Here is a 136773-nt window from a genome sequence, read left to right on the forward strand (position 1 = left end):
TTCATCATAGGTACACGTCAACTATGACAGACAAATTGAGATTTTTTTTCTCCAGAAAATCACATTGTAGGATTTTTTATGAATTTATTTGCAAATTATGGTGGAAAATAAGTATTTGGTCACCTACAAACAAGCAAGATTTCTGGCTCTCACAGACCTGTAACTTCTTCTTTAAGAGGCTCCTCTGTCCTCCACTTGTTACCTGTATTAATGGCACCTGTTTGAACTTGTTATCAGTATAAAAGACACCTGTCCACAACCTCAAACAGTCACACTCCAAACTCCACTATGGCCAAGACCAAAGAGCTGTCAAAGGACACCAGAAACAAAATTATAGACCTGCACCAGGCTGGGAAGACTGAATCTGCAATAGGTAAGCAGCTTGGTTTGAAGAAATCAACTGTGGGAGCAATTATTAGGAAATGGAAGACATACAAGACCACTGATAATCTCCCTCGATCTGGGGCTCCACACAAGATCTCACCCCGTGGGGTCAAAATGATCACAAGAACGGTGAGCAAAAATCCCAGAACCACACGGGGGGACCTAGTGAATGACCTGCAGAGAGCTGGGACCAAAGTAACAAAGCCTACCATCAGTAACACACTACGCCGCCAGGGACTCAAATCCTGCAGTGCCAGACGTGTCCCCCCTGCTTAAGCCAGTATATGTCCAGGCCCGTCTGAAGTTTGCTAGAGTGCATTTGGATGATCCAGAAGAGGATTGGGAGAATGTCATATGGTCAGATGAAACCAAAATATAACTTTTTGGTAAAAACTCAACTCGTCGTGTTTGGAGGACAAAGAATGCTGAGTTGCATCCAAAGAACACCATACCTACTGTGAAGCATGGGGGTGGAAACATCATGCTTTGGGGCTGTTTTTCTGCAAAGGGACCAGGACGACTGATCCGTGTAAAGGAAAGAATGAATGGGGCCATGTATCGTGAGATTTTGAGTGAAAACCTCCTTCCATCAGCAAGGGCATTGAAGATGAAACGTGGCTGGGTCTTTCAGCATGACAATGATCCCAAACACACCGCCCGGGCAACGAAGGAGTGGCTTCGTAAGAAGCATTTCAAGGTCCTGGAGTGGCCTAGCCAGTCTCCAGATCTCAACCCCATAGAAAATCTTTGGAGGGAGTTGAAAGTCCGTGTTGCCCAGCGACAGCCCCAAAACATCACTGCTCTAGAGGAGATCTGCATGGAGGAATGGGCCAAAATACCAGCAACAGTGTGTGAAAACCTTGTGAAGACTTACAGAAAACGTTTGACCTGTGTCATTGCAAACAAAGGGTATATAACAAAGTATTGAGAAACTTTTGTTATTGACCAAATACTTATTTTCCACCATATAATTTGCAAATAAATTCATTAAAAATCCTACAATGTGATTTTCTGGATTTTTTTTCTCATTTTGTCTGTCATAGTTGACGTGTACCTATGATGAAAATTAAAGGCCTCTCTCATTTTTTTAAGTGGGAGAACTTGCACAATTGGTGGCTGACTAAATACTTTTTTTCCCCACTGTAGGTACAGCCCAAAGCAATAAACCCTGAATGTTAGGGAGTGACAAAAAGCTCAAAGGTCACATCTACTACTACTTTTGTGAGCTAAATATGGAATAGGGTGCCATTTGGCTATGTATGTTCCATGGAGTTGGATAGAGGGTGCATTTGGCGCAAAGATAGAGGGTGGGCTCTATTTCTAACTCTATGGGCTGCATAGAGATAGTTAGAGAACACAACATTGTATCTGTCCCAATATGGCGTCTGTGAGAGCATGGGCAGCACCATTGAGGCCATCTCCATTTTCGAAGTAGTTAATTTTCTTCTTCTACTACTTCTATGAGTTGGTAAACAAACTGAAAGGGTGCATACTGCCACCTGGAGTGTGTTGTTTGAACAGGTATAAAGACAGGGTTGGCGATTTACAGCTACCTGCAGTTATGGAATGTTTCCTCACAAGTATAATTATTTGGCTGATGACCTGGATGGAATCATGTGATCCTTCCTTAACCCATAGAAAGTTCCACACAGTTGACTACTTCAAAATGATGAAAGTCCTGAATGGCGCTGCCCATGCTAAAACTGAATTTTCGGTAGAGTCCTCTATCTCTATGATGGGCTGTCATCTCCTGTAGGCTGTGCAGAGGGGTCCTTCAGTTGAGTGATATGGCTGTCCTCTCCGATGCCTGCTGAGGGGTCCTTCTTGGTGGTAGGGCTGCCCTCTTTCGTGCCTGAAACAGTGGTGGGGGCCTTGAAGGTTTTCTTCTGGCGTCTGAGTGAGAGAGTGTGCTGCTTCAGCAGAAAATGCTTATCTGAGGTGCACTGGGGGAGCGAAACAAAAAGAGAGAGAGAGAGAGAGAGAGAATGAATGTTTTAAGCCTCAAGATGTATTGCACTATTTGAACTTTCTTACTATGAAGACACAAACCTACCATCAGGTCCTCTGTAGCTCAATTGGTAGAGCATGGCGCTTGTAACGCCAGGGTAGTGGGTTCGATCCCCGGGACCACCCATACGTAAACATGTATGCGCACATGACTGTAAGTCGCTTTGGATAAAAGTGTCTGCTAAATGGCATATTATTATTTATTATTATCAGCAGCTGGGTTAGGGTTAACTAATACTGTATCGGTGGGTAACCTACCATCACCAGCATGTCCTTCAGTCTCTCAATGGCTTTTCCATTTGCTCTCCTCCGTGACTCAAAGGTGGTCAGGACAACACTGGGGAAAAGGGTAACATGATATACGATCTGTAACATTTACATCCATGGCAACAAGAACGTGCTATGTTCTATTTATTATATTTCTATGATCTGTAAGAAACAGAATCTATGAGAGGAGTCAGGTTCTACATCACCTACTGCACATCTGAGCCAGTAGCATTGGGTGGCAGGCTGGTGTGTGTGTGTGTACGTGTGTTTATGTGTATGTGTGTGTGTATGATCTATATCACCTACATCTGAGCCAGTATCAGAGGCAGAATGAAGGCCTCTGAGGACAGGTATCTCAGGGTGGACTGGGCCAGTCCTGGCAGACTGTCCACACACACAGCTGTTACATTAAACACTGTAGCGCTGCCCACGAACGGACCACAGCTGGGGGAGGGGGGAAACCTGGGGGGTGTAAAGAAGAGAAGGGGCAAATAGAGGAGAGAACAAGTACAGTGCTTTGCGGATAGGAAGAAGCTGTCATGACTCTCCTGGGTGAGGATCAAAGGCCTCAGATCAGCTTGGTAAATAGCTGACAACAACCAGACCCTCTTACCCACAGAATAGGAAGTGGGGCTGGGCCGGTTTTGACACCTTAATTAAGCAGGAGGGGAATCTCTCCCTTTCCTCCACAGTATTGGGAAAGACGTGCTTTGTCTCCAGAATACTTTTGCCGCCAAAACTTTTTTGTCCAAAAAAGTGAACATTGGAACAATATTTCTAACATCCGGATGTTTGGAATGGTCAGTGGGGACCTAAAGAATAATCATGTCATATTGCTTTATTATTATTTATTATTATTTTCATTTTGTGATGTTATTAAAAACTGTATGAGCCAAATACTGTAACTTAGAAAGGAAACACATTCTAGCTGTCAAGTTTCCATCCAATATGATGTTAATACAATATGAAGAACGATGAAACTATTTTTGTTAAGATAGGAATGTGATTTTGGTTTTCTAATGAGATAATAATGGCATTTCATGTCCGTTGCACATTAACTAAGCCACGCCCGAATGAGGTCAGAAGAGCGTGTCAGTGTGATGGAACCGCCCTTTTCGACCAGAGTGCTTAAAAGGGAAGTTAGGAACCAATATACACAAGCAGTCAGGAAAGCAAAGGCTAACTTTTTCAAACAGAAATTTGCATCCTGTAGCACTAACTCCAAAAAGTTTTGGGACACTGTAAAGTCCATGGAGAATAAGAGCACTTCCTCCCAGCTGCCCACTGCACTGAGGCTAGGAAACACTATCACCACCGATAAATCTACAATAATCGAGAATTTCAACAAGCATTTTGCTACAGCTGGCCATGCTTTCCATCTGGCTACCACTACCCCGGCCACCAACTCTGCACCCTCTGCTGCAACTTGCCCATGCCCCCCGCTTCTCCTTCACACAAATTCAGACAGCTGATGTTTTGAAAGCGCTGCAAAATCTGGACCCCTACAAATCAGCTGGGCTAGACAATCTGGACCCTTTCTTTCTAAAACTAGCCGCGAAATTGTCGCAACCCCTATTACTAGTCTGTTCAACCTCTCTTTCATAACGTCTGAGATCCCCAGAGATTGGAAAGCTGCCGCGGTCATCCCCCTCTTCAAAGGGGGTGACACTCTAGATCCAAACTGCTACAGACCTATATCCATCCTGCCCTGCCTTTCGAAAGTATTTGAAAGCCAAGTTAACAAACAGATCACCGACCATTTCGAATACCACCGTACCTTCTCCGCTATGCAATCCGGTTTCGAGCTGGTCATGGGTGCACTTCAGCCACGCTCAAGGTCCTAAACGATATTATAACCGCGATTGATAATAGACAGTACTGTGCAGCCGTCTTCATCGACCTGGCCAAGGCTTTCGACTCTGTCAACCACCGCATTCTTATTGGCAGACTAAATAGCCTTGGTTTCTCAAATGACTGCCTCGCCTGGTTCACCAACTACTTCTCAGATAGAGTTCAGTGTGTCAAATCGGAGGGCCTGTTGTCTGGACCTATGGCAGTCTCTATGGGGGTGCCACAGGGTTCAATTCTTGGGCCGACACTTTTCTCCGTGTATATCAATGATGTCGCTCTTGCTGCTGGTGACTCTCAGATCCACCTCTACGCAGACGACACCATTTTGTATACATCTGGCCCTTCATTGGACACTGTGTTAACAAACCTCCAAACGAGCTTCAATGCCATACAACAATCCTTCAGTAGCCTCCAACTGCTCTTAAACACTAGTAAAACTAAATGCATGCTTTTCAATCGAACGCTGCTGGCACCCGCCCACCCGACTAGAATCACCACTCTCGACGGGTCTGACCTAGAGTATGTGGACAACTACAAATACCTAGGTGTCTGGTTAGACTGTAAACTCAACTTCCAGACTCACATAAAGAATCTCCAATCCAAAGTTAAATCTAGAATCGGCTTCCTATTTCGCAACAAAGCCTCCTTCACTCATGCTGCCAAACATGCCCTCGTAAAACTGACTATCCTACCGATCCTTGACTTCGGCGATGTCATTTACAAAATAGCCTCCAACACTCTACTCAGCAAATTGGATGTAGTCTATCACAGTGCCATCCGTTTTGTCTCCAAAGCCCCATACACTACCCACCACTGTGACCTGTACGCTCTTGTTGGCTGGTCCTCACTACATGTTCGTCGTCAAACCCACTGGCTCCAGGCCATCTATAAATCACTGCTAGGCAAATCCCCGCCTTATCTTAGCTCATTGGTCACCATAGCAGCACCCACCCGTAGTCTGCGCTCCAGCAGGTATATCTCACTGGTCATTCCCAAAGCCAACACCTCCTTTGGCCGTCATTCCTTCCAGTTCTCTGCTGCCAATGACTGGAACGAATTGCAAAAATCTCTGAAGCTGGAGACTCTTATCTCCCTCAATAACTTTAAGCATCAGTTGTCAGAGCACCTTACCGATCACTGCACCTGTACACAGCCCATCTGAAATTAGCCCACCCAACTACCTCATCCCTATATTGTTATTTATTTTGCTCTTTTGCACCCCAGTATCTCTATTTGCACATAATCTCTTGCACATCTAGCATTCCAGTGTTAATACTATTGTAATTATTTTGCACTATAGCCTATTTATTGCCTTACCTCCATAACTTGCTACATTTGCACACACTGTATATATATATTCTGTTGTATTTTTGACTTTATGTTTTTTACCCCATATGTAACTCTGTGTTGTTTTTATTGCACTGCTTTGCTTTATCTTGGCCAGGTCGCAGTTGTAAATGAGAACCTGTTCTCAACTGGCTTACCTGGTTAAATAAAGGTGAAATAAATAAATAAAAAATAAAAAAGGACTTGCTAAGAATTAACATATGCAGACGTGAAGCCATGGCTACACGTTGAAATGGTTGGAAACTCTGAAACTCAACACGAGGTGAAGAAAAACTCACCAGACCAAAACATTGACAGTCTGCAGCTGTGCATGTAAAGAGATCTAGAACTTTGACTAAAGACACAAGGTGGGACACGCCACTACAAGACCAAAACTAAGAAGAAGGACATTGTGACCTCTGGTGGACAATCAGAGCCTTACACCCCGGGTGAGCTCACATAAACAACTTCCCGAGAGGGCTTTGTCCTGACCGACATAGACAACGAACGAAGGTATTCAACACGTAAATGCATTCATTATTTTCTTATCCCGAACGGGCGGTGGTTCGTGTGCTTGATTAAAGTGAGAATAGTTATAGAATGTATCCACGATAAATATCCCTTTCTCTATCTCTCACCATCCCCACCCCCTTCTCCATCTTTGTGTAATAAGATGTCATATCTTTTCAGTCCACTAGGGACTTCTGTCTCATGTAAGTGTGTATGTGTATTCTGTGTTATTATTTAGTTAGTTAGTAAATAAATAATTAAATACATTTGTGTAGAACTGAATAATCAGAAAAGGCTGGGGTTCTTGCGGATTCAAGAAGTCTGCGACGTTCAGAATGAGACTGATATGAGGTAATGATTAATAAGTGACTGTTATCGATATATAACATATATCTTCTCAGAGTTTAATTCGGGAGATGGTAACTCTATAAACAACTTATTCCATGGTGCCCCAAATTTCTAATGAGGTAATTGTTACATGATTCATTTAATCGGGTTACAATTAAACATAGTTAGTTGATTGAATAAATAACAGTTGTTAACATATAGACTAATATGTTATAAATTGTGTTCTTACACTGGTACAGTTATGCCCTATGAGAGATGTACAACTGCGCATGTGCGAAAATAAAGAAAGGGCATTTTCCCGCGTTCTGGTTGAAACACCAACGATGAACATGTGTGTTTATTCCTCCGTTAAGTAAACCGGTATTCCTGTCCTGAAGATGACAGCACCAACAGGTTATGGGCCCAGGAGGGAACATGGAAGCCGATGGAATAGATTATGTTTCGACGGAGATGAAAAAAACTACGAGTTATGGGAGACAAAGTTTTTGGGACACTTGCGTTTGCTAGGGCTAAAGGCCACCATATTGAGCGTGGATGAAGAAGACGGAGAGAAAAATGAAGAAGCCTACGCCGAATTGATACAGGTTTTGGATGATAAAAGTCTTTCCCTGATAATGAGAGAAGCAGCAGATGATGGGAGAAAAGCGTTGAAGATATTGAGGGAACATTATGCAGGTAAAGGGAAGCCACGTGTGATTAGCCTCTACACTGAGCTAACTTCTCTTCAGAAAGCCAGTGACGAAAGTGTTACGGATTATATCATTCGTGCTGAGACGGCTATTACAGCACTGAGGAATGCTGAAGAGACTTTAAGTGACGGGCTGTTGATTGCAATGATTCTGAAAGGTTTGCCCGAATCATTTAAGCCGTTTGCCATCCACATAACGCAGAGTGACGAGCCGACAACTTATGGCAAGTTCAAAACCAAGTTGAGGAGCTATGAAAGCACCGAGAAGTTTAGCGCCATTTCCACTGACGACAACGCGATGAAGGCAAGTAACATTAAAGTTAGCTGGCCAAGAGGAAGAGATAAAGGGACCGAGATAACCTGCTTCAACTGTGGCCAGAAAGGGCACAAGGCCCGGGAATGTACCGTTACTGGAGAGCACAGAGAACGGAGACAGTGGTGTAGTTTTTGCAAGCGCTCCACTCATACTGACGCAAATTGCAGACGAAAAAGAAGAGACAATGTGAAACAAGCAACAGATGCTGAAGGCCACACATTTGCATTCAAAATAAGTGACTGTCAGGTTCGTGGACTGAAACAAAAAGGGCTGATGGTTGATACGGGAGCAACGTCACATATAGTCACAGACATCGGGAAGTTTAAGGAGTTTGACGAGACTTTCAAACCGGAAAAACATTCCGTGGAGCTGGCTGACGGAACAAGAACGAATGGTGTCGCGGAGAGGAGAGGTGCAGCGGAGGTTTACCTGAGAGACAACACGGGTCGTCGGGTGAAAACAACGCTGACGAAGGCGCTGTACGTGCCGTCGTTTCCACAGGACATTTTCTCTGTTAAAGCAGCGACAGCCAACGGAGCTTCAGTCAACTTTCGACAGGGGTGTAACAAGCTCATCCACAAGAACGGTACTACTTTTGACATCGAGGAGTACGATAGACTTTACTATCTTAACACTGTAAGTGATGAAAATGATGATGGATGTCATGGGTGCTATGATATTCACACATGGCACAAAATTCTTGGCCACTGTAATTTTGAGGATGTGTCAAAGTTAGAAAATGTGACAGAGGGAATGAAAATCACAGGTAAGATTGACAAATCTACCCTCAACTGTGAAATCTGCACACAGGGAACATTTGTTCAGAGCAGAAACAGAGAGCCTGATGAAAAGGCAAAAGCAGCTCTTGAGCTTGTGCACACTGATTTGGCTGGCCCTATTGAGCCAGAGGCGAAAGATGGGTTCAGATATACTCTAGCATTTACGGATGATTATTCAGGGGCAGTTTTTGTGTATTTCCTAAAAGCAAAAAGTGATACTGTAAAAGCTACTGAGAAGTTTATTGCTGATGTGGCCCCTTATGGAAAAATAAAGTGTGTCAGGTCAGATAATGGCACAGAGTACACAGCCAAAGAGTTCCAGTCACTGCTCAGTAAGAATGCCATAAGACATGAAACTTCAGCCCCTTACTCACCCCATCAAAATGGGACCGCTGAGAGAAATTGGAGAACACTGTTTGAAATGGCAAGATGCATGCTACTTGAGAGCAACCTACCAAAGAAATTGTGGACATATGCTGTAATGACTGCTGCAGTAATTCGCAATAGGTGTTACAATAAGCGTGTAGGACAGACTCCACACTACATGTTTACTGGGAGAAAGCCTGATCTTTCAAAGATGAAAGAATTTGGATCTGTTTGCTATGCAACAGACAGAACAAGAAAAAGTTGGACTCAAGATGTGAAAAGGGTATTTTTGTCGGGTATGATAAAAATAGTCCAGCATACCTAGTCTACTACCCAGACACTGGAAAAGTTCTTAAAAACAGATTAGTCAAGTTCGTTACAAAAGGTGTAGTCGAACGCCAAACTCAGACAGATTTGGAAATGAGTGATGATCTTCATGGGGAGAGATTTCAATCCCCCATGCCAAAAGCCAAGATGGCAGATCAAAATTCCGAAGAGACACAAGATGTGCAAATGGAGACTTCAGATAGTCAGAGTCCACGCTATCCAGACAGAGAGAGGAAGAAGCCCCAGTACTTAAAAGACTATGACTGTAAAGTGAAGTGTGATGACCAGATACCACCTAGTGTTGACTACTGCTACAGAGTAATGTGCAATGCACCACAAACCTTCAAAGAAGCAATGATTTCACCAAAATCAGAGATTTGGGCTACTGCTATGAAGGAGGAGATGGATTCCCTTAGGGAAAATGATACATTCACATTGACCACACTGCCAGAGGGTAAAAATGCAGTGGGGGGGCAGGTGGGTCTATGCGGTCAAAAACAATTCAGATGAGACTGAGACATACAAGGCAAGATATGTTGCAAAGGGATATAGTCAAGTGGCAGGAATAGACTATAAGGAGACTTTTTCTCTAACTGCAAATATGACATCAGTACGTTGTTTGATGCAGCTAGCAGCTCAGTATGACTTAGAGTTACATCAGATGGATGTCAAAACAGCATATCTACATGCTCCTATTGACTGTGAAGTGTACATGGAGCAACCAGAGGGTTTTGAAGTCAGGTCAGATACAGGTGAGCAACTAGTCTGCAAACTGAACAAGTCACTGTACGGCCTGAAACAGTCAGGAAGGAACTGGAACAAAATGTTGCATGATCACCTTAGTGAAAATGGTTTTACACAGAACCCAGCTGATCACTGTGTTTACAACAAACAAACTGCAACAGAAAGGATCATTTTGATAATTTGGGTCGATGATCTAATTATCGCTGCTAGTGATAGTGACTCACTCACAAGTGTAAAAGAAATGTTAAGTGAAAAATCTTGGGAGGCTTAGACATTTCCTAGGCATTGATTTTACACAAAGTGAAGGGAAAATAAAGATGAGCCAAACAAGGTACATAACCAAGATACTGGAAAGGTTTGGTATGTCAGACTGTAAAACAAGGTCAACACCATGTGAACAAAAAACAAACTTTGATGGTGATGGTGAACCTATTGATTCAAAAAGGTATCGTGAAGTGATAGGCAGCTTGATATATGTTATGACATGTACAAGACCGGATATCAGTTGGATTGTCAGCAAGCTGTCACAATACCTATCAGAACCAAAAGAGCAACACTGGATAACAGCTAAACATGTGTTGAGGTACTTGAAGGGGACAATGAATCAGGAGTTGTGTTACAAAAAGGGGGTGGAAAAACTCAACCTCGTAGCATATAGTGATGCTGATTGGGCAGCAGATCAAAGTGACAGACGAAGCATAACAGGGTATTGTTTTAGTTTAACTAAATGTGGACCTGTTATTTCATGGAGGTCTAAGAAGCAGCCAACAGTAGCTTTATCTACATGTGAAGCAGAGTACATGGCACTGGCTGCTACTACACAAGAAAGTTTGTACCTTGTACAGTTATTGGGCCAGATGGATAGTGAGTGCCAATATGCACCAGTAACAATCTTTGAAGATAACCAAGGTGCAATTGCTCTGTCAAAGAACCCAGTATGTCGTCAGAGATGTAAACATGTTGACATCAGATATCATTTCATTCGATCTGCGCTCAGTGATGGCAAAATAAGTATTGAATATTGTCCAACGGCAGACATGGTTGCAGATGTTTTGACTAAACCTGTAACGAAGTTCAAAAATGAAAAATTATTGGGTTATATGTTTGGAATGTAAACTGACATTTGTGAGATGTATAACTGTAAGCTAAATGTGTTGATAGTTAGGTTGAATACGACTTGTACAGTATAAGAGCAAGTGGGGGTGTTAACATATAGACTAATATGCTATAAATTGTGTTCTTACACTGGTACAGTTATGCCCTATGAGAGATGTACAACTGCGCATGTGCGAAAATAAAGAAAGGGCATTTTCCCGCGTTCTGGTTGAAACACCAACGATGAACATGTGTGTTTATTCCTCCGTTAAGTAAGCCGGTATTCCTGTCCTGAAGATGACAGCACCAACAACAGTCATCAGATTAACGAAAGTCACGTCACGACAAAACCTTGAGAGGAATCAGATTCAAGGAACCAGAGAAGTAATTTAGGATCTTTTTTTTTATTTTCTTTCATAATTACTGGTGGAGGGTGATTCTAGTAGAGAGAAACAGGAGTGAAAGAGGAGAGGAGAGAGTAGTGAGGTCTTACTGTTGGAGGGTGATTCTAGTAGAGAGAAACAGGAGTGAAAGAGGAGAGGAGAGAGTAGTGAGGTCTACTGGTGGAGGGTGATTCTAGTAGAGAGAAACAGGAGGAAAGAGAGAGAGAGTGAGGTCTACTGGTGGAGGGTGATTCTAGTAGAGAGAAACAGGAGTGAAAGAGGAGAGGAGAGAGTAGTGAGGTCTTACTGTTGGAGGTTACTTCCAAGGGTGATGGCTGCCATGATGAGACCCAGTAGTAACATGAAGTGGAACAGAACTGAAGAACTGGAGGCACGGAACATTCTCTGGGCCGGAACACAGCACTGGAGTACTGTCAACTGGGAGGGGGAGGAGGGGGAGAGAGAGAGCAAGGCAGAAGGGAGAAATGAAACAGTGAGAGATGATAGGCAGTAATATGTTGAGAGAAAGACTTATGTTAACAACAACAACGCTCACCTTCTTAATGTAAAAGATGGCCACCAGTTTGACAATCCCTATGTATGGCAGCAGGGGACAATAGAACAGTCCTACCCAGGTGACCGTCTGACTGTACACCAGGTCTAGAACATTGAACGGGATCAGGAAATGTTGTTTCCCCGACAACCGCGCCAGCCAAGACGATGGGTACCTTTCCACCAACCACCTGTGAGGAGGGATGGAGGGACAATAAGATGAAGGATACTGTTAGAAAACATCCAAAACACATATCCTTTCTTCCTCCCTTGTTGTAGCAACCCAACACCTGGCAACCCAACACCTGGCAACCTTGTCAAGAAGTTTGGATCTCTTGACGTGACAGCTAAGTTATTGAGTTGACAGTTGCTGGACCCGGCTTCAAGTCCCAGTCGGGGCAACCCACAAAATTCACTACAGTATGAACTGATCTGAGATGATTGGACAGGTGAAAGCGAGGGTTCCACAAGCCTACAAGTGCTCTGTTCCATTGGGCCAAATACGTTTTCATCAGAAATATTCCTTCAGAAAGCAGAACATAAACTTACTTTCTAGGATAGGCGATGAAGAAGGTGTTGCAGAAACAGGCGAGGAAATCGAACACAGAGAGCTTGTACATCTCTTTACCAAACTGATTCTCCCAACACTGAGGACACACAGAGTATTAAGTCCATTTACTGTATATGAAGTCCATTTACTGTATATGAAGTCCATTTACTGTATATGAAGTATATTTAGTGCCAAAGGTCAATATGATCTGTAGTTGTCAACAATGGTTAGTCGTTATGACTCACTTCCTGTTCTCTGTTTCTGAAGAGGAAGAAGAGATACATCCCCAGACTGGCCAACTTCAGGAAAATACTCCTGGGAGCAGGAAGAGGAAGAGGAGGAGGAGGAAGTTGAAGAATTAAGATGATGAAGAGAGAACTTCAGTGATTATCAATATTTATGTATTGATGATGATGATGATGATATTGGTGTACCAATAAAGATGGGACATTTCTGCTCCTACCTGACGATGGTAGCATTGACCTGGGTGGTGAGGGAGTGATCCTCGAAGGAAGCGATATGGCGGAAGACGTGAGGCAGGAAGAAGTTGACTAGGGTGATGACGATGGGAGGAAGGTAATGGAGAAGCACCCTGATGATCAAATAGTCTACACTCTGAGAGAGGGGGAGCAGGCATGAGAAAGAGAGGGGGGGAGAGACGGGGAGAGAGACGGGGAGGGGGAGGGAGGGGGAGAGAGACGGGGAGGGGGAGGGAAGTTGAGCAGGAGGGAGGGGGAGGGAGAGAGATGGGGAGGGAAGTTGAGCAGGAGGGAGAGAGATGGGGAGGGGGAGGGAGGGAGAGGGGGAGGGAAGTTGAGCAGGAGGGAGGGAGAGGGGGAGAGAAGGAAAAAGGATGCCAAAATAATGAACATGATAAATTGACTAACTAAATTAATACAGTGGGGAGAACAAGTATTTGATACACTGCCGATTTTGCAGGTTTTCCTACTTACAAAGCATGTAGAGGTCTGTAATTTTTATCATTGGTACACTTCAACTGTGAGAGACGGAATCTAAAACAAAAATCCAGAAAATCACATTGTATGATTTTTAAGTAATTAATTTGCATTTTATTGCATGACAGAAGTATTTGATCACCTACCAACCAGTAAGAATTCCGGCTCTCACAGACCTGTTAGTTTTTCTTTAAGAAGCCCCCCTGTTCTCCACTCATTACCTGTATGAACTCGTTACCTGTATAAAAGACACCTGTCCACACACTCAATCAAACAGACTCCAACCTCTCCACAATGGCCAAGACCAGAGAGCTGTGTAAGGACATCAGGGATAAAATTGTAGACCTGCACAAGGCTGGGATGGGCTACAGGACAATAGGCAAGCAGCTTGGTGAGAAGGCAACAACTGTTGGCGCAATTATTAGAAAATGGAAGAAGTTCAAGATGACGGTCAATCACCCTCGGTCTGGGGCTCCATGCAAGATCTCACCTCGTGGGGCATCAATGATCATGAGGAAGGTGAGGGATCAGCCCAGAACTACACGGCAGGACCTGGTCAATGACCTGAAGAGAGCTGGGACCACAGTCACAAAGAAAACCATTAGTAACACACTACGCCATCATGGATTAAAATCCTGCAGCGCACGCAAGGTCCCCCCTGCTCAAGTCAGCGCATGTCCAGGCCCGTCTGAAGTTTGCCAATGACCATCTGGATAATCCAGAGGAGGAATGGGAGAAGGTCATGTGGTCTGATGAGACAAAAATAGAGCTTTTTGGTCTAAACTCCACTCGCCGTGTTTGGAGGAAGAAGAAGGATGAGTACAACCCCAAGAACACCATCCCAACCGTGAAGCATGGAGGTGGAAACATCATTATTTGGGGATGCTTTTCTGCAAAGGGGACAGGACGACTGCACTGTATTAAGGGGAGGATGGATGGGGCCATGTATCGCGAGATCTAGGCCAACAACCTCCTTCCCTCAGTAAAAGCATTGAAGATGGGTCAAGGCTGGGTCTTCCCGCATGACAACGACCCAAAACACACAGCCAGGGCAACTAAGGAGTGGCTCCGTAAGAAGCATCTCAAGGTCCTGGAGTGGCCTAGCCAGTCTCCAGACCTGAACCCAATAGAACATCTTTGGAGGGAGCTGAAAGTCCGTATTGCCCAGCAACAGCCCTGAAACCTGAAGGATCTGGAGAAGGTCTGCATGGAGGAGTGAGCCAAAATCCCTGCTGCAGTGTGTGCAAACCTGGTCAAGACCTACAGGAAACGTATGATCTCTGTAATTGCAAACAAAGGTTTCTGTACCAAATATTAAGTTCTGCTTTTCTGATGTATCAAATACTTATGTCATGCAATAAAATGCAAATTAATTACTTAAAAATCATACAATGTGATTTTCTGGATTTTTGTTTTAGATTCCGTCTCTCACAGTTGAAGTGTACCTATGATAAAAATTACAGACCTCTACATGCTTTGTAAGTAGGAAAACCTGCAAAATCGGCAGTGTATCAAATACTTGTTCTCCCCACTGTAACTAACTAATACATGCACACACACACACATTTCTCACCCTCTCAGCCTGTGAGGCCAAGGTGGCATAGTAGATGAGACAGAAGGCTCCGCCCAGTAGAACCAGGACCAGGAAGTGAAGCAGCCCTCGCAGGGAGTAGAGGTGTGCCCACTGACCCAACGTCCTCCTGGCCTCGCGCTGCTGGAACCTTTCCTCTTCTAGGTACAACTGCGGAGGGAGGGGGAGAAGTAGAGGGAGGGTGAGAGTAGAGGGAGGGAGAGGAGAGGAGGTGGGAGAGGGAGGGAGAGGAGAAGGAGAGGGAGGGGGGATGGAGAAGGAGGGGAAGGGTGGAGGAGAGGGAGGGGGGAGGGGAGGGACACAAAGAGAAAGGAATAGAACAGAAAGTTCAACGAGTGTCAAATATAAAGGTAAAGAAGGAGAGAGAATGAAGAGGAAGAACCTTTGTAGGTGTTGGAAGTTAAAGAGTTGCCAGTCCACAGAGATAGAGGAACGGCTGCAGAACAATCATAATGGAGAGACAAGAGAGAGAGAGAGAGAGAGAGAGAGAGAGAGAGAGAGAGAGAGAGTGAGAGAGTGAGAGAGAGAGAGAGAGTTGAAAAGGGCAGGCAGACTACCACCCCGAACCTTCAGTTCGTTCCTGATGAAGCTGAGTTTGTGGGCGGCGGCCTCGGGATCATGGATACAGAAGTCCCACCCACAGAACACCTTGTAGCTCATGTGGATGTTGTAGTGGTTGCCTAGCAACCACGTGTGCTTGTAGCCTACAACCGTCCTGTTTAAAAGAGGTGATGAAAATGTTAAAAAAAGCCACTATTGTGTCCTCCCTGTGGACACATCTTTAACAGCGTATCCTTGTGTGCGTCCCAATAATCTCTCCTTCCCCCTGAAGTGTGCACTCGTTCACTGCTCCCTACAAGTGTAAAAGCATTGAATTAGAATAGGCATGTGTGTGTGTGTGAGTGTGTGTCCTCACAAGGATAGTAAAACAAGAAAAATTCGGACAAGTCGGTACATTTTGCCGGTCCCCACAAGGAACAAAGCTATTTTAGGCTTAGGGGTTAGGGGTTTATGGTTAAGGTTAGGTTAAGGATTAGGTTAGGAGTTTGGGGTTAGGGAAAATAGGATTTTGAATGGCAATCAATTGTTTGTTCCCCACAAGGATAGTGAAACAACATGTGTGTGTGTCTGACCTGCGGACCACCATGACCAGACTGAGGATGAGGACGGTGAGGGTTCCGAGGAGGAAGAGGAGGGGCGTGTTCAGACACTGCAGGTCCAGAGAACTACATGCATAGAACCCATAGAACATTGGAGAACGTTCTAGAAAACCCTGGAGGTGGGAGGGAGGGAGGGAGGGAAGGAAGGAGGGAGAGGAGAGAGGGAGAAGGAGGGTTAAATCACATACACTGTACACCACAGGAGGTTGGTGACACCTTAATTGGGGAGGACGGGCTCGTGGTAATGGCTGGAGAGGAATTAGTGGAACGGTATCAAATACATCAAACACATGGTTTGATGCCATTCCATTCACTTTGTTCCAGCCAATATCATGACCCGTCCTCCCCTCAGCAGCCTCCACTGCTGAACACAAATACACACACACACACACACACCTACACACACACACACTTACCGAACCAATGAAGAAGTCCAAAACCGAGTCATTGCCCTCAAACCTCAGAAGTCCTGCAACCACATCACAGAGCTACTGTCAACTAAATATATTACATTTTGCCACGACAATGCATAAATCCGGCACATGACAGGAATGTATTCCCCACACACCTCTGTCACCATCGCTGTCATAGACTGCTGTTGGTGTGAGTATGGTCCCTCCTATGACCAGACACTGGAGCAGGTTCAGGTAAACCAGATATCTCAGGAACACAAAATAAGCCTTCACACCTACACCAAATCTACCTGGAGGGGGAGGAGAGAGAGACAGGTGGTGGTGGTGGTGGTGCAGGGCCACGTTCAGTTGCCAAACGCTGTCCAACGTTGCATGTTAGTTCTACGTAACATATTTCTGTCTGAAAACTCCAAAATGTTGCGCCATGACGATGAAGTGCCTCAGTATTTACATGCCTTAAAGTAACTGTCCAGTGTTTCCACATTTATTAATTAATATTATTATTTTCTCCAATGTATGCTTTGGTCACAAATACGACTATAGGATGAGTCAACAACATTATTTGGATATGAGTTAACAGAATATTAACTTTTAAAAGTGAGATGTTCACTGGAATGCCTTTTTTCTCTCTCTCTCTCTCTTGCTCTTCACACACACACACACTCTGTTTTCTCTCACCTTCAATGGTGTGGAGGATGCTGCTCCATGGTAAAAGCCTTGACATGGCCTTGCCGACCTGCTCCCAGAGCCTCTTCCTGTTTATGCTCTGGTTCCGCTTCCATGACTCCCATCGGCCAATAGTAGGCGTCTGCATGTGCCTTTGGTCCCTGATTGATAGATGACACACCTCTTTACCAGCAAGTATTTTTCAATTTTTTTTATTTTTTTAACTATTTTCTACATTGTATAATAATAGTGAAGACATCAAAACTATGAAATAACACATATTGAATCCTGTAGTAACCAAAAAAGTGTTAAACAAATCCAAATATATTTTATATTTGAGATTCTTTAAATAGCCACCCTTTGCCTTGATGACAGCTTTGCACACTCTTTGCATTCTCTCAACCAGCTTCATGAGGTACTCACTTGGAATGCATTTCAATTAACAGGTGTGCCTTCTTAAAAGTTAATTTGTGGAATTTCTTTCCTTCTTAATGCGTTTGAGCCAATTAGTTGTGTTGTGACAAGGTAGGGGGGTATACAGAAGATAGCCCTATTTGGTAAAAGACCAAGTCCATATTATGTCAAGAACAGCTCAAATAAACAAAGTGAAACGACAGTCCATCATTACTTTAAGACATGAAGGTCAGTCAATACGGAACATTTCAAGAACTTTCAATGTTTCTTCAAGTTAGTTGCAAAAACCATCAAGCGCTATGATGAAACTGGCTCTCATGAGGACCTCCACAGGAATGGAAGACCCAGAGTTACCTCTACTGCAGAGGATAAATTCATTAGAGTTACCAGCCCAAATAAATGCTTCACAAGAGTTCAAGTCACAGACACATCTCAACATCAACTGTTCAGAGGGGACTGTGTGAATCAGGCCTTCATGGTCGAATTGCTGCTAAGAAACAACTACTAAAGGACACCAATAAGAAGAAGAGACCTGCTTTTGCCAAGAAACACGAGCAATGGACTTTAGACCTGTGGAAATGTGTCCTTTGGTCTGGAGTCCAAATTTGAGATTTTTGGTTCCAACCGGCGTGTCATTGTGAGACGCATTGTGGGTGAACGGATTATTTCTGCATGTGTAGTTCCCACCGTAAAGCATGGAGGAGGAGGTGTTATTGTGTGGGTGTGCTTTGCTGGTGACACTGTAGGTGATTTATTTAGAATTGACACTTAACCAGCATGGCTACCACAGCATTCTGCAGCGATACGCCATCCCATCTGATTTGGGCTTAGTGGGACTATCATTTGTTTTTCAACAGGACAATGACCCAACACACCTCCAGTCTGTGTAAGGGCTATTTTACCAAGAAGGAGAGTGATGGAGTGCTGCATCAGGTGACTGGCCTCCACAATCTACCTACCTCAACCCAATTGAGATGGTTTGGGATGAGTCGGACGGCAGAGTGAAGGAAAAGCAGCCAACAAGTGCTCAGCATATGTGGGAACTCCTTCAAGACTGTTGGAAAAGCATTCCAGGTGAAGCTGGTTGAGAGAATGCCAAGAGTGTGCAAAGCTGTCATCAAGGCAAAGGGTGTCTATTCGAAGAATCTCAAATATAAAATATATTTTGATTTGTTTAACACTTTTTTGGTTACTACATGATACCATATGTGTTATTTCATAGTTTTGATGTCTTCACTATTATTCTACAATGTAGAAAATAGTAAAAAAATTAAGAAAAACCCTGGAATGAGTAGGTGTGTCCAAACTTTTGACTGGTACTGTATATATATATATATATATATATATATATATATATATATATATATATATATATATATATATGACACATCTCTTTACCAGCAAGTATTTTTAAAAATCTTATATCTTGTATCATTTTACAGCTGCATCACACATCCATATCCACACACACCCAAATCTCTCACTCTACCTGCTATGATAACATAAACACTGAAACAGAGAATGGTAAAGCAACTTGCAACACTGCCTCCATGACCCTTGTCTTATTCTAGAAACAGTTTGGTGAATATTTGCACGTGTGTGCGACACCTGTGTGTGTTTATGTGTGTGTGTGTGTGTGTGTGTACGTTCATGTGATCTCTCCACACAACCTCTCTATCACTCACCTTGCCTCTCTCTTCCTCTGCATACAGACCGGCAGACTCCTGATCGGCTGGGTAGGGGCCCTGTCCCTGGCTCCTCCTGCCTGGCCAGGGTGCATCTCTACTGGGTGCGATGTCTCCGTGGTCCCCCTGTCCTGGTGGTGGTGGGTCCGTCGGGCCAGAGAGCTGGGGAGCTGGTCAAAGATCTCAGTCTGGTAGTAGACACGCGACTCGTCTGTCACAGTGGAGCTACAGCTCTCCTCTATTGGGGGGAATGGAGAGAGGGATGGATAGAGTGAGATGGAATGAGCCGGGAGGGGCCTGCCGAGTGGCGCAGCAGTCTAAGGCACTGCATTGCAGTGCTAGAGGCTTCACTACTGACCTGGGTTCGACCGGGAGACCCATGAGGTGGCGCACAATTGGCCCAGCGTCGTCCGGGTTATTGGAGGGTTTGGCCAGCCGGGATGCCCTCCCCAGCATTATTGTAGCCATCTGCTGCAGCCTGTCAACTATGCCTCTGCCTATCCCTGTTCTCTCCTCTCCGCACAGGCTACACAAACGCCTCACACCGCGTGGCTGCTGCCTCTCTAACCTGGTGGTCCCTGCACGCACGACCCACGTGGAGTTCCAGGTCTCAGGCAGCCTCTGGAACTGCCGTTCTGCTGCCAACAAGGCAGACTTCATCCCAGCCTATGCTACCCTCCAGTCCCTCGACTTCTTGGCGCTGACGGAAACATGGATTACCACTGAAAACACTGCTACTCCTGCTGCTCTCTCCTCGTCTGACCATGTGTTCTCGCATACCCCGAGAGCATCTGGTCAGCGGGGTGGTGGCATTCTCAATTTTTCCCCTGATCCATCTGTCTATCTCCTCATTTGAATTCCATGCTGTCACAGTCACTAGCCCATTTAAGCTTAATATCCTTGTCATCTATCGCCCTCCAGGTTCCCTTGGAGAGTTCATCAATGAGCTTGACGCCTTGATAAGTTCCTTTCCTGAGGATGGCTCACCCCTCACAGTTCTGGGGGATTTCAACCTCCCTACGTCTACATTTGACTCATTTCTCTCTGCCTCCTTCTTTCCACTCCTCTCCTCTTTTGACCTCACCCTCTCACCGTCCCCCCTACTCACAAGGCAGGCAATACGCTTGACCTCATCTTTACTAGATGCTGTTCTTCTACTAATCTCACTGCAACTCCCCTCCAAGTCTCCGACCACTACTTTGTATCCTTTTCTCTCTCCCTCTCCTCCAACACTACTCACTCTGCCCCTACACAGATGGTAATGCGCCGTCGCAACCTTCGCTCTCTCTCTCCCGCTACTCTCTCCTCTTCCATCCTATCATTTCTTCCCTCTGCTCAATCCTTCTCCCTCCAATCTCCTGATTCTGCCTCCTCAACCCTCCTCTCCTCCCTTTCTGCATCCTTTGACTCTCTATGTCCCCTATCCTCCCGGCCGGCTCGGTCCTCCCCTCCAGCTCCGTGGCTTGATGACTCATTGCGAGCTCACAGAACAGAGCTCCGGGCAGCTGAGCGGAAATGGAAGAAAACTAGACTTCCTGCAGACCTGGCATCTTTTCACTCCCTCCTCTCTACATTTTCTTCATCTGTTTCTGCTGCTAAGGCCACTTTCTACCACTCTAAATTCCAAGCATCCGCCTCTAACCCTAGGAAGCTCTTTGCCACATTCTCCTCCCTGCTGAATCCCCCCCCTCCTCCCTCTCTGTGGATGACTTCGTCAACCATTTTGAAAAGAAGGTTGACGACATCCGATCCTCGTTTGTTAAGTCAAATGACACTGCTGGTCCTGCTCACACTGCCCTACCCTATGCTTTGACTTCTTTCTCCCCTCTCTCTCCAGATAAAATCTTGCGACTTGTGAAGGCAGGCCGCCCAACAACCTGCCCGCTTGACCCTATCCCCTCCTCTCTTCTCCAGACCATCTCCGGTGACCTTCTCCCTTACCTCACCTCGCTGATCAACTCATCCTTGACCGCTGGCTATGTCCCTTCCGTCTTCAAGAGAGCGAGAGTTGCACCCCTTCTCAAAAAACCAACACTCGATCCCTCTGATGTCAACAACTACAGACCAGTATCCCTTCTTTCTTTTCTTTCCAAAACTATTGAGCATGCCGTCTTTAGCCAACTCTCTTGCTATCTCTCTCAGAATGACCTTCTTGATCCAAACCAGTCAGGTTTCAAGACTGGTCATTCAACTGAGACTGCTCTTCTCTGTGTCACAGAGGCTCTCCGCACTGCTAAATCTAACTCTCTCTCCTCTGCTCTTGTCCTTCTAGACCTGTCTGCTGACTTTGATACTGTGAACCATCAGATCCTCCTCTCCACCCTCTCCGAGCTGGGCATCTCCGACGCGGCTCACTCTTGGATTGCGTCCTACCTGACCGGTCGCTCCTACCAAGTGGCGTGGCGAGAAGCTGTCTCTGCACCACGTGCTCTCACCACTGGTGTCCCCCAGGGCTCAGTTCTAGGCCCTCTCCTATTCTCGCTATACACCAAATCACTTGGCTCTGTCATATCCTCACATGGCCTCTCCTATCATTGCTACGCTGACGACACACAACTAATCTTCTCCTTTCCCCCTTCTGATAACCAGGTGGCGAATCGCATCTCTGCATGTCTGGCAGACATATCAGTATGGATGACGGATCACCACCTCAAGCTGAACCTCGGCAAGACGGAGCTGCTCTTCCTCCCGGGGAAGGACTGCCCGTTCCATGATCTCGCCATCACGGTTGACAACTCCGTTGTGTCCTCCTCCCAGAGTGCGAAGAGCCTTGGCGTGACCATGGACAACACCCTGTCGTTCTCCGCTAACATCAAGGCGGTGACCCGATCCTGTAGGTTCATGCTCTACAACATTCGGAGAGTACGACCCTGCCTTACACAGGAAGCGGCACAGGTCCTAATCCAGGCACTTGTCATCTCCCGTCTGGATTACTGCAACTCGCTGTTGGCTGGGCTCCCTGCCTGCCATTAAACCCCTACAACTCATCCAGAATGCCGCAGCCCGTCTGGTGTTCAACCTTCCCAAGTTCTCTCACGTCACCCCGCTCCTCCGCACACTCCACTGGCTTCCAGTTGAAGCTCGCATCTGCTACAAGACCATGGTGCTTGCCTACGGAGCTGTGAGGGGAACGGCACCTCCGTACCTTCAGGCTCTGATCAGTCCCTACACCCAAACGAGGGCACTGCGTTCATCCACCTCTGGCCTGCTGGCTCCCTACCTCTGCGGAAGCATAGTTCCCGCTCAGCCCAGTCAAAACTGTTCGCTGCTCTGGCACCCCAATGGTGGAACAAGCTCCCTCACGACGCCAGGACAGCGGAGTCACTCACCACCTTCCGGAGACATTTGAAACCCCACCTCTTTAAGGAATACCTGGGATAGGATAAAGTAATCCTCCTACCCCCCCCCAAAAAAAAAAGAATAATAACAACAACAACAAAAAAATATATATATATAAAAAAAACTTAGTAAAGTGGTTAACCCACTGGCTATAAGGTGAATGCACCTATTTGTCTGCTAAATGACGTAAATGTAAATGTAAATGTAATGTCCTTGTCCCATTGCGCTCTAGCGACTCCTTGTGGTGGGCCGGGTGCTTGCACGCTGACTCGTGTCGCCAGTTATACGGTGTGTTTCCACCGACACATTGGTGCGGCTGGCTTCCGGGTTAAGCGAGCAGTGTATCAAGAAGCAGTGCGGCTTGGCGGGGTCGTGTTTCGGAGGACGCATTGGCTCTCGACCTTCGCCTCTCCCGAGTCCGTATGGGAGTTGCAGCGATGGGACAAGACTGTAACTACCAATTGGATATCATGAAATTGGGGAGAAAAAGTGGTGAAAAGTACATGAAATTAAAAAGAATGAGCAGGAAGGAGAGAGATTCATCTATGGAAGGATGGACCTACAGCTCTCCTCTATTGGGGGGGATGGAGAGAGGGATAGATAGAGTGAGAAGGGAGGAGAGCATCTATGAAGGGATGGAGAGTGAGAGAGGGGGGTGGAGAGGTAGAGAGAGAAGGGGATAGATAGAGTGAGAAGGGAGGAGAGCATCTATGAAGGGAAAAACAACACATTACTGCACCTATCCAGTGTATCCCATGATCAATCAATGGGAAATATGATTATACTCTTAGGTAAAGTATTTACTTTTAGGGCAATCTCTGTAGAAATGGTCCAAATAGAGAAGTTAAAGACCCTGAGTTTTTCCCCACAAAAGTGCATTATTACAGACAGAAATACTCCTCAGCACATTTCTGTGATCTTTTATTTCAGCTCATGAAACATGGGACCAACACTTTACGTGTTGCATTTATATTTTTGTTCAGTATATATTATATAACTGTATGTATTGAATTATAACTATAACTGATTCAAGTATATTTAGCCAGATCCTAATTGGTATGTCAAATTTTATGTTCCTTTTGATGGCATAGAAGGCCCTTCTTGCCTTCTCTCTCTCTCTCTCTCTCTCTCTCTCTCTCTCTCTCTCTCTCTCTCTCTCTCTCTCTCTCTCTCTCTCTCTCTCTAAATTCAATTCAATTCAATTTCAATTCAAGCTGCTTTCTCTCTCTCTCTCTCTCTCTCTCTCTCTCTCTCTCTCTCTCTCTCTCTCTCTCTCTCTCTCTCTCTCTCTCTCTCTCTCTCTCTCTCTCTCTCTCGGTCTCTCTCTCTCACTAACACACACACACAAACAAACACACACATCTCTGAAAACTGAAAGTTTAAAGCTGCATATTCAGCTGTTGATTATAACAAACAAACCGTTCCACTGTAGATGTTTATTATAAATTCAAATTCAAATGACATAAAATACATATATCAGTGGCTTGACTGTCACAATATATTTTTAATGAAGTCTTCATACAACTGAAATTAAAAAGCTAAATAGTTAGTTCTACCAACTGAGGTGGTGTGTTATAACACATAGAAGATGGAAGAGGCCCCACACACACACACACACACACACACACACACACACACACACACACACACACACACAGAAACACGTTTACCTGATACGAGCCTCATGATGCCGACGCTGTTGCATTCTTTGTCCTCCATGTTTCTTCTAGGTCTTCCAGGTAACTACTGTTTCCGCTTCCTGATCTTACATACACATGCTCGCACACACACACTCATATGTGCACATGCTGTACAGTCACTAAATGCTGTACACACATTTAATCACAACTCTCCTCAAACACACATTCACACACTCCCCATCCAATATCAGCTTCGCATCAGCCTCTCTCTCTCTCTCTCTCTCTCTCTCTCTCTCTCTCTCTCTCTCTCTCTCTCTCTCTCTCTCTCTCTCTCTCTCTCTCCCCTCTACCTTAGATACATCATTCTCCCCTATAAGCTGCAGCTTTTGTCGACAGGTTTCAGGAAATCACATGACAGGAAACAGAGATGGGTGTTGCTTTATTGAGTCTGTTATTGAGAAGGAAGACACACACACACAAATTCACATTTACACACTTACACACTTATATACATACACACTGCTAACAGGCCTGGCTGGACTAGGTTGAAGAGGAGCGGAATGGAGAGGGTCCAGAGCAGGTAAGTTGGTCAGTGTGTGTGTGCCTTTTCTGAAACGCTCCTGAAATAGCAGCCCCTCATATCAGGCTTGGACAGCCTGGGATGCAAATGCAAGTTGGTGATATTTGGAAGTCTCGGCCACGTACACAGGCTCACAGTACGTGGCCTTCAGATTGCAGGCCTGCCTAAGAGTAGGGCAAAACAACTGACTAGGTACTGTTTCAGACGTTATGGGCAGCATAGCTGTGTGGAGGATATACTTTTGGAGGATATACTGTCCTTGTTCAGGGGTTGTTGACAGTGACACACACACACAGATAGACACTGATGTTCACGCATGCATACACACATGTTAACGAATGTTTTGTTTTGTGTTTGAAGGGTCACGTGGTCTTTGTGAAGAGGTCAAGCACACTAGAACACTACCAGCACACAGAGCAATAATCATAACCAGTGGCTGCGGTTCCGGATTGTCTGGAAACCTGATTTGCCGTGGCTAAAGATGCAGAGATTTCTGCACATGTGCAGGATTCTTTGTTTTTTTACGTAGCTGCTGCTCAGTTCTCCGCTGCAGCTTCCCCCTCCTTGATCGGCGATAAGGGCCATTGTCTGGTGTAGCCTACAAAACTTAATGTTGTACACAAAGGACATGATTGAGATGTTCCAACTACTGCATTCCCTGTCCCAGTAGACTATTAAACATAAACACGATTTCAGGTTCTTTTTTCAGGAGAGGAGTTGAGTTTGTACACAAAACTCTCAGTTGGTTTTTTTGTCCCAATGCAAAACTCAAGTGGGGATTTACATGCAGCTATCTAGGCAGCATATCAAACAAGCAAGACACAGACACGCAGTCTAATAGCGATGTAATGTTCTTTTTTTAATCATCATTGCGAACATTGGCTAAGCAGGAGGCAGACTGATAAAGAAATGTGTGAGTAAGATATGACTGAAATGTCACATCCTCAGTTAAACTAATAATGTATGACTATTAGAAGACTAGAGCTTAGAGAGTTAATCATATGTGCTTATATAAGATGTATATTTGTGTCTTGTAGTTAGGCAAGCAGAAGTGCAAACGTTGAAACCAATAACAGGAGACAGGTTTCAAAAACAGATGTCCCCACACAGGGAGGGGGAGTGAGAGGCTTGCAGAATATTGTGAGAACGCGATAACTATGTATGGGAATAGTGAAAAAATGCAGCCTGCCTGAGCAAGGAGTAGGCTATGATAAGAACGTGTGTTGTGTGTGTGTGTGTGTGTGTGTGTGTGTGTGTGTGTGTGTGTGTGTGTGTGTGTGTGTGTGTGTGTGTGTGTGTGTGTGTGTGTGTGTGTGTGTGTGTGTGTGTGTGTGTGTGTGTGTGTGTGTGTGTGTGTGTGAGTATAAAAAGACTGTGCACCCATTTTGGGGCAGAGCGCTCTCTGAATAAAGACTTGACAACTGTAAGCTGGGAGATTCTGTCTGTTTATTAGAGATATATAACCTCTGGGATACAGATTGAGTAATATAACAGTTCAGTTTCAAACATTGAGATGGAAATTCTCGTGACACAGAGTCAAAGTAGTAGTGTTGTTTTTCAGCAACTCTAGCTGATGATTACGATATGGCAGCAACTACAAAGATTAGCCTACATCGTCACACAAAACGCAGATTGTTTTTGCTCCAATGTGTAGGGACTACGTCCTGCTTGTGTACCTGCAATATCCGTGACAACAGTAATTCTAACAATTCACTGGTGATACACACACACACACACATGTTTTGATTTAAGCCTTGTTTCTGTTAGAGGCTTTAGTTTATTAGCTGGTATGAATTTTCTTGAACTCTAAACGCTAGCACACACACCACCTCCAGTTTGTTATAAGCATGATGTTTGTAGTTACGCTACATGGGTTTAAATGTGTTTCAAAGCAACAGGACAGGAAGTGTCTTCTTTGTATTTGAGTTGGGACTAAACAACGCAACACAGATTTTAGGATTAAACAAGCCTGAACTCCTACAATACAATGTTCTTTGAGGCAACTCTTTGAGGCCCAGTTCTGTACAGTACCAGTATCCAGCCAGACCCATTGTTCCCACAGAACAGACTGACTGTGTTTGTTTGACTGTTTGTATAGTCTTTGTTCCTTTGTTGTGTGTGTGTGTGTTCTTGTATTTACTGAGGAGAATCTTCTGAGTGAGTCTCTTCCTGTTGTGTTCAACTGCAGGTTCCCTGGGGAGCAAAAGGCTTGTGATTGTGGTTCCTTTCGAATTAGGTCTTAAAGGCCATGAAATATTTAATATGAAGAGTTGTCAGTGCTTATCAAGGTGGTCAAAGCCTAGTGGTGAGGGAGTGTTTACACAATGTCTGTCTGTTTTCTGAACATTGGTTACTGGTTAGGGGTGTGTTTGTTTTTAGTGGTTAGAAGTGTATGTATGTGTGTTTGTATCCGACCCACTGAAGTACCCTCTCATCTCTCTCTTACTCTCTCTCTCTCTCTCTCTCTCTCTCTCTCTCTCTCTCTCTCTCTCTCTCTCTCTCTCATCCTCCCCCTCTCTCTCTCTCTACTCTCCCCTCTTTCTCTCCTCTCCCCCTATCTCCCCCTCTCTCCTCTCCCCCTCTCTCTCTCTCTCCTCTCCCCTTTCTCACTCCTCTCCCCCTCTCTCCCCCTCCCTCTTTCCTCTCTCTCCCTGTCCCTCTCTCCCCCCTCTCTCTCTCTCTCCCCTCTCTCTCCTCTCCCCCTATCTCCCCCCTCTCTCCTCTCCCCCTCTCTCTCTCTCTCTCTCCCCTCTCTCTCTCTCTCTCCTCTCCCCTTTCTCGCTCCTCTCCCCCTCTCTCTTCTCTCTCCCCCGTCCCTCTCTCCCTCTCTCTCTCCCCCTCTCTCTCTCTCCCCCTCTCTGCCTCTCCCTCCCTCTCTCTTTCTCTCTTCTCTCCCTCTCTCCCTTCCTCCCTCTCTCTCCCCCCCCTCTCTCTGTAATAGGAGCCCAGTGGATGAGGAGGGGGTCCATGACTTCTTCCTCCACTCCCTACAGCTGTGGCAGGTAAGGCTCTCTATCTCTCTCTCTCTCCTCTCACACACACATTATATCTCTGTTCTTTCTCACTATCTCTGTTCCTCTTCCCCAGGTGGCGCTGAAGAGGGTGAGCGGTCGTTTCGGCACCGGCGTCCTCTCCTACTTCCTGTTCGTCAAGACCCTCCTCTTCTTCAACGTCTTCCTGTTCCTGGTCACGGTTTTGTTCCTGGCCCTGCCCCAGACAGTACACCCCCCCAGGTTAACCCAGGGACACGTAGCCTTCTCTGGGCTGGAGCTGCTCTCTGGAGGGGTAAGAACCAGACATTCACCTCATACCAAACATACTGTCCCATACCCCCAAACAGCACCAGGCAGTACACCCCCCAGGTTAACCCAGGGACACGTAGCCTTCTCTGGGCTGGAGCTGCTCTCTGGAGGGGTAAGAACCAGACATTCACCTCATACCAAACATACTGTCCCATACCCCCAAACAGCACCAGGCAGTACACCCCCCCAGGTTAACCCAGGGACACGTAGCCTTCTCTGGGCTGGAGCTGCTCTCTGGAGGGGTAAGAACCAGACATTCACCTCATACCAAACATACTGTCCCATACCCCCAAACAGCACCAGGCAGTACACCCCCCAGGTTAACCCAGGGACACGTAGCCTTCTCTGGGCTGGAGCTGCTCTCTGGAGGGGTAAGAACCAGACATTCACCTCATACCAAACATACTGTCCCATACCCCCAAACAGCACCAGACAGTACACCCCCCAGGTTAACCCAGGGACACGTAGCCTTCTCTGGGCTGGAGCTGCTCTCTGGAGGGGTAAGAACCAGACATTCACCTCATACCAAACATACTGTCCCATACCCCCAAACAGCACCAGGCAGTACACCCCCCAGGTTAACCCAGGGACACGTAGCCTTCTCTGGGCTGGAGCTGCTCACTGGAGGGGTAAGAAGCAGACATTCACCTCATACCAAACATACTGTCCCATACCCCCAAACAGCACCAGGCAGTACACCCCCCCAGGTTAACCCAGGGACACGTAGCCTTCTCTGGGCTGGAGCTGCTCACTGGAGGGGTAAGAACCAGACATTCACCTCATACCAAACATACTGTCCCATACCCCCAAACAGCACCAGGCAGTACACCCCTCCAGGCTGCTCACTGGAGGGGTATCCTCATACCAAACATACCTCCCCCTCTCCGTCCCCCGTCTCACTCTCTCCCTCCTCTCTCTCTCTCTCTCTCTCTCTCTCTCTCCCCCTCTCCCCAGGGTTATTTCTCAGACTCAGTGATGTACTATGGTTACTATAGTAACTCTACCCTGTATAAGAACTGTAGTGTCAGTAGTAGCGGTATGGACCAGCAGCCCAGTCACTCTCCATCTAAAAGGACAATGGAAACAGACTGTGGAGTGAAGCTGTCCTACAACATGCCCCTGGCGTACTTCTTCACCATAGGAGGGGCTTTCTTCATCACCTGCATCATCCTCGTCTACAGGTGTGTGTGTGGGGAGGGGGGGGTGTCTCTGTCTTTCATCAGAGAGAGAGAGAGACTACTTCAGTGTACACTGAGTATACCAAACATTAGGAACACCTTCCTAATACTGAGTTGCACCCCCTTTTGCCCTCAGAACAGCCTCAATTTGTCAGGGTTATGGACTCTACAAGGTGTTGAAAGCGTTCCACAGGGATGCTGGCCCATGTTGACTCCAATGCTTCCCACAGTTGTGTCAAGTTGGCTGGATGTCCTTTGGGTGGTGGGCCATGCTTGATACACACGGGAAACTGTTGAGCGTGAAAAACCCAGCAGCGTTGCAGTTCTTGACACACTCAAACCGGTGCACCTGGCACCTACTACCATACCCTGTTCGAAGGCACTTCAATCTTTTGTCTTGTCCATTCACCCTCTGAATTGCACACATACACAATCCATGTCTCAATTGTCCCAAGGCTTAAAAACCCTTCTGTAAAATGTCTCCTCCCCTTCATCTACACTGATTGAAGTGGATTTAACAAGTGACATCAATTAGGGATCATAGTTTTCACCTGGATTCACCTGGTCAGTCTGTCATGGAAAGAGCAGGTGTTCCTAATGTTTTGTACACTCAGTGTATTTAGATGTTAAATGACAGGACTTACAGGACTAACAGTTCACAAAGTAAGGGGTGTGTGTGTGTCCTCCCCCCAGCATGTCCAAGTCGTTTGGTCAGAGTTTCCGTATAGACAAGTCTCATGGTATCCTGGCGATGAAGGTGTTCACTTCCTGGGACTTTAAAGTCATCAAGAAGACCTCCGTCAAACTCCGCTCTGAAAACATCTGCACTCAACTCAAGGTAGGGACACGTACAGATGCACGCTCCTTTGACACGTACACACACAGTTTGTGGTTGTCCGGTATCCTTTTGAACTTCCAGGTCAATATTGAGCTACTCCAGTTTGTTTTCTTTTAATTTGTCAAAGGACATTCTCCTTACAGCGTCCTATACATCCCACACACACTCCCATACACACACACACTCCCATACACACACACACTCCCATACACACACACACACACACTCCCATACACACACACACTCCCACACACTCCCATACACTCTCATACACACATACACTCCCATCACACATACACACACATGCAATAATGTTGTTAGTCAGTCAGGAATGTGATGACATAAGATATTTGTTTTGTTTTGCAAAAAACTTGAAGAGGAAAAAGCTAATTCGCCTAATTAATCATGATCAGTTGTTAGAGGAGACTAATCGTAACCATGTCTCTCTCTGTCTGTAGGAGTTGTTGGAGGAGACTAATCGTAACCATGTCTCTCTCTCTCTCTCTGTAGGAGTTGTTGGAGGAGACTAATCGTAACCATGTCTCTCTCTCTGTAGGAGTTGTTGGAGGAGACTAATTGTAACCATGTCTCTCTCTCTCTGTAGGAGTTGTTGGAGGAGACTAATCGTAACCATGTCTCTCTCTCTGTCTGTAGGAGTTGTTGGAGGAGACTAATCGTAACCATGTCCCTCTCTCTGTAGGAGTTGTTGGAGGGACTAATCGTAACCATGTCTCTCTCTCTGTAGGAGTTGTTGGAGGAGACTAATCGTAACCATGTCTCTCTCTCTGTCTGTAGGAGTTGTTGGAAGAGACTAATCGGAAGCATGTCTCTCTCTCTCTCTGTAGGAGTTGTTAGAGGAGACTAATCGTAACCATGTCTCTCTCTCTGTCTGTAGGTAATCGGAAGCATGTCTCTCTCTCTCTCTGTAGGAGTTGTTAGAGGAGACTAATCGTAACCATGTCTCTCTCTGTCTGTAGGAGTTGTTGGAGGGACTAATCGTAACCATGTCTCTCTCTCTGTAGGAGTTGTTGGAGGAGACTAATCGTAACCATGTCTCTCTCTCTGTCTGTAGGAGTTGTTGGAGGAGACTAATCGTAACCATGTCTCTTTCTCTCTGTAGGAGTTGTTGGAGGAGACTAATCGTAACCATGTCTCTCTCTCTATCTGTAGGAGTTGTTGGAGGAGACTAATCGTAACCATGTCTCTCTCTCTGTCTGTAGGAGTTGTTGGAGGAGACTAATCGTAACCATGTCTCTCTCTCTGTAGGAGTTGTTGGAGGAGACTAATCGTAACCATGTCTCTCTCTCTGTCTGTAGGAGTTGTTGGAGGAGACTAATCGTAACCATGTCTCTCTCTCTGTCTGTAGGAGTTGTTGGAAGAGACTAATCGGAAGCATGTCTCTCTCTCTCTCTGTAGGAGTTGTTAGAGGAGACTAATCGTAACCATGTCTCTCTCTCTGTAGGAGTTGTTGGAGGAGACTAATCGTAACCATGTCTCTCTCTCTCTCTGTCTGTAGGAGTTGTTGGAGGAGACTAATCGGAAGCATGTCCAGAAGACAGTGTGTCAGAGAATAGGACGTGTGACAGTACATGGTCTGGCATGGTTCATCTGTATAGGCAGTACTGTGGCCTGTGTTCTAGCTCTGTACTACTTCTCTGCAGTGGCGGCTCCTGAAAAAATTCTCAGGGGGGGCAATTTTTCTGATGATTTAGGTGACCTACACACATTTTAAAAAAGATATGTCCAGCAACAACATGAAGACAGGGGCAGCATATAAGTCAATACTGATATACACATTACTTGCTTCAAAAAGGCCTCATGGTTGAATTGGAAATATGTGCACCTGAGCAAGCAGGAGCTTTTGATAGAGGCTACTGAAAACATTGATGCAAGTTATTGGTAATAAGAAATTTTTATAGACTTCCATATTCTGCCCTCTTGTATAGATTTGTGAAAATGAACAGTGATAGACATTTTGCCTGAAAACAGAATTTGAAAATAATTTATAGAAAAGGTAAACACAGCTATCTGTATGGCTTTGTAAATATGAACAACCATATTCTGGCCAATTGTATAGATTTGTAAAAAAAATTGTTTACTTTTTTTTAAATGAAAAATAACTATTTTAAACAACATCAACTGTGAACTGATTTGGGCGTGTGTGTGTTAAAGAGACAGACAGGGAGGGACAAAGAGAGAGAGAGAGGCTACATTACTTGTACTGAAACTGTTCTCTTCTCTCTTTCAATGCAGCAAAGCGGTCAATGACTTTCTCATTGAAATCAGGCATGCTGAGGACTAGTTTACTAGTTACTTTTTTAGCTTGCTGCATGATCAAATTCAGCTGATGCGCATAGCAATGCACGTAATGGCCTTTCTTGAAATGCTCACGCACCTTTTGCCTTCTCTCGCCTCATCACACTGGCTCCATCGTAAGCTTGCGCAATGAGTTTGACTTTCACGTCGTCGGCAAAAGACCGTTCAGTCTCTCCAAAAGCACACTGGCGATTGAGACTGAGGTTGATTCCGAGATGGGAAGGAACTCAAAAAGCGCTCCTGCACTTTGTGGTTGTCTCTTTGATGTGAACTTCTTTCAAAGAGACAATCGGAGTTGCACTGAACGCTATAGCCATCTTGATAGTAGTACGTGAATTGATTGATGCTGCTACCCGCTCTTTTCTTAGTTACGTTCATGGTTACGTTACGTATGACGAAAGCGCGTAAGTGCAAGCCCTCAGAAACCCATAGAGATTGTATTGAAAGCTCTGAAATTTGAAAAAAATAGATTTTACATGGGAGTCTATGACAGACTTCTGGGCGATTTTCAACCTGACTGAAATCGCCCCAAAAGGGGGGGGGGCCATTTGAAGCACGACTTTAGCCTGATTGGACATTTAGTGGCAGTGTGGCACTGTGGCAGATCAGATGTCTAGATTACAACACTGATAACTACTGTTGCCGTGATATAATTGATTAGAAAAAAAATCCCTTCCTTTTCCTGTTTGGCAGTGCGTCGCCCATATCGCCCTATTGAACACACAGCCCCTGCTTTTCTGAGTACATGCACAAGGTAAGAGACACACTTTTTCAGATCCTGTACATTGCTTTCATCCTCCATTTTCATTTTCCATTTTCACACCTTCTTCCTCCCTCTCTAGGACCTCCAGTACAGATCTCGTATTCCCACTAAGGACCCTCTCCTGAAGGAAGCCAGTCTGTTAGCCCTGCCAGTCGTAGTGTCTCTCATCAACCTCCTGCTCCCTGGCCTCTTCAACGCTACTGCCTGGATGGAGGAGTACGACTCGCCCAGCGTACACACATACGTCGCCATCAGCAGGTAGAGGGGTGGAACTGCAGTCCACAAACTTAATTTAGACGTTTTTGTGTGGATGGAGGAGTATGACTCCCCCATCGTACGCACATACATCGCCATCTGTAGGTAGAGGGGTGGAAGTGCATCCTACAGACGTAATGGGAAGTTAATGGAGAGTTTATGGAAATCAAGAGTCTTGCTAGTTGACAGAAGTGTGTGTGTTTGTCTGTGTGTTCTAAACATTTAAAAAATCTACTATTTGTGTGTTTGAGGAACCTGATGTTGAAAGTGAGCGTGCTCGTAGTGCTGTGCTTCCATTGGCTGGGCCGGATCGCTTCTGACCCCAACAGCATCGGCCTGCAGGTGAGAGGAACATTTGCGTTCCAGCATTCCGATTCTGTCCCAACATTCCAATTACAGCATTATCAACTCGACAGTGTCCAGAACTATTTTGCTCAAAATGAAATCTGTGCTGCTGTTATGACTGGTGTCTCCTGTGTTGTTGTTGATATTGATGATGTTGATATTGATGATATTGAGGATGTTGTTGATATTGATGATGTTGATGTTGATATTGATGATGTTGTTGATGTGGTTAATATTGATGTTGTTGATATTGATGATGATGTTGATATATAGTCCTGTGTAGCTCAGTTGGTAGAGCATGGCGCTTTGCAACGCCAGGGTTGTGGGTTCGATTCCCACGGGGGGCCAGTATGAAAATGTATGCACTCACTAACTGTAAGTCGCTCTGGATAAGAGCGTCTGCTAACTGAATAAATTGTCAAATGTAAATATTGTTGTTGTTGTTGATGTAGTTTCTTGTGTTGTTGTTGTCAGTGCTGGGAGAGTTTTGTAGGACAGGAGCTGTACCGCTTCCTCCTCATGGATTTCATCTTTACCATACTGGACACCTTCTTTGGAGAGTTCCTCTGGAGGTGGGTACTCTGTCTGTCTCTCTCTCTCGCTCTCTGTCTCTCTGTCTGTGCGCTCTGTGTCTCTCTGTCTCTCTCTCTCTCTCTCTCTCTCTCTCTCTCTCTCTCCCTCATATTTTCTTGCTCATAAACTCGGCAACTCTTTCAACGCATTATACAGTCTCTATCGCTTTCTTTCCCATTCTCAATCCTTTATCCCTTATTATTCTCTCTCTCCTTCTCTCTCTCTCCTGCAGGTTGTTTTCTCAGAGGGTGTTGAAGAGGAAAAGGAAGCCGGTGTTTGACATCGCCAGGAACGTGTTGGAACTCATCTACGGACAGACACTGGCCTGGTATGACCTCTAACCCTGGCCCTAAACCTAACCTTAACCATACACCTAGCCTTAACCCTGGCCTGGTATGACCTCTAACCCTGGCCCTAAACCTAACCTTAACCCTACACCTAGCCTTAACACTGGCCTGGTATGACCTCTAACCCTGGCCCTAAACCTAACCTTAACCCTACACCTAGCCTTAACCCTGGCCTGGTATGACCTCTAACCCTGGCCCTAAACCTAACCTTAACCCTACACCTAGCCTTAACCCTGGCCTGGTATGACCTCTAACCCTGGCCCTAAACCTAACCTTAACCATACACCTAGCCTTAACCCTGGCCTGGTATGACCTCTAACCCTGGCCCTAAACCTAACCTTAACCCTACACCTAGCCTTAACCCTGGCCTGGTATGACCTCTAACCCTGGCCCTAAACCTAACCTTAACCCTACACCTAGCCTTAACCCTGGCCTGGTATGACCTCTAACCCTGGCCCTAAACCTAACCTTAACCATACACCTAGCCTTAACCCTGGCCTGGTATGACCTCTAACCCTGGCCCTAAACCTAACCTTAACCCTACACCTAGCCTTAACCCTGGCCTGGTATGACCTCTAACCCTGGCCCTAAACCTAACCTTGTACACTTGAGTCTCTGTGTTGTGGAGGTTGGGGTGTTGTAGTGATGTATCATGTCTGTGTTGGGGTGTTGTAGTGATGTTGTATTGTCTGGAGGTTGGGGGGGTTGTAGTGATGTTGTATCATGTCTGTTGTGGAGGTTGGGGGTGTTGTAGTGATGTTGTATCATGTCTGTTGTGGAGGTTGGGGGTGTTGTAGTGATGTTGTATCATGTCTGTTGTGGAGGTTGGGGGTGTTGTAGAGATGTTGTATCATGTCTGTGTTGTGGGGGTGTTGTAGTGATGTTGTATCATGTGTGTTGTGGAGGTTGGGGGTGTTGTAGTGATGTTGTATCATGTCTGTGTTGTTGAGGTTGGGGTGATGTTGTATCATGTCTGTGTTGTGGAGGTTGGGGGTGTTGTAGTGATGTTGTATGATGTCTGTGTGTAGGTTGGGGGTGTTGTAGTGATGTTGTATCATGTCTGTGTTGTGGAGGTTGGGGTGATGTTGTATCATGTCTGTGTTGTGGAGGTTGGGGGTGTTGTAGTGATGTTGTATGATGTCTGTGTGTAGGTTGGGGGTGTTGTAGTGATGTTGTATCATGTCTGTGTTGTGGAGGTTGGGGTGATGTTGTATCATGTCTGTGTTGTGGAGGTTGGGGTGATGTTGTATCATGTCTGTGTTGTGGAGGTTGGGGGTGTTGTAGTGATGTTGTATCATGTCTGTTGTGGAGGTTGGGGGTGTTGTAGTGATGTTGTATCATGTATGTGTTGTGGAGGTTGGGGGGTTGTAGTGATGTTGTATCATGTCTGTGTTCTGGAGGTTGGGGGTGTTGTAGTGATGTTGTATCATGTCTGTTGTGTAGGTTGGGGGGTGTTGTAGTGATGTTGTATCATGTCTGTGTTGTGGAGGTTGGGGGTTGTAGTGATGTTGTATCATGTCTGTGTTGTGGAGGTTGGGGGGTTGTAGTGATGTTGTATCATGTCTGTGTTGTGGAGGTGGGGGGGGGGTTGTAGTGATGTTGTATAATGTCTGTGTTGTGGAGGTTGGGGGTGCTGTAGTGATGTTGTATCATGTCTGTGTTGTGTAGGTTGGGGGTGTTGTAGTGATGTTGTATCATGTCTGTGTTGTGGAGGTTGGGGGTGTTGTAGAGATGTTGTATCATGTCTGTTGGGGGGGTTGTAGTGATGTTGTATCATGTCTGTGTTGTGGAGGTTGGGGGTGTTGTAGTGATGTTGTATCATGTCTGTTGTGGAGGTTGGGGGTGTTGTAGTGATGTTGTATCATGTCTGTGTTGTGGAGGTTGGGGGTGTTGTAGTGATGTTGTATCATGTCTGTTGTGTAGGTTGGGGGTGTTGTAGTGATGTTGTATCATGTCTGTGTTGTGGAGGTGGGTGGGGGGGTTGTGGTGATGTTGTATCATGTCTGTGTTGTGGAGGGGGGGTTGTAGTGATGTTGTATAATGTATGTGTTGTGTAGGTTGGGGGTGTTGTAGTGATGTTGTATCATGTCTGTGTTGTGGAGGTTGGGTGTTGTAGTGATGTTGTATCATGTCTGTGTTGTGGAGGTTGGGGGTGTTGTAGTGATGTTGTATCATGTCTGTTGTGTAGGTTGGGGGTGTTGTAGTGATGTTGTATAATGTCTGTTGTGTAGGTTGGGGGTGTTGTAGTGATGTTGTATCATGTCTGTGTTGTGGAGGTTGGGTGTTGTAGTGATGTTGTATCATGTCTGTGTTGTGGAGGTTGGGGGTGTTGTATTGATGTTGTATCATGTCTGTGTTGTGGAGGTTGGGGGTGTTGTAGTGATGTTGTGTAGGTTGGGGTGTTGTAGTGATGTTGTATGATGTCTGTTGTGTAGGTTGGGGGTGTTGTAGTGATGTTGTATCATGTGTGTTGTGGAGGTTGGGGGTGTTGTAGTGATGTTGTATGATGTCTGTGTTGTGGAGGTTGGGGGTGTTGTAGTGATGTTGTATCATGTATGTGTTGTGGAGGTTGGGGGTGTTGTAGTGATGTTGTGTAGGTTGGGGTGTTGTAGTGATGTTGTATGATGTCTGTTGTGTAGGTTGGGGGTGTTGTAGTGATGTTGTATCATGTCTGTGTTGTGTAGGTTGGGGGTGTTGTGGTGATGTTGTATCATGTCTGTGTTGTGTAGGTTGGGGGTGTTGTAGTGATGTTGTATCATGTCTGTGTTGTGTAGGTTGGGGGTGTTGTAGTGATGTTGTATCATGTCTGTGTTGTGTAGGTTGGGGGTGTTGTGGTGATGTTGTATCATGTATGTGTTGTGGAGGTTGGGGGTGTTGTAGTGATGTTGTGTAGGTTGGGGTGTTGTAGTGATGTTGTATGATGTCTGTTGTGTAGGTTGGGGGTGTTGTAGTGATGTTGTATCATGTGTGTTGTGGAGGTTGGGGGTGTTGTAGTGATGTTGTATGATGTCTGTGTTGTGGAGGTTGGGGGTGTTGTAGTGATGTTGTATCATGTATGTGTTGTGGAGGTTGGGGGTGTTGTAGTGATGTTGTGTAGGTTGGGGTGTTGTAGTGATGTTGTATGATGTCTGTTGTGTAGGTTGGGGGTGTTGTAGTGATGTTGTATCATGTATGTTGTGGAGGTTGGGGGTGTTGTAGTGATGTTGTATCATGTCTGTGTTGTGGAGGTTGGGGGTGTTGTGGTGATGTTGTATCATGTGTGTTGTGGAGGTTGGGGGTGTTGTAGTGATGTTGTCTGTGTTGTGTAGGTTGGGGGTGTTGTAGTGATGTTGTATCATGTCTGTGTTGTGGAGGTTGGGGGTGTTGTGGTGATGTTGTATCATGTCTGTGTTGTGTAGGTTGGGGGTGTTGTTCACTCCTCTGCTTCCTGCTGTACAGATCATCAAACTACTGCTTCTCTTCTACATGAAGAAGGTACATAAACCTCTGTTTTGATCACTGTGCCATGATCATCCTGGTAACTGGACTATGTAGAATACTTACTATGGAACTACAACTGAACGTCAACTGACCTTGAACCTTGTCTTGACTCTGTACCTTGATCAAACGGTTCTCTGACAGTATTCTCCCCCCCACCAGACTAGTGTAATGATGAACTGCCAGTCCCCTAGGAAGCCCTATAGAGCCAGTCAGATGACCACCATCTTCATCACACTCCTCTGCTTCCCTTCATTCCTGGGGGCTGCCGTGTGTGTTACCTACACTATGTGGAGGTAGGGAGATGGACTGGTGTCAGTAACACACTCTGATGTCAGTAACACACTCTGATGTCAGTAACACACTCTGATGTCAGTAACACACTCTGGTGTCAGTAACACACTCGGGTGTCAGTAACACACTCTGGTGTCAGTAACACACTCGGGTGTCAGTAACACACTCGGGTGTCAGTAACACACTCTGGTGTCAGTAACACACTCTGATGTCAGTAACACACTCTGGTGTCAGTAACACACTCTGATGTCAGTAACACACTCTGGTGTCAGTAACACACTCTGATGTCAGTAACACACTCTGATGTCAGTAACACACTCTGATGTCAGTAACACACTCACTGAACATATTGAACACACATTAGCAAATTCAAACACACATATACCTGCAATATACATTATTCACATTGATCTACTATAATATCTATATACCTTCCTCCAGTATCCGTCCGTCTGAGTCATGCGGTCCGTTCCGTAGCCTGTCCACTATGTTCCAGTCAGGGAAGCTGTGGGTGAAGGAGTTGGGGAGACACAACCCTAACCTGGCCTGGCTAGCCTGGGCTCACAGCTACATCGTGGAGAACCCTCTGTTTCTGTTCCTGGCTGCTGGGATCTTCCTGTGAGTGGTACACACACACACACACACACACACACACACACACACACACACACACACACACACACACACACACACACACACACACACACACACACAGACAGACACCTTTCCTGGCTAGCCCGGGCTCACTAAATCGTGGAGAACCCTCTGTTTCTGTTCCTGGTGTCTTCCTGTGAGTGGGATGATTCTGTGAATGATTTGACACAAACTAAGTTCCTTCAGGATGTTTTGATCATTTCCATTTCTGTCAGTATCTCTGTATAATAGAAAGTTATTGTGATTTAGTGTGTTTTCATACACTCTCTCTCTTTGTCTCGCTCAGGGTAGTGATTTACTTCAACACCCAGGTGGTGGATGGACAGAGGAAGATCATCAGTCTGCTGCAGGAGCAGATAGAAAACGTAATGTCTCAACTAATGGGACTTAACCCTTTATAACATACACCTCCTTTTATTACAATACTAATGTCATAATAACACTGTAATACATATTTACCTTTAGAAAACATCTGAAACCCTACCTCTTCAAATAGTATTTTAAATAATCCCAAATAGAGACTTTGCTGATAGTAAAAAAATTCTCAATAAAGTAGCTTACTATGACATGTGGTTGTCCCACCTAGCTATCTTAAGATGAATGTATTAACTGTAAGCTGCTCTGGATAAGAGTGTCTGCTAAATGACTAAAATGTCAATGTAGAAAATGTACGTTCAACACTGTGTATACAAGCACTTAACTTGGCATAACGTGTTCTAACACTGTGTATAATGTGTTAATTGCCAGCTACATGGTTGTTGCCTGGTAACCTGTTCTAACACTGTGTATAATGTGTTAATTGCCAGCTACATGGTTGTTGCCTGGTAACCTGTTCTAACACTGTGTATAATGTGTTAATTGCCAGCTACATGGTTGTTGCCTGGTAACCTGTTCTAACACTGTGTATAATGTGTTAGTTGCCAGCTACATGGTTGTTGCCTGGTAACCTGTTCTAACACTGTGTATAATGTGTTAATTGCCAGCTACATGGTTGTTGCCTGGTAACCTGTTCATTCTCTCTCTAGGAGGGGGAGGATAAGAAGTTCCTGATCACTCGTCTCCAGGCCATCCACCAGCAGAAACCACCCTTCTCTCCTCGCAGACTCACCAGTCAGGCCAGTCAGGTGTGTGTGTGTGTGAGATAAATAAAAAAAGAGAGGGAGTGTGTGTGTGTGTGTGTGTGTGTGTGTGTGTGTGCATTATTTTGTTCCCAATTTCTTCTGGCTCACATTTCTGACAACACTCTTTCTCCTGTCTTCTTCCCAGGATTCCAACGGCTAGCATTCCCACTACTTCTCTCCCATCTCAGTGGAGGGCATATCTCGGAAGATCTCTGAATATCCTTTGGGAAATGTCCTGGATGGAACAAAACTGGATATACCTCTCCTCTCCTGCCTCTGGGAAGAGTTGTTAAGGAATTCTTAAACTGGAAAACTATTCTCATAGGATGTACACTCTTTCCCAGGAATCTGGGTTGGGATTGGGACTGGGACTATAAAGGAATTTACTTCTTTACAATAACAAATCCCACATAGGCCAAAACAGGATTCTAATAGGATCCACACTCTTTCCCAGGAATCTGGTCCTTGTAAGGATTGGGAATAGGATTGGGAATGGGACAAAGCAGGATTTCCCTCTTCCAATAACAGGCTACACCTCATAGGGAAAGACCACAGTCTTTATGTGAACTTACTATGGCCAAGCCATAGGCTACATTTTACTGTAACTAGGCTACACCTTACTGTAACTAGGCTACACCTTACTGTAACTAGGTTACACCTTACTGTAACTAGGCTACATAGGAAAATACCACTGAGTTTATATGAATTTACTATGGCCAAGCCATAGGCTACACCTTACTGTTTATTCTTCATATGAAATGAAAGGACATGTCACAAAACAAAATAATGGTTTATCAAGCTCAATAGTTTCAACCAAGGATGTTTGTCCTTTAAAAAAAAAAAACTTGGATTGGAACACCTGGTCATGCGAAAGGATGTAGGAGTGAAGAGGTGAGGAAACGAGACTGGGATACGGTGTGCTTGTAGGGACACAGAACAGAAAGCACTTTTTTTTTTACAACTTTGAATAGGGAACAGATCAAATGCCAATAAGCTGCAAACATTGCACAAAGGGTTAAAACAGTGTCATTGTTAAGCAGGGTTAATTCTGTGAAATATAGGATTTTTATTTTTTAATTGTAAATAGTATGATTGTTTTATTACTTTAGATTTTTTATTGTATAAACTGGTCTTTTGTCAACAGCCCTTTCATACCAACTGTGAACAAATAGGTTATTTCTTTCCATTTCTGATATATAACAATTATTTTGTACGATTTTGTTATGTTTTTATGTTAATTGGTGTTCAGGGTATAATTTCTTGATAAGTTTAGTCTCTCTGCTTCCAAAATGGCACTCTTCCCTAGATAGTACACAACTTTCTAGGGCGCTGGCCAAAAGTAGTGCACTCTGTAGAGAATAGAGTGTCTGTTGGGATGCATCCTATGTTTACTGTCTCTGTAGGAGGAGTCCACCGCTTAGTATCGGGCGATCTGATTAGTTCATTCAAAAAGGAAATGGTCGTAGAAGATCAACCACCTGAAACAGTACGTTATTTTAATGTCTCTTTTTGTTTTCAAGAAGTTGTTTTATTGTTTGTATACTTTATAGGTAATTAAATGTTTTACCATATCTGCGTGTGTATTTGCTTACCTGATGTGTACCTAGTGGTTATGCTAGACTTCAATCTTTTACTTTTCAGTGGAGAAATCTAATATAAATAATTGAAACACATCTTTCTATTATTTAACACAATTATAATGTATTACAGACATGCAATCAGCACCATAAAAAACAGCTAAATATATTGACAATTTACAAAGAATCACTTTCCTGTCCTAATAGCACACATACATGATCCATCTAATCCAATAAATATGAACTCCAGAGCAGCTTGAGTTTAGGGTTGCAAAATTCCACCAACTTTCCCAGAATTCCCAGGTGTTACAGAAATCCTGGTTGGATGATTCCCAGATTCTCTGCTTATTCCCTTCTGGTTCCAGGAAACTTCCAACCGGGATTTCAGGAACATTTTGGGAAAGTTACCGAAAATATGCAACCCTGCGTTGAGTTCAAACAGTTAATCACGTGACCTTTTTAGTGATACTAAAATATAACCCATTGTTATTATCCTTGTTTAAAAGCATATGTGGCTATTAAAAGCACCAGTCAGTATTATTTACCTAGGAAGAGTTGGAAGCAGCAAGAATACAAATGTTTGTAATTCTCTAAATCACCAGTAGAGAGCCCCATATCACAAATCTCTCACATTCCCCACATACTGTATCAACCATCCATCTTTCTCTCACTATACTTGTAGCCTATGTTTAGGTGCGTCAGTAGGGTATGTGGTCGTTTTAGCCAGTCTCTCTCCCTTTCTCTCTCTGCTGGTGAGTTCAGATGTGGCAGTAGGCTGTGCGGTAGTTTGAGACAATTCTGGTCAACTAACAAATCAATGAATCAATCAGTTCTAGTGAACCCTGTTACTATGGCTGTGTTTACACAGGCAGCCCAATTCTGGTCTTTTGGCCAATTTATTGGCAAAAGATCCGATCTGATTGGTTAGAAGACCAATTAGTGGAAATAGATCAGAATTGGGCTGCCTGTGTAAACGCAGCCTATGAGGATTTGCTATAATCCAGTGCCTTCCATATCAAAAGCTTGATTCTGTATCTTCTGTAGCATTGATCAAAACCAAATGATAATAGTCTATCAAGTCATTACAGTCTGAGGATTCCACTTCATATTCACTACCGGTCAAAAGTTTTAGAACATCTACTCATTCAAGGGTTTTTCTTTATTTTTACTATTTTCTACATTGTAGAATAATAGTGAAGACAACAAAACTATGAAATAACACATATGGAATCGTGTAGTAACCAAAAAAGTGTTAAACAAATCAAAATATATTTTGTATTTGAGATTCTTCAAATAGCCACCCTTTGCCTTGATGACAGCTTTGCACACTCTTGGCATTCTCTCAACCAGCTTCACCTGGAATGCTTTTCCAACAGTCTTGAAGGAGTTCCCACATATGCTGAAAACTTGTTGGCTGCTTTTCCTTCACTCTGCGGTCTGACTCATCCCAAACCATCTCAATTTGGGTGTTGGTTGAGGTCGGGGGATTGTGGAGGCCAGGTCATCTGATGCAGCACTCCATCACTCTCCTTCTTGGTAAAATAGCACTTACACAGCCTAGAGGTGTGTTGGGTCATTGTCCTGTTGAAAAACAAATGAGTCCCACTAAGCCCAAACCAGATGGGATGGCGTATCGCTGCAGAATGCTGTGGTAGCCATGCTGGTTAAGTGAGCCTTGAATTCTAAATAAATCACCTACTGTGTCACCAGCAAAGCACCCCCACACCATAACACCTCCTCTTCCATGCTTTACGGTGGGAAATACACATGCGGAGATCACCCTTGAATGAGTAGGTGTTCTAAAACTTTTGACCGGTAGTGTACATACACAAGTTATACATCTATGCATATATATATTTTCAAAATCCACAAGTCCGTTGTCTTATTTACTTTAAAACTAACAGACTGCATCCCAAATGGCACCCTATTCACAATTATAGTGCACTATTTTTGACCAGAGCCCTATGGGGGAATCTGATGCCATTTGGGATAGGCCCCTAGAGAGAAAAAAACTAGTTGAGTAGTATCCTTAAAACGGATGACTTTTCATTTATGTATGTCTTTCCACACCCACATTTTTTTCCCAGTATAGTTTAGTTCTGTGCAGGTTTGGCTGAGTTGAGTTCAGCGTCGTTGAGTAAAGCATTGTTCAGTTGTTTGAACTCAAACTTTGCAGTTCCGTTGTGTTCTAATAACAATAAATGAGTTCTATTCAGTTGAGTTAAGTCGAGTTCTGTTCTGTCCCGTTGCAGACACTAGTCAAGCTGCGTTCAGAGTTGAGGTGGTTTGAGTTGCACCAAGTAAAATTATTTGAGTTGCACCAAGTCAAGGTTATGAATTCAGATCCATTGAGTTCAGTTCAGTTGCACTCACAGTTTTGAGTTGAGTCCATTTCAGTTTAGCACAGTCACTTTTTCTGTTCAGTTATGTTGCTTTTGGGGTTCGCTCAGTATTGTTCAGTCCTGTTGCTTAGAGTTCAGTTCTGTTTCTATTCTGTTGTTGCATTGAGTTCCGTTCAAATCCACCAAAGCGTTCTATATCGCTCCTCACTCCAGTCCATTCAGTTGCCATTGTTGAGCAGGTCCATGTCCTGCTGTGTCAGAGTGAGTGTGTGTTTCTTTGAACGTATTTGTGTGTGTAGTATAGGTGTGTGTGCTTCTGTCCGTGAGTGTGTCCATTCGTCTGTCCCTCCATGTGTGCGGGTATGTGTGTTTCATTTCAGCTACATGCGTCCCTCACTGCTCAGTTCCCGTTATTCAGCATCCCCAGCAGTTTCCCTGGGTCCATGCCCTGTTGCTGGGCCATCTTGGCAACATCAAACCCCATGTGTTTCAGGAACTGGATCACGCTCATTTCCTGTCCGGTGATCTGATCCCTTATAGTGGGACAGGTTGGATTACAGTGAGGCCAGGGGCAACTGTCAATCAGACGCAGAGGACAGCCCCTTGGAGCTGGGGGCAGAGCCTTGTTGGGGGTGGGGTTAGGATTGTTGCTATGGGTGTTGTTGTTGGAGGATCTTTGGTGGAGGTTGTTGTCATGGAGACCACGGTCCCAGCAGTGTAGGGCTCTGGGGAGGGAGGTTCCTTTGACTTGGATGTCCATCCAGTAACTATGGTAATGGGGGGAGGGAGTGGAAAGGAGGTTAGAAATGGGAGAGGTACAGGTCAAGTCACTCATTTTTTGCATAGCTCCAAGTAAAGGTTATGATAATCTAAGACACAGTTATGATATGTCTAATCTAAGAGGAAGTTATGATCAGTGACTGTTCACTCACTTCCTGGTGATGACCTCATGGGATAGGCAGGCTGGAGCGAACAGGGCCCTGTCAGTCAGAACAGACAGATCAATCAATGTGATCAGAGGAGAGTTAACATTCCACATAACATAAAACGTTAACATTCTTTATGGAATAAAACACGAAGTTATGGTGTGTGTATGTGTGTGTGTGTGTGTGTGTGTGTGTGTATGTGTGTTTGTACATTATTATGTGTGTGTCTCTGTGTGTACTGTCCAATGTGTGTGTGTACATTCCTGTGTGTGTGTGTGTGTGTGTGTCTTACGGGACGTCTTTGAGTGTGTTCCTCAGCTCGTTGCCCAGATTCTGTATGTATCTCCACTGTCCCTCGTGGACCGGCTGACCAGTCAGGTGGATGTTATCTACTGTTAACTGGGCCTCATCAAATAACCACTGGACCACAAACACTGGACCTTGAGAGAGGGGGGGAGGAAGGGAGAGGAGAGAGAGAGGGGGAGGGGGAGGGAGGGAGGTCTACTCTTAGCTGGGCCTCATCAAATAACACTGGACCGAGAGAGAGAGAGAGAGAGAGAGAGAGAGAGAGAGAGAGAGAGAGAGAGAGAGAGAGAGAGAGAGAGAGAGAGAGAGAGAGAGAGAGAGAGAGAGAGAGAGAGAGAGAGAGAGAGAGAGAGAGAGAGAGAGAGAGACTCTTACTCTTGAGCGTGGGGTAGACTTTATATCCAAAGAAGCAGTTCCACTCCTCTCCTATGTGAGTATGTCTGCAGCTCTCTGGCACCACACTACCCCAGTACCTAGACAGGAAACAGGAAGTATAGTCACAGTTGTCACTCTCCCTCTCTCCATCTCCTTCTCTCCATCTCCCTCTCTCCCCCCCTCTCCCTCTCACCTGATTCCTCTCATTATGGGGGCACAGCTGATGGTATCGTGGCAGTGTATAGATCTCTATTGCTTTCCCTCCCACCTTCCCTCCCTCTCTTCCTCCCTCCCTCCCCTCTTCTCTCTCTCACCTGATTCCTCTCCTGATAGCCTCAGTAGGGTCACAGCTGATGGTGCTGTGACAGTCTGTAGATCTGTACTGCTTGTTATCCAGGAACCAGCCAGAGTCAGCCAGACCCCGGACCTGAATCTCCCTGTGTCCCCGGGACTCCAGGTGCTCCGCCACACGGTCCACGTTCAGTAGTACACCTGTACCCCCCGCACTGGAGGAGAAAGAGGGAGGGAGGGGGAGAGGGAGAGAGGGAGGAGAGGAGAAAGAAGGAGGGGGGAGGAGGAGGGAGGGAGGGGGGAGGAGGGAGGGAGGGGGGGAGGGAGGGGGAAGGGAGAGGGAAGGAGTGAGGGAGCGAGAGAGGGGGGAGGGAGCAAGGGGAGGGAGGGAGCGAGGGGAGGGAGGGAGCGAGGGAGGAGAGAAAGGAGAGGGAGAGAGAGAGAGAGAGAGAGAGACCCATTCAGTAATCCAGAGAGAGGGAAATTAGGACAATTGGAGAGGTCCAGAGGGATAAACAGACGGATGTCCAAGTAAGTAAAGTATCAGACACACACACAGTGTCCTGACCTGCTCCCAGCCAGCAGCAGGACCTTAGCGCTGTCCAGTCCTTTAGTAAGCAGCTCATTCACCACCTCCTCAATGATCACTGAGCCCATGAACGCATAGTCACCTACGCACGCACACACAGAGAGAAACACACGCACACACACACACAAAGCAACATGAAGACAGGCACAGTAGACACATTGATTGATAGCTTGTTATACAACGGGTGGGTCTAATCCTGAATGCTGATTGGTTACCACCGGCTAAAGCTATGACGTTGACATGCCTATTTACTCTGTTCCATCTGACTGCGCAATCCACTGTCTCATCAGCCCAGCCAGGCAATTTATAAACTTGATCTCCACTATCAAAAGCATCTAGACATTATCTCACATTTCTTTTAGACTAACATGTCGTTTTCAACAGCGGAGATATGTATAAAGCTTGCTGTCTGTCTCTCCGACATTTGCAACATTGTTTCAATATTCAAATTCGATCTCCAGCTGTCCTATAGTAATGAACGTTTCGGGACAAGACAGACAGGCACTGAGCATTTCTCAGCCAGTCGAAATCATGAATCAGCATCTTTTTTTGTATATATACAAAGAAATGTCAATAGAAAACAGTTCAAACTAAACAAAGTGCAGTTAGTTTGAAGTCTTTCCAGCTTCAGTTTGAAGTGATTGTGTTAGCTGTGTTGTTGGCTAGCTCCTCTGAACAACAGTGTCCTGACGAGAGAGAGCACATTTTCTATGCCAGGTTAAATTGCACATCATTAGCTAATTGTTATGGATGTATCCAAATAAATGTCACTAGAAAACAGGTTCAACGAATGCAGCTACTTTGTTGTTATTCTGGCTGCACTGTTTGACGTGCCTGTAAGTTAGCCGTAGTTGGCTAGCTGGCAAGCAAGGGATAAGAACGTTGCCAGCCAGTATGGCAATGGAACATTTAGAATGAACGACTGGGTCGCGTCTCTGCCAACCGAACCGATAGAACAAATGACCAGCCAGCTTGGGTAGCAACCCTAGATTTGTGTTGGGACTATATCTTGTAGAAGGATCAAATAGTATGAATAAATTCATAAAAATAACGTTTTTTAATGAAAATATGTAAATCATTATTTGAATATGTTGGTAACCCGTTGTATAAAATGTATAATGCCCTCGAAGCCAGTGTTTGGAGGATATATTGGCACGGTTTACCGGAACACAAACACCGGCTTCTCGGGCATTATCAATTAAATGTCTTGAATTATTTGAAATAAAATGCAGTGTTATTCCAAAGTGGCATCCTATTCCATATAGATTGCACTATATACTTGAACTGATGTTCCCTACTTTGGTCAGTCTTTGCTAAGGCTCCACTCCAGGCATCACTAGAGCAGTATGGGATGAACCTAGAAAGAGAGAGAGAGAGATAGGGGGAGATAGTGAGAGACAGAGACAGAGACAGAGACAGAGAGAGAGAGAGAGAGAGAGAGAGAGAGAGAGAGAGAGAGAGAGAGAGAGAGAGAGAGAGAGAGAGAGAGAGAGAGAGAGAGAGAGAGAGAGAGAGAGAGAGAGAGAGATAGGGGGAGATAGTGAGAGACAGAGAGAGACAGAGAGAGACAGAGAGAGAGAGAGAGAGAGAGAGAGAGAGAGAGAGAGAGAGAGAGAGAGAGAGAGAGAGAGAGAGAGAGAGAGAGAGAGAGAGAGAGTTAGGAAACCATAACACACAGAGACTCAGTCAGAGTTTTCCAGTCAGAGGGAGGAAGAGGTTGTTTAGTAAAGAGCTGCAGCACACCTTTACTGACTCACACTCTTGACAAGAAAAAACACCAACCGTTTCACACACAAACACCGTAAACAAATAAACACACATATGGGCGCACACACACACTCATCAATATGCAAGAAGGGCGAGAAGAGCGATAGAAGAGGGAGAAGAAGGAATCAGACAAAGAAGAAGAAAGGAGGGATGGAGTTCTTACACCGTGTTGGCATTCCACCAATAGGGGTTCTCCTCTGGCTGAGGAGACAGAATACCTGTACCTAGAGACAGAGAATGACAGAGAGGGAGATACAGAGAGAGAGAGGGGGGAGAGAGAGAGAGAGAGGGAGGGAGAGAGAGAGGGGGAGTGAAAGAGAGAGGGGGAGGGAGAGAGAGGGGGGAGAGGGAGAGAGAAGAAAGAGGTACTTGTGAGTGTGAGATTAATTTAGGTAACTAAAACAGACAGACTGACTGAGTTCTACTGATTAATAGGAAACACTAACATTTATATGACCTGAGGTCTGGGGCTTTTCCCTCTACAGCCTGTACTGGGCCAATGAAGACATTTCTAAAGAGTGAATTTGTTTTTGCAGCATGTCCCTGAGCAGACAGATCATAAGCCTACTTTTGACTGGTTATAACACTTAACACTAGTTATTACTAGTTCATACCACGTGTAATAAGCCTGTTGTAACAGTGTTCTGGTGAAGACTGACTCTGAACACCCATAGTACAGGTTATAGCAACAGTATTACTAGCTATTGCCATTAATAAACATGTAATGAACTTGTAAAGTTACATATTGCAGCTTTATTACTAGTTCATAAGCTATAGTCCCGTGTGGCTGAGTTGGTAGAGCATGGCACTTGCAACGCCACGGTTGTGGGTTCGATTCCCACCGGGGACTAGTATGAAAAAAATTATGAAAATGTATGCACTCACTACTGTAAGTTTTGTCTGGATAAGAGCGTCTGCTAAATTACTAAAAACAACGTTTTTAATTTAGTTCATAAACGTGTAATAAGCATGTCGTAACAGTGTTCTGGTGAAGTCTGACTCTGAACACCAATAGCACAGGTTAAAGCAACAGTATTACTAGCTATTACCATGAATAAACATGTAATGTGCTTGTAATAAGTGTTTATAACAGTGTGCTGACCTGTTCTGGTGCGTGGCCACTCGAGGGAGCTCATGAATCTCCTCATTGTCTGGTACCTGGTGTCACAAGTCTGTCTGTTGAAACAGTACCATCCACCTACACAGACCAACAACAACATTACACATGACATACAGTACCATCCAACAACAACAACAACAACATAGCACTGGGGCCAGGATTCGATCCAAGGCTGGTTATAGAGCAGGACACTGGACAGCCGACACTGCACCTTTTAAAGGTAATTTCCCTTCCGTTAGTGTCATGATAAACACGATTGTCAGCTCAAACGTGCATTACCTTTAAAAGGCACATTGCTCTGCCCTGTAACATGCCTTGGATTGAAAAATACAACAGACAAATAGCCGAGCATTTGGAAGTCTTAAACCTCTCAACTCACCCTCCAAGAATATCAGCCATCTCTTGCTGCCTTTAGATTCCTTGATGTAGTACCTATACAGGACAATACAAAAACAAACTGTTTTAAAAGTGTGTGTGTGTGTGTGTGTGTGTGTGTGTGTGTTTCTCTCCTGCTTCTTCTTCAGTGGGTCATCTGACAGAATCACATAGTTCAGTGTCAACTGGGGAAGAAATGTTTATCAGACTGGAAAAAAGCAGCGTTGGCAGACACCGAACAACACACACACACACACACACACACACACACACACACACAACGTATGTATTTCTGAGCATCTACATTCATTCACACACACAGTTGGTTGGGTTTGTGTTATAGACCACTCCAGAACACAGTTGGTTGGGTTTGTGTTATAGACCACTCCAGAACACAGTTGGTTGGGTTTGTGTTATAGACCACTCCAGAACACAGTTGGTTGGGTTTGTGTTATAGACCACTCCAGAACACAGTTGGTTGGGTTTGTGTTATAGACCACTCCAGAACACAGTTGGTTGGGTTTGTGTTATAGACCACTCCAGAACACAGTTGGTTGGGTTTGTGTTATAGACCACTCCAGAACACAGTTGGTTGGGTTTGTGTTATAGACCACTCCAGAACACAGTTGGTTGGGTTTGTGTTATAGACCACTCCAGAACACAGTTGGTTGGGTTTGTGTTATAGACCACTCCAGAACACAGTTGGTTGGGTTTGTGTTATAGACCACTCCAGAACACAGTTGGTTAGGTTTGTGTTATAGACCACTCCAGAACGGTCCTTCTGGCTTTTGCTTTGAACTAGACTTGAAACACTTGGCTCTGGTTTCACAGCTAAAACACACACACAGACAGACAGGGCCCATTTAGACACCTAAAACACTCTTTCAACAGGGGCCTGTTTGGACGCCTATATCAAAGGAACCCAGGGCCATTATTAATGATTGGATTAGTGTAATGCATGTAGAAAGGCCTCACCACAGGGTAGTTACACTACATTCAATCAGACTGATGACTAGGGGTCCGGCATGGCAGCCAGACACACACACATAAACAAGGGACACTTCGTTGGGTTGTATGCATGAGGATGTGCTGTTATGAACAGGCAGGGTGATGGCGTGAACGGTTCACACACACATACTCCTGCCCCTGTTCTGCAGCTATCCATCTCCATTAGTGAGAGGTATGCCAGGTGTTTTAGGTTAAAGAGGATTAACTGTGTCTCTACTGGACAGCTGCTGGAAATGAGAATGGAGGAGAGAGACAGAGAGCAGAGGAGAGACAGAGACAGAGACAGAGAGAGGGAGAGACAGAGACAGAGACAGAGACAGAGACAGAGAGAGCGAGACAGAGAGACAGACAGACAGACAGACAGACAGACAGAGCGAGAGACAGACAGACAGACAGACAGAGAGAGAGAGAGAGAGAGAGAGACAGAGACAGAGACAGAGACAGAGACAGAGACAGAGACGAGAGAGAGAGAGAGAGAGAGAGAGAGAGAGAGAGAGAGAGAGAGAGAGACAGAGACAGAGACAGAGACAGAGACAGAGACAGAGACAGAGACAGAGAGAGAGACAGAGACAGAGACAGAGACAGAGACAGAGACAGAGAGAGAGAGAGAGAGAGAGAGAGAGAGAGAGAGAGAGAGAGAGAGAGCCAGAGAGAGAGATAAACCCCCTAGATCTTCTGCACAGATTCTGTCAGACCTGGGCCCTGACAGTAAATCTCAGTAAGACAAAAATAATGGTGTTCCAAAAAAGGTCCAGTTGCCAGGACCACGAATACAAATTCCATCTAGACACCGTTGCCCTAGAGCACACAAAAAACTATACATACCTGAACATCAGCGCCACGGGTAACTTCCCCAAAGCTGTGAACGATATGAGACACAAGGCAAGAAGGGCATTCTATGCCATCAAAAGGAACATAAAATTCAACATACCAATTAGGATCTGGCTAAAAATACTTGAATCAGTTATAGAACCCATTGCCCTTTATATGGTTGTGAGGTCTGGGGTCTGCTCACCAACCAAGAATTCACAAAATGGGACAAACACCAAATTGAGACTCTGCATGCAGAATTCTGCAAAAAATATCCTCAGTGTACAACGAAAAACATCAAATAATGCATGCAGAGCAGAATTAGGCCGAAACCCGTTAATTATCAAAATCCTGAAAAGAGACGTTAAATTATACAACAATCTAAAAGGAATCGATTCCCAAACCTTCCATAACAAAGCCATCACCTACAGAGAAATTAACCTGGAGAAGAGACCCCTAAGCAAGCTGGTCCTGGGGCTCTGTTCACAAACACAAACAGACCCCACAGAGCCCCAGGACAGCAACACAATTAGACCCAACCAAATCATGAGAAAACAAAATTATAATTACTTGACACATTGGAAAGAATTTACCAAAAAACTGAGCAAACTAGAATGCTATTTGGCCCTAAACAGAGAGTGCATAGTGGCAGAATACCTGATTTGTGACCTGTTGCCACAAGAAAAGGGCAACCAGTGAAGAACAAACACCATTGTAAATACAACCTATATTTATGTTTATTTATTTTCCCTTTTGTACTTGAACTATTTGCACATCATTACAACACTATGACAACACATCATTTTGACACTTGAAATGTCTTTATTCTTTTGGAACTTTTGTGAGTGTAATGTTTACTGTAAATGTTTTATTGTTAATTTCACCTTTGTTTATTATCTATTTCACTTGCTTTGGCAATGTAAATATATGTTTCCCATGCCAATAAAGCCCCTTAAATTGAAATTGAATTGAGAGAGAGAGAGAGAGAGAGAGAGAGAGAGACTAAGAGAAAATTAAGTATTTTATATAAAAATCTGACTGTTAACTTTGGGTTGCCAGATTGGACATTTAAAAATGAAGCGGGAAAGAGTAGAGAGGGGCGACAGGTTGGGTTCAAAGTCAAAAGATTAATTTGTCATTAAGAAACACAGGGAGAGCAAATTCCTTAACTTTATCACAAATTCCTCACATAGTGAGGTTCGATTGGTCAGTGAAGACGCGATGTTGCAGAGTATTTGGATAAAGTTAAGTTTATTCCAATTTAGGTCCTGCCCTGTTCACGTCCCTCGCCCATGCTCGCATTACCCAATTTTCCCCCCGCCCACTTCACTTCCTTCATTGAAAATGAATGGATCTCGGTTGTTTCATCGCCCTCAACGTGCTCTATGGATCTCTGCAGTAACTCTCGAGGCAGACTGTGTGGTTGAGAGAGGGTTGGATCCGTCGTGAGCAATTAGCAATTTGTGGTTGGAGGGATATGCGACAGTTGTAATTTTCTCCGCTGGTTGTCAGGGAGAGTAGGCATGCATGAGTGCCCAGAGCGTGCCTGCCTGGCGCTGCATGGCCTCGCGCGCCGCAAGTGAGGGTATATTGAGAGGTCTCTTGTGGTTTGGGATGCTGCTGACACACACATGCACAGTCACATCAATGGAGAGCGGAGACACTCAAAATTGCTGGTGTGCTGATTCTCTCTCTCTCTCGTTCTCTCTCTCTCTCTCTCTCTCTCTCTCTCTCTCTCTCTCTCTCTCTCTCTCTCTCTCTCTCCCTCTCCCTCTCCCTCTCCCTCTCCTCTGTGAAGTGATGTGGGTCTGTGGTCTTTATTTGGGATAGAGGGGGATCACGAGAGGTTCCGTTGTGATGAAACACTCATCTGAATCTCGCTCTCTTTCTGGTTCTATCTCTCGTCGCTTCATAATGGAATAGTGATCTTAAAGATGAATAACAAACTGTGTTAATAGGGCCTATTATATTATTCAACCTTCAGTTGACTTGTGAGCTTGTTCTCACACTGGAGAAGACAAAAAGAAAAAGAGCAAAATGCAGTCTTTCTCTCAACACCTGGTGTGAAACAACATAAGGATTTCAAAGCACTACTTCCCGAATCCAATTATCACAGTAATCTGACCAAAACATTGGTATTTCACACTGAGGATAACCCCTATTTTCTTCCCGTGAAGAAATCGGCCCATGTTTGTTCTATTGGTCACTATCAACCTAGAAATGTCATGGCGCTTTCATGCAGGGCACCTGTCGCGGCTGGAAGTGGATCTGAGAGTACAACAGGGCTTTGGCTTTGTGGAATGTTTTTACTTTCACACCTTTCATCACAATCATCCATTAGCGTCGCTTCATTCCGTTATAATACAGCGTCCCCTCCTCAATTTCACGTCCTAGAAAAGCAATGGGGATATAAAAAGCCAAAGGCAACAAGGAACAAGGATTGTAGCCTACAAGAGGATGAGATTTGTCCCTATAGACTCTGATCCGAAGTCAGTCTTGCGTTTTCCCTTCAAAAGGTTGAGGTTATATGGGTTTGGAGAGGGTAAGCTGATCCTAGACCTGTGACGCAAATAAACGCCACTAAATATACAACCAACCACCACTAAAGCTATACATTGTTTGCCTGTCGCCCGCTGTACATGAAAGGCATTCTTTTCAATGTGGCCTCGCTTGCTCTCCCTCCGCAAAATTCCTTTTGTCAAACGTTCCATTGATGAGAGGCATGCATCTGATCTCGCGGTCCGGGCTCTCGCTCTCTTGAGCTCCGACATAGATCTCAGAGAGCGCCCGTCCTCTGATCTTTTTCATTTTTATCCATTTCGGTCACATCCGGAGTGACATGAAGGCCAGGAAAAGTTGTTGTGGTGGTGATAGATGGACTGGCTTTCACTCAACCATTGCGTCTGATAGACAACTGGAAAGATGTGTCAAAGCCAATACGCACAACAAAAGTATGTGATTTTCATGTGAGTTTAGGCTACTTGTGGTATGTTGAAATGTGAAGTTTAGGCGACTTTAATTCAGGCCAATTCAGACTTTAAACTTTTCCACTTACCCAGCTGGTGATCCATCGTTACACGTCACAGAGGAATTGTCCAAGAAGTGCAGCCTCATGTCCTGGTCCAGCTTCTGCGCCGAACACGGGTACAGTGACTGCGCCAGGTTTTTAATTTGGGTCATAAAGTTGTCCATGTTCCCCTCGACGGCCGTGAAGTCTAACGGGAAGCTCTCACCGGCTCCGGTCCCCTCTACTACACGGTCTCTGTACGTTAACGGTGGGGACGGCATGGCCGAGTCTCTCCGGTGTTGCGCGCGGCTGCCCCGTAGCCTCCTCGCCTCTGGTGCTCCAATGTGAAGAAGACCCAACAGCAAAGCGGAACGCAGCAACGAGAGAGTCCCTATAGGGCTACTCCTCTCAATACTTTGGCTAGTCATTTCAAAAACCTTTCAGGGAAAAAAACGATTTAATAGTTCATTGGTGTAAAAACGAAACAAGAGTGCGTCTGGTCTGGTGAGCTAAATGAAAAAGTTGCAATGGATGAATTGCAAAAGAGAGTAAAATATCAACAGAGAGAAAGAGTTCCACTTGGCATCAGTGTGTTATCGACAGAAGAATTAGGTGTTCCAGAGCTCGGATGTGGGCTGTCAGACTAATCTAAAATGCCTTCAAGCTAGAACGCGTAAAACAATTAAATCATGTTTCTGTGTGGTGCGCCATTCGCATTCAATCCCATTCATTGCTTTCCTTTAGAAAACAACAACAATGTAATTGCAATAAAAATATAGTCTATATTAAACAATAAAAAAATAGAAAAATACTACCTTGAAGTCACTCGTATCATTTAAAAATGCGGATAAAAATAAAAATCAAGCTAATTTTAGTAATGAAAAATTCACCAAAAAGTGCTTGCATCCCCCTTCTATTTCTTGAGTTATCCAACGGTTTTCAACGGTTTTCTCCAGCGCTGATAAGACAGATGGCAACACTTGCTGCTGCTGTCCTGGTCGAAGTTACATTCATACTTTTCTACAAGGCAAGCACCAGAGGGATTTTATTCAAACGTTCCACCCTTTTCTTTCCCCCAAACCAATCGTTATCGTGGGCTGGTGCTTTGAGGGGCGTGAGCTTCACACACACACACGTTTGTTTTACTATCCTTGTGGGGACCAAACAATTGATTCCCATTCAAAATCTAACCTTAACCCCTAAACCTGAAACAGCCCTTTTCCTTGTGGGGACTGGCGAAATGTCCCCAAATGTCAGAATGTTTCTTGTTTTAGTATTATTGTGAGGACTTCTGGTCCCCACAAGGATAGTAATACCAACAACACGTACACCGCACGCCCCCTCCTGTCCGGGTTGTTTATTATAAACGATGCCCACACGCTTGTTCCCTTTGATCTTTAGGATGTCAACATAGCAACAAGTGAAAAACGTTACAAACCTATAAATAATCTCTCCTGGCGCGATATTTTCGTTCTGGGTTGCCTAGATTAGGCTATAATAGGTCCTCACGTTAGGAAATTAACACCTTTTAGAACTTTTATTTCATAATTGATCGCCAGGACAGACCCTCCATTTGTTTATTCAGAAGCCGGACATTTCCCCCGGCTGTGTATCTGTTTTCAACTTCGTGTGAGCGTGCCTCTTAAGCTAAATGATAGTTGTCACACCCAAGAGGAAGGTGACAGCCAGTCGCGCGCCTCTCCTCAACTACCCATTCTGTGTCCAGATGCTGGGGCTCTGTGGGGTCTGTTTGTGTATGTGAACAGAGCCCCAGGACCAGCTTACTTAGGGGACTCTTCTCCAAGTTCATCTCTCTGTAGGTGATGGCTTTGTTATGGAATATTTGGGAATCGCTTCCTTTTAAGTGGTTATAGAATTTAACGGCTCTTTTCTGGATTTTGATAATTAGGGGGTATCAGCCTAATTCTGCTCTGCATGCATTATTAGGTGTTTTTCGTTGTACACTGAGGATATTTTTGCAGAATTCTGCATGCAGAGTCTCAATTTGGTATGTGTCCCATTTTGTGAATTCTTGGTTGGTGAGTGGACCCCAGACCTCACAACCATAAAGGGCAATGGGTTCTATAACTGATTCAAGTATTTTTAGCCAGATCCTAATTGGTATGTTGAATTTTATGTTCCTTTTGATGGCATAGAAGGCCCTTCTTGCCTTGTGTCTCATATCGTTCACAGCTTTGGGGAAGTTACCTGTGGCGCTGATGTTTAGGCCGAGGTATGTATAGTTTTTTGTGTGCTCTAGGGCAACGGTGTCTAGATGGAATTTGTATTCGTGGTCCTGGCAACTGGACCTTTTTTGGAACACCATTATTTTTGTCTTACTGAGATTTACTGTCAGGGCCCAGGTCTGACAGAATCTGTGCAGAAGATCTAGGTGCTGCTGTAGGCCCTCCTTGGTTGGGGACAGAGGCACCAGATCATCAGCAAACAGTAGACATTTGACTTCAGATTCTAGTAGGGTGAGGCCGGGTGCTGCAGACTGTTCTAGTGCCCTCGCAAATTCGTTGATATATATGTTGAAGAGGGTGGGGCTTAAACTGCATCCCTGTCTCACCCCACAGCCCTGTGGAAAGAAATGTGTGTTTTTTGCCAATTTTAACCGCACACTTGTTGTTTGTGTACGTAGATTTTATAATGTCGTATGTTTTTTCCCCAACCCCACTTTCCATCAATTTGTATAGCAGACCCTCATGCCAAATTGAGTCAAAAGCTTTTTAGAAATCAACAAAGCATGAAAAGACTTTGCCTTTGCCTTTGTTTTGGTTTGTTTGTTTGTCAATTAGGGTGTGCAGGGTGAATACGTGGTCTGTCGTACGGTCATTTGGTAACCATCTCGCTCTCTCTCTAATCAAATTGTATTTGTCACATGCGCTGCATACAACAGGTGTATAGACCTTACAGTGAAATGCTTACCGACAAGCCCTTAACCAACAATGCAGAATTTTTTTTAAGTAAGAAAATGTTTGCTAACAAAATACACATTTAAATAAAGTACGAAAAAAAGTAACAATAAAATACAAATAATGAGGCCATATACAGGGGGTACTGGTTAGTCGAGGTAATTGAGATAATATGTACATGTAGATAGGGGTAAAGTGACTATGCATAGATAATAAACAGTGAGTAGCAGCAGCGTAAAAAAGGGGGTCAATGCAAATAGTCCGGGTAGCCATTTGATTAACTGTTTAGCAGTCTAATGGCTTGGGGGTAGAAGCTGTTCAGGAGCATTTTAGACCTAGACTTTGCGCTCCGGTACCGCTTGCCATGTGGTAGCAGTGAGAACAGTCTATGACTAGGTTGGCTGGAGTCTTTGACCATTTTTAGGGCCTTTCTCTGACACCGCCTTGTATAGAGGTCCTGGATGGCAGGAAGCTTGGCCCCAGTGATGTACTGGGCCGTACGCACTACCCTCTGCAGCGCCTTGCGGTCGGCTGCCGAGCAGTTGCCGTACCAAGCGGTGATGCAACCAGTCAGGATGCTCTCGATGGTGCAGCTGTAAAACTTTTTGAGGATCTGAGGACCCATACCAAATCTTTTCAGTCTCTCTCTCTCCCTCTCTCATCTAAAATGTCCTCCTCTCCTATTGAATTTGGCTTCACCTCTCCAGAGCCAAGGAGAATCAAATCAAATTGTATTTCCCACATGCGCTGAATACAACAGGTGTATAGACCTTACAGTGAAATGCTTACTTACAAGACCTTAACCAACAATGCAGTTTTAAGAAAAAAAGTGTTAAGTAAAAAATAGTTAAAGAGCAGCAGTTAAATAAAATAACAGTAGGGGGGCTATATACAGGGGGTACCGGTACAGAGTCAATGTGCGGGGGCACAGGTTAGTCGAGGTAATTGAGGTAATATGTACATGTGGGTAGAGTTAAAGTGACTATGCATAGATAATAAACAGAGTAGCAGCAGCGTAAAAGAGGGGGTGGAGTGGGAGTGCTGTTGAGATGTAGCCCAGATGAAGGCCTGCTACCTACCCAAGTCCCGATTCTCCACCGTTCTGCCAAAGCGTGCACCGCCTGACATGGATTGCACACCGCCTGACATGGATTTTACATTGATGGACAGTCCCTCTAGTTAACGCTTACACCAATCCTGTGCCGTAAAATCCTAGCCTGACGACACAAATTTCTTCCTCTGCTCTGTCATTCGCTTCATACTTTAGCCTGAGACTGCCATCATCGATGTTGTTTGTGGTGTACAAAACAAAGTCATCAGCGATTGGATCATCTCTAACCAATCAGCGTATCAAAGCCAATGACACATTTTCAAACCGCCGCTTTACCCAACCCATCAGTTTCTGGACCAATCAGAAGGACCTGAATGTGTTGGTGTTCGGTGAAGGGTCGGGGAGGTACTCAAATCCAGACTCATTGAGGAGAAGAAACTAACGTCTGTGGGCGTGGCCTGGCGTTTGGCCGGAGCAAGGATTCTGGGTAGCCAGGCAATTACAATCTACGGTGGAGACTGACTTCAGGAGAAGGTGGAGACTCTGGGAGAATCTCAATCGCATATTCCTTGCGTCCTTCCGCTCCTCGCCTCCTTCTCAAAACCCATTGGAGAAGGTCAGAAGGGAGGGGCCTCGAACTTTCTCATCCAACGGGTTTTGAGGAGGCGGCGAGGAGAGAGGACTCAAGGAATATGCATTTGAGATTCTCCCTCTACCAGTCACTAGTGTCACCTTTGAACCCCAGACATCAAAGGGTGTGGCATGTCAACACTGTGATTTAATTGAACCAGACGGGCCACGATCGGCATGCTCGCTTTGCTACACCGCAGCGTATCCCGTCAAACATGGTAGAACCTGCCAAACTCAATACCTGTCTGTCCCAATGTACCGGGGGGAGACAGTAAGAAACGTCAGCCAAGCTGCCTGAACGTTAAGCAGAGAGCTAGTGGATGGGACGGGAGGTCCCCTCCCCTCCCCTCCCGCGCTCTCTATTCTCTGGAATAAAAGAATGCAGTCTGAATCCAGGTAGCTAATACATGGAGCATGAACAGCAGAGACAGTCTCTGGCACGACTTCCAACGAGTGGGTGTGTGTGGAGAGAAACTAATATGATAATAAATAGCCTGTTACATTAGAAAGGTACCAATAAAATAGACCTTATTCTGTTCTAAGCACTGTTCAAGCTGTTCATATCAACACAGAGAGAAAACACACAACCACATATTGGCAATGGAGATTATTCTATGTGTTTATTAATTTGTTTCATGTTTTCGAACTCCTGTAAAACTATTTTAAGTGCATTCTGGATTCACAATGGGTTTAAATACATCACAATCCACTTTGAGCCTGGAATTTCATGTTAAAGGTAGGCGGAACAGTGTGTTTGGGCGTCCGCTCTGTTCTGCATGTCCCTCTATGGTAGCCGTAGTCATCTGATCACAATCCTCATTTCTTACCTGGAGACAATAAAACATAATATCAGAGGAAATTACAGTTGGATCTAATCAAACTTTATTGAGACAAAAAAGTCTTAACGACCATGAACAATGTCCAAAGAAATGCGTTTTCCTTGATCAGCATCTTTTGATATTGACTTTCAGTCAGAAAAACTGCTTGGCCTATAACCCGTTATACACTGTTAAGAAAGAAGCTTGCTTGGATATCAAAGTGTTAACAGACGTCTCCAGACCTGGAATTCTGTTTGTCTGTCTATTCAGACTCATCACCATCTTGAGATAAACCAGAATTTGAATTATACTGGCACAAACACACATTCATCTCTTGACTTCTCAACACACACACACACACACTTTGGCACATCACTTCCAATAAGATATGTGAAACCACAGACCACTATGATGGAGAGGGATAGACTGGGGGGGTGTGTCCTGGTTTAGCTCAAGATGGTGATGAGTGAAGAATAGAATTCCAGGTCTGGAAGCATCTGGAAGAGTTCTGGACTGAATCTGGTGTTGAATAAAGAACACATCAGGGTAACTGATATAATGATCTACAGACAACCAGGGAGGCAGACAGACAACCAGATAGACAGACAGACAACCAGATAGACAACCAGATAGACAGGGAGACAGACAACCAGATAGACCAGATAGACAGACAGACAGACCAGATAGACAGGGAGACAGACAGACAACCAACCAGATAGACAGGGAGACAGACAGACAACCAGATAGACAGGGAGACAGACAGACAACCAGATAGACAGGGAGACAGACAGACAACCAGATAGACAGGGAGACAGACAACCAGACAGACAGAAATAGAGGAAGACAGGCAGGGAGAGAGGGAGACAGGCAGAAAGACAGAGAGGGAGACAGGCAGGGAGAGAGGGAGACAGGCAGACAGAGGGAGACATGCAGACGGAGGGAGACATGCAGACGGAGGGAGACATGCAGACAGAGGGAGACATGCAGACAGAGAGGGAGACAGACAGACCACGTCTCACTGAAAGCTACACAGTGTGTGTCCCTCCACAATATTCTCTCTCCCTCTCCCTCGCTCCCCTTCTTCGATAAAGAGAGCAGGATGCCAGCAACAGCTCGCATGCCACCATAAAACACTAAAACAACTAGCGAGACCATCCTTCCCACAAACAAAACAGAAAAACACAACCAAAACAACTTTAGCACCGCGACCACCAGCTCCACCACAACAGAGCAACCCCAGGCTCCGGAGCTCCAGACCACAGGGGCCTGCCGTGTTTCATGTGGCCCAGAACGGGGCACTCTGACTGGGGCTGCGTGTCAGCAGAGGTCCCCTGGGGGTGGAGGGGACATGGAGGAGAAACCATCCTGAACTAATAAATGCGTGTGTGTGTGTGGTGGGTGTGTGTACCGTTCCCCCCGAACAGCATCCTTATCTTTTGACTCATCTGATGTTTTCCTTACAACACTTCCTGTTGACTGTGGTTTTAAAGAGGGCCCTCGGAGTAGAGTGTGTGTGTGTATGTGTGTGTGTGTGTGTGTAAGAAGGAATGTGGCAAACACTGCAATCGATCAAAGCTTGTAAACAGGGTGGGTGCCTTTTAGGCTGTATGATTTAGACCAAAAATGTCAAATTGTGATTTTTATGGCAAGATATTGCAATTGCGATTATGAATTGCGTTTTTCAAACACTTGGTAATTCCATCAGACATGGTTAAAACAAGTGTCAGGGTAGAGAACATCACTTCTAAAATGAGATGATATGAATTCATACATACTGTGCTAACTGAATACAAAACCAAATGAAATAAGTAGGCTGAATCATTATTAGAATTGAAATGAGTCAAAGTGCCTTAAAAACATGTAGCACGTAGCCTACCGATGGCAAGGTGGCTGTGTCCAAAACGTTGGAGTCTGGTCCAGTCATTCAACGCGTCATGTTTCAACTTCTCCCTTGATTTTGTTCTACAGTTTTGGGATGGCGACTTTGGAGAAATAGTGTTTATTGTCTTCTTGAAGCCGTCTTTGCTGACTGTGTAAATAGGAATCATTACTTTGGCTTTGTGACAGGTGATAGCCTCTGTGAGGTCTATGTGTCTGCGGGATGTTTTTTCGTAGGGCGTTGCACTTGAAAACGCATCGGCAATCAATGCCTGTTTAACGTAGGTGGCTGGTTGTGGCTGAGGGGCGTTGTTGCTGTCGGGTGTTCTAAACCAGGCGTCGTAAAGTAGGAGATATTCTTCTAATGGTTGAATACATTTGTTGTGTTGACGCTTGTTGTCGCTACAACTCTGAGGCACTTTTTGCACAACACATGCATTTGGTTGACATCGGGTTTGCCTGTAGCCGAAATACTGCCATACCACTGAAGATGCGCTGAAATACTGCCATACCACTGAAGATGTGCTGAAATACTGCCATACCACTGAAGATGTGCTGAAATACTGCCACACCACTGAAGATGCGCTGAAATACTGCCATACCACTGAAGATGCGCTGAAATACTGCCACACCACTGAAGATGTGCTGAAATACTGCCATACCACTGAAGATGTGCTGAAATACTGCCACACCACTGAAGATGTGCTGAAATACTGCCATACCACTGAAGATGTGCTGAAATACTGCCATACCACTGAAGATGCGCTGAAATACTGCCACACCACTGAAGATGCGCTGAAATACTGCCATACCACTGAAGATGCGCTGAAATACTGCCATACCACTGAAGATGCACCGAAATACTGCCACACCACTGAAGATGCGCCGTAATACTGCCATACCACTGAAGATGCGCTGAAATACTGCCACACCACTGAAGATGCGCTGAAATACTGCCATACCACTGAAGATGCGCCGAAATACTGCCATACCACTGAAGATGCGCTGAAATACTGCCACACCACTGAAGATGTGCTGAAATACTGCCATACCACTGAAGATGCGCTGAAATACTGCCACACCACTGAAGATGCGTCCTTCTTTGGCACCAAATCGTCGTTCTCGTTAGCACTAGCAGCACTCATGTTTCCGACACTGAGGTAAAGCCACAGAGTTTCTCACACTGTACTGTAAAGCCCTTTCTCTCCTCACCAGCATCGGCCAGCATGTGCATGCCATGCAGAGAGCCCGCTTGTGATTGGTCAGCATCCTCTGTGCATGTAGAGTGTGAATGAACAGAGTCTAGAGCATCTCATTGGAGAAGGTACCGTAGTCTAGTTGTTGTATTAACTGAGTGTCAAAGAAAGGAGAAAATCGCAGCCTCTTGCGATATGGATATTGCACATGTCAATTTGGATCTGAATTCGATGAATCATGCAGCCCTAGTGCCTTTGTACCCCTTTCTATGTCAGTGTAAACAGGGTTAGCAAGCTGAAGAGGGAAAGCTACAATGTCAAATAAAATAGAAGACTGAACAGATGAAGTAGGAATTGCCAATCCATTAATTTTAGGATGAACTCTCCCTTTAAAATAATAATAATAATAATAATAATTTGGTAGGTGCTTATATTTGTCCTATTTTACACTTGTAGTGTGTAGTAGTGTGTAATTGTGTTAATTGAAAATGTGTTTGTTGCATATCCTAACATATCCTGCCTTGCTCAGGGGCACAACGGCACATTTTTCACCGTGTCTGCTCCAGGATTTGAACCAGCGACCTTTTGGCTACTGGCGCAACGCTCTTACCTCGAGGCTACCTGCCGCCCTGGTGGAATTAGATGATGCCTATCTGTCACACTCATTTTGGAGTTGAACTCTGCCTTTAACAATGACGGCAAATTGCTGATGCTACCTTTATCAGTTAGGTAACAGTAGGTCCTTTTAGGGTGGACTATCCCTTTAACCCTTCAACAGTTAGGTCTGATCAGTAGTGTACCTGGCAGTTTGAGCCACTTGGGGACCTTGCCGGGGTCCGTCCTGACTGGTTTGGGGGCCTGGCCATGTGTGTTAGGCCTCCTCCTCCTCCTCAACCTCCCTGGTCCCAGCGGGGGGGTCTGGAAGGGGCTCCTCTGTTACCATGGAAGAGGAGGAGGAGGAGGAGGGGGTGAAGACCTGGGCATACAGCTGAGGGGGGAGAGAGAGAGAGAGAGAGAGAGAGAGAGAGAGAGAGAGAGAGAGAGAGAGACAGAAAAGGAAAGAAAAGAAGGGCATTTAGTCCACAGGATTTCATCAGATGTGTATTCTGAACACGCACACACACCAATCCATCTCTAGACCCCCAACTCATGGAAATACATTTTTGGACTCTCCAGAAGGGGCAACGGACGTGTTTGGGAAGTGGAGTGTGTGGTTGTGTGTCCCCCAGGGGGTTCAGGCTCTTTCATGTGGCCAGGAGTAGTGACCTCAGAGGTTAGGAAAGGTCATGACACTGTGGACGCCACTATCGGAGACTTCCTGTCCAGGGGATCGAACAAACACATCCTCTCCTGACAGAACAAATTTCACTTTTGACGCGGGTGCCACATTATAAATAACTTATACGTCACTCTCTCTCTCTCTCCATTTTCCTCTCTCTCTTTCCCTCTCTCTCTCCTTCACTATGTCAATATCTCTCTCTCTTACCCCCCTTTTCCCACTCCCCCTCTCTCACCCTCCCTCACAGAAGTAGGGGAGAGGTTGAAGGTTCCCTGGCATCCCCTTTTAATCTAATACTGGAGAGAAAGAGAGGTAGGGGTGGAGAGGTAGAGAGAGGTAGAGGGTGGAGAGGTAGAGAGGGGTAGGGGTGGAGAGGTAGAGAGAGGTAGGGGTGGAGAGGTAGAGAGAGGTAGAGGTAGGGGTGGAGAGGTAGAGAGAGGGAGAGGTAGGGGTGGAGAGGTAGAGAGAGGTAGGGGTGGAGAGGTAGAGAGAGGTAGAGAGAGGTAGGGGTGGAGAGGTAGAGAGAGGTAGAGAGAGGTAGGGGTGGAGAGGTAGAGAGAGGTAGGGGTGGAGAGGTAGAGAGGTGAGAGAGGTAGAGAGAGGTAGGGGTGGAGAGGTAGAGAGAGGTAGGGGGTGGAGAGGTAGAGAGAGGTAGGGGTGGAGAGGTAGAGAGAGGTAGAGAGAGGTAGGGGTGGAGAGGTAGAGAGAGGTAGGGGTGGAGAGGTAGAGAGAGGTAGGGGTGGAGAGGTAGAGAGAGGTAGGGGTGGAGAGGTAGAGAGAGGGAGAGGTGGAGAGGTAGAGAGAGGTAGAGAGAGGTAGAGAGAGGTAGGGGTGGAGAGGTAGAGAGAGGTAGGGGTGGAGAGGTAGAGAGAGGTAGAGAGAGGTAGAGAGAGGTAGGGGTGGAGAGGTAGAGAGAGGTAGAGAGGGTGAGAGAGGTAGGGGTGGAGAGGTAGAGAGAGGTAGAGAGAGGTAGAGAGAGGTAGGGGTGGAGAGGGTAGAGAGAGGTAGAGAGTAGGGTGAGAGAGGTAGAGAGGGTGAGAGGTAGAGAGAGGTAGAGAGGTAGGGTGGAGGGTGAGAGAGGTAGAGAGAGGTAGGGGTGGAGAGGTAGAGAGAGGTAGGGGGTGGAGAGGTAGAGAGAGGTAGGGGTGGAGAGGTAGAGAGAGGTAGGGGTGGAGAGGTAGAGAGAGGTAGAGAGAGGTGGAGAGGAGAGAGGTAGAGAGGGGTAGGGGTGGAGAGGTAGAGAGGTAGGGGTGGAGAGGTAGAGAGAGGTAGAGAGAGGTAGAGAGAGGTAGGGGTGGAGAGGTAGAGAGAGGTAGAGAGAGAGAGGTAGAGAGAGGTAGGGGTGGAGAGGTAGAGAGGTAGGGGTGGAGAGGTAGAGAGAGGTAGAGAGAGGTAGGGGTGGAGAGGTAGAGAGAGGTAGGGGTGGAGAGGTAGAGAGAGGTAAGGGTGGAGAGGTAGAGAGAGGTAGAGAGAGGTAAGGGTGGAGAGGTAGAGAGAGGTAGGGGAGGAGAGGTAGAGAGAGGTAGAGAGAGGTAGGGGTGGAGAGGTAGAGGTGGAGAGGTAGAGAGAGGTAGAGAGAGGTAGGGGAGGAGAGGTAGAGAGAGGTAGGGGAGGAGAGGTAGAGAGAGGTAAGGGAGGAGAGGTAGAGAGAGGTAGAGGTGGAGAGGTAGAGAGAGGTAGAGAGAGGTAGGGGTGGAGAGGTAGAGAGGTAGAGAGAGGTAGGGGTGGATGAAAGAGGGAGATGGGTTAATGAGGTGTGTGTCCTTGACTGATGGCGTAGAGGGCAACAGGTGGGGGGCATTTTTGGGAAATGGGGGAAGTGGTGTGTGTGCGCGTGCGCGTTTGGTCAGAACCCTTCAAAGGGATTCCGACAATGACAGCGCTGTGACAGGAAAATAGAGCAGTTGCCCGGGGATACACAGCCGAGCCGTGTTGCCAAGACGATGGGGCAGTTCCACCAACAAGCTTTCCTGATCCTCTCCTGCTCACACTCACACAACATACACACCACAAATAACACGTGTTGTTGTTTTGGTTTGGTTGTTAAATGTCAATAGTAGACCTACCCAGCAATGGCCTGGTCTGCTTGTAGGGACGAGACACTGGAGTCCAGGAGATCTCTCTGTAAGTAACTCTCTGTGAAGAGAGAACACACCTCCTTCTCATCATCATCATCACCATCACCAGACTCACCTCCTTCATGTCAACGTGTTTGAATCAAAGAGAGGTAACAGGAGACTGACCTGTCTTGACCTCAGAACCAAGGTACACCAGGGCAGCAGGGAATAGGTTAGCCTGGAGAGAGAGAGGAGGAGAGACGCTAGTTTGAAATAAATCTACTTATAGCGCTCAAACAACTTCTTTGCCATCACCAAACATGGCGGCTCACAGTTCAGTTTGAAGTGAACCACAAAACGAGAGCTCATCAAGTGGTTGGGAAAACCATGAGAGCAAAACACACAACCCCTCAATCCCAACACCTTAAAGTTAAAGGTTTTAATGGTGCTGATGGTTCTAATGGTTGACAGTTAGACTGGTGATTACAGGGGAGACAACTATCTGTGGTGAAGACAGACAGGCAGAGTGTGGAAGAGTAAAGTTGTATTATTCTGACCATACTGTTCACCTGAGAGACAGACAGACAGACAGTTAAAAACATCTCTAGTACTGTCTGCTGAGGATAAAGACACACCCCATATCATCCCCTCTCCCCCTCCATCTCCCACCTTCTCTCTCTACCCTCCCCTCTCCCCCCGTCCTCTCTCTACCCCTCCATATCCCCGTCCTCTCTCTACCCTCCCCTCTCCCCCGTCCTCTCTTCCGTCCTCCCCCGTCCTCTCTCTACCCCTCCATCCTCCCCGTCCTCTCTCTACCCCTCCATCCTCCCCGCCTCTCTCTACCCTCCATCCCTCCCTCTCTCTACCCCTCCACCCCCCCTCTCTCTACCCCTCCATCCTCCCCCCGTCCTCTCTCTACCCCTCCATCCTCCCCCCGTCCTCTCCCTACCCCTCCATCCCCTCTCTACCCCTCCACCCCTCTCTCAACCCCTCCATTCCCCCCGTCCTCCTCTCAACCCCTCCATCTCCCCCGTCCTCTCTCTACCCCTCCATCCCCCCGTCCTCTCTCTACCCCTCCGTCCTCCCCCGTCCTCTCTCTACCCCTCCATCCTCCCCCGTCCTCTCTCTACCCCTCCATCCTCCCCGTCCTCTCTCTACCCCTCCATCCTCCCTCTACCCCTCCATCCTCACCCCCGTCCTCCCTCTACCCCTCCATCCCCGTCCTCTCTCTATCCCCCTCTCTATCCCTCCTCCCCCCGTCCTCTCTCTACCCCTCTACCCTCCTCCCCATCCTCTCTCTACCTCTCTCCTCAGTCTCCCCCTCTGTCCTCTCTCTACCCTCTCTCCCCTCAGTCCTCCCCCTCTGTCCTCTCTCTCTACCCCTCTCCCCTCTGTCCTCTCTCTACCCCTTTACCCTCAGTCCTCCCCCCGCTGTCCTCTCTCTACCTCTCTCCCCTCAGTCCTCCCCCCTCTGTCCTCTCTCTACCCCTCTCCCCTCTGTCCTCTCTCTACCCCTCTACCCTCAGTCCTCCCCCCGCTGTCCTCTCTCTACCCCTCTCCCCTCTGTCCTCTCTCTACCCCTCTACCCTCAGTCCTCCCCCCGCTGTCCTCTCCCAACCTCTCTCCCTCCTCCTCCCTCTCTCTCTGGTCCCCCTGGTTTCTATTATGGGCAGAGCTGTTAATTACTATTATTAGAGGCTCTTTGAACAGGAAACAATGTGTATCAATGGGATAACAGACATTCCACCAATCTCTCCCTGGGCACACCATGCTCCCTTTGGCACTGGACGTCTCAATAGGCGGGGGGAGAGATAGAGGGGGAGGCCTGGTATCAAAGGATTGTTGGGATGGGAAACATTCCTTCTGTGACATGACACAAAGTGATTGAAGATTGTGTGTGAGATGAAAATGGCTCCAGTATATATATATCTCTCTCTCTCTCGCTCTCAACATCAAACACTGCCTCCCCCCTTCCCCCTTCTTTCTCTCTCCTCACCCCAGATCAAAACAGAGGAAGGACACAGAGAGAGGAGGAGAAAGAGGATAGGAGAGAAGAGAGCAACAGACGGAGGGAGAGAGAGAGGGAAAGTTATTTTTCTAAAGCACATGACAATTCCTTGTGTTGTGTGTGCAGTCTTTTTCCCACCTAATAAAAAGTGAAACATTTAGGTAGTTGTTGTTATTGTGTATGGTTTCTGTCTCTATGCTGTTTCAACCCCACTAGAACCCTAATTAATACTTTACACTGATCAAGTTTACCAGTCCAATTTCATTCCATTCTTTAGAGATATGAAGAACCTTACCTGGAAGAGATATATAAAGAAGAGATGTAGGAGAGGGGGGGGTGGGTGTGACAGGAGCCTTACCTGGAAGAGGGTGGCTGTTGGGTCCTCCAGAATGGTTTTAGGAGGAGCGATGACTGGAAGAGAGGAAAGGATATTTATATCCAAAATGAGAGAGATGGAGAGAGATTCTTCTCTCCCTCCCTCCCTCCCTCCCTGAGGACCTGAGCCCTAGAGCCATGCCTCAGGACTCCTGGCTGTCCCCGTCCCCAGTCCACCTGGTCGTGCTGCAAATCCAGTTTCTGCTGTTCTGCCTGTGGCTCTGGACCCCAGACCTGTTCACCGGACGTGCTGCATCGTCCCTCCCTCCCTGCCCCGCCCCCCTCTCTGTCCTAGCCACCATGCTTCTACATCTGCATTGCTGCTCTCTGGGGTTATAGGCTGGGTTTCTGTATAAGCACTTTGTGTCATCTGCTGATGGAAAAAGGGCTTTATAAATATACTAAACAAAAATATAAACCCAACATGTAAAGTGTTGGTCCCATGTTTCATGAGCTGAAATAAAAGAGGCCAGACATTTCTATTTTTGTTCAGTATAAATTAGATTGATTGAGAGAGATGCAGAGAAAGAGATGGAGAGAGAGAGAGATGGAGCGAGAGAGAGAGTAACGATACTCACACAGGTAGAAGGGTAGTTGGGGGTCCTGCAGGTGGCTCTTCACAAAGTGCCTCAGAGCAGCAACTGGACGGACAGTTGAAAACACCACCTGGTTATTCCATCACATCTCTATGGTCACAGTTTCATTCCAATGTCAGAGAGATATCAACTACCTGTCTCTAGAGTCAACACTGTACATAGTTACTAATAAAAGGAGAGAGAGAGAGAGAGAGAGAGAGAGAGAGAGAGAGAGAGAGAGAGAGAGAGAGAGAGAGAGAGAGAGAGAGAGAGAGAGAGAGAGAGAGAGAGAGAGAGAGGGATAGAGAGAGAGAGAAGGGTTTAGAGGAAGAGAGATCTACCTGTCTCTAGAGGTCTGAAGAATCCCTGTAGAACACGTCTGTCAGGGAACTGGACCCTCAGAACTACCTGGACACACACACACGTCTTATTATTATATTGCTAATGTTACTGTAGTAACAGATTCAGGACTACTATTGGCATCCACCTCCAGGTTAGTGGTCAATTCCATATACATTTAGGAGAAATTCCAATTCATGAATTAAATCAATTTTCAACTAAAGGGTATCTGACACACACACACACACAACTCACTCGGGGGTATCTGTCCATCTTATCCTTCATCTGAGATTCTCTCAGAGCTTTAGTCATCAGAGGAGCCTCCTCTAGCACCCTCCTAGAGAGAGGGAGGAGAGAGAGTGTCATGTTTACTGGTCATATTTATTGTCCATTTCACTTTTGTTGACTATCTACTTCACTTGCTTTGGCAATGTTAACATATGTTTCCCATGCCAATGAAGCCCTTAAATTGAATTGAATTGAGAGAGGAGAGAGAGGGAGAGAGAGAAGAGAGAGAGAGAGAAGCGAGAGGGATGGAGGAGAGAGAGGAAAGAGAGGGATGAGAGAGGGAGGGAGGAGAGGTGAGAGAGAGAGGGGAGAGAGGGAGTAGAGAGAGGGAGGAGAGAGAAGGGGGTGAGAGGAGAGAAGGAGAGGGGGAGAGAAGGAGGGAGAGAGATGATTTACAGTTGACTTTTTAATGTGTGTGTGTGTTAGATCACTGTGGTCAATGTAATTCTAGCCGTGATAATCTGTCTAGTGTGGTGTCACACAGAGATCAGGGAGGCAGACATCTATTTTGAAGAAGGCCTCGTAAAGAAGCAATCAGGCGCACGACACACACACACACACACACACACACAGAGCAACCTTTCGCAGCATTCCCTAGTCTAACTCCAAACTTCTAATTAAGTCATTGGCATACTATAATTTGAGTTTATATATAAACCCATTTAGAAATTCCCCAACTGACTGCTTTCAGACCTTAACCATTAGCAGGTAAAAACTGATCCCAGATCTGCTCTTCTTACTTTTGTTTATACATGACCTCATTGGGTAATCCTAACAAACTAAATCCAGGAGGTAAAAACAGATCCCAGATTTGCTCATGACAGTTAAGAGCATTGGGCCAGTAACCGAAAGGTCGCTGGTTCGAATCCTCAAACCGACTAGGTGAAAAATCTGCCGATGTGCCCTTGAGCAAGGCACTTAACCCTAATAGATCCTGAAATTGGCTCTGGATAAGAGCGTCTGCTAAATGACTCAAATGTAAATGACATTTGACTGTTTAGTAGAGATGAGATCTCTTTTCAGTCTCTCCATATATCCCTTGTTCAATCTCACTGACGCTTTCTCGCTCTATACAAATCAAAACCCAAGCAACTTTCTCTCCTCTTCATCTCTCCTTCCTCTTCCTTCTTACCCAAAGTGTCATCTCTCACTTTTCATTTCTTCTCCATCTTTCCTTCCCTCTTCCCCAAAGTGTCACCTCTCACTTCATTTCCTCTCCATTTCCCCTCTTCCTTCCGCTCTCCTTCCATGTTTATTTTCTTCTCTCCCCCACCTCTCCTCCCGTCTTCCTCTCGCTCTCAGTCTCTCCTTCCCAAATGAGTCTCACCTCTCACTCTTCAGCTGAGCGAAGCGTTTGCGGATGTCGTCCACAGTCACCTCGAAGAACTCGTCTGGCAAGTCCTGTTCGTTGCCGTAGCGACGCGCCCCAGAGTCCATGTGGTAGATCAGGGGTTCCCTGTCCACCGGCTGTAGAGGAGACAGAGAGACACAGAGACAGAGACAGAGACAGAGACAGAGACAGAGACAGAGACAGACAGAGACAGAGAGAGAGACATCTCAACGGCTGCAGACATGACAGCAGTAGAAATGTAAAGGACTGTATCTGTCTGGAGAGGTGATAGCAGTAGAAATGTAAAGGACTGAATCTGTCTGGAGAGGTGATAGCAGTAGAAATGTAAAGGACTGTATCTGTCTGTAGGTGACAGCAGGTGACAGCAGTAGAAATGTAAAGGACTGTATCTGTCTGGAGAGGTGACAGCAGTAGAAATGTGTATCTGTCTGGAGAGGTGACAGCAGTATCTGTGTATTGGTCTGTCTGACTGTTTCTATATAAACAATAGGGGAGACACTCAACAGGCCTGAGGAAAACACAGAGATTTCTCCATGGAAGTGTTCAATTCAATTAATGAAATGGTCTCTTCAACCCAGCTGAACAACATCAACACGATCAACTTTACCTCCAGAAACTCCTCTACCACAGCCCAGTCATCCTGTTTGTCACTGGCTTGGCGCTGAGAGATAGAAACAGAACAGGAACATCTAGAACATACCATCGATTACTCATTCATTAATGTATCTATTCACTTGACCATTTCTTATCAACAGAGTACATTGAGAAGACATTGGGTAGTAGGTACAGGTCTCACCTTGGCGTTGTCAGGTTTAGATTTCTTGGCTTTGGGCGGCCCTCCAACCACTGATGGTAGTGATGATGATGATGCTCCTACTCCGCTAGCCCCCGGACCCCCCAGCCTCTGACCCCCTCCAGAGAAAGGGATGAAGGGAGCGGAGGGAGGAGAGGAAGAGGAGGAGGTGGAAGGATGAGCGGAGCACTGACCAGATGGTCCCGCCCTCTCTCCATCCCCCTCTTCCTCCCTCTTCACTCCCCCGAAGGGACTGCTTTTAGGCCGCACTGCATTTTGGGAGTTTGGAACCGCTTCCGCTTCTTGTTTGCCAGGAAGTGTACTGCCAGCGGCCGAGGGGACTGGGGCATCCGCAGTCTCAACCGGCCTATCAGGGCTCTCCTTTTTGATTGACGGCAGCTCCGCACGTTCTGGTTGTGAGAGAGGTGGTTCGAAGGGGGGTAACGGGCGGGGCTTGGTTTCCTTGGCGATGGGATCTGTCGCCGTGGAAGCCGTCTCCATGCCGTCATCGTCTCCGTTGCCTGGCGATTTGGTCTTCTTCAGTAAAAACCTGTAGAAAGGCAGAGAGGAATGACATCATCTACATACTCTTCTTCTTCTTCTTCATCACCATCACCATAGCCACCCTTCTGTTCCCCATCAGTGGCAGTGCAGTGATCACAATATAGTGGCTATATCCAGGAAAGCCAAAGTTCCAACAGCTGGGCCTAAAATAGTGTAGAAGAGATCATACAAAAGATGGATGATGTCAAAAATATATGTTGGTCTGATGTGATTAATAAGGAGCATCCAGACGATGCACTTGATGAATTTATGGAATTGCTTCTTCCAATTATTGATAAACATGCACCTGTTAAGAAACTAACTGTTAGAACTGTTAAGGCTCCATGGATTGATGAGGAATTGAACAACTGTGTGGTTGAAAGAGATGGGGAAAAGGAGTGGCTAATAAGTCTGGCTGCACATCTGACTGGTTGACTTACTGCAAATTGAGAAATTATGTGACTAAACTCAACAAAAAGAAGAAAAAACTGTATTATGAAGCCAAGATCAATGATATAAAGAATGATGTAAAAAAAACTTTGGAGTACTTTAAATGAAATTATGGGCAGAAAGAGAAATTCAACTCCACCTTTCATCGAATCAGATGGATTATTCGTCACAAAACCATTTGATGTTGCCAATTATTTTAATGATTACTTCATTGGCAAAGTGTGAAAACTTAGGCAGGAAATGCCAACAATGAACAGTGAGCCGTCGTATTCATGCATAAAAAAATAATAAAGAAAGAAAAGCCTTGCAAGTTTGAATTTTGTAAAGTTCGTGTGGGAGAGGTGGGAAAATTATTGTTTTCGATCAATAATGACAAACCTCCTGGCATTGACAACTTAGATGGAATGCTACTGAGGATGGTAGCTGACTCTATAGCCACTCCTATCTGTCATATCTTTAATCTGAGCCTAGAGGAAAGTCTTTGTCCTCAGGCCTGGAGGGAAGCCAAAGTCATTCCGCTACGCAAGAATGGTAAAGCGGCCTTTACTGGTTTTAACAGCAGACCTATAAGCTTGCTGCCAGCTCTTAGCAAACTGTTGGAAAAAATTGTGTTTGACCAAAGACAATGCTATCTCTCTGTAAACAAATTAACAACAGACTTTCAGCATGCTTATAGGGAAGGGCACTCGACATGCACTGCACTGACAAATGACTGAAGATTGGATGAAAGAAATAAGAAGATTGTGGGAGCTGTACTGTTAGATTTCAGTGCAGCCTTTGATATTATTGACCATAACCTGTTGTTGAAAAAAACGTACGTGTTATGGCTTTTCAACCTCTGCCATATCGTGGATTCAGAGCTATCTATCTAATAGAACTCAAAGAGTTGTCTTTAATGGAAGCTTCTCTAATGTCAAACATGTAAAGTGTGGTGTACCACAGGGCAGCTCTCTAGGCCCTCTACTCTTTTCTATTTTTACCAATGACCTGCCACTGGCATTAAACAAAGCATGTGTGTCCATGTATGCTGATGATTCAACCATATACGCATGAGCAACCACAGCTAATGAAGTCACCGAAACCTTTAACAAAGAGTTGCAGTCTGTTTTGGAATGGGTGGCCACTAATAAACTGGTCCTGAACATCTCTAAAACTAAGAGCATTGTATTTGGTACAAATCATTCCCTAAGTTCTAGACCTCAGCTGAATCTGGTAATGAATGGTGTGGCTGTTGAACAAGTTGAGGAGACTAAATTACTTGGCGTTACCTTAGATTGTAAACTATCATGGTCAAAACATATAGATTCAATGGTTGTAAAGATGGGGAGAGGTCTGTCTGTAATAAAGAGATGCTCTGCTTTTATGACACAGCACTCCAAAAAGCAAGTCCTGCAGACTCTAGTTTACTCTTATCTTGATTATTGCCCAGTCGTGTGGTCGAGTGCTGCAAGGAAAGACCTAGTTAAGCTGCAGCTGGCCCAAAACAGAGCGGCACATCTTGCTCTTCATTGTAATCAGAGGGCTGATATAAATACTATGCATGCCAGTCTCTCTTGGCTAAGATTTGAGGAGAGACTGACTGCATCACTTCTTCTTTTTATAAGAAACAATGTGTTGAAAATCCCAAATTGTGCGCATAGTCAACTTACACACCACTCTGACACACACACTTACCCCACCAGACATGCCACCAGGGGTCTTTTCACAGTCCCCAAATCCAGAACAAATTCAAGAAAGCGTACAGTATTATATAGAGCCATTATTGCATGGAACTCTGTTCCATCTCATATTGCTCAAATAAACAGCAAACCTGGTTTAAAAAAACAGATAAAGCAACACCTCTCCCCTATTTGACCTAGATAGTTTGTGTGTATGTATTGATATGTAGGCTACGTGTGCCTTTAAATAAAAAATGTTTTATGTAGTTCTGTCCTTGAGCAGTTCTTGTCTATTAAATGTTCTGTATTACATCATGTTGTTTCATGTTTTGTGTGGACCCCAGGAAGAGCAGCTGCTGCTTTTGCAACAGCTAATAGAGATCCTAATAAAACACCAAAAAAAGTAATAGCTCATAGCTATAATGTATGCTGTAAATGTTGAGGATATGTTGTCGAGGAACCAACCTGACTATGGCACTTCCTCCTGTGAGTCCCAGAGACTTCAGAGTGGCCTTCTTTAGAGCATCCTCTCCACTCACCTAAACACACACCCACGTGTCAGTGTCATCATCAAACGTTGATCAACAGAGAGAAAGAGGGGGGTGGGAGAGATGGGGGGGGGGAGAGAGAGAGAGAGGGGGAGGGGGGAGAGAGGGAGAGAGAGAGAGAGAGAAAGGGGGAGGGGGGGAGAGAGGGGGAGAGAGGGAGGGAAGAGAGAGAAAGGGAGGGGGAGAGAGAGAGAGGCAGAGAGGGGAGGGAGAGAAAGGGGGAGAGAGAGTGAGAGCGGAGAGGGAGGAGAGAGAGGGGAGGGAGGAGAGAGAAAGGGGGAGGGGGAGAGAGAAAGAAAGGGGGGAAGGGTGGAAAGAGAGAGAAAGGGGGAGGGGGGAGAGAGAGAGAAAGGGGGAGGGGGAGAGAGAAAGGGGAGAGAGAGAGGGGAGGGGGAGAGAGAGGGGAGGGGGAGAGAGAGATGGGGAGGGGGGAGAGAGAGTGAGAGAGAGGGGGAGGGGGGAGAGAGAGAAAGGGGGAGAGGGGGAAAGAGAGAGAGGGAGGGGGAGAGAGAGAGGGGAGAGGGGGAGAGAGAGAGGGGGAGAGGGGCGAGAGAGAAAGGGGGGAGAGAGAGAGAGATGAGAGAGAGAGAGAGAGATGAGAGAGAGAGAGAGAGATGAGAGAGAGAGGGGGGAGATACACCATACCTCATCTCTCATGTAAACACAGACAGGAGTGGATCCTGATTCAGACAACTCAGACGCTCTGTAGAGAAGAAAAGAGAGAGACAGAGGATGAGAGAAAACAAGAGGGATTCTGTGATTCTCAGAATAAACACCTGGGTGGTCTCAGCTGTTAGGTGTGAAGTAGTAAGTGAGTCAACGTGTGAGCAACGGGGTGGTGTGTGTCACAGATGTGTGTGTGGTACATGTGTTTGTCTACATAAAAACCACTGAACCATAATGTATTATTGCAGGTCATCTCATAACACAACATTAACTTTTCCCTAGCTTGTTTTTTTCCGCTTAGCATTTTTCCCAGATTCCTGAGCAGACCTGGAGCTAACATTCATTCTGGAAGCTTCCGTGGCAAAGATGTCATCACAGAGAGGATGAAAGGGGTGACGGACGGACAGCTGGTCTCAAAGATAGTAGGGCCCTATAAAATGGAATTTTTTTTCCTAAATTCGGTTTTCTCCGTTTTGCTTTTCCAGGTTTCCGTTTTTCCCATTTATTTCAGGTTTCCACTTTCAAAAACAACTACATTGGATGTTCGGTCCACAACAATGCTTAAACCACCTCAGGGGACCACTTTTAAGGCCTGGGAAAATAATATATATATTTTTTTTTTGGGGGGTGAAGTTACCCTTTAATGCAAGTGAGCACCAGGAAGAGATCGTAGTCCACTACACGACCATGGAGATTGCCTACGGAGCAGCAAGAGGAACTGCCCCTCCCTACCTTCAGGCTACACCCCAACCCTACGGGAGGGCAGCTCCCGCTCAGCCCAGTCCAAGCTCTTCTCTGTCCTGACACCCCAATGGTGGAACCAGCTTCCCAGCTATGGCAGCAGAGTCCCTGCCCATTTCCTGAAAGCACCTGAAACCCTACCTCTTCAAAGAGTATCTAAAATACCCCCCCCCCCTCCCTCTTTCTAGCTCTGACTTTGTGGATAGCTTCTCTATTGAGAAGTGTACTTACTATGACTGGGATGTGGTTGTCTCACCTAGCTATCATAAGATGAATGCACTAACTGGAAGAGCGTCTGCTAAATGACTAAAATGTCAATGTAAAAATGTTTGGTTAGTGATGGTTCTGTAGCGCTCATGTGATTGGAGAGTTTTGCTAAACAAATGGACACTGGATTGATGATCTAATGACATCATTCTGCCAGGTTGGCATTGGCTACTTTGTAGTTAACATTTAATTGAGAAGGTTTTGGGGAAAACCTTTCCATCTCTACCAGAAGAAGGTTATCATTAGCATCGTCGCTGACGGCCACACAAAGTATAGACACACACACGCGGACGCACACACAACACCCACCCACACACACCCCACACACAGGGGCATTTCTTTTCAATTTCAGAAAGTTGCAGGAAAATAGAAATCACTGATGCATCTTGTTCATGTCTTATGATTAACTTTGGCAAATTAATTAATTTTATACTAAATTGATTACATTTAGTTGATTTCCTACTAAATTCAATAAAATGTTGAATATTGTTGAATTCCGTTTTAATGTCTGGATTCCGTGATCCCTTCCACAACGCTGATTTTATTAGGGCCCTAAGAAAGATAGGGAGGGGGGTGGGTCAGGTTGGGGATTAGTGAGGAAGGGGGGTGAAGGGCGTGCCATGAGCTTGGCAAAGATTGAGCTCCTAAACTCAAGGCAATATGGAAAGTCGTGAGTAAATAGTCGAGAGTAAATAGTCGAGAGTAAAGAGTCGAGAGTCGAGAGTCGAGTCGAGAGTAGAGTCGAGAGTCGAGTCGAGAGTAGAGAGTAGAGTAGAGTCGAGAGTAGAGTCGAGAGTCGAGTCGAGAGTAGAGTCGAGAGTAGAGTCGAGTCGAGAGTAGAGTCGAGTCGAGAGTAGAGTCGAGAGTAGAGTCGAGAGTAGAGTCGAGTCGAGAGTAGTAGACAGTAGAGAGTAGATAGTAGAGGAGACAGTAGAGTCGAGAGTAGAGAGTAGAGTCGAGAGTAGAGTCGAGAGTAGAGACGAGAGTAGAGACGAGAGTAGAGTCGAGAGTAGAGAGTAGAGTCGAGAGTCGAGTCGAGAGTAGAGTCGAGAGTAGAGTCGAGTCGAGTCGAGAGTAGAGTCGAGAGTAGAGTCGAGAGTAGAGTCGAGAGTAGAGTCGAGAGTAGAGTCGAGTCGAGAGTAGAGTCGAGAGTCGAGAGTAGTAGACAGTAGAGAGTAGATAGTAGAGAGGAGACAGTAGAGTCGAGAGTCGAGTCGAGAGTCGAGTGTCGAGTAGAGTCGAGTCGAGAGTAGAGTCGAGAGTAGAGTCGAGAGTAGAGTCGAGAGTCGAGAGTAGTAGACAGTAGAGAGTAGATAGTAGAGAGGAGACAGTAGAGTCGAGAGTAGAGAGTAGAGTCGAGAGTCGAGAGTAGAGTCGAGAGTAGAGAGTAGAGTCGAGAGTCGAGAGTAGAGTCGAGAGTCGAGTGTCGAGAGTAGAGTCGAGAGTCGAGTCGAGAGTAGAGTCGAGAGTAGTAGACAGTAGAGAGTAGATAGTAGAGAGGAGACAGTAGAGTCGAGAGTAGAGAGTAGAGTCGAGAGTAGAGTCGAGAGTAGAGAGTAGAGTCGAGAGGAGAGTAGAGTCGAGAGTAGAGTCGAGAGTAGAGTCGAGAGTAGAGAGTAGAGTCGAGAGTAGAGTCGAGAGTAGAGAGTAGAGTCGAGAGTAGAGTAGAGAGTAGAGTCGAGTCGAGAGTAGAGTCGAGAGTAGAGTCGAGTCGAGAGTAGAGTCGAGTCGAGAGTAGAGTCGAGTCGAGAGTCGAGTCGAGAGTAGAGTCGAGTCGAGAGTAGAGTCGAGAGTAGAGTCGAGAGTAGAGTCGAGAGTAGTAGACAGTAGAGAGTAGATAGTAGAGAGGAGACAGTAGAGTCGAGAATAGAGAGTAGAGTCGAGAGTAGAGTCGAGAGTAGAGAGTAGAGTCGAGAGTAGAGTCGAGAGTAGAGAGTAGAGTCGAGAGTAGAGTAGAGAGTAGAGTCGAGTCGAGAGTAGAGTCGAGAGTAGAGTCGAGTCGAGAGTAGAGTCGAGTCGAGAGTAGAGTCGAGTCGAGAGTAGAGTCAAGTCGAGAGTAGAGTCGAGAGTAGAGTCGAGTCGAGAGTCGAGTCGAGTCGAGTCGAGAGTCGAGTCGAGTCGAGTCGAGTCGAGAGTCGAGTCGAGAGTAGTAGACAGTAGAGAGTAGATAGTAGACAGTAGAGGAGAGAGCAGAGAGGAGAGGGGTTGGAGAGGAGAGAGTAGAGAGTAGAGGGGTTGGAGAGGAGAGAGCAGAGAGGAGAGGGGTTGGAGAGGAGAGAGCAGAGAGGAGAGGGGTTGGAGAGGAGAGAGCAGAGAGGAGAGGGGTTGGAGAGGAGAGAGCAGAGAGGAGAGGGGTTGGAGAGGAGAGAGTAGAGAGGTTGGAGAGGAGAGAGTAGAGAGTAGAGGGGTTGGAGAGGAGAAAGAAGAGAGTAGAGGGGTTGGAGAGGAGAGAGCAGAGAGGAGAGGGGTTGGAGAGGAGAGAGCAGAGAGGAGAGAGCAGAGAGGAGAGGGGTTGGAGAGGAGAGAGTAGAGAGTAGAGGGGTTGGAGAGGAGAAAGAAGAGAGTAGAGGGGTTGGAGAGGAGAGAGCAGAGAGTAGAGGGGTTGGAGAGGAGAAAGAAGAGAGTAGAGGGGTTGGAGAGGAGAGAGCAGAGAGTAGAGGGGTTGGAGAGGAGAAAGAAGAGAGTAGAGGGGTTGGAGAGGAGAGAGCAGAGAGGAGAGGGGTTGGAGAGGAGAGAGTAGAGGGGTTGGAGAGGAGAGAGTAGAGGGGTTGGAGAGGAGAAAGAAAACAGGGGATAGAAGAAGGGGGGATGAGAGGAGGAAAAGAGTGCAGGAGGAGAGGAGGGGAGAGGTGGTTGTAACTTGGCACACTCCTGGTCTGTGATTCTTTGATCGCAGTGTTCAGCACTATAATAAACCTCACTCACTCCGGTCTCTGCCAAAACTGGAGAGAGGAATACACGTGCGCGCACACACACACACACACACACAAAAGACCACTCCAATAAACATACTGTACTTGGGCAATCAGTGACAAACACACCTACCTACCTGGTCTGGGGAAAGTGTGTGAGCAGCTCCCACAGTGTCTGTCCGCTGGAGAAAGAACCCTGGAGTCTGGAACCATCTTCCATCTGCAGGGCAATACGCACCTGAGGAACACACAGAGAATACAACACACTGTTATAGAACACACACAGAAAACAGAACACACACAGACCTCACACACACTCCTCTAGAGAGCACACACTCATCTAGGGAACACACAGAGAATACAACACACTGTTATAGAACACACACAGACCTCACACACACTCCTCTAGAGAGCACACACTCATCTAGGGAACACACACTCATCTAGGGAACACACACAGAGCCAGAAGTCATCCAGAGAACTACACCCATGATCACAGAGATTTTTATCCTAAATACTTTAAAGTTTATAGCACAACACGGGCACAGCTTCAAACACCATGCTACTCTATCTGTACTCTCTGACACACACGGCCACGGTGTTACTGTTTACCACAGTAAGAATGCTTTCATAGTCTGCCACATCTAGACTCTGTAACATGTAAATAACCCACACACAGTCTTAACAACATATTACATATAAACACATTGTTTCACAAAACCCATTTTGAGAGAATGATCAGACATGAACCCAGCCACACTCACACGGCTGTTAAATGCATTGTAACATAAACAAACAGCCAATGTCATCAATCAATCAATAAAATGTATATATAAAGCCCTTTTTACATCAGCAGATGTCACAAAGTGCTTCTACAGAAACCCAGCCTAAACCCCCAAACAGCAAGCAATGCAGATGTAGAAGCACGGTGGCTAGGAAAAACTCCCTAGAAAGGCAGGAACATAGGAAGAAACCTAGAGAGGAACCAGGCTCTGAGGGGTGGCCAGTCCTCTTCTGGCTGTGCCGGAGGAGATTATAAGAGTACATGGCCATTAAGGCCAATTGAATTTCACAATGTTATGGTGTCTGACTGTCTATGATGGTGTGGAACGTGACCTCGACATGCATGTTGTTAGTATGTTGTGTCACTTGGCACATGTTGATGACACGGGTGCTGTCAGGTAGCAGATTGATGATGTCATTAAGAAAGGACCTGACCTCTTCTCAGAACCCCAGTGGAAACAGCAGACGTCATCCCAGATGGATGATGACATGTGTTAACTTAATCCAGACCCGGCCCGTTGTTTACCAATCAGACCCAGCCAGTTGTATACCTATCACTCACTGTGGTGACTAGCGAACACGGAAAACATGTTTCCCCCAGGACACCGACAGAGTTAAAAAGGATGCCTAAAACGTGTTTCTAACAACAACAAACATATGTAAAAATACAAACAGGGGAACTATGTTCGATGAGAGCTGTGAGTCAGAACGAGGGAGAGAAAGAGGTAGAGAGAGAGAGAGAGAGAAAGAGAGAGGGGTAGAGAGAGAGAGAGAGATTGAAAATGGCGATGGGTTCGTGCTTATTGTACGGAGATTGTGACAGCCGGTTAAATGGCATCCCTTGAGAAGGCAAGAACAAGATGTATGTCAGGAGAAGTGCAGTATTATCATAAGGAGACGTATACTTGGAATACGGAGTCATTGTCTGTTCTTTTGAGTTTTGATGTTGAGTCTTTGCCCGACAAAGTGATGTTAGGATACATAAGTTATCCTGTATGAGCTTTTGTGCCGAATACAATACGTTGTTACAGGTGTCAAGCTTATGGGCAGCAGTGTGTAGGAGGGAGGTTCCTATGTGTGTGAGAAGTGTACAGAAGGGCATGAGACAAAGGAATGTGTAGCATTGGGGAAAGTAGTTGCATGTGTTAATTGTAGGGGTGCCCATGTGGCTGGGGATCAGAAATGTTCAGTGACAGACAGGCAGGTTGAGGTTTCCAGGGTTAAAGTAGTGCAGAAGTTGCCATATGCTGAGGCAGTGAAGAAAGTAGAGGAAGATGGGTCAAAGGGGAGGGATCCTGAGAGGAGTCGTGTGAGTAGTAGATATGTACCAGTACAGAGGGATACTTAGCATTTATAGCAACGGTTATCAACTGTACTACAGGGATGGAACGTAAGTCGCAGAAAATTGAGGTTGTGGTGGCAGCTGCAGAGAGGTATTTGGGTGTGCGAGACTTGACATCAGAAGAGTTACAGGGTGTGTTAAGTGGTGGTGTCCCATCCGTTCAGGTTGTTGGCCTGAGGTAGGACTAAATAGATTCAAATAGTGGAGTAGGGGGGTGTTATTATTATTAGTTATTTTTTTTGAGTGTAGTGTTAGACGGTAGAGTATTTGTTTTTTGTTTTTTCAAGCAAAGTATAAGGGAGTTGTACTCCAGTCTAGTAGGTGGCGGTAATGCAACATTTATTGGATGCCAACCGCTGTTAAACCTCATCGAAGAAGAAGGGGCGACAGAGAGAGAGGAATATAAAGAGAGCGGGGTAGAGTGAGAGAGAGAGGTACTCAGTCTGACATCCAAAGGGATAATATGGAACAGTAAATCAAATGCAGCAGTCATGTTGTTATGACCATAATGAAGCAGAAGTAGTAAAGTGGATGTTGTTAACTGGACATAGTCATACTGCACGCCACACGTTAGTTGTTTCACCCACCTGGCTGTCGGTCCCTGTCTGTTTCCGGGTGCTGGGCACCACCTCCAGCTTGGCATTGTTTGGCACGCTGGCAAACCTCCACTGGAGCGACAGGTCCAGAACGTTCCTCTGAAATCTGTCAAAGGAATGCATGAATGGATGGATGCGCGAGGCTTTAGTGAAAGGGCAGTGTTCGGAGCCCCGTACATAAAGGGCATGGACAGAGCGCGCACACAACTAGCCATCACTCCCCCTCCACTCTCTCAATCACAGCTTCATCATAGTTCAGTTTGATGATTTGGGTACCACTACAAAACGTTCACGGCAAATGTTGTAATAAAGAGGATCTCTAGCTAGTCTTTCAGTTCACAGAGCTAGCACGTCGTCTAGCGACCAAGTTAGCTAGCTAGGCTAACAACAAAGCTCTCAACTCACTTTAGACCGTGGTCGTCAGGATTAAATCCCTGTTTCTTGCAGACGTCTTCGAGGACCTAAAGACAAAGTATTGGTTATCTATCAGCTAAACAAGTTAGCTAGTGAAGCAACTTACTTTGTGCAGTCGCAGAGAGAGAAACGAGCAGGCTAAACTGAACAGTCATTGTTCAGCCGACATGGAAAGATCACTCTCGTTTTCATAACCTAGAAAAGGAGGAAAGTTCCTTTCAACGCAGACTGGGAGAGCAGGAAATCATCTTTATTACTACCTACCTGTAGCAAAGGTGTGTTTGGCGATATTTTTACGGTTTGTCTTCTTCCATTGGGAGTCAGAACTGTCACTGTTGTGCTGGCCGCCATTGTGATGTGACGTCCGGTTGTTTGTTTGAATAAACTTTATTGACACAATAGCTTTAATGGCCCACTGTGGTAGCATCAGTGTGTGTGTGTGTCTGTACCTGTGTTTTTCAGGTTCCTACCTGGACTCATGGTGACTGGGGCTTTGATCTAGACATTCTGGTATGGTACACTCATGCTCTCTCTCTTTCACACACACACACACCCCAAGGAGTCGTAATTACTTCCAACTGCTCTCAGTCTTTGATGGGGGAGGAAGGGTGAGAGTTGTGGAGGAGAGAAGGAGGAGGCGCAGGGGTTGGAGGTCTGCAGTCTGTACACACCTGCTGTGGAGGGCGAGTGGTATTCAGGTGGGAGGAGTGTTTTTTAAGTAGGATGATTGGGGGTATTTCAGAGGGTTTCTTTCCGAGCTCTCCTGTCCAGTTTGGATTAACCTCAAACACCTGAGTTGGCGTTCGGTACAGGTAGGATCCTTGGTCACATTCATTAGAGCACACTGTAGCAAGTCATTTTACAACAGAAAATGAAAACAAGTGTTTCTTCTCCCTGTTTCGGACCATTTGTTTCCTAGTGAATACAACCCTGTTATGGTATGTTCCAGGTATAGAACCTGCTGCTGTGAGTTCCTGGAGGAAACCCCTGCGAGGAAACCCTTCCTGTCTGGCCTGCTTCTACGTCAAACACCTGTATTGGGCACCCAGGTAAGAGGGTCTAGTTCATTAGGGCAACGGACCATGTTTTTAAATGCGCTTCAACCGATTAACTCAAATGAATGTCTTATTGGGCAAGTCCAGGAAGTCCCTCCTTGTTTCAGTCCATTTTCTTCTGTTTGGTGTCTAATGAACAGGCCCCAGGTAGGACCTTTCCACTGTCTGGTTTAGTTTAGACTCAGACACCTCTATTGGCACGCAGGTAGGAAACCCCCTATTAATGTCCACTTTGGTTCAGCTTCAAACACCTTCATTGGCAAGAGATGAATAACAACTAACCATTTTGGACCTGTTGTTTCTGAAGGAGGGGTAGTCTACTGGGCTAGTCAGTCAGTCTACTAGGGGTTAAAGGGGTGAGGTTTTTCCAAAGGAAACCCCATTCCACTGTCCAAACTACTCCAGCCTCAACACCTTCTCCGACACACACATACACACACACACACACACACACACCTTCTCTAGCATGAGATTGAAGAGCTGTTGTCACGATGGGGTCACTCAGTAGAAACCTCCTTGGCTCTGGTGACAGACGGTCACAGGGTTTCATAGGGCTCTGGTCAAAAGTAGTGCACTATATAGGAGGCAATATGGTTCCATTTGGGCCGTTACTACAATGTGACTGCAGTTAGACTGATCCCTTCTAGATGGCAGTATTTACCAGTGAATGAGAGGATATGTCATTCAAGGTTCACTGGTTTTCTGCCTTCCTAGTTCTTACACAGGGCTCAATATCCTGGTCCATGCTGCTTGTTAGTTCCTTGGCTACGCAGACTCCTTGCTCCGGCCAAGCACTACGCCATGCCCACGGACGTGTGTTTCTTCTGTAGCGAACGACAGAGCAGTGGAAGAATTTAGTGTGAGTCGTCAGGCTAGGTTGTTATACCAGGTTAGAGAGCGCATGCTCTCTTCTATCACAATGAACAAGGTAAAGGGAAAGGGGGATACCTAGTCAGTTGTACAACAACTTTAACCCAACCCCTCTGGTCAGGTGACAGTGGAAGTGGCGAGGCTGGGGAATTAATAGTAATAATGAATAGTAATAATGAATAGTAATAATGAATAGTAATAATGAATAGGCCGATTTCAAGCTGGGGATCAGTCATTAGACTACCTACTAATAAAAAGCCAAATGTCAACTTCAGTCATTAGACTACCTACTAATAAAAAGCCAAATGTCAACTTGTTGAAAGTAACCTACAATATTCTATAAAGTTCATGTGACCTGTTTCTCTCTCTCTCTCCTCATGTCTTTGTAGAATGTGTCTCTATTTATAGTCAGCTTGGTCATCTCTCTCCATTCCTTAGAGTCTGGAACGTGTCTGCGTGCTTTACCCCTCACACACACATCCATCGGCCCAACCCTTGCATTTAAATAACTTTCACTGTCTGACTGACTGACTGACCACCTCCATGTCTCCTCAGAGAGAGAGAGAGAGAGAGAGAGAGAGAGAGAGAGAGAGAGAGAGAGAGAGAGAGAGAGAGAGAGAGAGAGAGAGAGAGAGAGAGAGAGAGAGAGAGAGAGAGAGAGAGAGAGAGAGAGAGAGAGAGAGAGAGAGGTGGCTTTTGGGCCACATGTCTTGGTGGTGTCAGTGAGAGTGTGTACTGCAACAGACAGACACCCACAAAGCGTGGTCGTGGACCTGAGGACTTCAAGCTTGACCATCGGAAGACAGACAAGGTGACTGGACCGGATTATATTGGATTATTACATGATATTACATACTGGGATTATATTCCGGATTATGACAAAATTATGATAACTCAAAGCTAACTCACAGATGAGAACTGATACTGTACTGTACCGTCCAAGAGAAGAAAAGCTGTGACAGAGGCTAAAAGTATCTTCAAAAGAGGAAAAGGTGGGCCGGCTCTTTTGAATTCAGCAGTTGGATGTAAATACTGGATTTTATGGACGTCCAGTTTTCAAGTACTCAAGAAATATATCAGAGGACGGAATAAATATATATGTAAGGACACAAGAAATATATGGACTCAAGAAGATATTCTGACTACACAAGAGTGTGCCAATTTGATGTGTATGCACAGTGGATCAGTCAAAGCTCTTCTAAACACGTGTGATCCAGAGAGAGAGTTTCACCCACGAGGCCGACAAGGGACGGCTGCATTTTGACATGTTTTCTTTGTGACATACCGTGAGTCACACAGTCCCTAGTGTCCCGGCAGAGACAGCGGAGCGAGAAGCAACCACCCATGCACAAGCACACCTGGTTCATGAGTCGATACATTCAAGACTTGCTTTGTGTTGTCACGTTTTCCACTTCATCCTACTCCAGTAGAGGACAGACACCCCCCCCCCTTACCCCACAAACTCTCACCTCTGACCTCTAACCCTTTGACCTCTGAACCCTGACCTCTGAACCCTGACTCCTGACTATGAACCCTCAGGGGGGTCAGTACCTCAACAAGGCGGCGGTCTTCTCCTCGCTTGGCGCTGCCCGCCTCTCCCAGCTGGCCCTGGGCTGCTCGGTGGTCGCCATGGTGAGCCACAGTGCGGGCTACAGCGGCGGGTCGTACGGCGTGTTCTGCATGGCGGTGTGGTGTGCGTGCTTTGGCATGACGACGGTGGTGTTCTTCCTGGACGCCACCCGTCTCCATGCCTGTCTGCCCGTCTCCTGGGATAACCTGACGGTGGCATTCGCCGCCCTGGCGACCCTCATGTACGTATGACATCACATCACCGTAATCATCATAACATCATCAAAATGAGACAAACAAGTCTGAAACGTCATGACATCACTGACTAACCGTGACACCACTAACATGACATCACTAAACATGACATCTCCTTATCCTCTCCTCTTCCTCTTCCTCTTCCACCAGGTATGTGACAGCCTCGGTTGTGTACCCGGTCTACTTTGTCAGAGCAGAGTGCCCCTACGCTGGCTGTGAGGTCCGGAACTTCCGCGTCGCCGTCACTGTCTGCTCCATCACTGGCTCCCTGGCCTACGGCGCCGAGGTGATCCTCTCCCGGGCCAAACCGGGCCGGGTCGTGGGCTACATGGCAACCGTCTCCGGCCTCCTCAAGGTCGTCCAGGGCTTCGTGGCGTGCATTATCTTCGGAGCTCTGGCGAACGGGAGCGAGTATTCTCGTCACGTTGCTACAATTTACTGCGTGGTTGTCTATGCCGTCTGCTTTGCCATGACAACCGTCGTGGTTATATTGACCGTGTCCGGTCGCACAGGGTGTTTGAAGTTACCGTTCGACCGGTTTGTTGTTGTTTACACACTCCTGGCGGTTCTTCTCTACCTCAGTGCCTCCGTCGTCTGGCCTGTGTTCTGCTTCGACAGGAAGTACGGGTCGCCAGAGCGACCGTCGTCATGCCCGCGGGGCCGGTGTCCATGGGATAGTAAGGTTGTCGTGGCGGTGTTTAGCTTCATCAACCTGGCGCTGTACGTCGCCGACCTGGTGTACTCACAACGGATACGCTTCGTAACCCAGCAACCACGGGTGTAGAACAGAATGGAATGGGATAAAACTTTATTGTACACCCTGAGGTGAACATTCACACAAAGACAATATGCTTTGTCTTCCACCACCAACCACTGGTGAGGAGTAGAATAGGATGAGTAGGTATACTGTAGCTAACTATTGAGTCAGAGAGGAAGGGACTCAATGACAGCTAACATGACCGACTTGACTATTCATCAAACAATCAATCAAATGTATTTATAGAGCCCTTTTTACATCAGCAGAAACCCAGCCTAAAACCCAAAACTGCAAGCAATGCAGATGTAGAAGCACGATGGCTAGGAAAAACTCCCTAGAAGGCAGGAACCTAGGAAGGAACCTAGAGAGGAACCAGGCTCTGAGGGGTGGCCAGTCCTCTTCTGGCTGTGCCGGTGGAGATTATAAGAGTACATGGCCATTAAGGCTGTTGATTGAGTGTATATCGCCTACTTGTATGAATCTGTCACCCTCTTTTAATCAAGGGCTTATAGCTGCCAGACGATCTCACAACCAATATTATTATTCAGTCTTTATGCACATAACAGCCAGCTAACCCTGCTACCACACCCCATTCGGGTGATACTGTACCGCAGTAACTGACCCCTCTCACACCACTCTAGATATGATGGGGGGATGGATGACTAGCCTGCCACACCCTACCAGACCACATCATTGGCATCTCTAGCTAAATCCCTATTATCCTGGCCCCTCCCCAACTCCATGCCCCTCCACCCCAGACTACCACCACTCTCTCTGGGGTGGAAGAGGGGAGAGAGTAGCCCTACTTTCCAACCCCTAATCCCCCACACCCTCCACTCTCTTTCCTCCTCGAGCCCCCAGCACACACCCCACTCTCCCTTTCCCCAGCACCACCCACCTCCCCTGCTCCTCTACCCCCAGCACCCCTCTCTCTCAATGGGGGGTGTGAGGGGAGAGTGTGGCATCTGTAGCAGCCAGCTGGTTGGGGCTTCTCTGTCAGCAGAACCAGAAGTAGAGGCACAGCAAGGAATCTGACCAGCTCAGCACAGTCTCACTGGGGTCTGCACATTTACATTGAGTCCCCCACCCTCTCTCTCTCTCTCTCTCTCTCTCTCTCTCTCTCTCTCTCTCTCTCTCTCTCTTTTCTTCTGCTCTCCTCCCACCTCTATCTTATTCGTAATCTCTTCTTTCTCATCTTTTACTCTCTCATCCTTATCTTCCGTTCTTACCTCCACTTCCTTTCTTTTATCATCATCTCTTCCTCTCCCCAATCATCTCTTCCAATCTCTCGTTTTCCTCTCCTCCTCTTCCTCCTCTCCTCTCCTTTCTTCCTCCTCTTCTCTCCTCAGCTAACTGTGTCTCATCCTCCTCTTCTGCGGTATCTAATCCAAGCTCAGGGTGTCTTAGTCCCGTTGTCAGGGACAACAGGAAGTTACCAATCCCATAAACACCCTACCGACCATCTCCATGACGATTTCAGAACCCAGTTCGCAGTTCCGTTGTGTTGTGTCGGAATACTGTCTGTTTTTTTGTTTGTTTGTGTCTTAAAGTGAGTGCTATTAAGAAGTTATATTGTCACGGTTTGTAAATTGAGTAAATGACAAATGGATTAACATGGAAAATCCAGGATTTTGGGGAGATTTTAAACCTTATGTTATACAACTTTGTGTTGATTTTGCAGCTATAAATAAAGTTACATAATTTGGGATTGATACCATCACTCTAAGACTTTGTAGATATCTTGTATTGTACAGTAGTAGACGTGATGAGGTGTGTGTGTGTGTGTGTGTCTTTGTGTCTGTGTGTGTGTGATAACAGCCTCAAACAGTGCTGACTCTGTGGTACCGATAATCATTTTTCCGTCTCTTCTCCCTCTCGCCCCTCTCTCCTCTCCCCCCACTTCTCCCTCTCCTCCGCTGGTGCTTCACTCGGCTCTCTCTCTGGGCATTCTCCTGTTCACCTCCTGCTGCTAGCGAACAACAGACAGATGGATGACGGGACAGAGGGAGATAAGGATGAGGGAGAAAGAGAATGAGAGAGAGAGAGAGAGAGAGAGAGGGGGGGGGATGAAGAGAGGGGGGGTGTGTTGAGGGGGGGTGAGGTGAGGGGGGGAGGGGATGAGGTGAGGGAGGGTGGGTGGGAGGTTGGGGGGACTTAGGTTAACAGTCCATAGAGATCAAATCAGCCCATCAGACACAGACACACACACACTGCGACAGTGATCTGTGTGGACAGGTCTATCATAACCATCATGAGGTTCCTGCCTCTCCTGCCAGAGGGACTATAGAGACTATATTCATACTGGGGCTGCAGACTAAATGGCACCCTATTCCCTATTTAGTGCACTACTTTTGACCATGGCCTGTTCAAAAGTAGTGCACTATATAGGGAATAGGGTAACATTTGGGACGCAGGCTGGCTCGTTGTCATGACAAATCTGTCACGGCCCCTGGGCCCACATTGATGATGTCACTCACTGTCCTAACTGTCAGTCACTCAGCACTGCGTGGTGATCGGTTGTGGGATTATTATTAGGCCTGTATCAATGTGTGACCAACCGCCGTTCCAAACCCGGATCTGCCCTCTGTGTGCTACAAGACTGTGTTTGTCTGCTAAAGCCTCAGCACCTTTGTTGCACATAGTGGAAATCTATGGTTAAAAACATAAAAGGGACACCTGACGAACCCAAGGCCTTTCTAACATGGTCAGTGCTATCAGAAATCCTTGGGACGTCCCTACCCTAAACCCTAATCCTAACCCTACCCTAACCTTAACCTTAACCCTTACCTTAACCATTTTAAATGTCAACTTTAATGGGGTAGGGATGTCCCAAGGATCCCAGATTGCACAAGACCTTTCTAACATGGCTGTGCTCTGAATGACAAGTATTACACAACCTGTTGGCTGTCGCTCTCTTTTGTGTTGTAGTTTTAAATCCGGCAGCCACCATTTGTAATTTCACTGTGCAGGGAGAGAGAGAGCCCTACGGTGGAACAGGAACGATAGTCGGACTGAGAAATTTACATTTCACAGAACATCTTGTGGCTTGTGCCCCCTCCTGCCCTTTTCTCCCCTGTCCTCCCCCTCTCCTCCCTCCTTCATCTCTCTCTCTCCATTCTGTGCTCCTCCGTCTGCAAGAGAGAGACAGATGAGCGCCCTGGAGAGAAATTGTCTGCCTGTGTTATTAGCTATGCATGCATATCTCTACACCCGACAAGCAGTGTGTGTGTGTGTGTGTGTGGGGTCCACGCTTCGCCTAGATGCCCCCTCTCCTCTCTGCAAACCGAAACTGATTCAGGCAGTCTGTGGTATTTTTAATAAATCTCTGGGGATTTCTTTTTCAGAAAAAGAGCAAATGAGTGTTGTCACGCCTCAGTACTCACACAGGGGAATAGATAGTGCAAAGGCAGTCAGTGTTAAATTTACTTGTGAGAGAGCGAGAGAAGAGAGAGAGCAGGGAGAGAGAGAGAGAGAGAGAGAGAGACAAATCAATACGTTTTCCATTCAGACACTTTTCAAGATTAGGTGGAAGGAAAAAAACACCTATGTTTTTTTTATTCTAACATTGAGTGATTTCGAACCATTAATTTAGCCACAGATGTTCTTTCTGCCAGCTACCATCTCTTCTTGGCTCCGTAAAATATTCCTATTTCCTCACCATCAAATATATTAAAATACTCTGAAAGAGAGAGGCTAGTATTGACACCACCAGTGGGACCGCAATAAATCAGGTGGCGGGCTTCAAAATGGCCCCGGGCCGCAGGTTTCAGACCTGATTTCAGTGGTTGATTTGGGAATGGGCATTGAGTGTTGATCTAGGATCAGGTCCCCCTTGTCCATGGTATCTAAATTATTATGATCTAAAAGGCTAAACTGATCCTAGATCAGCACTCCTACTCTGAGACGGTCGATTCATATGGTCGCTGTACCTAAGGGGAACCTCTACCATCTAGGGTGTAGCTGACGTCATTCTCTTCCTGTCCAGCTGACAGAGAGGGTAACAGCTGGGGTAGTTGGAACGGAACCCCCCGGGCCGTGCATTCTGATGTGTATATATAGCTGCTGCTGGTATGAACGCTATTCCACTGCAAGGCATTCTTCTTTTCTCACTCCGGCCGAAGCCTGGGTTCATTACTATTTGAAATAATTTCAAATACTTTATCTGTGCTTGATTGAGCTCGCCTGGTTTAATGGACGAATAGAATAGTTTCCAACACTGTAAACCCCACCTATCTGGCACTCCAGGCAGGCTAGAGCATAGATTTGAAATACTACTTGAACCCAGGGCTCCTCCATAGTTCAGTTCAGCACAGTGCAAAACAGAATGTGGTCTTTTAAAAGGCGACCTGCAGGTATCTGGAACCCCAAACACACTGGACTAGGAACAATGGAAGCACAGTTTGTATCTACAAGGGACTTTGGAGTCATTTTAGAATGAACACAAGAAAGACAGAATACCGTTAATGAATGTATTCAGACAGACAGGGGGATATTGCGCTCATTAAAGTGGGGACAGACAGTGGTTGAGTCTGCATCTAATTTTAAGGGTCGTCGTCAAATTACCCAGACAGACAGCAAGTATCTGGGGATCCAGGAAGCGAAAGCTTCTGAGACGACCAATTACAAATCACTATTAATATTCTACTGGCTCACTAGTGAATGGCAGCTGTGTGATTCTTGATTTGCAATTCTGTCAATTATTAGGAAAACTTCGATTTTTACCTAAACTTTTTATTTAAATACAAGGCCCTCTGTGTCTAGTTAGGTCTCACAAAACTAAATGTTATGAATTTTTTCTACAGTTTGATCACTGAATTTTTTTAATTGAAATTGATTTAATAGAATAGAGCTTAGCTCTGACAAGAAACAGATTCTATCTCCTGTCATATGAATACATGGCTACGTCCCAAATGGCACCCTATCCCTATGGGCCCTGATCAAAAGCAGTGCACTACAAAGGGAGGGAACAATAGGGTGGCATTTGGGATGCACCCCATATAGATGTATAGGGCCCCTAGTGAGACCCCTCAGACAGAAGTCTTAGTCGCTTTTTTTTAATTTTCATCACTGATTATAATTTTTTGCATCAAATGCGAAAGAGCTGAAATTGAACGGAGCTGACTCTGACGATAGACAGATATGTCTGGCTCTTCTCATATTAATGCCAGATGAGTTGTCTTGGGAGCAGAGCAGATCAGACAGAAAATATGCTAATATTATTTTGTTAATTTGATTGGTAATATTTGGCTTTTTGAGACTTTTTGAGATTTTCCAGACTTTCCTGTCCTATGATTCCGGTGAACTGAGTCACCTTCATGGAACTTCGGCATGTCCAGCATTCTGAGAATGTCTGGCAGGCAGGGAATTCTGCATCTCTTAGATTCCTGGATAATCCACTCCGTCAGGAGTCTAGATCTAGTCTGGGTACCAGTCTTTTTAGGCTGGTACCTCCTTGCCACTCCTGTGGTACAAAGAGTGGAATGTAATAGCTGAACAGAGAACGGAAACCAGGCTAGTTGAGAGCCACAGATGGTCTGAATGTATGCACTATGGGAAATATGTTCTCGGGGGTCATCAAGCTGTTGACCTGGGTTGAGGGGGAGTGGGGGGAGGTTGCTGGGGGTAGCTCAGGTGACAGGGTTGGGTTGGGGTTGGAGTCTGTTATGCACGGAATGTGTTAGTTCCTTTTTGCGCCCTATATATGGTCCTACAGATGTAGCTTCCATCTATGTGCGTCTCAGTAGTCTAACAAAGCTTTCTTTCCCCGTTCTTTAATCTGCACGGCACCCATGTGGAAGGACTGGATAGGTAAAGGCCAAATAGGCCTGCCTTGTAGGCATGCCATCTACCATATTGCTTTCACCTACTATCCATGTTTTCAGATCAATGCAGATGAAGGATAAATTAAGTAGAGGGTGGCCCCAACTCATTGAATGACTTTACCATAACATACTTTATTAATTTATAACACATTCATAGTACATTCATAGCCCTCTTCTCAACAGCTCTTTCAACTGATTTCATTCAGTCCCACACTCTCTATAGGTTATATATGGTGGCACTGGAAGTCAAGAGGTTGACATGTTGGCACAAAATAAACATAACCTACTTCTACAATGTACATATGGCATTGAACTTGACCTATATTTGGTCTCCACCTACTTATTATTATGAAAAATGATGCAATTGGGCACGGGGTCCACAAACTCCGCCCATAAGTGAATCAACGCGCGTAATCTTTACGCGGATTGGTCAGGAGTCTCCATTCATTGGTCCATTCTTATGCGCGTCATGCCGGCTACCCGGAACAAATGGAGATTGGAAGCCACGTTGACACAGAAGTGGTGTTTTATTTCATTCTAAAACCGGTGAAATAACGGTAACTGCACCGGTGTGTCTGTCCAGCGGCCAAAGGGTTTGGAAATCTTACAGAAGGTAAGAGTACCTATTTTGCAAAGAACAATTTAAGCAATGTATGTCCTGTTGTTCATTAATTAATTTGTGGCTCAGTCAAACAAGCCAGCTAGTGGGAAAGCATCATAGACCAAAATAGTAGTGCACCACTACTGTAAATAGCCATTGCAAATGCTACAAGTACTGCTAGCTATATTTGCTGCTGCAAGAACGAATCATGATTAGATAAACAGCTACAGTAAGTGTAAAAGTATCTGGTTATAGCTAGCTAGTTATGCATTACAATGTATTGATTGATGTATTGATCAATGTCTTGAACCTCAAACGAGATCATGCAAGATGCCTACCTAACTAAATGTTATGCTAAATATTCCCAGCTGAACAAAAATAAAAACTCAACATACAATAATTTAAAAATATTTTACTGAGTTAGTTAATATGAGGAAATCAGTCAAATGAAATAAATTAATTAGGCCCTAATCTATGGATTTCACATGACTGGGAATATAGATATGGATCTGTTGGTCACAGATACCTTAAAAGAAATGGGCTTCAGTATCTCGTCATGGTATTTCTGTGCATTAAAATTGCCGTCGATAAAATGCAATTGTGTTCGTTGTCCGTAATTTATGCCCATACCATGGAATGGAATATTTTGAAAAAGGAGAAATGCTTACTAAGAGGGATGTAAACAAATTTGTGCACAACATTTGAGAGAAATAAGCTTTTTGTGCATATGGAACATTTCTGGGATCTTTTATTTCAGCTTATGAAACATGGGACCAACTGGTTAGCTAAAGTTTTTGTGCTAACTGATCTGTGCTTTGCAGGACAAGACAAGCCACATCACCAGAAAAATGAGCGTAGGATTCATCGGAGCGGGCCAGCTGGCTCATGCGCTGGTGAAAGGGTTCACAGCTGCGGGTAAGAAACCGCCAACCGGGGGCCGTGACCCACTTTTTTTTATCTGGCCGGCCAGGGCGGGTCACTCTGGCTGCTCGTGTACACAAGACTGGGCCCTGAAATGTCAAAAGACTAACTGTCAACAAACGGTAGCTGTTATCAGTTTTAGTTCCAGTGACTCAAATCTTTGTTGTGTGCATTAACCTTACCTCTATCTCTCTCGCTTTCTCTCTTTAACCCTTTCTGTCCCCCATCCTTCTCTCTCTCTCTCTCTCTCTCTCTCTCTCGTTAACCCTCTCACCCCCCTTCTCTCTTTCTATCTCTCTCTCCCCCAGGTGTAATAGCTACTCAGAGAATCATAGCCAGTTCTCCAGATACTGATCTGCCTACTGTTGCTGGCCTGAGGGTAAGAGGCAGGGATGTGTGTTTGTTCTCTGTGTGTGTCTGTGTCTGTGTGGATGTGTTTACATGGCCTGGAAGGTGTGGATGTGTTTACATGGCCTGGAAGGTGTGGAGGTGTTTACATGGCCTGGAAGGTGTGGATGTGTTTACATGGCCTGGAAGGTGTGGAGGTGTTTACATGGCCTGGAAGGTGTGGATGTGTTTACATGGCCTGGAAGGTGTGGATGTGTTTACATGGCCTGGAAGGTGTGGAGGTGTTTACATGGCCTGGAAGGTGTGGAGGTGTTTACATGGCCTGGAAGGTGTGGATGTGTTTACATGGCCTGGAAGGTGTGGATGTGTTTACATGGCCTGGAAGGTGTGGATGTGTTTACATGGTGTGGATGTGTTTACATGGCCTGGAAGGTGTGGATGTGTTTACATGGCCTGGAAGGTGTGGATGTGTTTACATGGCCTGGAAGGTGTGGAGGTGTTTACATGGCCTGGAAGGTGTGGAGGTGTTTACATGGCCTGGAAGGTGTGGAGGTGTTTACATGGCCTGGAAGGTGTGGAGGTGTTTACATGGCCTGGAAGGTGTGGAGGTGTTTACATGGCCTGGAAGGTGTGGAGGTGTTTACATGGCCTGGAAGGTGTGGAGGTGTTTACATGGCCTGGAAGGTGTGGAGGTGTTTACATGGCCTGGAAGGTGTGGAGGTGTTTACATGGCCTGGAAGGTGTGGAGGTGTTTACATGGCCTGGAAGGTGTGGAGGTGTTTACATGGCCAGGAGGCTGTCTGTCTGTGTCTGAGTGTATAGGTAGGTGACTCTTCAACGTTTGTATGAGGGCTCTGCATTGTGTGTGTGTACAGATCCTAGAAGGACTTGCATCTTCACTCTTAACCTGTTTCTCCCTCTCTCTTCCCATCTTTCTGTCTCTTCCTCCTCTCTCTCTCTCTCTCTCTCTCTTCCCATCTTTGTCTCTTCCTCCCCTCTCTCTCTCTCTCTCTCTCTTCCCATCTTTCTGTCTCTTCCTCCCTCCCCCCTCTCTCTCCCTCCTTCTCTAGAAAATGGGTGCTATCCTCACCACCAGTAACAAGGAGGTGGTGAACAAGAGTGATGTCCTGTTCCTGGCAGTCAAACCCCACATCATCCCCTTTGTGCTGGATGAGATCGGACCAGACATAGAGGACAGACACCTCATAGTGTCCTGCGCTGCAGGAGTCACCATCAGCTCTATAGAGAAGGTCAGAAAAACACACACACACACACACAGAAGGTCAGAAAGGACACACACACACACACACACGCAGGGATGCACTCAACACACACACACACACAGAAGGTCAGAACCTGTCCTGGACCGGTCTGGTAGAGTCCATGGATCAATTGAAAAAGAGGCTTGTTAGGCACTACCTATGTAGTTCTGTCCTTGATGTCAGAGAAAAACGTAATAAAATGTTCTATTGTCACATAAGTAGGTGCAGTAATGAGTTGTTTTACAGGGTCAGCCATAGTAGTACGGTGCCCCTGGAGCAAATTAGGATTAAGGGCATACCGACCGATTTTTCACCTTGTTGGCTCTGGGATTTGAACTAGCAACCTTTCGGTAACTGGCCCAATATTGAAGAACAAAAAGAATGGTGAATGGACCAGGTGTCTGGTAAACATCATTGCTGCCAGGACCCAAGGATTCTTCTCATTCTCTTTCTATGACACTCCTCCTCACCTTTTGTTGTTATTTACATAACAGAGCCCCGTCTCCTCCTCCATTTAGAAGTCTCCTTCCTGTACCTCCTCCTGTACCTTATCCTCCTCTGTCTGACCCCCTCACCCCCCCATCCACTCACACATGTTCTCTTGTCAAATAATTGATCTTGACAAATCTTACAAGTATTTGTTTCTCTCTTTTCCTCTCTCTCCTTCACTACCCCGTCTCTCTCCTCTCCCCCCTCCAGAAGCTGCTTCAGTACCGTCCGTTCCCCAAGGTGATGAGGTGTATGACCAACACCCCCGTTGTGGTGAGAGAGGGAGCTACAGTCTACGCTACAGGAACACACGCTGAGGTACACACACACACGCTGAGGTACACACACACACACACACACACTGAGGTACACACACACACACACTGAGGTACACACACACACGCTGAGGTACACACACACACACACACGCTGAGGTACACACACACACACGCTGAGGTACACACACACACACGCTGAGGTACACACACACACATGCTGAGGTACACACACACACGCTGAGGTACACACACACACACACGCTGAGGTACACACACACACACACGCTGAGGTACACACACACACACACGCTGAGGTACACACACACACACACGCTGAGGTACACACACACACACGCTGAGGTACACACACACACACACATACACACGCTGAGGTACACACACACACACGCTGAGGTACACACATTCATTAGGCACCAAACAGAAGAAAACCGGCTGAACCCGTTTCCATTGCGAAAAAGTTTTTCTACAGTGTGCAGTAAATACCGCTCTCTTTCTCTCCCCCCCCATCATCTCTCTCCTCTCCCCCAACCCCCTCTTTCTCTCCCCCCTCCCCATCATCTCTCTCCTCTCCCCCAACCCCCTCTTTCTCCCCCCATCATCTCTCTCCTCTCCCCCAACCCCCTCTTTCTCTCCCCCCCCATCATCTCTCTCCTCTCCCCCAACCCCCTCTTTCTCTCCCCCCATCATCTCTCTCCTCTCCCCCAACCCCCCTCTTTCTCCCCCCATCATCTCTCTCCTCTCCCCCAACCCCCTATCTCCCCCCATCATCTCTCTCCTCCCCCCAACCCCCTATCTCTCTCTCTCCCCCAACCCCATCTCTCTCCTCTCCCCCAACCCCCTATCTCTCTCTCGCAGGTGGAGGATGGTAAGTTGTTGGAGCAGCTGATGGCCAGTGTTGGGTTCTGTACAGAGGTGGAGGAGGACCTTATCGATGCCGTAACCGGCCTCAGCGGCAGTGGCCCCGCCTACGTGAGTCACTGTTGACCTATCAGGGAGAGGTACAGGGGCCTGACCCCGTCTACGAGACTCACTTTTGACGTATCAGAGAGGGGTAGAGGGCGTGGCCATGCCTATGTGAGTCACTGTTGACCTTCCTCCATACACATTACACACTGCTCTCCAGGTAGAACTTGCCCCCTAAGTACAGATCTTGGATCAGTTTATAGTACTCCTATCCTCATCTCGACTATGAGGTTTATAGTGCGTCCCAATTGACACCCTATTTCCTAAGTAGTGCACTATATATGCATTTGGGACGGATCCACAGTAAACTGACCTTGGGTCAGTGCCTAAGGGGGAAACTGCATGCTAGACTCTCTAACAATGTGGGTGGGAGAGAAGTCAACATGGCAACAAGTGCCATTGATTTTTAAATAAGGGACGTTAACTACAAACTTTTTTTATATAAATATTTTTGTTTAATTCACGTGGAGAGCTGCAAAAACATAATGTATTTTTCTCAGGAATTCAGTCCAATTATCACTAAGCACCCACTCACAATGTGTTTACCTCACTGATTCAGTGACTTATGGCCTGAAGGTGTGTGTGTGTGTGTGTGTGTGTGATAGGCGTTCACAGCTCTGGATGCTCTAGCTGACGGAGGGGTGAAGATGGGTCTACCCAGGAGACTAGCGGTCAGACTGGGAGCTCAGGCACTACTGGTCGGTAACGTCACAGCATCACACTGTAACATATCATTACAGCACAGGCCTAACTGCTCAGTACTGCCCTAACAGTAACACATCATTACACCAGACAGACCAGAGCCCTAACAGTAACACATCATTACACCAGACAGACCAGAGCACTAACAGTAACTCATCATTACACCAGACAGACCAGAGCACTAACAGTAACACATCATTACACCAGACAGACCAGAGCACTAACAGTAACACATCATTACACCAGACAGACCAGAGCACTAACAGTAACACATCATTAAACCAGACAGACCAGAGCACTAACAGTAACACATCATTACACCAGACAGACCAGAGCACTAACAGTAACACATCATTAAACCAGACAGACCAGAGCACTAACAGTAACACATCATTAAACCAGACAGACCAGAGCACTAACAGTAACACATCATTAAACCAGACAGAGCACTAACAGTAACACATCATTAAACCAGACAGACCAGAGCACTAACAGTAACACATCATTAAACCAGACAGACCAGAGCACTAACAGTAACACATCATTAAACCAGACAGACCAGAGCACTAACAGTAACACATAATTAAACCAGACAGACCAGAGCACTAACAGTAACACATCATTAAACCAGACAGACCAGAGCACTAACAGTAACACATCATTACACCAGACAGACCAGAGCACTAACAGTAACACATCATTACACCAGACAGACCAGAGCACTAACAGTAACACATCATTACACCAGACAGACCAGAGCACTAACAGTAACTCATCATTAAACCAGACAGACCAGAGCACTAACAGTAACACATCATTACACCAGACAGACCAGAGCACTAACAGTAACACATCATTACACCAGACAGACCAGAGCACTAACAGTAACACATCATTACACCAGACAGACCAGAGCACTAACAGTAACTCATCATTACACCAGACAGACCAGAGCACTAACAGTAACACATAATTAAACCAGACAGACCAGAGCACTAACAGTAACACATCATTAAACCAGACAGACCAGAGCACTAACAGTAACACATCATTAAACCAGACAGACCAGAGCACTAACAGTAACACATCATTACACCAGACAGACCAGAGCACTAACAGTAAATCAGAGCAACAGGAGTAGAATGTAGGACATTTCACTTTGTTGCCTGTATAGAACAAATGTAAGACATTTTCACACTGCATTGTTCTTAGCCCCAGGCTTAGCCCTTGGCTAAGGATTCACACTTGTGTTCCAAAGCCCAGGGCTAATGGACAAACACAACATGCAACTTATATTATATCTCTGACTCGCGACCAATGTCGCAATAAGACATTTATTAACACATTATTTTCCATTGCTTCTAGCCTAGCATTTGATTTCCAGCAGTGATGGTTTGTATTAACCCTGCTGTCTGCCTGTCTGACCTTGGAAACAATGTTTCACTTTTGAAATTCGAGAATAGAGAATGCTGTGCACGAAAAATACATCAACTTTTCTGATCCAGGCGAAATAATGCAATAATATTATTATGATGGATATATCCAATTAAATGTAAATAGAAAAGCTATGAAAACAGACGAAATGGAGCGTTTGCTGCCCTTCCAGCTGTAGAGTTTTTAGCTTAGTTGGCTGAGGAAGAAGACTTAGCCAGCCTGCTATATAGCAACCATTTTTGTTAGGCATAGCAACCAATGTTTTTGCAGGGATGAAAGTATTTTGTTTTTGTTCTCAGATGGAAGGAGGAAATAGTACTTATCAAACTAACGTGCAGAACACATTACAGGCATCACTAGCATGTGGAAATTAAGTGACTGTGCAGCTTTTGTGATTGGACAGTGAGCATTCTAGGCGATGTTCTTGACCCAGATTCACACTGGCTATTTTGGCACCGTGTTTCCGGTGCTAGCCCCGAAAAGTCTGAGCTTACTATCTGTATCCCCCCAGCTCCCTTTTTAATTGTAAAATCTAAAAGGAGTCAATATGATGCCCCTAATGGTTTTGTGGTTGACTGATGGTGACTCCCCCCAGGGAGCAGCTAAGATGTTGTTGGACTCTGAGCTGCACCCTGGCCAGCTGAAGGACAATGTGTGTTCCCCCGGGGGAGCCACCATTCACGCCCTGCACGTCATGGAGAGTGGCGGCTTCCGCAGTCTGCTCATCAACGCCGTGGAGGCTTCATGTATCAGGACACGGTGAGGGGAGAGAGAGAGAGACACACACGCCTGAAGCCATAGGCACACACGCTGACTTACCCCCTTCTCCCCCCCACCCCCTCAGGGAGCTGCAGTTCCTAGCGGACCAGGAGCGTATCTCCCCGGCAGCCATTAAGAAGACCACCCTGGACAAGGTCCTGCAGCAGCCTGGGGTCAGCCAGGGGTCAGGGGTCAACGGCAAGCCAGGACTCAGCCTCAGGAGAAACCCACCAGGACCTGTCAAGAAGAACAACTGAGATGGAGACACACACACAACACCTAAAACATCAGTGAATATTTAAGATAGAAATGTAATGCATAGAGCTGAGATGATTCCTTATTCTACATGACAGAGGAATCATATCTGTTCTATGCAATGCATTTCTTTCTGAGAGTTTCTTTAATGTTGCCCCTGGAGCTACAGCAGGCAACAGATGGCTTCAGTGATGAGGCGATCATTTCTTTTTGCCTGATGACTCAAACTGCTCTGTTCGCTACACACTTCAGTCTGAGACTGCCATCGTTGAAGTCGTTTGTGGTGACGTCAAAATGAGGGGTGTTGTACAAAAGTAATCAGTGACTGGATCATCTCTAACCAATCAAAGCCAATGACGAATTTTCAAAACGCCGCTTTACTCACGTTTGCCATTGGTTTCTGGGACTAATCAGAATGGTTAGAATATTTTTCCGTTCTAGAAATCGTCGTGAAGGTACTCAGCCAGACTCATTGCCGAGAAGAAACTAACGTCCGTGGGCGTGGCGTAAAGTTTGGCCGGAGCAAGGAGTTTGGGTAGCCAGGCAAGCCATTTATAAGGATGCATCCCATATTGCACCCTATTCCCCCCATAGGGGTCAAAAGTAGTGCACTATAAAGGCAACAGGCTAACATTTGGGACGCACAGTAAGTGTACAATGCAGATCGCTACAATGTATTTTATATGAAGCCAGATCATGCTATGAAAACCTTTTTTTATTTTGTTTGTTGCCATTTTCTTGTCATTTTAGTTTTTTCTTTGTTTTTGGCCTACAGTGATATTTTATGGACTGACTGAACAACAATTGTTTTGATAATTTTAGTTGTTTTTGTTTTTTTATATATTTTATTGTCTGTCTGTTGTGGTCACAATCAAGACAGAAAATAAACACTAGCCACCAGACAAGTGCTGGTAAAAAGTCTGGGTGACTGGTGAATTTTTCAATCCATGAGTCACACTGGCTGGCATGCCAAAACGTTATTTTCAGGCCCTGGTCACCATCTAAACCTCTCTCTGTGTGACAATATTGGTCGCCACGTCAAGGCAGTTCCATTGTTTACATGGTGTGACCTTTTGACTCAGGAAGGGTTTGTCTCACACAGGGTCAGGTACAAGGTCAATGCAAGCTTTCGGACAGCTCAACTGCTTCTTCCTCAAGTTTCTATTTGTATTGTTCCATGTCAGATTAGCTCTGTCTCTGGAAGAAAACCATGGATCTGAAAACACAAACCTAAATCATTATCATATGTGGGTTCATCTGGCATCTGCTTAGATTACCAGAACTAAACCATACCTGGAGAAGTATTCAACATCTCAGTAACCGCAGCAACATGATGGAACAATCTGATCGTCTGCAGACATTCTGTGTGTCTGTTAAGTGAATAAGACTCATCCTTCAGTGAAGAAGCTACCATGTTATGATGTGTCTCTCTAAAAGGGAACATGATATTTAACCTTAAAGTGCTAATATACCTACTTTATATCCATTATCATCATCATACACTTTAATATGTAACTATTCATTTGTATGTTTTGGTGCTGATTAGGAAAAATGTATATGGTCAATTACCAAATGCTCTGGCCTAAATTGTATATTTAGTTATGGTAGTGAAAGGAGGCGAGTTGAGGAAGCTACCTACCATAGAGTATTGGGATGCAGCCCAGCTCCAGCTGTTCAGTTATTTCACCTCAGCATATGGAGTCACAGTAGAGGACTGTTGCCTTGAAAAGTACGGTTCTACAGATGTCATCGCCCGTCATCGTCACATACTGAACGGGGTAGGGTTTCCACCCCCGTGCCCCCACCGACACAAATAGACTTTTGTAAAGAGTTGCTACGTACCAAATGGCACCCTATTCCCTACATAGTGCTCTATGGGCCCTGGTCAAATGTTTGTCTACTATATATAGGGAATGGGGTGCCATTTGGGAGTCGGGATGCAGACAGTTTTTCCCTCGCTGCCATAGATACGGATTCTGATTGTTTGGTGTGGGAGGAAACGAGCCGCCGGTTTTAGAACACCACTGTCTGCAATATGAAGGAGGTGAGTGACATCTCAGGTCCAGGAGAGGTTCAAGTCAAGGTTGGAAATGGCATTGTATTCCTTATATAGTGCGCTACTTTTCACCAGGGCCCATAGGGCTGGCCAAAAGTAGTGCACTAGGAAATGGGGTGCCAATGCGCACACACAGATTGGCTCTTGGGATTACCCAACATCTACTACTAATCTACATTTGGGAGGGGGGGGGGCTTAGCCGGCCGGGATGTCCTTGTCCCATCGCGCTCTAGCGACTCCCTGTGGCGGGCCAGGCGCATGTACACTGACTTCGGTCGCTAGTTGTACAGTGTTTCCTCCGACACATTGGTTCGGTTGGCTTCCGGGTTAAGCGAGCAGTGTGTCAAGAAGCAGTGCGGCTTGGCGTGGTCGTGTTTCGGAGGACGCATGGCTCTCGACCTTCACCTCTCCCGAGTCCGTACTGGAGTTGCAGCAATGGGACAAGACTGTAACTACCAATTGGATATCATGAAATTGGGGAGAAAAAAGGGGTAAAATGTACTTTGTTTTAAAATGAATAATTCTGGCCTTAGGTCTCTCCTCTATACTCAAACTTTAAAGTCAAACTAAAAGAAAGTCATCCAAGTTAATTTACTTCTACAATAACTTTTATATTGCCTTCAACAATAATACAGGGCACAGGCCAATTGTTTGCCTGTATATCCATTGTAAAGTCTGGAGTTTGAATAGACTACCTACTTTACAAGGCACCAGGTGTAGAAGATAATAGCAATATGCAAGAAAACTGTAGAGACAAGCGGCAGTCTAGATGAACATTTTCCCCAATCACAGTTGAACAATACTAACCGCCTGCAGCCTATAGGATTACCTTAGCTAGATTCCGGTTAAAAAGTGGCATTTGATTAAAGTGTGTGTGTGTAAAAAACAATTTAAAAGGCCTTGATTAAAACTGTGTCTCCCGCATCCCTCCACGCTCCCGGCCCCAGTGGCTCTGCCTGCGTCCCAAATGCCTCCCTATTCCCTATATAGTGCACTAATTTAGACCAGAGCCCTGGTCAAAAGCAATGCACTATCAAAGGAATAGTGTGGCATTTGGGACGCAACCTCTGTTTATTTGTGTGCAGTGGGTTTTCAGGAGGAAGGGTTAGTACTGTAGACGCTGAAGTGTTTCACTAATCCCTCTTTTATTCTGAAAGGTTATTCTCCTCCGGTGTCGTTGAGATAAGTCCTGCTCCTCAAGAGGATTCCATTTGACTCTAAGTAACACACACACACACACACACAGTGTCGTCGGGAGAGGAGAGTTCAATAGCGGTTAATCCTCCCACAAAGTGTGTGTGTCATTCCAAAGGCCTTTGAACAGGAGGAATGCACCCCTGTCTTTTTTACTGGTTCTAGGCCTGGACTCTCCAATCCTGTTCCTGGAGAGATACCCTCCTGTAGGTTTTCACTCCAACCCCAGTTGTAACTAACCTGATGCAGCTTATCAACCAGCTAATAATTAGAATCTGATGCGCTAGATTAGGGTTGGAGCAAAATCCTACAGGACGGTAGCTCTCCAGGAACAGGGTTGGAGAGCCCTGTCCTAGGCTATAGCCAGACCTCATTCAGACCTATAGCCAGACCTCATTCAGACCTATAGCCAGTCCTCATTCAGACCTATAGCCAGACCTCATTCAGACCTATAGCCAGACCTCATTCAGACCTATAGCCAGTCCTCATTCAGACCTATAGCCAGACCTCATTCAGACCTATAGCCAGTCCTCATTCAGACCTATAGCCAGTCCTCATTCAGACCTATAGCCAGTCCTCATTCAGACCTATAGCCAGTCCTCATTCAGACCTATAGCCAGTCCTCATTCAGACCTATAGCCAGACCTCATTCAGACCTATAGCCAGTCCTCATTCAGACCTATAGCCAGTCCTCATTCAGACCTATAGCCAGACCTCATTCAGACCTATAGCCAGACCTCATTCAGACCTATAGCCAGACCTCATTCATTGTTCATCCATCAAGACAGATCAGACCGTCTACTCTCTGACCTGTGTGTGTGTGAGAGAGAGAGAGAGAGAGAGAACTATGATCTCAGAGATGATATTGTATCTCTAGATGCAGCTGACGGATCAAACAGACAGAACGGGAGAAAGAAAGGAGAAGAGGATGGTACAGCCACACTGTGAGTCAGCACTCTGGGCTTCTCTTTGTGGTTCTGACACGCTCTGTGTCCCAAATGGCACCCCATTCCCTTTATAGTGCAATACGTTTGACCAGGGCCCATGGGGCTGTGGCTAAAAGTAGTGCACTATAAAGGGAATAGGGTGCCATTTTGGGAGACATTCCTTCAAACTGTTATTTTAGGCGTCTTGTCAACTGGACCTAGTCCTAGACTAGACAGAACTATAGTTATGTACAGATCTAACCATTATGGGTGGATCTTGATCATTTAAAGTGGCCTACTTTCATCCTCTCCCCCTTTCCCCCCCTCTCCTCATCTCGTCTCCTCTCCCCCTCCTCATCTCGTCTCCTCTCCCCCTCCTCATCTCGTCTCCTCTCCCCCTCCTCATCTCGTCTCCTCTCCCCCTCCTCTCGTCTTCTCTCTCTCCTCCTCTCCTCATCTCGTCTCCTCTCCCCCTCCTCTCGTCTCCTCTCCCCCTCCTCTCGTCTCCTCTCTCTCCCCCTTTCCTCATCTCATCTCCTCTCCCCCTCCTCTCGTCTCCTCTCCCCATCCTCTCGTCTCCTCTCTCTCCCCCTTTCCTCTTCTCCTCTCCCCCCTTTCCTCATCTCCTCTCCCCCTCCTCTCGTCTATTCTCCCCCTCATCTCCTCTCTCTCCCCCTTTCCTCATCTCCTCTCGTCTCCTCTCCCCCTTTCCTCATCTCCTCTCCCCCTTTCCTCCTCTCCTCTGGCCCAGTTTTGTTCTGTCCACTGCAGATGAAAGAAGACAAGGAGAGAAAGATGCAGTACTTAAGACCAGGGGTGTCCAACTCATTCCACGGAGAGCCAAGTGTCTGCTGGTTTTAGTTTTTCCTTTCATTTAAGACCTAGACAACCAGGTGAGGGGAGTTCTTTACTAATTAATTACTTTAAGTCATCAATCAAGTACAAGGGAGGAGCGAAAACCCGCAGACACTCAGCCATCTGTGGAAAGAGTTTAAAGTGTGCTTTAGATTATTGAGATGCACCCTCAATAACGTTGTCTACCTGTAGCCTACTGTGAAGTTTGAGGGTGTATCTCAATAATCTAAAAGTACAGAAGGACCTCTTCTACAGTCCCTTTAAATTATTTTCTTGCAAGTTGCATAGATCGTTAATGAATGAAACCATGTGACCAAACATCATCTGACGTCTCGCTCCTCTAAACTGAAGGCAAGCGCGAGAGGAGGAGAGGTTAGGATAGGGATCAACAAGAGGAAAGCAAACGTGACAAAAATATTTCCTAAACAAATTCTGTTTGGCATTTGGACGGCCCTAGTTGAAATATCGGACCTGTCTTGTTGTGGGGGTGGTGGACAATTATTTTTCCGTTTTGGTGAGTCCACTCTAACTCTTTGTCACTGATTCACTGTGTGTGTGTTGAGATGTGTGTGAAGTGTCCTCTGACTCCGGCCTAGCCCTCATATTCCTTTAAACACAGAAATATATAACGTTATTCAGTAGTGAGTGCGAGAGCGTGTTGTCACTCAACCGAAGCCCCTGTTTTGCTGAGTGGGCACGCGCTCTGCTCTTCTCTACGCCCGCCAGTTTGTGTGTGTGCTGCTGGCTGCCTCCGCAGCGACATCATGCCGTTGGAGCGCTAGACACTCCGTTTTTAAAGGGCTAGCCTCACCGTGCTGTGCAGTTCTCTCTCTCTCTCTCCCCCTGCCTGCTGTGTGCTGCTGATTCATCACGATTAGTTGGTTAGCCAGCCAGCCATAGGCTACATGCACAAGCCATGTCAACCAGACTGAGTGGGGGCTTTCTAAGCTAAAGTAGACAAAGAAAGGGCTTGCTTGTCATACATAGGCTAGGCTATAGCATCGCGCTACAGCGCAGAGAGAATACCATGTGCGATGGTTGGGAATGTTTTTGATAACTTAATTGCGAGATAGATTGTTCATATCGAGAGCTACGGGGGGATTGGGAATCCCCCCCCCCCTGGTTTTCAGAAATCAGACATCGTAAATCGGTTTACATAGAGTAGCCTAGCTAGAGGAGGAGGGTATATCGTGTATTCTAGGTGTGTAGCCGAGTTGGAACTGTCTAGAAAACGTGATTATAGGTTAGGTGTCTGGAGAGATTCAGAGCAGAACTGTCCGAGTGTTCGGGTGCTGAAACGGAAGCAACCGGAGCGGAAAAACGGGCCGCTCTGGATAAGGACGCAACAACCGCGAGCGCGGTCAGCGTGTGTCTGTCTGTTGCTATTTCAGAGGTAAGGTTCATAACAGTTGTTAACGTTGCATAATGATGATAGTGTAAACTCGACGTCACTTTCTAGTTATCTTGATGTCTATAATTGTGTGTGCCTTTGTTTAATATTGCCAAGAAGGTATGTTTGTGTCAAGAGTGAACGAGACAGATGCATGGCTAATTGTATGACATTTGTTTGTTTTTTGGTGTCGGCGGACATCGGGGTTACAGTTTAAAACGTCTAGCCTCAACCTTTCCTTTAATTTGTGTCAAATCATTTGCACTTAATTAATATTTAGGGAACTATACTTTCTAAACCGTTTATTTCGGTTTATTTCGCGCGACAGTCACATACAGTCCATGGTAGTAACAGCAATTGCGGAAGACATGCTTGCTGATTCATCACAACGTTGTGTTTCTCGCTCGACGGTTGCGCGAGCTGAGTATAGGCACGGAGCGAGGGAGCCATGGCAACATGGCACCGGCGGGCGGACAAAGGTCTAGCGCGAGGAGGGGAGAGGAATGCTTGTTGTGTCTGAATATTGCTACACCATTGCAGTGGTGTGAAAATATATTAGACTACATGGTTTAAAATTATATATATATTTTTAAAGCGACTGTTGATTCAAATAAATCTAGCTTTATAATGCATATGTTATATGCGGCGTTTTTACATGATTGGTCGAAATTCAGCTAAAGGTGAACTGAAAATCGCCAATTGTCACCTCATCGATGGTCAATTCAGATTCCTGAACAAGCTTTACCTATATAAATCCATAGCTTAAAGTAAGCAAGCACCATGTAACGATGATGATAATGAAATAGTTTTGTTAGTGTTTGAGAAACAAGCGCCCCCACCCCAAGGTTGACGCTTCTTAGCAAACATACACACACACACACGGTACGGTATCAACTTAATCAGTGCTAGCCATTGCATTTCTCATCCCTCTGGTGTTGTTCACAAGTCATTTAATGCTGACCGATGCTTATGTTAGCAACTTTTCTCGCGCGCACACACACACACACACACACACACACACAACTTTGCTGATTGTGGCGGAGCAGAGAGAATGGAGTGAGAGACGAAGAAAGGAGGAAAAGAATGAGAGAGAGTGAGAACAAGGAGTGTTTTGTCTTCAAGGCATTCCAGAGAAAATGCTGAGGCGAAGAAAACACTCTCTGACTTGACAGATGGTGTTTTCACTTGTTACTTACCACAGAGCATTTAGCTGTGTGTGTGTGTGTGTGTGTGTGTGTCTGCGAGACACTGAGAAATGCAGAGTAGCCCCTGTGTGTATGTGCTACTGTAAGAGCAGAAACACATTCAAAGAAACTAAGTGGTTGGTGTGGGTGGAAGGTGTGGGTGGGTGGGTGGAAGGTGTTTAAGTTATTTTATGTCAACCCTTGCAGTCCGCTGGAGTTGTTTGTTTACATGCTCTCTCTCTCTCTCTCTCTCTCTCTCTCTCTCTCTCTCTCTCTCTCTCTCTCTGTGTTCTCTCTGTTTTCTCTGTATACTTTTTCCTTCTCTCTCTCCCTAACAGACACTGAGTGTACAAAACATTCCATGACATAGACTGACCAGGTGAATCCAGGTGAAAGCTATGATCCCTTATTGATGTCACTTGTTAAATCCACTTCAATCAGTGTAGATGAAGGGGAGGAGACAGGTTAAAGAAGGATTGTAAAGCCTTGAGACAATTGAGGCATAGATTGTGTAAGTGTGCCATTCAGAGGGTGAATGGGCAAGACAAAATATTTAAGTGCCCTTGAAATGGGTATGGAAGTAGGTGCCAGGCGCACTGGTTTGTGTCAAGAAATGCAACGCTGCTGGGTTTTTCATGCTCAACAGTTTGCCGTGTGTATCAAGAGTGGTCCACCACCCAAAGGACATCCAGCCAACTTGACACAACTGTGGGAAGCATTGGAGTCAACATGGGCCAGCATCCCTATGGAACGCTTTCGACATCTTGTAGAGTCCATAACCCCGACGAATTGAGGCTGTTCTGAGGGCAAAAGGGTGTGCAACTCAGTATTAGGAAGGTGTTCTTAATGAGAGAGATGTTGAGAGAGAGAGAGAAAGAGAGATAATATTGTTGTTGTAGTTGCTGTTAATGGTAATCCCATTTCCACTACTACTATTATTATTATTGGTGTTGGTCCAACCATTTTTGTTATATCTATACTTTGACAATGTAAGTAATTTTACTTGCCAAGTCAATAAAGTATATTGCATTGAAGAGAGAGAGAGAGAGAGAGAGAGAGAGAGAGAGAGAGAGAGAGAGAGAGAGAGAGAGAGAGAGAGAGAGAGAGAGAGAGAGAGAGAGAGAGAGAGAGAGAGAGAGAGAGAGAGAGAGAGAGAGAGAGAGAGAGAGAGAGAGAGAGAGAGAGAGAGAGAGAGAGAGAGAGATCAAATCCGCCCATCAGACACACACACTGCAAGAGAGAGAGATGTAGGACAGGGGATGTAGTTGATGAGACACAGGGTAAGTACTCAAAGGTGTCTCTACATGAGTAATGTGGCAGGTGGTTCTGAGCAAACACACTCTCATGGTAATCATTATCCATCTGTCGTGTTTAGGCTTCACTTTATGGATGAGTGTGTTTTGCATTCCTGGGTGTTTTTTTTTGGACTAGGCTATGTGTTTGTGTTTGTTTTCTTGGGGTGTTTATGTGTGTACTAGTCATGATCTTGTTTACCACTGGGATGTGTTTGAAACTGGTCTATATGATACGCTGAGGAAAACTTGAAAGCTGTTAATAGAGAGAGAGAGAGCGAGAGGGGGAGAGAAAATGAAAGAGGGAGTGAGAGGAAATGGCGAGAGAGGGAGCAGGAAGAGAGGGAGGGGAGAGAGAGGAGAGGGATCGAGGGAGAAGAAAGGGAGAGAGAGGAGAGGGATCGAGGGAGGAGAGAGAGAGAGAGAGGAAATAGAGAGAGAGGGAGTAGGAGGAGAGGGAGGGATCATGGGAGAGAGAGAGAGAGGAGAGAGAGATTAGAAGCAGCATCAGATCAATAGAGGAGAGTTTTTTTCCTTCAGTAATGATGATGAAATATGGCGTAAACAGGAACTACTGTATAATCACACACACTGCTGTGGTGGACGCTTTTGCACCATAGCCACTGGGCGCTCAGGGAACAATGTGTGTGCGTGCGTGTGTTTGTGTCCGTGTGAGAGAGAGATGGTAGGGTCTGTTTACATTGGGACTTTTGCAGAGTTCACAACGTCCTTTCTGTATAGGAGTTATGTAAATACTGATTAAGACAATTGGCAGATGAAGTTACGCCTATCCACTCAGATATCCACTGTGTCAGATATCCACTGTGTCAGATATCCACTGTGTCAGATATCCACTGTGTCAGATATCCACTGTGTCAGATATCCACTGTGTTCGATATCCACTGTGTCAGATATCCACTGTGTCAGATATCCACTGTGTCAGATATCCACTGTATCAGATACAGTATCTACTATATCCACTATGGTAGATATCCACTATCGTAGATATCTACTATATCCACTATGTTAGATATCCATTGTGTTAGATGTCTACTGTGTTAGATATCCACTATGGTAGATATCCATTTCTTATAGTTAAACCTCACAGAAACCAACAGCGATCCTTCTCTGACCAGTATGGTCGTAGTGAGTTCTCATATTTGACCCCTGGGGGCCGGTACTGCATAACGTGATATTTATTTTTGTTTAGAGTAAAATGAGGGCTATGCTCGAGTAAGAGGACACTACACACACTAAACACACACACACCGTAACACACACACACCACCGTAACACACACACACACAACTTAGCATACACACACACACACCACCGTAACACACACACACACAACTTAGCATACACACACACACACCACCGTAACACACACTCACCCTGTATCACATACACACAACTTAGCATACACACACACACACACACACCGTAACACACACACACCACTGTAACAAAGTTTTATTATAGCGTGATTATTGAGAAGGGTAATGTATTCGAGTGCTGGGCTCTGTAAGAGGAGACTCAGGGTTGTCTCAGGGTTGCATCATCTTTCTGCGCCAACTTTGCCGCAGTTTTCAACTGCAGCGTGGTGATGAGTTCACTACTGTATTATAACACCTTTAAAAACACGAGGGAAGGAAGGAAGAACGGGAGAGAGGGAACGCCACACCCCAAATATAACCCCTTGTATACACACTAAAACACACACACACACACACCAACACACACTCCATCTCTGTGGGTGATGATGGTGTGTCTCTTCTCTGAGAATCAACAGTTCATTCTTATACACACACCCTAAAACACACACACACCCCACCCCAATTCTCCACTCGCACACACTCAAAACACAGACCGTACCACACTACAACACACACTCCATATCCCTGCTCTAAAACAAGGAGAATCAACTGTTTCCCAGGGTTTTCACCTCCTGGATAGAGAGAGTGTTTACAATACGGTCATACCATCTCCATCTCTCTTGTCTTCTCATGATGGGAAATATATTCTGAAATTAAAGAGATGCCTTCTCTACCTCCTCCTAAAAAGCAAATGATTGTAAATTCAGGAGGAAGAGAATAGGAAAGTAACCTGGCCTTTGATAAAATATTTGTAATGAGGGCTTGAAACACTCATCCCCTTCCAGTGGAGGCTGAAAGAGAGAGAGAGAGAGAGAGAGGTTGTTTTCACGCTCTCTGTGCCTGCGTCAATCGATTCCACGCGCACACACGCAAACACACACACTAACACACTGTTGCTTTTCTCTCGGAGCGCTACAGAGCTAGGAGATCTCTGCCAACAAGTGGGCTGGAGTCTTGTCCTCTCTCTCTCTCACTTTCTCTCTGCCTCTCTCTCCCCTCTCTCTCTCTCTCTCTCTCTCTTTCAGCCTTCACTGGAAGGGGATGAGTGTTTTATCAAAGGCCAGGTTACTTTCCTATTCTCTTCCTCCTGAATTTACAATAATTTGCTTTTTAGGAGGAGGTAGAGAAGGCATCTCTTTTAGTTTCAGAATATATTTCCTATCATGAGAAGACAAGAGAGATGGAGATGGTATGACCATATAGTAGACACTCTCCCGCTCTTCCTGGATAATATCATTGGTATGCTGTTTTAGTTCTTCTTCTCTCTTTTGTTCTCGTTGTCTTTTTCTACCACTATCTCTTCCTCCCTCACGTTATCCATGATGATGATGATGATGATGATGAAATCCCTAAGGATTCACATATCTAGGTGCTGAGTACACACACACAGACACACACACACTGGTTGAGGGTGTATGTGTGTTTCTTAAAGGTACAGTATATATTTATTATCGGGGTATTTTTGTGCTGACCTTGGAAGTATCGGAGGGGGAAATAACATTTGATGCACTTGAACTTTATCTGTCTCCGTACATACACACACATACACACATACAGTACACACTCTCACCCTGTTAGCTGGGGAGAAGTAAATTAACCTACCATGTTTTTCTCCTCTGTGAAAAGCCCTTACTAAATAAAAAATCAAAAGGTGCCGGAGCCTCGATCGCCTGACGGTGCACATTTTGTGCTGGTGTTAGGGAATTTGTCATCACACACTCAGACTACCTACCTGCGATTGGGGAAAACACACACACACACCCACAACACTTTATTTCTGTAATCTTGCAGAAAAGTGAGAAATGTTTGCTCCTTTTTTTAGCTATTCTTTTGTTTGTTTGTTTGTCTTTCTTTCTTTCTTTCTTTCTTTCTTTCTTTCTTTCTTTCTTTCTTTCTTTCTTTCTTTCTTTCTTTCTTTCTTTCTTTCTTTCTTTCTTTCTTTCTTTCTTTCTTATCTCTCCTCCCTCTCTACGCCTTTGTCTCCTCTCTTTGTCTCTCTCTATCTTAACTCTCTGTTCTCTCTCCATCTTCTTGTTTTCTCTCTCTATCTCTTTTCTTGTTGTCTTTTCTTATTTCACGCTCTGCTGCAAGTTAATAACTTCCCTACTCTCTCTCTCTCTCTCTCTCTCTCTCTCTCTCTCTCTCTCTCTCCATTATCACTGAACTGATTTCTAATTGCCCAGTGACACAAGCCTACCAGACAAGCTAAATTACTTCTATGCTCGCTTCGAGGCAAGCAACACTGAAGCATGCATGAGAGCATCAGCTTTTCCGGACGACTGTGTGATCACACTCTCCGTAGCCGACATGAGTAAGACCTTTTAAACAGGTCAACATTCACAAGGCCGCAGGGCCAGACGGATTACCAAGTACTCCGAGCATGCGCTGACCAACTGGCAAGTGTCTTCACTGACATTTTAAACCTGTCCCTGACTGAGTCTGTAATGCCAACATGTTTCAAGCAGGCCACCATATTCCCTGTGCCCAAGAACACTAAAGTAACCTGCCTAAATGACTACCGACCTGTAGCACTCACGTCTGTAGCCATGAAGTGCAGGTTGAGAGCTACAAGTTCCTTGGTGTCCACATCACCAACAAACTATCATGGTCCAAACACACCAAGACAGTTGTGAAGACGGAACGACAAAGCCTCAGGAGACTGAAAATATTTTGGGCATGGGTCCTCAGATCCTCAAAGTTATACAGCTGCACCATCGAGAGCATCCTGACTGGTTGCATCACCGCCTGGTATGGCAACTGCTCGGCCTCCGACAGCAAGGCACTACAGAGGGTAGTGTGTACGGCCCAGTACATCACTGGGGCCAAGCTTCCTGCCATCCAGGACCTCTATACCAGGCGGTGTCAGAGGAAGGCCCTAAAAATTGCCAAAGACTCCAGCCACCCATGGACTGTTCTCTCTGATACCGCACGGCAAGAGGTACCGGAGCGCAAAGTCTAGGTCCAAAAGGCTTCTTAACAGTTTCTACCCCCAAGCCATAAGACTCCTGAACAGCTAATCAAATAGCTACCCGGATTATTTGTATCGTCCCCCCCCTCTTTTTTACGCTGCTGCTACTCTCTGTTTATTATCTATGCATAGTCACTTTACCTCTACCCACATGTACATATTACGGTACCTCAATTACCTCGACTAACCTGTGCCCCCGCACATTGACTCTATACTGGTACCCCCTGTATATAGCCTCCCTACTGTTATTTTACTGCTGCTCTTTAATTATAATTTTTACTTATCTATTTTTAGCTTAACACTTATTTTTCTTAAAACTGCATTGTTGGTTAAGGTCTTGTAAGTAAGCATTTGACTGTAAGGTCTATACACCTGTTGTATTCAGCGCATGTGACAAATACAATTTGATTTGATTTAATTCACAATTAGCTAGCATGCGTAGCGTTACACTTAAATGATTGACCTCTCTCTCGTCACACCCCAAACTGCCTAGATCAATAAGACTCCTCCTTCCCTTCCCTCCCTTCCTCCCTTCTGCTCTCTCTGTTTTTCTACGAAGGAGGGAGGCAGGTCGAGAGAAGGGACTATTTTTGATATGCCTCTCTCTCTCTCTCTCTCTCTCTCTCTCTCTCTCTCTCTCTCTCTCTCTCTCTCTGTCTCTCGCTCTCTCTCTCTCTGTCTCTCGCTCTCTCTCGCTCTCTCTCTCTCTGTCTCTCGCTCTCTCTCTCTCTCTGTCTCTGTCTCTCTCTCTCTCTCTCTGTCTCTCTCTCTCTCTGTCTCTCGCTCTCTCTCTCTCTCTCTGTCTGTCTGTCTCTCTCTCTCTCTCTCTGTCTCTCTGTCTCTCTGTCTCTCTCTCTCTCTTTCTCTCTCTCTCTTTCTCTCTGTCTCTCTCTCTCTCCACACAATCATCACAGAGCCGTTTAGCAGAATCCACAACCTGCATTAGAGATTAGCAGACAGAGATAAAGCCACTGATCAGATTGTTGTTCTGTGGGGATTACATTATATTAGATTACATCAGATTAAACAGTCAGGGAACAAGGACAGATTGATTTACTGGCTGCATCCCTAATGGCACTCTATTCCCTGTATAGTGCACTAATGTTGATGGGCCCGGGTCTGCGTACCCACATCCACCCTTCATGACAGTGAAAATAAGTTATCATGTTCATTTCTTGCAATTCTGCACATTTTGCCATGGGGCATAGAAAACATTTTAGACGTTTTTAAAGCAAGTTTGCTGCAATTCTACAGATTTTGCCATGGGGCAGAGAGAAAATTTAGCAGTTTTACAGCTAATTTCCTGCAATTCTACACATTTTGCCATAGGATGGAGGCAAATGTTTGCAGTTTTTAATATGATAACTGATGATCAATGGGCCCCACCCCGATCGGTAATTCCACCATGCTTACTACAAGTTTAGACAGCTGGCCGCTAGACTAATTTACTAATCTAAAAAAATAATTGCTGACATGGGCTAATTGAGTGACTGCTGATGCACAACCAATTTTCGAAATTCACCTTGTGTATTCTATTATTCTAACTGAGTTGAGACCCTGACTGATTTATTTGTATTTTTTATTGTTCCGCGGGCCTTCAAAAGGGGGGTTGCGGACCACATGTGCTGGTGTTATCATGCATGGTTCAGTGTTGCTTGCCTTGAAGCGAGCATAGAAGGCATTAAGCTCGTCTGGTAGGCTCGCGTCACTGGGCTTCCCTTTGTAATCTGTGATAGTTTACAAACCCTGCCACATCTGTCGAGCGTCAGAGCCGGTGGAGTAGGATTCGATTTTAGTCCTGTATTGACGCTTTGCCTGTTTGATGTCTTGTCGGAGGTCATAGCAGGATTTCTTATAAGCGTCCGGATTAGTGTCCCACTCCTTGAAAGCGACAGCTCTAGCCTTTAGCTCAGTATGGATGTTGCCTGTAGTTCATGGCTTCTGGTTGGGGTATGTACGTACGGTCACTGTGGGGATGTCGTCGTCAATGCACTTATTAATGAAGTCGATGACTGATGTGGTAAACTCCTCAATGTTATTGGATGAATCCCAGAACATATTCCAGTCTGTGCTAGTGAAACAGTCCTGTAGATTAGCATCCGCTTCATTGGACGACTACCGTATTGAGGAACTACCAGCGTCACTGGTACTTCCTGTTTGAGTTTTTGCTTGTAAGCAGGAAGCACATGCACGCATTCCTTATTACTTGGCAGTTGGCGCTGAATAGCTGTCCATCTACTGGTATCATTTAAAAATCTAATTTCAACTTTAATTTTCATCCTGATTTCTGACTTCACTGTGTTACATTTTCTTCAACCGTATTTTGATGTTTCAGCAAGACTGATTTTGTGTGTGTGTGAGAGAGAGAGCCAGCGACAGCAGTTTTTTAGTGTCTGATCAACTTCGGAACTTATCGAATTGGTGTTTTTAGTCCCCTTGCTGAGTTCAGGAGTTTTTCACTCCTCCTCAACCCCAATCCCTCTCTCTCTCTCTCCCCTCCTCCCTCCCTCCGTCCAGTTCTTAGAAATGTGTTGAGGATGCAGTTTCGACCAAGAGCTTTCCCACCCCTTCCTCCGTCCCTCACTCTCTCCCTCCTCACTTTTTTCTCCCTCTCTCTTTCTCTCCTTCCCCTCCTCCTTTCTCCCCATTGTCCCTCCTTATTCCATCCCCCCTCCTCTTCCACCCCTCACCTCCTCCTCTCTGCCCCCTCTCTCCATCCTTTCCCTCCCTCCCTCCTCCTCCTCTCTGCCCCCTCTCTCCATCCTTTCCCTCCCTCCCTCCTCTTCTCTGCCCCCTCTCTCCATCCTTTCCCTCCCTCCTCCTCCTCTCTGCCCCCTCTCTCCATCCTTTCCCTCCCTCCCTCCCTCCTACTCTCTCTCCTCCTCTCTCTCTTTCCCTACTCTGCACTATTCTCTGTTCTCTAACTGTAACAATCCGCTCTGAAGACGTCAGCCCTTCTTTCACTCCTCCATCCCTCTCCCTCCTTTCCCCTCTTTCACCTTTTCCGCTCCCATTCTCCCTTTTCACCTCTTCTCTCTTTCTCTTTCCTTCCCTCTCCCCCTTTTCCCCTCTAATCTCCTCTGCTTTCTTGTTCCTGTCTTTTCCACCCTTCCTACCTCCCAGCTTCCCTCTCTCTCTTCTCCTCCCCCCCTCTATCCCTTTCTCTCTGCTGTAACAGCTCTGAAGATGTCAGCGTTCTTTCAGACATTCCATAAAAATACCGCCTGCCACAGCAACCGTTGCTTTAGCAATGACCACACGGCAACGGCTACACGGTAATGAGTAGGGTGCTTGAGCTGCCCTCCTCTCCTTGCCCCACTGTGTGTGTGTGTGTGTGTGTGTGTGAGATAAATGATGATGTCTTTGCTCAGCAGACTCTCTCCTTCCTAGGTAACTTACTAGCGGCCTCCACTTCTTCCTCTCAATATGTATACAGTGGGGGAAAAAGTATTTAGTCAGCCACCAATTGTGCAAGTTCTCCCACTTAAAAAGATGAGAGAGGCCTGTAATTTTCATCATAGGTACACGTCAACTATGACAGACAAATTGAGGGAAAAAAATCCAGTAAATCACATTGTAGGATTTTTAATGAATTTATTAGCAAATTATGGTGGAAAATAAGTATTTGGTCACCTACAAACAAGCAAGATTTCTGGCTCTCACAGACCTGTAACTTCTTCTTTAAGAGGCTCCTCTGTCCTCCACTCGTTACCTGTATTAATGGCACCTGTTTGAACTTGTTATCAGTATAAAAGACACCTGTCCACAACCTCAAACAGTCACACTCCAAACTCCACTATGGCCAAGACCAAAGAGCTGTCAAAGGACACCAGAAACAAAATTGTAGACCTGCACCAGGCTGGGAAGACTGAATCTGCAATAGGTAAGCAGCTTGGTTTGAAGAAATCAACTGTGGGAGCAATTATTAGGGAAATGGAAGACATACAAGACCACTGATAATCTCCCTCGATCTGGGGCTCCACGCAAGATCTCACCCCGTGGGGACAAAATGATCACAAGAACGGTGAGCAAAAATCCCAGAACCACACGGGGGGACCTAGTGAATGACCTGCAGAGAGCTGGGACCAAAGTAACAAAGCCTACCATCAGTAACACACTACGCCGCCAGGGACTCAAATCCTGCAGTGCCAGACGTGTCCCCCTGCTTAAGCCAGTACATGTCCAGGCCCGTCTGAAGTTTGCTAGAGTGCATTTGGATGATCCAGAAGAGGATTGGGAGAATGTCATATGGTCAGATGAAACCAAAATAGAACTTTTTGGTAAAAACTCAACTCGTCGTGTTTGGAGGACAAAGAATGCTGAGTTGCATCCAAAGAACACCATACCTACTGTGAAGCATGGGGGTGGAAACATCATGCTTTGGGGCTGTTTTTCTGCAAAGGGACCAGGACGACTGATCCGTGTAAAGGAAAGAATGAATGGGGCCATGTATCGTGAGATTTTGAGTGAAAACCTCCTTCCATCAGCAAGGGCATTGAAGATGAAACGTGGCTGGGTCTTTCAGCATGACAATGATCCCAAACACACCACCCGGGCAACGAAGGAGTGGCTTCGTAAGAAGCATTTCAAGGTCCTGGAGTGGCCTAGCCAGTCTCCAGATCTCAACCCCATAGAAAATCTTTGGAGGGAGTTGAAAGTCCGTGTTGCCCAGCGACAGCCCCAAAACAACACTGCTCTAGAGGAGATCTGCATGGAGGAATGGGCCAAAATATCAGCAACAGTGTGTGAAAACCTTGTGAAGACTTACAGAAAACGTTTGACCTGTGTCATTGCCAACAAAGGGTATATAACAAAGTATTGAGAAACGTTTGTTATTGACCAAATACTTATTTTCCACCATAATTTGCAAATAAATTCATTAAAAATCCTACAATGTGATTTTCTGGATTTCTTTTCTCATTTTGTCTGTCATAGTTGACGTGTACCTATGATGAAAATTACAGGCCTCTCTCATCTTTTTAAGTGGGAGAACTTGCACAGTTGGTGGCTGACTAAATACTTTTTTCCCCCACTGTATTTTCATATACATGTTTGCTTTTGTGTGTGTGTGTGTGTACACTGTCATTTCAGCACACAGAGACCTGATTTTGTGTGCATTGTTTGTGTACCCCTCTGGCATGGGTAGGCGGGGGGGGTCTGTGTGTGTGTGTGTCTGTCCGTACGTGTGTGTGTGAGGGGGTTTTGGGGCACAAGGGAAATAAGATCATGCCTGGCAGAAAAAGCAATGATGAGGAAAACACTTGATATACAACAAACAATCATCCACCAATGATGCCATGAATTAAAGCTATTATAGCGTTTAAGTATTGTTGTTGTTGCAGTAATAGTAGAAGGATGCAGTATGAGGAGTTTTGATAGCAGTCACAGCTGTAGTAGTGGTAGTAGTTTTATAGAAGCAGTTGTAGTGGATGAAGTAGTAGTAGTAGCATTATTAGTAGTAGTTTTATAGAAGTACTTGTAGTAGTAGCAGTAGTAGTTTTATAGAAGTAGTTGTAGTGTGAAGTAGTAGCAGTAGTAGTAGTAGCAGTAGCAATAGAAGTAGTAGTTTTGTAGTTGTAGTGGGTGAAGTAGTAGTAGTAGTAGTAGTAGTAGTAGTAGTAGTAGTAGTAGTAGTAGTAGTAGTAGTATATTAGTAGCAGTGGAGGATCCTCAGAGGAGGAAGGGGAGGACATTCCTCCTCAGAGAATTTCATTTAAAAAACATTTATAAAGTTTTACTCTTTAGATAAAACTATACTAAATATATTCACGTCACCAAATATTTGATTAAAACTGTTTTGCAATGAAGGTCTACAGTAGCCTCAACAGAACTCAGTAGGGTAGCACCATGGTGTAGCTGGAGGACAGCTAGCTTCAGTCCTCCTCTTGGTATATTGACTTCAATACAAAACCTAGGAGACTCTTGGTTCTCACCCCCTTCCATAGACGTACACAGTAATTCCGGAGGACATCCTCCAACCTATCAGAGCTCTTGCAGCATGAACTGACATGTTGTCCACCCAATCAAATGATCAGAGAAGTAATCTAGTACTGAAAGCATAAGCTACAGCTAGCTAGCACTGCAGTGCATAAAATGTGGTGAGTAGTTGACTCAAAGAGAGAGAAATACAATAGTTGAACAGTTTTGAACAGATTAATTTCTTCAAAAAATTAAGGAGAAGCGCGAGAGAGAGAGATATTTCATCTTTTTTTTCACTTTCAGTTTCACTTACTTAGCTAGCATATGCAGCTAGCTAGTTTAGCCTACTCAAAACACCTTGCTCAAACAGAGGGATGCTAGTTAGCTAGCTGGCTATGACTATCCAACACAACACTTGAACTCTTCCAAGTCAAGGTAAGCTTTTAGTTTGATGAATGTATTGCCACCGTGGCCCGCCGGTGTAACTGCTAAACTGCTTAGTGACTATACACTGTAACATTACTGCATGATTGTAGCCGGTTTACTAATGCATTAGTTCTATTAGTTGTTGACTAGGACGTTACTTTAGCTAATATGGTGACAACGATGTAGGCTGTGTGTAGCTGTTATGATACGGTTTGGCTTGGAAAGTTTTTTTCGCCTGGTCACATACAGCTGATGTGTTGTGCAATGAAGTCCACAAACGATGGGAAAAGGTGAGAGGAGGAGAGTGCATAGATGCCAGAAGGAATACAACGTGGCTGCTATGAAAGTGAACTGTGTTTACGTGTGATCAAGGGTGTAGTCATTTAGCCGATTCTGTTGAAAAAAACGTTTCTTAAAACGGAAGCAAACGGGGATAAACATACCTGAATTTGTCCAATAGAAACTCTCGTTTGCAACTGTTGGACTAATGATTACACTCTAGATCAGCTAGATGCAGGCGGTATTGAACGTGTCACTGTCTGTCGATCTGTGTGCACCTTACGTTGTAATCTTTCATTCACAGGCTAGGTTGGAACAACCTCATGATGGGTACCAGGGAACATTAGAGTATCACGTAGTAGCCTAAATCTATCAACGTTACATTGAACTGGGTGAATGGAATATGAATGAAAGTCATCCAATATGCTGTAATAGACATAAGGCCATGCAAAAAAAAAAATATATATATATATATATATATTGTCCTCCCTCATCATAAATGTCACTGACTGCCACTGAGTAGTAGTAGTAGTATAGTAATATCGTAGTTGTAGTGGGTGTAGTATTGTAGTAGTAATGTTGTGTCCGACATTAGTGACTTGTATTATAGGTAGAGGAGGCTCGTTGGCACAGATTCCTGGAAGCTCAGGGCTTTGTGGAATGTGGTGTGATGTGTGTGGTGTAGTGTGTGTGTGTGTAGTGTGTGTGTGTGTGTGTGTGTGGTGTGGTGTGGTGTGTGTGTGTGTGACGTATGTGTGACGTGTGTGATGTGTGATATGTGTGTGTGGTGTGTGATGTGTGATACGTGTGTGTGATATATGTGTGTGTGGTGTGGTTTGACGTGTGTGTGGTTTGCCGTGTGTGTGTGTGTGTATGTGTGTAATAGGTCTATCTAGAATGGACGCGCTGAAAAGACCACAACCAGGTGGTGAGGTTAGGCAACAATAATAATAATAATATAATAAGCCATTTAGCAGACGCTTTTATCCAAAGCGACTTACAGTCATGTGTGCATACATTTTTACGTATGGGTGGTCCCGGGGATCGAACCCACTACCCTGGCGTTACAAGCGCCATGCTCTACCAATTGAGCTACAGAGGACCACACATCTGCCACGCTGATCCTCAACACTGGGGCCCCTCAGGGGTGAGTGCTTAGTCCCCTCCTGTACTCCCTGTTCACCCACGACTGCGTGGCCAAGCATGACTCCAACACCATCATCAAGTTTGCTGGTGCCAGGACAACAACCTCTCCCTCAATGTGAGAAAGACAAAGGAGCTGATCGTGGACTACAGGAAAAGGAGGGCCGAACACGTCCCCATTCACATCGACGGGGCGTAGTGGAGCGGGTCGAGAGTTTCAAGTTCCTTGGTGTCCACATCACCAACAAACTATCATGGTCCAAACACACCAAGACTGTCGTGAAGAGGGCTGCACCATCGAGAGCATCCTGACCAGTTGCATCACTGCCTAGTATGGCAACTGCTCGGCATCCGACCGTAAGGCGCTACAGAGGGTAGTGCGTATGGCCCAGTACATCACTGGGTCCAAGCTTCCTGCCATCCAGGACCTACAGTGGGGAGAACAAGTATTTGATACACTGCCGATTTTCCAGGTTTTCCTACTTACAAAGCATGTTTCTTGTTTTCTCAGCATGACTGACCTTTGAACTGTGGCACATACAGCCGCAGATGTCGCCCCGAATGTAAAATCTTCTCTTGAAAAATATTGATCTTGTTCATAAATAAGATCTGCAATGAATAAACAAATAAATAAACAATATCCGACATCCCTGGTTGGCAATTATATGCAAATAAATAACCACACGTATAAATAAAGAAGTAAACAAAACAAAAAAATACACAGATAAACAAATAAACAACAAGGAGGATGTTCAATTAATATTCAAATCAATATTCAATCAAGAATAATATTGTGGCTACTGGTGACAAACCATTTCCTGTAAATACCACTTCCATGTCATATGGATATACAGTGGGGAGAACAAGTATTTGATACACTGCAGATTTTGCAGGTTTTCCTACTTACAAAGCATGTAGAGGTCTGTAATTTTTATCATAGGTACACTTCAACTGTGAGAGACGGAATCTAAAACAAAAATCCAGAAAATCACATTGTATGATTTTTTTGTAATTAATTAGCATTTTATTGCAAGACATAAGTATTTGATCACCTACCAACCATTAAGAAATCCGGCTCTCACAGACCTGTTAGTTTTTCTTTAAGAAGCCCTCCTGTTCTCCACTCATTACCTCTATTAACTGCACCTGTTTGAACTCGTTACCTGTATAAAAGACACCTGTCCACACACTCAATCAAACAGACTCCAACCTCTCCACAATGGCCAAGACCAGAGAGCTGTGTAAGGACATCAGGGATAAAATTGTAGACCTGCACAAGGCTGGGATGGGCTACAGGACAATAGGCAAGCAGCTTGGTGAGAAGGCAACAACTGTTGGCGCAATTATTAGAAAATGGAAGAAGTTCAAGATGACGGTCAATCACCCTCGGTCTGGGGCTCCATGCAAGATCTCACCTCGTGGGGCATCAATGATCATGAGGAAGGTGAGGGATCAGCCCAGAACTACATGGCAGGACCTGGTCAATGACCTGAAGAGAGCTGGGACCACAGTCTCAAAGAAAACTATTAGTAAGAAACTACGCCGTCATGGATTAAAATCCTGCAGCGCACGCAATGTCCCCCTGCTCAAGCCAGCGCATGTCCAGGCCCGTCTGAAGTTTGCCAATGACCATCTGGATGATCCAGAGGAGGAATGGGAGAAGGTCATGTGGTCTGATGAGACAAAAATATAGTTTTTTGGTCTAAACTCCACTCGCCGTGTTTGGAGGAAGAAGAAGGATGAGTACAACCCCAAGAACCCCATCCCAACCGTGAAGCATGGAGGTGGAAACATCATTCTTTGGGGATGCTTTTCTGCAAAGGGGACAGGACGACTGCACCGTATTGAGGGGAGGATGGATGGGGCCATGTATCGCTAGATCTTGGCCAACAACCTCCTTCCCTCAGAAAGAGCATTGAAGATGGGTCGTGGCTGGGTCTTCCAGTATGACAACGACCCGAAACACACAGCCAGGGCAACTAAGGAGTGGCTCCGTAAGAAGCATCTCAAGGTCCTGGAGTGGCCTAGCCAGTCTCCAGACCTGAACCCAATAGAAAATCTTTGGAGGGAGCTGAAAGTCCGTATTGCCCAGCGACAGACCCGAAACCTGAAGGATCTGGAGAAGGTCTGTATGGAGGAGTGGGCCAAAATCCCTGCTGCAGTGTGTGCAAACCTGGTCAAGACCTACAGGAAACGTATGATCTCTGTAATTGCAAACAAAGGTTTCTGTACCAAATATTAAGTTCTGCTTTTCTGATGTATAAAATACTTATGTCATGCAATAAAATGCAAATTAATTACTTAAAAATCATACAATGTGATTTTCTGGATTTTTGTTTTAGATTCCGTCTCTCACAGTTGAAGTGTACCTATGATAAAAATTACAGACCTCTACATGCTTTGTAAGTAGGAAAACCTGCAAAATCGGCAGTGTATCAAATACTTGTTCTCCCCACTGTATATACTAGGCGGTGTCAGAGGAAGGCCCAAAAAATGTCAGACTCCAGTCACCCAAGTCATAGACTGTTCTCTCTGCTACCGCACGGCAAGTGGTACCAGAGCGCCAAGTCTAGGTCCAGCTTCTACCCCCAAGCCATAAGACTGCTGAACAATTAATCAAATGGCCACCCAGACTATTTACATTGACCCAAACCCCCACCCCCCTTTGTTTTTACAATGCTGCTATTCACTGTTTATTATCTATGCATAGTCACTTTACCCCTACCAACATGTACAAATTACCTCGACTAACCTGTACCCCCGCAGATTGACTCGGTACCGGTACCCCCTGTATATAGCCTCGTTATTGTTATTTTATTGTGTTACTTTTTATTTTATTTTTTACTTTAGTTTATTTAGTAAATATTTTCTTAACTCTTTCTTTAGCATTGTTGTTTAAGGGCTTGTAAGTAAGAATTTTACGGTAAGATCTACACCTGTTTTTGGGGTTAGAGTTGAACAGCTTCTCGATAGGCCTACATAGTTTTTTCAATTCATTCATTATATTTCTTCTTCTTCATTAGGAAAATAAAAACCTCAGAGCTCCACTTGTTTTTTAGTCCCTTCTCTAGACCCTCCATCCCACCTTCCTAGAAAAACAGAGAGCAGAGGAGGAAGGGAGGAAGGGAGGAAGGGAGGAAGGGAGGAAGGGGGAGTCTTATTGATCTATGCAGTTTGGGGTGTGACGAGAGAGAGGTCAATCAGTGTAATGCTACACGTGCCGCTAGTTGTGAATTAGTGAGAGAGAGTTATTAACTTGCAGCAGAGCGTGAAATATAGAAAGACAACAAGAAAAGAGAGGTAGAAAGAGAGAGAGAAAGAAGGGTATGGATGGGGATGAGGCGTAGAGAGAAAATGGAGAGGGGGAGAGAAAGAGAAGGGTTGGGAGAGAATGGGAGGGAGGGGTAGAAGGGAGAGAGAGAGAGAGAAGGGAGAGGGGAAGAGCGGCGAGGTCAGGAATACGCTGAGTCATCCTGACTGGTCTCATGATGATCGCTCAGCGGCTGCAACAATGGCTGCCCTTCATCACACACACACACGCACACACACACAGTGCTACGGGACAGCGTCTTCACACCTCTGACTGAATGAGGCTTGTTGTGTGGAGCAATGACCCAGCTAGCACCTCTCTGTGTGTGTGTAGAACTGATCTCATCTCATTCACAGCCCTTGTGTTTGTCCCTTCTCTCTTTTTGTTGGTCTTTCTCTTTCTCCATCTACTTGCTTCTCTCTCTCTCTCTGTCTCTCTCTGTCTCTCTCTCTCTCTGTCTCACTCTGTCTCTCTCTCTCGCTCTCTCGCTCTATATATATATCTGTGTGTGTGTATGGTATTATCCAATACTCTTATCTCTCTCCCTGTTGGTCCCCGGCCAACCAATCAGAATGCTTGTTGGGTGTTCTAGAACTCTGACACCACAGGCACTGCCACACTAACCACCAACAAACAGGAAGTGTCTGTGTGTATCTGTTCTCACTTTCACTGTGACAGTTTGTGGATGAGTTGCAGATTTTCTTATACTGAGCTAAGCACTGCCTCCTCTTCTCTCTCTCTTTCTCTCTCTCTCCCCCTCGCTCTCTCTCTCCCCCTCCCCCTCACTCTCTCTCGCTCTCCCTCCTGTCTGCAGGTGTTTTCAGAGGGAAGTGGTTCTCGTGGCATGACGACCACTAATAAGGGAAACAAGGCCTTGAAGGTAAGAACTCATGCAGGACTGATGTGGACTTGCTTGTTTGTATGTCACACAGACAGAAGTATATGATGATGTATCCAAGTACTGTATTTTCTGTCTTACCTGCTACTGAGGGGTGTCAAACTCATTCCACGGATGGCCAAGTGTTTGAGGGTTTTTGGTTTTTCCTTTCAATTAAGATCTAGACAACGAGGTGAGGGGAGCTCCTTACTAATTAGTGACCTTCATTCATCAATTAAGTACAAGGGTGGAGCGAAAACTGGCAGACACAAGGCCCTCCGTGGAATGAGTTGGACACGTGTACTACGGCCTCTCCATGTCTCCTTCCTAACTCACCTCCCTCTCTCCCTCCTCCCCCTCCCACTCCTCCCCCCTCTCCCAGGTGAAGAGGGAGCCGGGGGAGAATGGGACCACCCTGACAGATGATGAGCTGGTGACTATGTCCGTCCGGGAGCTCAACCAGCACCTCCGCGGCCTCACCAAGGATGAGATCCTGCAGCTTAAACAGCGCCGGCGAACCCTGAAGAACCGTGGCTACGCCGCCAGCTGCCGGGTCAAACGGGTCACCCAGAAGGAGGAGCTGGAGAAGCAGAAGTCACAGCTTCAACAGGAAGTGGATAAGTTGGCATCGGAGAACGCCAGCATGAGGGCGGAGCTCGATCACCTGAGGTCGAAGTATGAGGCGCTACAGAGTTTCGCAAGGACTGTGGCGAGGAGCCCGGGGTTGGGGTTAGGGGTCGGGGGTCAGAGGGGAGGTGGTGGGGTTGGGTCGGTGATCGGGCCGCTCATACCGGGGAAAGTGGCAGCGACGAGTGTCATCACGATAGTGAAGTCGAAAACAGATGTGCGGTCTTAGTAGCGGGCTGGGTGAAGGAGGGATGAGGGAAAGGAGAGGAGATGAGGAGAGGAAGCTAATTAGGACTATTTAAAATGAAACCATTGGTCAGTGCATCGTCATTGAGCACAGGACAGAATTAATCAGGTGAGGTGGCCCCCCTTTGAGAAAATATCACGCCATGGATAGTAGTTACTGTGTTTCTACTGTTATTTTGTAACTGTGTGTTGTACACGAGGTCCAAAGTTGTAATTTCTATGTAATGTAGTTATGCGTGTGTTATGTCATGGAATACTATGAATTTCATCCGTGGCCGACGTTCGTTTTGGTATCATTCTATTTGGCCGTGTTTTCACTGATTAATTTTTAATTTTTTTACCCAACAGCCTTTTGTACTCACAGGCACATCCTCGTTCTGCAGAAACAGCTTGCAGAGCCATCAAATTAAACAAAATGTTTCATAAAATGACAGAGGATGGTATTTTGTAAACAGGGAAGTTTGCAGGCTCATTGCACAAAATTTGTACTTTTCACCCCTTTTTCGTGATATCCAAATTGGTAGTTACAGTCTTGTCCCATCACTGCAACTCCCATACGGACTCAGGAGAGGCGAAGGTCGAGAGCCATGCGTCCTCCGAAACCCGACCCTGCCAAGCCACACTGTTTGCTTTAACCCGCACCAATGTGTCGGAGGAAACGCCGTAGAGCTAGAGCGCAATGGGTCAATTGTGCGCCGCCTAATGGGTCTCCCGGTCGCGGCCAGCTGGGATCGAACCCGGGTCTGTAGTGACGCCTCTAGCACTGCGATGCAGTGCCTTAGAGGCCTAAATAAGATCTGGTGCAACCAATTACCTTCAGAAGTCACATAATTAGTTAAATAAAGTCCACCTAAAGAGGTTGTTTTTTATTTTCATTTTTATCACAGGTACCTGTGCTTAATGTTGTGCACTGACCAATTATCACCATATTACCAATCTTTATACAGGCCAGGGGGGGTCTAGGCATCTAATCGCCAAGTGTTGTCCTGTTCCTGTCTGTCTGGGAGTTGTGTACTATACTGTAGTATTAGCTATCGGGATTACATTGACTGACACGTGCTTACAGTGGCTTGCGAAAGTATTCACCCCCCTTGGCATTTTTCCAATTTTGTTGCCTTACAACCTGGAATTAAAATTGATTTTGGGGGGGTTTGTATCATTTGATTTACACAACGCACTTTGAAGATGCAAAATATTTTTGGGGGTGAAACAAACAAGAAATAAGACAAAAAAACAGAACTTGAGCATGCATAACTATTCACCCCCCCAAAGTCAATACTTTGTAGAGCCACCTTTTGCAGCAATTACAGCTGCAAGTCTCTTGGGGTATGTCTCTATAAGCTTGGCAACGGCTTTTTTCTGGCCACTCTTCCGTAAAGCCCAGCTCTGTGGAGTGTATGGCTTAAAGTGGTCCTATGGACAGATACTCCAATCTCTGCTGTGGAGCTTTGCAGCTCCTTCAGGGTTATATTTGTTCTCTTTGTTGCCTCTGATTAATGCCCTCCTTGCCTGGTCCGTGAGTTTTGGTGGGCGGCCCTCTCTTGGCAGGTTTTTTGTGGTGCCATATTCTTTCCATTTTGAAATAATGGATTTAATGGTGCTCCGTGGGATGTTCAAAGTTTCAGATATTTTTTTATAACCCAACCCTGATCTGTACTTCTCCACAACTTTGTCCCTGACCTGTTTGGAGAGCTCCTTGGTCTTCATGGTGCCGCTTGCTTGGTGGTGCCCCTTGCTTAGTGGTGTTGCAGACTCTGGGGCCTTTCAGAACAGGTGTGTATATACACTGAGATCATGTGACACTTAGATTGCACACAGGTGGACTTTATTTAACTAATTATGTGACTTCTGAAGGTAATTGGTTGCACCAGATCTTATTTAGGGGCTTCATAGCAAAGGGGGTGAATACATATGCACGCACCACTTTTCCGTTATTTATTTTTTAGAATTTTTTTTAACAAGTTATTTTTTTCATTTCACTTCACCAATTTGGACTATTTTATGTGTGTCCATTACATGAAATCCAAATAAAAATCAATTTAAATTACAGGTTGTAATGCAACAAAATAGGAAAAAACGCCAAGGGGGCTGAATACTTTTGCAAGGCACTGTATGTGACTAGGCAATTCCTTTATTCAAAAACTAACTGAAAAATCAACATTTTACTGAAAGATTTCTAGAATTTAAATAAGGTCAATTTGAATGTTTTTCTAATTTATTGTTAGATTTTTAATTTATTTTTTGGGGGGGGAATGGCAATAACATACTAACGTTACTATGACTATGAGGTATTTTGTTGACATGGCCAACTGTCAAAATAATTATTTGAAAATCATTTTTATTTTCAGTTTTTAAAATAGTGGACTGTCCAATCTGTTAGTTGGGTGTAATTCTCACAAGCTATACCATAAAGTTATCAGTGTGAGTGACGTTACGTGTTCTTCAAAGGATTCTTTGTCTACATATGGTCACATCTTGAATTTTATAAATTACATAGAGTATCTTTACATTATTTATAAAATACCTTTAAAAAATAATCAAGGTTAAAACCTGTTTGATATCTCCTCTGTTTTGCAATTGTACCAAAAGTGGCTTAACTATTGAAGTTGATCGGTTTGTTTTTCTAGTGACTAGGCGCGTTTGGTTGTTATGGTGACCGTGAGGCTAGCGCGTGGTGGTGTGACGTTGTAATGTACAGTACGTGACGAGGTAATGATAATATTATTGTTCACTATGTTGTTGTTATGGATATGTGATGCTGTTTTAATTTAAAGAGGGTGATGTAATCGAAGGTACCTATGCTCAGCCTATATCCTTATGTAGTAGTGGTGGTTGTATTAATTGACAATGTTTATTAATACTTAATACACGTGTTATTAATGTGTTATAAACATGTATTACATCAATTACAAAGTCTCTCTGAATAGGAACTGTATATTCAGCAACTCAATAAAACGTCTAAATGTATTCAAGCCTGAATATTCCAAATGAGTTAAATAAACTGGGAGAGTAAAGAGATTGGGTAGAAGATGCACCATTTCCTAGGATACCCAAACTACTGCAAGGGCATATAGAATGGTATATGGGCCTACGATTACATCACCCGTACTCTTTGAATAAGTTATCTTTTTGTGACGTGATTTATATAATTATTTTCTTCTCTCTGTATGTAATTTCTATATATGGATATATTTAATGCAGACTGCATTGTCGATGTTTTCGTTTGTTTGTTTATCCTATTCTGTGAATGCCAGGGAAGTAACACTGTTGTCTGCACTGTTGTCTTAAGGAACAAATACAATGGGTTATTGCTATCTGTTTATATAGGGGCCGGGTCATAGAAATCCTGTCATTCAAGAATTATAGAATGAAAGTTTCCCTGACCGAGATGGCTGATTTTTCAGTCATGTTGCTAGGATGCCAATGTCCATTCTACTGTTCTATATAATTCTGTGGGCCAGGTATGGTTTGGTCTGTCTAAAAGCAGGGTTTTCCCACAGACATGAAGTTTGTTACTGCGTTTTCTCCTGTCCAGTTTTACCCACGTAGGTTCTTGTGTTATTTGGGTAGTTAGTTGAATTATCTGCAACTCCTAGAGTACAAATGATCAATTTGCACATGGTTTTATAATCACCCTTATAAAACTAGACAATATTAAGTATTTTTTGCTTTGGCGGCCCGCCGGAACCTTCATAATAGTGTGGGGGAAACCCTGCCATAGGCTTACAATGGAAGTTACTGCTGTGCAGTAGATGGGAATGCTCTGTTCTCTCTCTCTCTCTTCACACAGTAGCTAAATGGGGAGGAAAGGGGGGAGGAAGGAAGGAGGAAAGGGGGGAGGAAGGGGGGAGGAAAGAAGGTGTTAAAAGTACAAAAACTGTTAAAGCCACAGGAATGGTTGCACTGATAACCCATCTGCGGGTTTGATCAACCGAGAAAGTACAGAGTGCTGCAAATCTCGACTGAAAAGGTTTGATAAGAAAGAACCCTTTCCTTATCTATTTAACATTGAAACTCACACATCTGGCATTTAGATGTATGTACTGTATGTATGTGAAATATGTAAAAAAATATATTTTTATTCTCTTTTTAAATGGGAAAAAATATATTGTTTGACTGGTGATCTGTGAAATTGTTCTGATGGAGTTTTTGGTCCTCGTAATCTCTCCCACCCCCCCACCCCCCATTTGCTTTTGTAACTTCTGATGTTGTTATTCTACTTTTGACTGTGGCAAGTGCTGTGGCGTTTCAACATTCTGTGAGCAATGTGTTAAAGGTTTTTTGGAGAAAAATTTTAATATATTCAAATGAGATAACGAGAAGGAAAAAGTGGCAGTTATATTAGTTCAGTTTGTTTAGTTTTCGTTGATTTGTTCCTCCTCTCGTTGCCGAGCGCACATGTATGTTGTCGTGGTGACTGTTGTCAAGTGAATGTCTATATGCAAAAACTGGGTGGGGCTTCAGGAAGGAGGCGGATCTAGAAGAGCTAGAGGAGTAGTGATGTCGTGGTTGGTCGTCTAAAGGTTGTCGTCAGCTTAATAAACTGCAGGTACAGTGTGACTGAGGTCAATATATTTTATACAAAGTGCTTATCTATATAACTATCTATACGTGATCATAGTCAAATCTCAATTTATCAACTCTAAAATTGTGTTATTACGCACATCCTCACTGGGTTGCTCAGACGAGCCAAACAAAACCTAATAATCTGTGTTCCTTCATATAAGGACCATTGTCAGCCAATAAAGTCCAAACTGCTTTCATTAAGTTTTAACTTCTGGAGGACATTACAGGCTAACCCACTGGATTCCTCAGCCCCCTCTCCCAAACTGGCACGCATACACACAAGCATGCGTACATACGCACACACACACACACACACACACACACCATACACACAGTCTTGTATAACTATCCTTGTGGGGACACACAATTCAGTCCCATTCAAAATCCTATTTTCCCTAACCCCAAAACCTAACCCTAACCCTAAACCTAATGAAACCCTACCACTAATTCTAACTTTAACCATAAACCCCCTAGAAATAGCATTTGACCTTGTGGGGACTAACAATATTTGTGTTTGTTTACTATTCTTGTGGAGACTTCTGATCCCCACAAGTATAGTTAAAAACGTATACACACACACACACACACACACACACACCATTTGTTATCCGATTAAATGTATTTATTGTACTGCTATAAAGTATTGATATGAGAAACCTATAGCTCAGATATGATCATGGTCTATTCGCTCTCTCGCTCTCTTATTTTATTTTAATTTGTTGCCCCCCCCCCTCCCTCCCCCCCCCTCCCCTCCTCCCCTCCCCTCCCCTCCCCTCCCTATAACACACCACATGTTGGGTCGAGTGGTGAGCATATGACTATATGACTCAGGGGTGTTTCTGTCTGTGCCTCCCTAATGACACCCTATTCCCTATATAGTAGCACTACTTTCCACTACAGCCCCAGGACCCTGGTCAAAAGTAGTGCACTATAAAGGCAATTAGGTGTCATTTGGGACACAACCTGTGTGTGTCTCCAAAGTATACAATGATCAGTGAAAAGCTATAAAAACAAGTAGTAGAGTTTGTGAATATGGGAATGATTAGTAACAAATTACCTGGACATTTAAAAAAAAAAATGTGTGTTTTGTAAAATGTTCTGTATGGGGTGTAATACATGATTATATTACAGTGTCACAGTACTTTGTATGGGGGAAACACCCAAATGTGACAGTGAGTCCATTTAATTGTAAGTATTTATTAGTGAATAACTAAATTACTGTACTTTTTTTGCTATTTGTAGATAAGTAATGCTGATGTATTGGTAACCATGGAAATTAACTGTTTTGTCATCGATCCTTTAATTTATTGATGTACATACTGTATTGTTTGTTGATAAACAGTTGACTTTATTTTGTATATGACCAATAAACACAATTTGAAAAGGACCAACTGTATCTTCCCTTATTGTTCCATAGTTAAGTAGCCTGATTCCAGATCAGTTTGGGCTGTATAATAATAATAATAATAATAATAATATGCCATGTAGCAGACGCTTTTATCCAAAGCGACTTACAGTCATGCGTGCATACATTTTTACGTATGGGTGGTCCCGGGGATCGAACCCACTACCCTGGTGTTACAAGCACCATGTTCTACCAATTGAGCTACAGAGGACCACATGTATGAGCCATGAGCCAACAGACAGGCATGACAATGACCATAGGAGTTGGCAAAGACTGCACAAACTGATCTGGGACCAGGCTATAGGCTATAATGCGACTATATGATGATGCCTGAAATAATGCTTTCTAGTCAGTCAAATTGAAGACTTCTTCAAGTCCTAGGTACATTTTATAGTCTATTCTGTTGCTTTATATTATTACAGTATTGGAGTCTGCCTGATGATCTGATAAGGCATTATTTTATTTTTTTGTCATTTAGCAGACGCTCTTATCCAGAGCGATTTACAGGAGCATTTAGGGTTAAGTGCCTTGCTCAAGGGCACATCGACAGATTTTTCACATAGTCGGCTCGGGGATTAGAACCAGCGACCTTTCGGTTACTGGCACTACGCTCTTAACCACTAAGCTACCTGCCGCCCTTCAACGTTGGCGTCAAAAGTAGTGCACTATATAGGAAATAGGGTGCCATTTGGGACACAAACAAAACCACATTTTCTCTTTCCAGTGGAATCCAGTTAACAGTGGGGCGACTGGGAGGATGACCTAATTCCAGTAACCTCTCAGTGGTGGACATATTTCTGGCCCAGATATTAGTAAAACAGGACAGAGGCCTCAGTTGCTGATCTAGACCTGGTTTATCTCTCTATACTGTATACGGCCATACAGTGCATTTGGAAAGTATTCAGACCCCTTGAGTCTTTCCACATTTTGTTACATTACAGCCTTATTCTAAAATTAATTAAATTGTTTTTTCCCCCTTAAATATCACATTTACATAAGTATTCAGACCTGCTTTGTTGAAGCACCCTTGGCAGTGATTACAGCCTCGAGCTATTTGGGAAGTTTCTCCCATTCTTCTCTGCAGATCCTCTCCAGCTCTGTCAGGTTGGATGGGGAGCGTCGCTGCACAGCTATTTTCAGGTCTCTCCAGAGATGTTTGATCGGGTTCAAGTCCGGGCTCTGGCTGGGCCACTCAAGGACATTCAGACTTGTCCCGAAGCTACTCCTGCGTTGTCTTGGCTGTGTGCTTAGTGTCGTTGTCCTGTTGGAAGGTGAACCTTCGCCTCAGTCTGAGGTCCTGATCGCTCTGGAGCAGGTTTTCATCAAGGATCTCTCTGTACTTTGCGCCGTTCATCTTTCCCTCGATCCTGACTAGTCTCCCAGTCCCTGCCGCTGAAAAACATCCCCACAGCATGATGCTGCCACCACCATGCTTCACCGTAGGGATGGTGCCAGGTTTCCTCCAGACGTGATGCTTGGCATTCAGGCCAAAGAGTTCAACCTTGGTTTCATCAGACTGGAGAATCTTTAGGTGCCTTTTGGCAAACTCCAAACGGGCTGTCATGTGCCTTCTACTCAGGAGTGAGTGGCTTCTGTCTGGCCACTCTACCATAAAGGCCTGATTGGTGGAGTGCTGCAAAGATTGTTGTCCTTCTGGAAGGTTTTCCCATCTCCACAGAGGAACTCTGGAGCTCTATCAGAGTGACCATCGGGTTCTTGGTCACCTCCCTGACCAAGGCCCTTCTTCCCCGATTGCTCAATTTGGCCGGGCGGCCAGCTCTAGGAAGAGTCTTGGTGGTTCCAAACTTCTTCAATGTAAGAATGATGGAGGCCACTGTGTTCTTGGGGACCTTCACTGCTGCAGAAATGTTTGGTACCCTCATTATGATTTGCTTTGTCATTATGGGGTATTGTGTGTAGATTGATGAGGATATATATATATTTTAATCAATTTTAGAATAAGGCTGTAAAGTAACAAAATGTGGAAAAGGGAAGGGGTCTGAATACTTTCCGAATGCACTGTATGTGACTGACTGATATCTTCCCAGGTGCTAAGTACTACACTATATAAGGAATAGGGTGTCATCCTTTGTCTTCCCTAGTTCTATCAACACTACCCATTCACAACATTTATCTGACCCCTCCCTCCCTCCAATTTTCTCTCCCTCCATCCTCCTCTCCCTGTTCACATGACCATTTGTGACCTCTTAGTTACGTGAGTAACGCTTGAATAATGATTTTTGCATTACATTTGTGTTTTAGATAGGCTAATAGGCCTACATGCGTTACAACCCATGGGCTCCTGTTTATACAAGAAAAATAGGGTAACATCATGCATAGCATATGTTGATCCATCGACCTTACATGGACAGATACTTTATGCAGCACTATATAGAATAGAAACAAACAAACAAATACACATAACATTTATATTACAATGGACGTTTACCATAGGGTAGAATCATGTCCATAAATCCTAAAATCAGCATTTATTTTGCTGATCCGGCAATTCATTATCAGTGGTCCAATGGACGTGCTACCAATAAACATAAAGATCTCTGTATGTAGTTTTTCTACTGTTGTATTACTGTCCTCATAATGAACCATATTTTGTTTACTCAACCTATTAGCCAGTAGCGTCTGTAGGTGGCAGTAGCAAATATCAGACAGAAGATTAATCCATCAAAAATACCTGGAGAGTTGTAAAATACGGACCGGAGTACTGTTTCAGCCGTTTCACATGTTTGCCAACTAGCACTTGTAATACAGTAATATCAAGACAATACAACTAAATATCGCTAATATACACAATATATAGGTTAACTCATGACATTATAGACGTACTTAGAAAGTGGGACTCGGAGTTAGTATTGTGTTCGATCTTGAATCCAAATCCAGTAAAATTCCATGACGTGAATTGTAGACGCCATGACAGTTTCCTCCAAACTGTCAGTTTGTTGTCTCGAGGAGGCGGGTAAAATGTAAACACAGATGATCTCTCTTG

General features: G+C 45.4%; 7 protein-coding genes across 9 annotated transcripts; 4 read left to right on the top strand and 3 right to left on the bottom strand.

Moving 5' to 3' along the window:
* Positions 1–1837: 1837 nt before the first annotated feature.
* On the bottom strand, positions 1838–24736 carry LOC121534290 (transmembrane channel-like protein 7). Its single transcript, XM_045205866.1, has 16 exons — positions 24388–24736; positions 19379–19616; positions 17292–17440; positions 16769–16903; positions 16617–16669; positions 16174–16313; positions 15608–15755; positions 15023–15190; positions 12957–13108; positions 12739–12808; positions 12493–12590; positions 11948–12134; positions 11699–11829; positions 2965–3120; positions 2650–2728; positions 1838–2327 (listed from the first exon to the last, which is right to left on the bottom strand). Exons 1-16 carry the CDS (start codon positions 24434–24436, stop codon positions 2115–2117), a joined length of 2166 nt encoding a protein of 721 aa, XP_045061801.1. The 5' UTR covers positions 24437–24736; the 3' UTR covers positions 1838–2114.
* A 99-nt stretch (positions 24737–24835) lies between these two features.
* On the top strand, positions 24836–43157 carry LOC121534293 (transmembrane channel-like protein 6). The gene is made up of 17 exons (XM_041840924.2): positions 24836–24937; positions 27879–27939; positions 28025–28222; positions 29194–29420; positions 30111–30255; positions 31772–31915; positions 33314–33325; positions 33414–33592; positions 33841–33931; positions 34409–34506; positions 34740–34835; positions 38253–38328; positions 38494–38627; positions 39067–39243; positions 39566–39644; positions 40305–40403; positions 40546–43157. Exons 1-17 carry the CDS (start codon positions 24918–24920, stop codon positions 40558–40560), a joined length of 1851 nt encoding a protein of 616 aa, XP_041696858.2. The 5' UTR covers positions 24836–24917; the 3' UTR covers positions 40561–43157.
* A 626-nt stretch (positions 43158–43783) lies between these two features.
* LOC121534292 (palmitoleoyl-protein carboxylesterase notum1a) lies at positions 43784–55895 on the bottom strand. The gene is made up of 11 exons (XM_045205713.1): positions 54942–55895; positions 50073–50125; positions 49676–49771; positions 48737–48797; positions 48105–48163; positions 46786–46888; positions 46241–46432; positions 45927–46024; positions 45538–45685; positions 45252–45299; positions 43784–45086 (listed from the first exon to the last, which is right to left on the bottom strand). Exons 1-11 carry the CDS (start codon positions 55319–55321, stop codon positions 44720–44722), a joined length of 1605 nt encoding a protein of 534 aa, XP_045061648.1. The 5' UTR covers positions 55322–55895; the 3' UTR covers positions 43784–44719.
* Positions 55896–60086: 4191 nt separating this feature from the next.
* Positions 60087–83795, bottom strand: aspscr1 (ASPSCR1 tether for SLC2A4, UBX domain containing). 2 transcript variants are annotated; one of them, XM_041840925.2, is made up of 17 exons: positions 83634–83795; positions 83361–83416; positions 82947–83061; positions 80372–80472; positions 76294–76351; positions 75566–75639; positions 72453–72999; positions 72264–72317; positions 71633–71772; positions 70273–70354; positions 70020–70086; positions 69682–69744; positions 69087–69139; positions 66907–66958; positions 66730–66799; positions 64185–64372; positions 60087–60319 (listed from the first exon to the last, which is right to left on the bottom strand). In XM_041840925.2, the coding sequence occupies exons 1-16, from the start codon at positions 83718–83720 to the stop codon at positions 64321–64323; spliced, it is 1671 nt and encodes a 556-aa protein (XP_041696859.2). In that variant the 5' UTR covers positions 83721–83795; the 3' UTR covers positions 60087–60319; positions 64185–64320. The 2 variants fall into 2 exon arrangements, with proteins under 2 accessions (XP_041696859.2, XP_045061650.1); XM_045205715.1 differs by lacking the exons at positions 60087–60319; positions 64185–64372; positions 66730–66799; positions 66907–66958; positions 69087–69139 and having other exon boundaries at positions 69700–69789.
* Positions 83796–85944: 2149 nt separating this feature from the next.
* LOC121534295 (myeloid-associated differentiation marker-like protein 2) lies at positions 85945–88161 on the top strand. The gene is made up of 2 exons (XM_041840926.2): positions 85945–87105; positions 87269–88161. The coding sequence occupies exons 1-2, from the start codon at positions 86822–86824 to the stop codon at positions 87900–87902; spliced, it is 918 nt and encodes a 305-aa protein (XP_041696860.1). The 5' UTR covers positions 85945–86821; the 3' UTR covers positions 87903–88161.
* A 6007-nt stretch (positions 88162–94168) lies between these two features.
* Positions 94169–102651, top strand: LOC121534296 (pyrroline-5-carboxylate reductase 1, mitochondrial). The gene is made up of 9 exons (XM_041840927.2): positions 94169–94310; positions 95120–95213; positions 95528–95598; positions 96638–96817; positions 97529–97636; positions 98473–98586; positions 99186–99278; positions 101312–101475; positions 101561–102651. The coding sequence occupies exons 2-9, from the start codon at positions 95147–95149 to the stop codon at positions 101730–101732; spliced, it is 969 nt and encodes a 322-aa protein (XP_041696861.1). The 5' UTR covers positions 94169–94310; positions 95120–95146; the 3' UTR covers positions 101733–102651.
* Positions 102652–107102: 4451 nt separating this feature from the next.
* LOC121534297 (transcription factor MafG-like) lies at positions 107103–128364 on the top strand. 2 transcript variants are annotated; one of them, XM_041840930.2, is made up of 3 exons: positions 107103–107275; positions 126863–126928; positions 127308–128364. In XM_041840930.2, the coding sequence occupies exons 2-3, from the start codon at positions 126893–126895 to the stop codon at positions 127779–127781; spliced, it is 510 nt and encodes a 169-aa protein (XP_041696864.2). In that variant the 5' UTR covers positions 107103–107275; positions 126863–126892; the 3' UTR covers positions 127782–128364. The 2 variants fall into 2 exon arrangements, with proteins under 2 accessions (XP_041696864.2, XP_041696862.2); XM_041840928.2 differs by lacking the exon at positions 107103–107275 and adding an exon at positions 107493–108154.
* The last annotated feature ends 8409 nt before the right edge of the window (positions 128365–136773 follow it).

This window comes from Coregonus clupeaformis, chromosome 20, assembly GCF_020615455.1.
Source record: "Coregonus clupeaformis isolate EN_2021a chromosome 20, ASM2061545v1, whole genome shotgun sequence".
NCBI classification, from domain to species: domain Eukaryota; kingdom Metazoa; phylum Chordata; class Actinopteri; order Salmoniformes; family Salmonidae; genus Coregonus; species Coregonus clupeaformis.

Coding starts and splice junctions, on each gene's coding strand:
- LOC121534295 (XM_041840926.2), top strand. CDS start 86,822: ATGAACCCTCAGGGGGGTCAGTACCTCAACAAGGCGGCGGTCTTCTCC. Junction 87,106..87,268: donor GCCGCCCTGGCGACCCTCAT/GTACGTATGACA, acceptor CTCTTCCACCAG/GTATGTGACAGCCTCGGTTG.
- LOC121534292 (XM_045205713.1), bottom strand. CDS start 55,321: ATGACTAGCCAAAGTATTGAGAGGAGTAGCCCTATAGGGACTCTCTCG. Junction 46,889..48,104: donor CTTAGCAAAGACTGACCAAA/GTAGGGAACATC, acceptor GTGCGTGCGTAG/GTGACTATGCGTTCATGGGC. Junction 45,300..45,537: donor AACACACTCAAAGACGTCCC/GTAAGACACACA, acceptor TCTGACTGACAG/GGCCCTGTTCGCTCCAGCCT.
- LOC121534290 (XM_045205866.1), bottom strand. CDS start 24,436: ATGGAGGACAAAGAATGCAACAGCGTCGGCATCATGAGGCTCGTATCA. Junction 17,441..19,378: donor CAGAGGAAGAGAGAGGCAAG/GTGAGTGATAGA, acceptor TCTATCAATCAG/GGACCAAAGGCACATGCAGA. Junction 3,121..11,698: donor CTTGGAAGTAACCTCCAACA/GTAAGACCTCAC, acceptor TACACCCCCCAG/GTTTCCCCCCTCCCCCAGCT.
- LOC121534296 (XM_041840927.2), top strand. CDS start 95,147: ATGAGCGTAGGATTCATCGGAGCGGGCCAGCTGGCTCATGCGCTGGTG. Junction 95,214..95,527: donor GAAAGGGTTCACAGCTGCGG/GTAAGAAACCGC, acceptor TCTCTCCCCCAG/GTGTAATAGCTACTCAGAGA. Junction 98,587..99,185: donor GCGGCAGTGGCCCCGCCTAC/GTGAGTCACTGT, acceptor TGTGTGTGATAG/GCGTTCACAGCTCTGGATGC.
- aspscr1 (XM_041840925.2), bottom strand. CDS start 83,720: ATGGCGGCCAGCACAACAGTGACAGTTCTGACTCCCAATGGAAGAAGA. Junction 72,318..72,452: donor CTAAACCTGACAACGCCAAG/GTGAGACCTGTA, acceptor TCTATCTCTCAG/CGCCAAGCCAGTGACAAACA. Junction 71,773..72,263: donor TGGTAGAGGAGTTTCTGGAG/GTAAAGTTGATC, acceptor TCTCCTCTACAG/CCGGTGGACAGGGAACCCCT.
- LOC121534297 (XM_041840930.2), top strand. CDS start 126,893: ATGACGACCACTAATAAGGGAAACAAGGCCTTGAAG. Junction 126,929..127,307: donor AGGGAAACAAGGCCTTGAAG/GTAAGAACTCAT, acceptor CCCCTCTCCCAG/GTGAAGAGGGAGCCGGGGGA.
- LOC121534293 (XM_041840924.2), top strand. CDS start 24,918: ATGGAGAGGGTCCAGAGCAG. Junction 27,940..28,024: donor ACTCCCTACAGCTGTGGCAG/GTAAGGCTCTCT, acceptor CCTCTTCCCCAG/GTGGCGCTGAAGAGGGTGAG. Junction 38,628..39,066: donor GTTACCTACACTATGTGGAG/GTAGGGAGATGG, acceptor ACCTTCCTCCAG/TATCCGTCCGTCTGAGTCAT.